Source organism: Macaca thibetana, chromosome 2 (genome assembly GCF_024542745.1).
Source record: "Macaca thibetana thibetana isolate TM-01 chromosome 2, ASM2454274v1, whole genome shotgun sequence".
Classification (NCBI taxonomy): Eukaryota; Metazoa; Chordata; class Mammalia; order Primates; family Cercopithecidae; genus Macaca; species Macaca thibetana.
Window position 1 is genome coordinate 45297013 of NC_065579.1, and position 116144 is coordinate 45413156.

Consider the following 116144-nt stretch of genomic DNA (forward strand, 5'->3'; position numbering starts at 1 on the left):
GCAGTCTCTGTAAGTCTCTGTTTTTTCATCTAATGCTGGAGCAAAGCTGGAAGTCCACAGGGTAGGCAGGTGGGAAGAAAAGATGGATGTCAAGTGGGAGAGATCAGGGACAAGCTGGAACCCATGAAGACAGACCAAGTCCCATGTGACTCCTCACATCTCCAACTTTATGATGTGGTACCCTGTTGGAGGAGTGTTGCCCTTTGCCACTTGCTTTTGCAGGTATGTTGCTAAACATTCACTTGACCCAGGAATCAGAGAAGCCGAAGGAGGATCCAAGGAAAGGTGGGTCAGCTGTAGGCCTTGCTACTGCCCCATATTAGCAAAGTGAACCAGCAGATAAGTTACAGCACGTGTGAGCTGCAGAAGTGCCCGCATCAAGAACAAAACAGCTGCTGCTTCACTTCTGCTCTCCAGTCTCGCGCTAAAATGTCTCTTGTAACTGGAAGCATACAAGGAAGGGAATTTTGGGAAATATAATTAGGCCTAGCCAAGTTGATACATTATAAAGCCACCGCAGGAACAAACTGCTGATATAAGCAATAGCATGGATGAATTTTTAAAGTAAGTGAAAGAAGCCAGTCACAAAAGGCTACAATACTGCATGGTTCCATTTAGATGACATTCTAGAAAAGACAAAACTATAGGAACTGAAATCAGATCATTGAGTACCAGGGTCTAGTGGTCTAGGAGACAACTGACTGCACACTCATCAAACTGTATGCTTAAAAAGAGTAAATTTTAATGTATAGAAATTATGCCTTAACAAACAAGACAAAAAAATCTAAAATATAATGCTACAACATACTAAAATAAATAAGAAAATAGCAGTGGAATCTTCCAATTCATTACCACTGCCAAAGAAAGTGGTGCTTGCATATGCAAGTTGGTAGCCCATCACTCACACAGCACAATGGGGTACAGTAATAAATGCCAAGGTGAATAACTTCGTATTACTTTTTCAAATTCATTTTTGCTATTTGGGTTCTATGATTTTTCATTTAAATTTTGGAAACTATCAATTTCTAAAAAAAAAACAAAAAACAAAAAAAAAAACACTTGGGATTTTTATTGGAATTGCTTTCAAACTAGAGACCACTTTGGGAAGAACTGACATCTTAACAGTATTGTCTAAACTATCAACATGATGTAGCTTCTCATTTAATTAAGTCTTCCTTAATTTCCCTTAGCAATGTTTTATAGTTTTTAGCATTGAAATCTAATAGCATTGTATATTAATAACTAAAAAAATAGAATGAGATTCTACTCACATGAAATCCCAATGAAGACGAGGTTGCTTATCATTTAGTTATGTGTTCAGATTTCAAAGCTTAACATCTTAAAGTAACTAGAGGTTGTTGTTATTAATTGAGGGATGCAAACCAACTGCTAATCATTGACAGTCTTTCTTAAAATGATAAAAACGGAAGTGCTCTTAATCTTATTAATACTTATTATCTCTTTTCTACCTGATAAAGAAAACTTTGTTTGATTCCTTAGACTTCAAAATTTTTGTTTTCCTCAGAAAATACATGTATAAAATACCAAATAAATTGAGGGTATAGGTCCTGGGAGTAAACCAACTGGGTCTATTTATTCAGATTACACTAAGAAACTAGTAATAGTATCAGGGATAATCACTGCTCTGAATTTCTCATTTGTAAGTTAATTTATTAGTTTTCTGGCATCACAGCCCCATTCGTAAACAAGCTGTGTTTCTGAAAGATACACTTAGAAGAATTTCCCATTACAGTGCTTCTCTTCATTTGACAATTTCATATTGTGTTTTCCTATTCTGCTCTCCCTACCCACTGACTGAAATAAATACTTCAGATATGCAACACATAAATTAGGAAAAATTTTATATGCTAGTTGATGCTTTAAAAATAACCATCTTCTGTAATCCCAGCACTTTGGGAGGCTGAGGCGGGTGGATCAAAAGGTCAGGAGATCAAGACCATTCTGGCTCACATGGTGAAACCCCGTCTCTACTAAAGATACAAAAATTAGCCGAGTGTGGTGGCGGGCACCTGTAGTCCCAGCTACTCGGGAGGCTGAGGTAGGAGAATGGCGTGAACCCGGGAGGCGGAGCTTGCAGTGAGCGGAGATCGTGCCACTGCACTCCAGCCTGGGCGACAGAGCAAGACTCCGTCTCAAAAAAACAAAAACAAAAATCTTTAAGAGACATGATTTCTGATATAAATTAAATTATAGTAATAAAAGAGGCAAAACAGCAGGTTTGTGTAGGAGGTAAATGTATTTAAAAAAAAAAAAAAATGACTATCCCAGCCAGTCCAATATGTGATAAGTAAGTTCCTTTTTTTTTATCCTGCTACCAGCAATCTGGAAAATTATCTCTCCCTCTCTCTCTCCCCATTAGAAAGGTTATTTACCTGTAATCCCAGCACTTTGGGAGGCCGAGACGGGCGGATCACGAGGTCAGGAGTCGAGACCATCCTGGCTAACACGGTGAAACCCCGTCTCTACTAAAAAATACAAAAAACTAGCCGGGCGAGGTGGCGGGCGCCTGTAGTCCCAGCTACTCGGGAGGCTGAGGCAGGAGAATGGCGTAAACCCGGGAGGCGGAGCTTGCAGTGAGCTGAGATCCGGCCACTGCACTCCAGCCTGGGCCACAGAGCGAGACTCCGTCTCAAAACAAAAAACAAAAAAACGAAAGGTTATTTAATCCATCCTTCAATTTTAGGTAAATTTATTCTTACTGAAAGATAAAATGGGCCAGGCACAGTGGCTCACGCCTATAATCCCAGCACTTTGGGAGGCCAAAGCAGGTGGATCACCTAAGGTTGGAAGTTTGAGACCAGCGTGACCAGCATGGAGAAACCCTGTCTCTACTAAAAATACAAAATTAGCCGGGCGTGGTGGCGCATGCCTGTAATCCCTGCTACTCAGGAGGCTGAGGCAGGAGAATCATTTGAACCCGGGAGGCAGAGGTTGCAGTGAGCCAAGATTGCACCATTGCACTCCGGCCTGGGCAGCAAGAGTGAAACTCCGTCTCAAAAAAAAAAAAAAAAAAGAAAGATAAAATGATTGAGTGCTGTTTTAAGAATTTTAAGGAGGAAAATACACAAGCTGCCTCAGTAACTCATTCACTCATTCAGAAATTGAATTAATTCTGTGAGGTAATTCAGCTTCTCATTTTAAAATTCATTTCCTCCATTTTTATTTCAACAGAAAAAGCAATCACAATATTTTCTGTGTTTGCTTGAATGCAGATGTCTTCTTCTCCCACCCACCCCCGCTGACCCCAGTGACAGAGTCTCACAATATTTGCCAGGCTGGAAGTACAGTGGCTATTCACAGGGGCCATCAGAGCACACTACAGCCTCCAACTTTTGGGCTAAAGAGAACCTCCTACCTCGGCCTCCCAAGTAGCTGGGACCACAGCAGTGTGCTACTACACCCAGCCTCTTTCTTTTGAAAAGCTGTAAAACAAGACTAGGCACAGGAAGGAACAGTTCTCTCATTCTCTTCTGTATCCTCACTCTAAGTATGGTATTAATGTTGAATGACACAAAGTTATTAAATGAAAATTTAGCCATTATCCATTAGTGTAAATATTACAGGAATGACATCTAGTTTATTAAATACTCGTTACAATTGTGTGTTCCAGATCCTATTTTCTCAAACTGGATTAAAGAAAACCCAGATTCTCTACTTCAACCTTCTAATTTAATACACAGGAAAACTAACATTTTGAGTAATTTGTCCAAGTTTATATACTGACTGACTTGAGATGCTGAATTCAATTTATTTTTCCTATCAGTCAATACATATCCAAAAGCTTTCCATTTTTGAATTAGCTTCTCATTGTAGGTTCATCTTGGTCAGCAAACAGAGCTTAAAGTCCCTACTTTTCTAAATGACTAATTTTTTTAAAACTTTTATGACAAGTGTCAAGCAGAGACAGCAAGATGAACAAGAGTTGGAGGAAGAGGATGGACAGGTAGGTAGTGAACATCGTAGGAAAGGGGGAGTTAGCCTCAGAAAGTAACAACCAGACCAGAAGGGACCAGAGTGTTTAGAGCAGACTGGTGAATTTCATTTCTGTGCCACTTTCTTTCCTTATCAATTTGAATATTCAGCCAGGCGTGGTGGCTCACACCTGTAATCTCAGCACTTTAGGAGGATGAGGGGGGTGGATCACCTCAGGTCAGGAGTTCGAGATCAGCCTGGCCAACATAGTGAAACATTAGCTGGGCGTGGTGGTGTGCGGCTGTAATCCCAGCTACTCAGGAGGCTGAGGAGGAGAATAATTTCAACCTGGGAGGCAGAGGATGCAGTGAGCCGAGATCACGCCATTGCACTCCAGCCTGTTCAGCAGAGTGAAACTGCATCTCCAAAAAAAAAAAAAAAAAAAAAAAAAAAGGAATATTCAAGGATCCAGAAACCATTTAAGACCATAAGGGATCTCAGAAAGGATCCAATTCAACTTCATGTTACAGAAAAGGAAACTAAAGTTATTCCATTGCCACACTGTGAATGAGAATCCAAGTCTTTTCCCTTTTCACTCAGGAGGCTCTTACCTGCATTATGTTACTACTAATATCAGTTTTTTTATGAGATGAATTAATCAGATGTATGAAGTCTTGCTTTCAGCTTGTACATTTTAATAGGTTTCTATACTTAAAAGCTTCATCTCATTGTTGAAATCTAACCCAATCTTAGTATTAGAATGCTACAAGAACATCCTTTAGGCAAAGATGTTTCATTTATATCTAATCAAATTTTAGCCTTCTAAACTCAATTGTTGACTTGGTTTTTAAAAGGGAGAAGCAAATGACAAAAAAATCAAAACCAGGATTTTTAATAATAACTTTAGAATACCTCAGAACAAATTTTTATGTATATTCCAGAGCTACTATAATCCCAGCACTTTGGGAGGCCAAAGTGGAGGATCACCTGAGGTCAGGTGTTCAAGACCAGCCTGGCCAACATGGCGAAACCTCATCTCTACTAAAAAAAATACAAAAATTAGCTGGGCGTGGTGGCGGGCACCTGTAATCCCAGCTACTCAGGAGGCTGAGGCAGAAGAATTGCTTGAACCCGGGGGCGGAGGTTGCAGTGAGCCAAGATTGTGCCACTTCACTCCACCCTGGGCAAAAAAGGGAAATTTCATCTCCAAGGTGGGAGGGAGAAAAAGAGGCTTTTTGTGCAAAGGGTCCTGAATTCAAGGCTCTTAATTATAAAAGGTAAAAAAAAAATCAATATTCTGTCCTTAAGCTAGGGGTTATTTATACACCTAAGAGATAAGAAGCATGGGAAATTTTCTATTTGAATCACTTGCAGGTTACCTTGGGTTTTTCTATCTGGATAAGCATAACATCTCTCTACTATAATAGTCTTGTTTCTCCCTTTCCAATCCTTATATCACATATTTCACTGTCTTGCCTTACCACACTGTCTAGATCCCTCAGTGCAATTTCTAATAGATATGACAATTTCAGGCATTCATGTCTTACCACTGATCTTAACAGAAATGCTTTCAATATTTCACCATTAAGTATGAGCTTTGCTGCAGATTTTCTTGTCAACTTGAGGACATTTCTTTCTATTCACAGTTTCCTCAGGGTTAATTTTTTGTCAGGAATAAATGTTGAATTAGATTAAATGCTTTCTCTGCATTATTAAAATCAAATGAATGTTCTCCTGTTCTCCATCTATTGTGAATAGGGCTTAACAGTACCTTTCCCCATTCCGTTAAGAATTTGACCTTTGTTTACTATAGTTTAGGTTACCTAGTAATCTGATATACAGTAGGTCAGTTATGTTGCTAGGCATACTTGCTTGTGGTAAAAATGAGCCGACAGGTAAACTGCATCTGGATTGGGAGGAACAATCCTTGAACTACGAATACCTGATGGAGGGACATCGGCTGCGCTTTCCTGAGTGCGTAACTCTTACAACTAGGCACATCATCTATGAGAAGTCAGGAAGCTGTGCTATGGAGTTGTAAGAAATATTGGCTTCTGTGGAGATGTGACCTTTCAGCTGGTGTGTCTACACCCACTTGTGTTCACTTTTTTTTCTCCTTGATTCTGAGACATCATCTAGGGAGGCAAAAGAAAACAGCTAATGCTTAGCTGTGTAAACTTCTGCCAGAATGCTACAAGGATTCTCACAGAAAAAGAAATTCTGACACTGTCCTTCTGTTAAACTCTCATCCCTGTGCTATATCCTTCTGAGGACATTGGTACCAAGAAAGATCCGTGGTGCTTTTAAGAGCCTGAAGGTTTCGTTGCACCTCAGTCTCCCTAGTTAGTATTGCAGATCTATTTATTCTGTAAAGTATGTTCATTTTTTATTATTATTATTATACTTTAAGTTCTAGGGTACATGTGCACAACGTGCAGATTTATTACATATGTATACATGTGCCATGTGGCTGTGCTGCACCCATTACGTTCATTGATTTTCTAATGTTAAATCAACCATGCATCCCTGGGATAAACCCAACTTGATCATGATCTGTTTTGTTTGCTGAATTTTGTTTGACAATGTTTTGTTTAGAGTATTCGCACCTATGTTCATAGATGGAAGCAAGTGGACTGGAGATTTTCCTGGTTCCTACTGTCTCTAAATTTTGGTATTAAGATTGTATTAATCTCATAAAAAGAATTGCTGAGTGTTCCTTCTTTACATATACTCTGGAATAGTTTATGTTAGATCGATAGTATTTATCACTTAAATGTTTGGTAGGCCTTCCAGGTAAAACTAGGCCCCAAGTTTTATTTGAGGAAATATTTTAAACTACAGGTTAAATTTCTTTAATGATTATAGGACTATTTAGGTATTCTATTTCTACTTGAGTCTGTGTTAAGTTCTCAATACCCAGCTTCACCTTCCCCCTCGGAATTTGTCCACTTTACCTAAGTTTTCAAATCTATGAGCATAAAGTGATTCATAGTATCTTATTACCTTTTAAGATTCTGAAAAATCTGCAGTAAAGTCCTCTTTCAATACAAAATCGGTTTATTTCTGTTTTTACTTCTTTTCTTGCTTAATCTGGTCAGAGTTTTGTCAATTACATTAGTCATTTTAAAGAACATTTGGCTTTCCTTTTTTCTATCATTTAAGATGACAATTTTATTCAATTTCTGCTCTATGCTATTTTCTCCTACCTTTTAAAAGTTTATGCTGTTTTCCTTTTACTAAGTTCCCAATTTGTATCATTTACAAATTTCCACCCTTTCTTTTATAATGTAAACACGTAAGATTATAAATTTTAAAGTGTTGGTTAAGCTGCATTTCATACATTTTAAAATGCAGTTTTTCTATTGTTCAGTTTTTAATATTTTGTTTTCCATTATGGTTTCCTTTTTATCGTGAGTTGAAAGTACATTTCTTAATTTCCAATTTTTTTTTTATGTTTTTTGTTGTTTACTTTTTCTTTTCTTTTCTTTTTTGAGACGGAGTCTGGCTCTGTCGCCCAGGCTGGAGTGCAGTGGCGCGATCTCAGCTCACTGCAAGCTCCGCCTCCCGGGTTCACGCCATTCTCCTGCCTCAGCCTCCCGAGTAGCTGGAACTACAGGCGCCCGCCACCTCGCCCGGCTAGTTTTTTGTATTTTTTAGTAGAGACGGGGTTTCACCGTGTTAGCCAGGATGGTCTCGACTCCTGACCTCGTGATCCGCCCGTCTCGGCCTCCCAAAGTGCTGGGATTACAGGCGTGAGCCACCGCGCCCGGCCTGTTGTTTACTTTTTCTTATTAATTTCTAGTTGTTTAGTGTTGTTAGAGAAGGCTATCTGATACTACCTGTTTGAAATTTGTTGGACTTTGCGCCATGGTACATGGCAAGTTCTGAAATTGTTCCATATGAGCTCAAAAATAATGCGCCCTTGGTTCTGTTCTATATATGTGTGTTAGGTAAATCTAGCTAATTGTGTGGTTCAACACTTCTATATTTTTAATGTTTTCTCTTTTAAATCTGTCAATTACTGAGAGAAACACGTTAAAACCTCCCGTTATGATGGTGAACTTGTCCATTTCTATTTATACTATATCAGATTTAGTTATGTATTTTGAAGGATGTTATTAGCTGTGTGCAAATTTAGAATTGTTATATCTCCTTGTAACTCTCTTCATCTTGAGTAATGCCTTGAAGTATTTTTTTTCTAGTATTAATAAAACCATACCATTTTGTTTTGGTTAATGTTTGACTGGTATACCATATTTATCTTTTTCTATCCCTTTCAACTTTTCTGGGTCCTATGTTTTAGATGTCTCTTTCAAATAGCACATAGTTGTATTTCTTTTCCTAAGCCAGTCTGACCATTTTGACGTATAACTTTCAGTATTTAGTTTAGGTATTTACTGAAATTATTGATATGTTTGTATTTTTACCTTATTTTGTTGTATTTTTCCTGGTTTCACTTTCTTTAACTTTTTTTTCCTCTGCTGGTTTTAAACGTTGATGCTCTATTTATATTATTTATGCTCTATTTATATTATTTTATTACATTACCCTAGATAAATTGATGGAAATACTTAAGTTATCAAAGTCCTAAGTTAATGTTTTTATCTTTCTCTCTCCCAATATGAGGTCTTTAAAATACTTAGGTCAAACCTTTTTTAAAAATGTTTGCTTGCTAATTGAATTGCAGATTTTTTGTTTCCATTTATATAAAAATATATAAATTTGTTTGCTTAAATCCATGAACTCAAGCAAAAGGTGCTTCTGATTAATATTACCTAACTCACGTTAGAACTTTCTGATTAGTGGCTGTTTAATTATAGGGCTTTTCTTTAAGGGAGATTTTTTTTTTGTCATTAGTTGATACCATTTAAATAGTTCAGAAGTAAATGGGAGCCTGGTAGCAGTGGTCTATTAACACATGAAAGAAAAGAAGGTAAATGTCTTCCAATTAAGGTTAACTTGCAAGTAAATAAATAATGGAATTTAAGACTTTGGAACTTGGCAAAATTCTTAAATGTTCATTTACAGGAATTCAAAGGATGAAAATCAAGCTAGCAAGATGCTCTGAAACAGTAAGATTTACTTAGAATTTTGAAATGTTTTGTGATATGTTAGTATGGTCACCTATTCATTTTTCATGTGTATTTGATTCCCCAAGTATAAATACTTATTAAAAACAAAAACCTCATCAACTATTCTTGAAAAATAAGCAATTTCTAAAAGAGAAAACAGTATGGGATCCCAAAAGTTATGTAGTCTAACTCCCTCAAATTAAGGAAACTAAACCTCAGTCAAAATAAAGGTGTCTTAGTCCGTTCTGTGCTGCTATAACAGAATATCTGAGACTGGGTAATTTATAAAGAACAGATACTTATTTCTTACAGTTCTGGAGGCTGGGAAGTCCAGAGTCAAGGGCCCACATCTGCTGACAGCCTTCTCGCAGCATCGTCCCATGGCAGAAGGCGGAAAGGCAAGAGAGCACATGAACACATCAACACATGTGCATGCCCAAAAGATAAAGAGACGGATGGAATGGGGAATGCAGGGAGCCAAATTCATCCTTTTACCAACGACCCATTCTCACGATAACTAACCCACTCTCGTGATAATGTCATTAATCCATTCGTGAGGGCTCTGCCTCATAAAAGAGCGCATCTCTCAACACTGTTGCATTGAGGATTTACTTTCCAACACGTAAACTTTGGAGGATACATTCAAACTAGAGAAAAATGATTTTATAAAAAGGAAAGAAGTTACAAAGTGGATGTTATTCCAGAAAGAGCAGCTTCAGGATTCATCTTGATTATCTCTGTTTTGCATAATTGAAGTAAAAGACAAACCAGTGCCACACACTGTTAACCGTGAATCCCCTAAACAGTTGTAAAATATTATGTCAGAGATGTCAATAGTATGAGTAGTTTAGATTACTCTTCTCAGTTTTTACCCCACTATGACGCAAGCCCCCACTCACCTAAATAAGTCTTTCCGCTGGTCATGCAGAAGAAGGTTGATACCCGCCAGCATGCTGCTTATAATTCACCAATAGGAGATTCTATTCGGAAGGAAGAAATACTGAAATCTTTAGGATTCCCTCCTAAGTCCCAGAACATGTATTCTTGAAGGGAAGCAACTTGCTTTGAGAAGGCTGGAATCAATAAGGAGTCCATAGTCACATCCTGGCTGGGCGCAGCTTGTCTGCGAAGTTCAGCTGGCTAAGAGAACTTTCTAAAAGCTGCCAATGGCCAGGAAAGCCAGTCACCCAGTCATCAGGGTCTTCTAGTTCATCTACTTCCTCAGCTGCAGAATTCCCTGGTGCTGATGGCTCCTCAATGGGAAAGTATAGGAGCAGTTTCTCACCTGCCTGCCCGCCCAATTTTGTAGCTTCCTTAGGCTCACCCAGCTGCCGTAACAGAGGGAATATTCCTTTTGAACTTCTATTTTGCCGCCCTTTAAATGTCTGGTCATCCTAGGACTGGGAATTATTGTTTTCATCTAAAAGAGTATTTTCCCTTATTTCCAAAACTTTGCTTCTACCGTGGAAGAGTTTGTGACCCACATCTTTGTTCATCTCTAATGTTCTTTCAGCCTTCTTTGGATAGGGATGGTTGTCCGCTCTCCCACAGCCCCTGGCTGGTAACGTTCTACAGGGCTGGTTGCTGCTCATACAGTTGTGCCTTAAGCAGCTCTGTGTGGATGATGGTCCTTTTGCTGTTCTTCCACTAATGAGTGAAAATAGATTTCTCAAAGGCTCTTAGCTGATACAGCCTGATCCAGTTAACTGGGGATGAACAGGGCAGGAGTGTCAAGCTCACTTCTAATTTCAAGTTCTGTAAAATGACCAATTATATAGGCTAGTATTTACTAGCCTAAGTATTAGTATTTAGTACTTCACTCTTCAAATCAGAATAAGAGGGCTTTCCTCTGGGGGTAGGGAAGGCTATTCTAGTGACAGGGCAAAGGGTTTGGAATTAGGACTCTTTAGTTTGATCGTTTTGTCTCTTAGGAGACATGTGCTCTGGCAAGTCACTAAACATACCTGAGCTTCTGTTTCAATTACAAAATGAAAGAGTGTGGACTAGATCCCTGAGAGATGTTATTCTAGCACTAACATTCTCTGTTTCTGCAGATAGAAGAATGATAGTCTACTGACATTACTGAATCCATTTAGTCCCTGAAATTCTTGGAATGCTCTTTTAGCAAAGCGTAAATTGATACAAAGGGAATCTTATGCATAAATAACACTATTCTTATTGCTAAAAGGGAATATTCCTTCTACAATGTCCCACTATCTATAAAAAGAAGTTTAGTGGCTGTTCTGTAATCCTTTAAAAATATTTTATTAAGCATTGATTTAGAAAATGCAAGACAAGATTGTAACACCTCAGGGCAAAGGCTTGAAGGTGAAACAAATATCACTATAAATATTGCACTTCTAAAATCTCTTTTTGACATCTTCACACAACTCAATTCTAAAATATCCTTTTACAGAGATGTATAAATAAACTGCTTCCAAGCTGTCAACGCTTGACACTTTCAGCTTCCTATCACCACACTAAGTCAGCAGGTTTCCAATCAGATAGCTGCTCCTCTGACAGCAGGCAAAGAACTTCCCTCAGCTATCTCCGAGGCCTCATACCTCCATCATGTGAAGAGTCAATCAGTCCCATCTTTCGGAATGCTCTTTCAGAATATGTAATTTTATAAGTATTTTTTTTTCTACTGAGAGAAAATAGATCTTTCAAAGGCAATGGCAGAATACAGCTTAAACGGACACAGTTCACTGTTAACACTGCTTGTTTTTTAAGGCATTCAGAAGCTTCTGATTCTTGGTCTTGAACATCATGATAAAGCTGTTTGGCATGATTTTGCCTCGCCCATCTTCACCTACTTGGCCCATAATAATGTAATTTAGACCTAAAGAAAGAGAATACAGAAATTAATCTTCTTCTCTATGTATGATGTATGAAACAACTTAGACTGTAAGTTACCTCTAGATAAATGTTCTCTTCTGCAGATGATAAGATTATACATGTATTCCATCCAGGATAAAATCTGAGTTTTCTTGTTGTTGCTTTTTAGAGATGGGGGTCTTGCCATATTCCCTAGGCTGGTCTTGAACTACTGAGCTTAAGCAATTCTCCTGCCTCAGACTCCAAAGTAGTTGGGACTACAGGCACACGCCACTGTGCCTGGATGATAAAATCTGGTTTAAGACTCTCATCAGCAAAAAGCCAAATTCAACTAGTAAGGTATTTCGGCTACGCTCACGCCAGGAAACTGGACTGAGTGGCTAGATCCAGCCATGTCCCGCCCTGCAGTGCTGTTGGTCTGTTGTGGTTCCAAATGCCTGATATGAAGATGGTACCGCATTAACGTGAAAGATTCTCCTTCCTTGAGGGGCCTCCAGGGCTCCATGACGGGCCATCCTCAGATGGCTTCTCAATCCCATCATGTGTCTGGATTTTCCGGGCGTTTGGCAACCAATGATCCACTCTCTTATGTTGCTGTTGTCTTGAACTTTAATCAACATCTCAAACATGTATGCTATGTAAGCTTCTTGAGGGCACAGATGGATCATATACTACTTGCATTTGTACAGTTTCTTGCAAAACATCAATGTCAAGAGTACTTATATTGGTTATACTATGTTTTTATACATGGGTGTGACTGGCTAAGTTAGGCCTAGACTGGGGCCTGAGGTGTTAGGTAACTCTGAATATTTACATTACCTCAGAAATAAATCAGAAAAAAAGGTATGTGTTAATTCCTCCTTTAATCTCCCTTTCCCCTGGTATGTCATAGAGAAAATGTGTCCTTTTTCTCTTGCATTTTCCTGTGTGGGTTGACTTTGTCATCACAGCGGTCTGTGAGAGTCTGGGCAAGCAATGCTGCCTCAAGGCTGAAGTGCTAGCAGCATTATGAGACCTTATAGAACCTTGAGGTGCAACATCTGCTGTTCTGGCAGTTCTGGAAAGAAATTTCTCTTTTACAGAGCCTTTGTGATTCTCTCTGGAGAGTCAACATGAGGCTACTAGCCTCCTGACTTTTCTGAACAATCTGAATTCACAGTAAAGGTTGCTTTATTTTTATATATTTTTTTTAGACAGTCTTGCTCTGTCACCCAGGCTGGAGTGCAGTGGTGTGATCATGATTCACTGCAGCCTCGACCTACTAGGTTCAAGGCATCCTCCTGCCTCAGCCTCACGAGTAGCTGGGACCACAGGTGCACACCACCACATCCGGACACATTTTTGATTTTTAGTAGAGAGGAGGTGTCACTATGTTGCCCAGGCTGGTCTCTAACTCTTGGGCTGAACTAATCCTCCCATCTCAGCCTCCTAAATTGCTGGGACGGTAAAGCTTTCTTGAAGTGGATATTCTGTCTCTCTCTCTCTCTCTCTCTCTCTCTCTCTGTGTGTGTGTGTGTGTGTGTGTGTGTGGTTTAGTTTGGTTTCTTGTTCATAACAAGACGAGGAAAGGAATGAGCTGAGGTTGAACTGAGAAATCACGGTATATCACGTGGTGGAATACCAGGCATGATACCATTACAAAGAAAGAGATCTGTCTCTATGTGCTGTTGTGGAAAGATGTCTAGAGCTTATGTAGGGGAAAAATTGCAGAACTTGTGTGTAGTATGATTCCATAAGTGTATATGCCCATGCTTTATATGGATAGAAACTTTCTGGAAGGAACTTTAGAAATAGGGTCTCACTACTTCACCCAGTCTGGTCTCGAACTTCTGGGCTCAAGCAATCCTCCCACCTTGGCCTCCCAAAATGCTGGGATTACAGGCATGAGCTACCATGTCTGGCTGGAAGGAACTTTTCAGAGTACTTCTAGGGAAAGGAAAAGGGTTTCACTTTTAATACTCTTACCTACTTATTTCAACTTTTTAAAAACCATGAAACATATGTTACTTTTATAAGTTGTTAAATATATATTCCTAAAAAGTCATGCGCCTCTAGCTCTAGAGTAACTGTCTGTTTTTCGTAATTTCTTTCAATAAACTCATTCCCATCCATGGACTTAATAGTCCTATCTCTGCAAATGATTCCCAGATCCTTGAGTCTAGCCCAGAGATACCTCGCTCTTCTGAACATCGGGTCTGCATTTCCTGTTGGCTGCTGGATATTTTCTTTAAACCTAGACAGTACTGGCACCTTCAGTGCAATAATCTAAAATCTCTCCACCCTGCACTGCTCTGTGTGTCTGTTGCTTATTGACTCAACTTCAAACACTTCTTTCACTTGTTCATCATGTCCACTACCCCTTCTTCTGCCACAAGTTACAAGCACTTGGATGAGAGCCCAATTCTTCCTGACTCCAAAGGCCTTCCTGCTCTGAAAGAAGTGGGCAACATATTAGCCCTGATTTGACTTCCCTAGACCAACCATGGCATGGAAAATCCATGGCTTGCTCAGAGAGACCCAGTTTTCTCCCTACTCACCTCTTCTGAGGAGAGGGCACTGCTTGCAGACCACAGTGAGCCTGGCACTCATGTTCTTGCCCGCCTGCTGAATCGCCAAATTTCCCTCTTTGTAGATGTTGATGATCGAGACTGTGGCGTGCAAACTCCCACCACGAGTGACGGTTGTGATGACAGTGCCGGCTAATACTGCAGAAGAAAACATTTTGAAATGATGTGACGGTGAAGACAAATGCAAGCAGAAGTTACATTCTTCTAAGTTTCAGACACGAAACATTTTAATGTTAAAGAAAAGGCCCTCATAGAGGTTTCACATTTGCTTCTGTACATTTGTCACCAAAATGCAGGTTGGAGCTGTCATGTTACCCTGGTTGTTGGGGACTGATAACTAGAAGAGAAGCCTAAATACTTGCCACACTGCGGTCCATTGCCAAGGCTGAAACTCTTTAAAATGTTTTATCCAACATGTGGTTGATTGTCAGATAGGGCATAGTCTGGCTTATGAGGCTCTACCTGTGAATGCTTGTATCTGTAGAGGCAGCGCCATGCTAAGAGATTGCGCAATGGGGGTTTGGGCCACTAAGATGTGAGTCTTTGAGTCGGTGTGGGTGTGTAGCCAGCTTTCTGTGTTCTCCTCACCCTTCTCTGTAGCTGTCCTTTCTTCCTGAACTCTTGTTCATTCCCTGAGTCCTCACCTCTGTCTAATTATCAGTAAAGCTCTGTCTTCTGTGGTCTATTCTCTTTCTTATCCACTCTGTTTATTTCATTTAACAAGCTGAAGTATAGAACTGAGGTATTAAACTTTTTGTTAAAAAAAACTCTAGTAGGCCGGGCGCGGTGGCTCACGCCTGTAATCCCTGCACTTTGGGAGGCCGAGATGGGCGGATCACGAGGTCAGGAGATCGAGACCATCCTGGCTAACACGGTGAAACCCCGTCTCTACTAAAATACAAAAAAAAAAATTAGCCAGGCGCGGTGGCGGGCGCCTGTAGTCCCAGCTACTCGGGAGACTGAGGCAGGAGAATGGCGCGAACCCGGGAGGCGGAGCTTGCAGTGAGCCGAGATGGTGCCACTGCACTCCAGCCTGGGCGACAGAGTGAAGACTCCGCCTCAAAAAAAAAAAAAAAAAAACTCTAGTAAAATTCAGTTGATTTTCATTACGTAATCCCCTGTTTTTCCATCAGACACTCTGAGAAAAGTCTCTCTTTAGAGCCACAGATGGAAAGATGCTGTCTTTCTCACGGAGGTGCTTCCGGCATTCTGGGGGCTTGAGTGAGGACAGTTCCTCGTGGTGCAGGACTTGCAGTGAATATGGTTTTGTTTGTTTGTTTGTTTGTTTGTTCTGAGACGGAGTTTCACTCTTGTTGCCCAGGCTGGAGTGCAATGGTGTGATCTTGGCTCACCACAACCTCCGCCTCCCGGGTTCAAGCAATTCTCCTGCCTCAGCCTCCCAAGTAGCTGGGATCACAGGCATGAGCCACCACACCCAGCTAATTTTGCATTTTCAGTAGAGACAGGGTTTCTCCATGTTGGTCAGGCTGGTCTCAAACTCCCAACCTCAGGTGATCCGCCTGCCTCGGCCTCCCAAAGTGCTGGGATTACAGGTGTGAGCCACCTCACCTGGCCTGAATACATTTTTTTTACCAGCCTTGTCCTTCCTAGAAAAATCAGCAGCAGTTCCTAGTTATTGTGACAACCAAAAAAATGCAGTAATCTAACATGTCTACCACTCCCCAGGGAACCATTACCAGCCCTGGTTGAGAACCAGTGGCTGGTGATAGATTTGGTCATTTTGCCATGTAAGTGGTCACATTAATGGAATAAATCAAGTTTTGGACTGGGTTAATCTGACTCCTTCAGAATAAAGTGAACACTCACTGCTTAGGCAGTGTGCAATGTTCATAAAGTCAGAATTCCTATGATGCTTTACGTTGATCCTGTGTGATGAGTGTTCACTGCAAAATTCAGTGTATAGTCAGGTGGAATCAGTGGCTCCCAAGACACAGGGAGGGAGACTTCCTGAAGCACCTCCTACAGAAGAGTAAACCGGACGTGGTAGCAATTACACGTGGCGTTGCTTTCAGTTTTATGCCAGTTATTTGAATTGCAGCATGTGAACTCTAGTAAGGCTTAGGGCCCCAGAGTCTTCAGTGTCTTCACACTTCACTATGATACAGCTCGTCTGGACTACAGAAGTCACTTCAAGGCACAGAAAAAGCAAGCAAAGCCTCTCTGGGGAAGTTTGGTTTGGGGAAACCTATTTAGACCATAGCAACTTGCTCTTCCTGATCAGATTTGTCTTAAATGTTCCTTTTAAGCCACTTAAAAAATAACCGAGATAATTAAGTTTTGTATCTTTTGCTCTTAAGTAGCTTTCATAGATGGTGCAATTTTTCCATTGGAAAAACTCTTAAAAATTCTAAATCTTTAAAGAATACCTCCTCAGGTTCCAGTTTGTAAGAGTTTCCAAATGGACTCCAGATTTCCAACTTTTGCTTCAGTACTTTGGAAAGGCAGTACAGGGGAAATACTTGAATTTCTTCTGAGAGAGGCCAGCTTCTGAATATAAGCTTGGGTATGTTTCTAATTTACTTAAGTTGAAGTACAGATGTGTGAAAAAATACTCTGCATATGAAAAATATGTAAGGAAAAAAGTATATAGGTTTTTATGCAGGAATAGTCAGCCAGAATACGCAGTGTGGCAGTACCATGTAACAAGACCCAAATTATTAAACTTATATGAAAAAAAGTATATTTTCTAAATCCATATTTTTCTCAGCTGTGAAATCTAACAATTTGACCATTCTCGTGTACAGGCAGGTATTTTCTTGGATAAACGAGTGGTGTTACTGACCCTTCGCCATAAATTCATAGGAATTCCTTTGAGATGAAGCATGCAGCCTCAAGTTTCTGGTTAAAGAGAAAAAGACTGGCTTTTTTTTTCTTACCAAAGTCACTTGAACAATAGTTGCCCTCCAGAGTCCCGGTCCGTCTACACTTTTGTTGACACAGGACCACAGTAGGCTTTAAATCTTAATTCAAAGAAGACATAAGTTTTAGGAAAAATGAATTCAAGCATAACTGGTCTTTAGTTCTGAATCCACCCATTTAAACTTATCATTTATTTCCCTGAGCCACCAATCTATCACTGCGAAGAAAAAATTTAAAACCATGCAAAATACGTTCTCCATGCTACCAACTACTGCTGTAATTTCGCCAGGGCAACTCAATACTCTCTAATGAATTTTAAACCTGAGATCAAAGATAGCACAAATGTAGCCCTGTTCTCTTCTTCCTTTGTATAAAACTAACACTATAAGAAAATATAGACATACTCTGAGTGTGTGCCCTGTTTAGAAAATCCCAGAACAACAAATTGGAACTCACAGAATGTAGCTTAATCCCTCACTTTACAAAAGGAATCCTGGGGTGTTCCCCTGAGGACGTCCTTAAAATATGCAATTGCCTCAACATGAGTGGTATAGGTTTAAAGTGTGTTACATGTGTAATTAGATGCAACCAATCACTAAATACTTATTTTGAGCCTGGCACTGGCTATAAGGGTCTTAAGAACTAAGAAGCAGACAAATTTAAAAGTAAACCAAATAGACAAAACACAGCAGTTCTTAAGTACGAGTAAGTACGGGTGATGCTGCCCCCAGTAGGCATCTGGCAATATCTAGAAACATTTCTGGTTATCACAACTAGAGGGTGCTGCTAGCATCTAGTGGGTAAATGCCAGAGACGCTGCTCATATCCCACAGAGAAAAGGACAGTCCCCGCAATACAGAAGGATCTGGCCCAAAATATAAATAGTGCCAAGGCTGAGAAACTCTGGGTTAACAACGTGAAAATAGTTCATCCTCATAATCATCTTAAAAGTGTTTCAAAAATAGTTGCTAATTATTTCTTTCTGTGTGACAATATGCTAGGAAAAACTAAACAGAACCACGATAACAGAATTGCCCTTGTTGGGTGAATATCCGCAATGGTAATATTGCTCTTCCAACAGGCCCCACCAACTCCTCTGTTAATTTATTATTTATCCGTTTGTTTTGAGATGGAGTCTCGCTCTGGGAGTGGTGTGATCTTAGCTCACTGCAAGCTCTGCCTCCCGGGTTCAAGCGATTCTCTTGCCTCAGCCTCCAGAGTAGCTGGGTATACAGGTGTGCACCACCACACATGGTCAATTTTTGTATTTTTAGTAGAGACTCGGGTTCGCCATGTTGGCCAGGCTGGTCTTGAACTGCTGACCTCAGGTGATTTGCCTGCCTTGGCCTCCTAAAGTGCTGGGATTATAGGCGTAAGCCACAGCGCCCAGCCTGTACCCCCTACTTAACTCCAAAAAGAATCTGAAGCAGATAGCAATATTAAAACATATGTAATTTAATGTTAAAATACATACAATAGCTTACATATGCATTTTTAAAAAGAGAGACACACAGAAAGAGCTCAGAAGATGCTTGGAAGGGAAGAGTCACACCACTGTTCCAGAAGTTGGGAAACTCACTTCAGCTGTAAATTTACAGAATTAAATTTACTCCATTAACCGAGTCAAAAAGTTGTGGTGTCGCTGATGGCGAGCCCTTTCCCGGGCCCACTGGGAACCAGCTGCTTCTCAGCCTCAGAAGGTCAGTCTGGAAGTGGGGTGAGTGTCCCACATGCCCTTCTCCCGCTTTGGTGGGGCCTGCTGTCTGGCCTGCAAGTTACTGGCTCTCTCCTTCCCCTCCTCATTTTAACTGTCACCTGTCTCCTTGCCCTTCACTCACAAAGCTGGTCCCCGGTTCTCGGCCCTCCCTGGCTGTGTTCCCGAGATGGTTTCTGTGGGTTCACCCTCCCATGCCTGATCCCACAGTCCCGCGGCCTCATCTACGCCAGGGACTTTCCTAGACACTCAGTTCCGGCCTCGGATGTCTTCATGCTATGGCTGTTCATTGTCAGTCTGTCAAATTTAGACATGCTGGCATCCAGCGTTCTCCCCTTCAAGCTTATTTATTTAATTACTCTATGACTACGTTTTCTTCCATCTTTGATGGTTCAGCACATTGGCTGCTCTCATTTTTCCCAACCCATCAACCCTGGCCTGTCTTTACCTCCTCAGCAATTTGATTTCATTTCCATGGTCCATTATTTCAATCATTTTCTACACAATGCCTTAAGGTCCCTTCCCCTGTCCTTCAGCCCTGTATGAATCTGCAGAGACACCTGTTTTTCCTGTGCCTGCCCTCAGACAACTGATTACACAAATGGGCCTTCGGCAGAGTGACAGGCTGGAGATCAGCCTGCTCTCCGAGTTCCACAGCGGTTGTTCAAATTCTTTCTCATTCTCCTAACCTCCCGTGCTGCCACTCCCTTCTCCCTCTCAGAGGTGACCCTGCCTATTTTCCAGGAAGAAGAGAAGCATAGCAGAAAATGTCCTCCAGATCCCCACCAAACCTCCAAGTCATCTTTATACCATCTCTCTTCCTCCTCCGAGAGAGGGGCCACCTCCTCCGACCTGGAGTTGTGTCTTCTGTGAGTCCTCTGGAGCCAGCCCCTCGCACCTTTATTGAAACTTTCCTTCTCAGTTTATTGCTTCCGTCTGCCATTGCCTTCTTCTTCTTTGCTAGTTACTCCCATCAACATAAGCAGCTTTAAGACTCTCAAAGCCTCTCCTTCTTCTTTAAGGCCGAACTTGGGGAATGAGCTACTGAATTTCCTATTTCAATCTGCCGTGTTCCACACTCCCCTCAGCACACACTGTCCGGGTTCTGCCAGCACAACGCCACTTACATAGATTGTGCTGCCATCTCCAGTAGCCTCCATGTCATGAAACCAAATGGAAACATTGTAGTCCTCCCTTATTGGAAGTCTCACCAACGCTTGACTCACTGATCACTCCCTTTTGAAACATTCCCTTCCACCACTTTCAGCTTTCAGGACACATCTTCCCAGTTCTCCTCCCTCCTCCCTCGCCACTCCTTTTCAGTCTCCTTGGCCAGTGTAACCTTCTCTTTTAAAAGCTGTAAGTTACTAGAGGGTTAATCTCAGCTCCTCTCCTCCTCCTGCCCTCAATCTCTCTCTAGGTCATCTCGTTCTTGATCATTGTTTCAACTATCTATGTATTGATGACTCCTAAATTTTTTTTTGTTTATTTTGGCATAAAGACAAACTTTATTGGGCCCCTCAGCACTAGTTCTCTTTCTCCTGCACGGTCTTGGTTCCCCAGAGACGTCCAGTCTGGCGGGCAGCAGTGAGATCCACTTTGCAGCCAGCAGGGTCATCTCTGCAGACGGTGGAGGGCTTGCCGATGTGCTGGTGGTTGCCGCCTCCAAAAGGATGCTCCATAGGGTTCATGGCCACATCCCATACTCGTGGCCAGCAGTTCCCCTTTGCCTTATATTTGTGGTAGGCTCAGCCAGCCTTCAAGATGGGTTTGTCAATTCGGCAACCTCCAGCCACCACACCAACCACAGCTCTGTTGGCTGAGAAGATAACCTTCTTGGAGCCAGAGGGCAGCTTCACACGGGTCTTCTTGGTCTCAGAGTTGTGGGAGATAATGGTGGCATAGTTCCCAGATGCCCAGGACAGCTTGCTACGGCCTCCAGGCTTCTCCTCCAGGCAGCACACGATCATACCCTCAGGCATGGTGCCCACAGGGAGCATACTGCCAATGTTGAGTTGGGCCTTCTTGCCGCAATACAAACTAGTCCGTGTGAATGCCCTCAGCAGCAGTGAACAGCTCCACCCACTTCTTTAACCGGTAAGGATCCCAGAAGACCACCTTGGCTAGGGGCACGTTGTGGCCCGGGTTGTGGGTGATGGGTCACTCTTAAATTTAAATCTGGCTTAAATCTTTCTTTTGGATGGCCGGGCGTGGTGGCTCAGGCCTGTAATCCCAGCACTTTGGGAGGCCGAGGAGGGTGGATCAGCTGAGGTCAGGAGTTCGAGACCAGCCTGACCAACATGGAGAAACCCCGTCTCTACTAAAAATACAAAATTAGCCGGGCTTGGTGGCACATGCCTGTAATCCCAGCTACTCGGGAGGCTGAGGCAGGAGAATCACTTGAACCTGGGAGGTGGAGGTTGCGGTGAGCTGAGATCGTGCCACTGCACTCCAGCCTGGGCAACAAGAGTGAAACTCCGTCTCAAAACAAAAAAAAAAAAAAATCTTTCTTTTGGTCTGGAGACCCATGTATCCCTATGCTAGTATATCCACTGGAAAATCTCACAGACACCTCAAACCCAACAAAGCCACTGCCTAATTTATAAATCCACCTCCAAATCCAGTTCTCTACCTCAGTGAACAGTGGCAGTATCACCCCAGCTGGGCAAGCCTGGGACCTGGGAGGTATTCCTGACACCTCCCTGACCTCCCTAGTCCAATGAATCACCAAGGCCTGTCACTGTCTCCCTCTCATCTCTTGACTCTCTTTGAATTTGTGCCGTAGCACAGTTCACCTGGACCAGCACGAGATTCTGATGACCCACTGGACTTCTACGATTCATTCACCTGGCAGTGGCCACAGTGATCTTTGTAAAATGTGAAACTAATCCTGAACTTTGCTTAAACCCATCAACAGCGTCCCCCACACATAGGATAAAAGCAAAAATACTTAGAGCATAGGAGAGAGTTGGCAAGGCCTGAAGATGAAACTAGAAAGAGAGGCTGGGGACAAAGTGTGAAGGGTCTGACATACCACGGGAAGGGGTTTGGGCTCCCATGTGGTCCAATCTGGTAGTCACTAGTCACATGAGGCTTTTCAATTTTAAATTCATTAAAATTAAATTAGAAATTCAGCTCCCCAATATCATAGCCACATTTTAAGTGCTCACGGTGGCTGCCATATTGGATAGCATAGCTGTAGACTATACATTTAATGGAAGAACAACATGGTCTACACGGTGTGATGGGAGCGGGGCGGGGCATGAGGTCGGGAGAAAAGACAGAGGGTATCAAAGATGACCCTGAGTGAGGCTACTGATGCTGCGGACGTGCTTGGGAAAATAAGTGGAGAAGTAGGTTTGAGGCAGAAAATAGTGTGATAAAAACAAGTTTGTATATGCTTTCATTTAAACAGCTACAGTCACATTGTGTCCAGGAGAGAATTACAAATCCATGCTTGCGATTTCAGAGAAAGTTCAGGATGGAGATAAAAGCAGGGGAACCACTAGCTCAATGAGTGTGACCAGATAATTCACTAGAAAGAACATGGACACCAAGGCTTATTGAGCTGAGCTGGAGAAATACAGCAGTTACAATGAGGCAGTACACGTCCATACCACACGGTGGCGCACTTGCGGAATGAGAGGAAACGTTAGACCCAGAGGCGCCTGCCTGTACTCAGCCCCAGCCTGAGTGTACATGGAAAATGGGGGCAATAAAGCTGGGCTTATTTCAGCCTATTTTATATCTTAACCTTCAGTCTTTCCTTCCTGCTTTTCCCCTTCCTCCCTAGATTTGGATTTTTAGATCTGAGGCCTGAAATCCCAGGGGGTGGAGCTGATAGGCCAGGTACTAGCTACAGAGACCCTGCCTCCCTACATCAAGTCTCAGCACCCAGGCCAGTTTCCCAACCAGCCTCTGTACTTCGTTGAATATTGTTGTTTAATTTACTCCGATTTGAAAATAAATAAATAAATAAATAACATTTTACATGACATTTCACTGAGAAGCAAAAAAAACAAAAAACAAACAAAAAAATCAAAACCAAACATTGGCAGACTATGAAAAACAGACAGCAAGGCCCTAAAACTTCAACCTAAAATATCACAATTCTATGTAATAAAAAGCAAACAACAATTTTGTCAGTTCCGGAAATGGAAACCTAGGCTTAGAATGATCTCTGCTTATAACAGGCTTCCTAGTCATTGTTCAATGGTCATAATTTTCTTACCTGATATTTAAAAACTATTAGCTTATAAGCATTCTTACCTCCTATACCTTTCTTTCATTAATGCAGTCATATTATTCTCTTACCAAAGCTTTCATCCTATTTAACTTTAATTTCAAGTATCTTTCTCTTATTTTTTTTCTACTTTAAAAGAATTCTTCTTATACTCCTAAAGTTTTTGCACAAACTTCCAAACAGAAAAACTTACCTGTGGTTACAGGGAATGTGGTGGTGACAGGCTGTGCTGTAGTTGCAGGCAGTTTTTTTGGCCTGAATTTGTAGTGACCAATAAACCCATCTGCAGTTAAACTTAAGTCTGATAAAAACTGAATAAGAAGTTCATTTCTCTCAGATACAATTGGCCTAAAAAAAGAAAAATGTGTTTTTAAACATATACATAAATACTTAAAAGTGGTGCCTCTCTGAAAATGTAAAATTTTCTAGTTTTCCATACTTCTGACAATAGAATTACCAGTTGTTTAAACTTAAAAGTTAAAACGCTTAAAAATACCAATTCTAATACCTAACATTTACTGAGTGTTTGCACAGCTAGGCACTGTGCTTTATGTGAATTGTCACATTCCACCTTCACAACAACCCTATTTTTATCTCTTTTTTATGGAATAGGCAACTGAAGTTCAGAGAGTTCAAGTGATTTATTCAAGGCCCTACAGCTAGTATGTTGGGAGAGTCAGAAGTTGAACCCAGGACCAGATAACTCCTGCCACAGAGACTGTGGCAGACACTGGGACATGGCTGGTTTTCAAAAAGCACCTTATGATTTGCCTGATTGGGAAAAGGCAGATTCTTTGAACTAAGACTCTTGCATTCAAGCTGGCCTGGGTTTGCCATATGTTGGCTACAGAGCATAAAATGAACAAATCTGGTGAACAAATTCCCACACCCTGTAAAGACGAAGCCAGAGGGATTAACTCAGTGGGCTGATTATCTTTTCTATCCACTCTGGGCTAAGAAAGCCATGCAAAGGACTTCCATTTCATTTTCAATGGCAGTTCTTAGGTATGCCTGAAATGGAAGCATTTCTATTATAATCTCCATTAGCAAAATGCTGCAAAGGAAAAAAAAGAAAGTGATGAATGTGTTTTGGTGTTCATGAACGGCATCATGGATTAAGAGCTCTAATTTTAGGAGCTTCCTGGTTGGCTGGCACTAAAGATTAAGTGGAAATGATAACTGAGGCTCGAAAGCTCTCTTAAATCTTAGGGGATTACTACATTACACAAGATCGTTTCATTTAAGGTTTGCTATTGTTATTTACACAATGGTAAAAAAAAAATGCTGTCTGATGAATTCTGTTTAAAAACTAGAAGTAGAAAAAAGTTAACAAGTTATTTAAATGAATTACCCAGTGGTTTGACTGAACACCTTTTTGAGACATCTTCTCAGCCAATCACTTCTTACGCATCGTGGACAGCAAATAATAAGGCACCTCTTTTGTTTTTTTTTCCTACTGTCAGCTATGCTGAGTGGGGTTGGGTGGCAGAGAGGGTAGATCTACCTGACCCAACCAGTTAGAAAAATTGCATGATCTTTTCCATCCTGAATATAACCTTCTGAGCCAGGGGATGGGATGAATCAAAAAGTGAACTTTGTGATCTACAGTTATAGCTTACTATGGATTGACTACTTATCTCCTCCAAAACTCATGTTGAAATTTAATGCCCAGTGGAGCAGTATTGAGAAATGGAACCTTTAAGAGGTGACTGGGTCATGAGGGCTCTGCCCTCAAGAATGGATTCATCCATTCATAGATTAATGGATAAGTGGGCTAATGGATTAATGGGTAATCACAGGAGTGGGACTGATGGCTTTATAAGACGAGAGACCTGAATGAGCACGCTCTGCCCCCCTTGCCATGGGATGCCCTGTGCCACATGGGGACTTTGCGAAGGGTCCCCACCAGCAAGAAGGCTCTCCCCAAATGTGGTCCCTTGACCTTCGACTTCTCAGCCTCCATAACTATAATAAAGAAATTACTTTTCTTTATAAATTACTCAGTTTCAGGTATTCTGTTACAGGCAACACAAAACGGACTAAGACAGTTCCAGCCACAAAAGTGATCAGGTTATTTAAATAATGCTTCTGAGATTCAAGCCTTTTATGAAAATATTCTATCATGCTTTTGAAAAACACTTCCATTAAATAAAAACAATGCACTAAACACAATTCTCACCTACAATTACAAATAAAACATGTTAATTTTGTTTAAATAAAATTACAAAAAAAGTACTTATAAGCAGCAAAGGAAAGACTCAATCAGGTCAGCCTTCTAGACACGATGTTATAATTATATGATCATTCACTGCCTTTTCTATTGGAAACTGAATTTTCTCAAGGAATAGTATTTTAGGAACAAAGACATATTTTTGTTCTGCTGCAACTGAGCTTTAGGATAAATGTGACAGAACCACAGTGCCACAAATGTACTGGGGGCCATGTTACATCTGCAAATTGTTATAAATCACTAGGCAGATAAGAGGAAATTTCACTTAGATCCACTCTACACTGGCAATTCCAAGAACGGACTGAGATGCTGTTTCATGTCGTATAGAGCCAGTTACTGTTAGCTGGCTCAGTTATCATTCCATAGCCATCCTGTCCTTCAGTCACTACAGCCAACCAAACACGATGTCCTGCCAATTTTGCCTCCTAAATATTTCTTGATCCACATCCTCCTCTTCATCTCTACCACCCTTCTCTACCTCCTCAACTTTACCTGAACCATTGCAACAGCCTCCAAACTAGCCTCCCTGCTCACCTTGTCTAGGACGGGGGTTCTAGAGCCTCTGGTCCTGTCATGCCTGGCTTAAATTCAGTTGAGCGTTACCATCTCTGCAGCACACGGAAGCCAACTCAACCCTCCTGCCTCATCTCTATAGAGGCCCCAACTCAAGGTTTTGTCTGGATAATAACATACATCTCTCCTGTGTATCTTTATTAATGGAGTTACCTCTGCTTGAGATGAGCCTGTCCTCCCTGCTCTAACTCCAACTCTTCCTTCAAGACTCATCTTCGAGAGGCACACTCTCCTTTCAAAAGCTCTCCCTAATCACTTGTCCAGACTGGGCCAAAGAACTCAGAAACCCACCCAGGACATTCATTAGCCAATTTACTTATCTGCCTGGTTTTGTTCCCTCCCAGTACTTATCTTTGCAGTTTGAATTTATCTTTGTATTCCAGGTGCCCAGCACCTAGCTGGGGAGTAATCAATATTTCTGAACAGAATTCAATGGCATTGATCTACATTGAATCAAACCAAGTATGATGGGGTGCCGTCTACCTATCCCCAGTGCTCCTCCTGTTCATATTGTAACAGGGAAAAGCTCCCCAAACAGGTTTTCTCATTTTCTGCACTGCTCTAACCCAGAAGTATTCTAACTGTGAAAAATATCCCTCTGGATAGAAGTGTTAGTCGGTGAGCCAGCAGCCAAGCTCTTCCAGTCAAACCCCTGGTAAATGAGTGACACTCAACAGCGGCCGCCGGTGCCGCCCCTCCTCCACCCTCGTGGAGGCAGCCACTACCCTGAATTTTGTGCTTCTCATTTTCTTGTTTTTAGCTATAGGTTTATCACACACATATGCATCACTATGCGATATGTTGTATAGGTCTGCATGTTTTTAAACGTCATAAATGAAAGGGTATGGTGTGCATTTTTCTTTTCTTTTTGGTTTTATGTTTTTGAGACAAGGTCTCACTCTGTCGCCCAGGCTGGAGTGTAGTGGCGTGGTCTTGGCTCACTGCAACTTCTGTCTTCCAGGTTCAATGGATCCTCCCACCTCAGCCTCCCAAGTAGCAGGGATTACAGGCAGACATGCACTACCAGGTGACATTAATTGTTTTGTATTTTTAGAGACAGGGTTTTACCATGTTACCCAGGCTGGTCTCGAACTCCTGAGCTCAATGATCCACCCGCCTCGGCCTCCCAAAGTGCTGGGATTGCAGGCATGAGCCACAACGCTCAGCCTTTTTTCTTTTTTAATTAAAAAAAAAAAAGCTCATTCAACATTATAACTGTTTTTTATAACATATTAAAAAAATTCAACATTATGAGATTCATTCAGTGTTTTCATTGCTATATAGCGTGCACTATAACACAATTTAAAAATTCTCTTGCTGATAAACATTGGGCTATTTACTGTCTCCCACCCTCATTACAAACCATATTGCTGAGAACATTCGTGTATATGTCTTGCGGTGCAAAAGTGGTCATACCAATTTACACACCTTTCAAAGGTTTATTTACTATGCAGTTTTCTTCTTTTGGGAATGCCTTTTCATGTCTTTTACCCCCCCCTTTTTTTTTTCCTACTGGGTGGTCATCTTTTCCTTATTAATTTTTAGGATTTCTTAATACATTCTGGAACCTAGGCCTTTGTCAAATGTATGTTATAAATGTTTCCATCTGTGCCTTTTCTTCTCCCTCTCTTTCAGGTAGATTCTGATGAACAGAAATTCTCATCTAAGTTTCTCATTTCAGTTTCTAATCCATCTGTCACTGATTTTTTTGTGTGATATTAGCTATGAATGTAACTTCATTTTTCCATATGAATAAAAATAGTCTAGGCCCCATTTTTCAATGAGGCCATCCTTTTCCTGCTGACTGATGGTTCTCTGTGACAGGCCCAATCCGCAGATACACGTGGATATGTTTCTGGCATCTCCTTGTTGTTTAATTAGCCAGTCTGCCCATCACTCTTTTAAAACCACACTGTCTTAATTACAACATCTTTCTGATAAGGTTCCATACATCGTAAAGCAAGTCTTCCTGCCAGGTTCTTCTCCTTCAGAACTGTCTTACTTTTGCCCCCTTCTTCCTATCCCCTTGCAATCCCATGCACATTTTAGAATTAGACTGCTAGGCTTAATGGAAAACCATTTTTAATATTTTTAAATGATATTGACTCTTCCTATTCATGAGCATTGTATATAGCTCCATTTATTTAGGTCTTTTAAAATATATTTTAGCAAGGTTTTATAATTTTCCCTATTAAGGCACATTTTTATACTTATTCCTGAGCAACATTTTTAGTGCTTTTAAAATAGTATATGTTTAAAATATATAAACTTTTAAGTTCAAGCTATTTAAGAAAAAATATTTGTGAATAAAATGATGTTTCCATTATAAGTCCACAAGTCACACTTTAATCTGGTAAGGTACAAAGTTAAATTAATAAAGTTTCTAAATTCAAACCAACCTTGAATTCCTAGTCACAGAGTATTTTTTCATACATTGCTAAATTTGGCCTGCCAAGTTTTTGTTTCAAGATTTCTTTTATATCATACTGATAAATGAGACTGGTCTCTAATATTCTTTTCTTATACTGTCCTTACCTTGTTTTTGGTGTCAGGTTCATACTAGCTTTATAAAATTAGAGGTGGAACAATCACTATTTTTCTCTGGAAGATTCTGTGCAGTATTAGAAATGTCTGTATCTCAAATATCTGTCAGAACTTTTCCTTCCTTGACAGGAAAACCTCTAACTACTGATTAAATGTCTTTAGTGATCATTTGGCAAATATGGCTTTTTCTTTCTCCTGTGTCCATTTTTGCTTGAGAAAACTAGTTTCTCCAGTTGCTGGATGTAGTGTTCTCTATTTGTCTATTAGACCAAGCCTGTTCATTGTTTTTCAAATCTTCTACCTCCTAATTTCCCATCTTTCTCTCATTAACAGTTAATCTGTTAATTATTAAAAGAGATGTGTTAAAAATCTCAGCTATAATAATGAACTTTGTAGGTCTGTCTTTCTTAATTTTTTAAATTTTTTTGCTTCATATAATCTTATGTACAAGTTTACAAGTTTACAATTTTACAATTATTACACCTGCCTGATAAACTGGATCTTTTATCATTTATATAGCAACTATTTCTGGTAATGCTTTCTGCCTAAAATTGATTTTTTCCTGATATCAATGAAGCTATGCCAATTTTCCTTCAATTAGTGTTTGCTTCTAATCGTTTTTATATCCTTTTATTTTCAAACTCTGTTTTTATTTTGGGGGATGTGCCTTGTAAACAACATATAACTGGACTTTGTTTTGTTATTTAGTATAACACTGTTTTCTATTAATTATTTGGTCCATTTGTATTTATATTGATTACAGGCATATTTATAGATATACCTGTATGTCTATCTAGATGGCAGATACATTTCTACCATCTTATTTTATGCTTTTTGTCTTTTGAGACAGGGTCTTGCTCTGTCACCCAGGCTGGAGTGCAGTGGCACGATTATAGCTCAGTGCAGCCTCGATCTCTAGGGCTCAAGTGATCCTCCATCTCAGCCTCCTGAGTAGCTGGGACTACAGGTACATGCCACCATTCCCAGTTAATTAAAAAAAAAAAAAATTTGTACAGATGGTATCTTACCATGTTGCCCAGGCTGATGTCATATTCCTGGGCTCAACTGATCCTCCAACCGCAGGCTCTCAAAGTGCTGGGATTATAGGCTTGAGCCACCACGCCTGCTCTGTCATGCTTTTGAAAATATTTCTCATTTTTTCTTTTCTTACTTTCTTTTGCACTGAATTTTTTGTCACTTCATGTTTCCCTCCACTGTTTTGCAAGTTGAAGACCGTATTTCTACTTTTCTCAGAGGTCATTCCAAATTTAACATCCACATTTTCTTTAGCATATTATAAAGTTAATATCTTCACCCTATGCTCAAATTTTCTTTGGAATGCTTCCTTTTGCATGTCAGTCCTTTATTCTGTGATCATTATCTTTCTGCGTCCAGTACATGAGGATGCAGTGAGGGTCTGCTGGTATGTTGTATTATCAAATTTCCTTCAGAATCTCTAGACTGAATTCATTCAAGACATATTTCTCAATTCCCTAATTCTTTCTGTAACTGTCTTATCAGCTATTTGACACAAGTACTAAGTTTCTTGTTTTAAATTATTACATCTCTGTTCTGGGAATTCTATTTGGTTCCTTGTTAAATCTGTTCGATCATTTCTTAAAGATTCTTGTTTCTTAGTCATACTTTCAATGGCCTGTACTTTGTAGGCTATTGATTGACTTTCTTTAAGCACAATGATTTTATATTCTGTATCTAATAATTTTAAGATATATAATCTCTGTGGGTCTGATTATACTGTTTGTTTCTACTGACTCTGTTTATCTTGGCTTTCCTTTCAGTTCTGTGATTTTTTGATTGGGAGTTTACATTCCTTGAAACTTTAAAAGGATTCTGAAGCTTAAGTTCAGATGCATTCTTCCAGAGATTTGTGTTTTCATCTGTCAGCTCCTGTGGGCATTATCAACTTGGAAGCTTTAAACTAAATTCTTGACCTGTTTTTTTGGGGACAGTCAGGTAGTGTAAATTCTAACCCCAAATGTTGGCTGGTGTTTGGTTAGAAATTCTCATCGGAGACTAACTATCCTTTCCTTCACCAAAAGCCAAGGCAAAAACAGCCAGTTTTCCTTATCTCCCTTAAGGAAGAGAGAAAGTTAGCTTACTTACATTGGTGTCACCTTCTCTGGGTCCCTTTTCTATACATGCTGTGGTCTTTGCTCCGACCTCCCCTTGCCTAGACCCCGAGCTTTGTCTCTTGTCCACAAGCACGGTCTGTTAGAATGAAGTGCTGGGCCTCCAGGAACTGGCACATGCCCTGCGGGAGCTGCCACCTTCAGCATGTGCTTCTCTCTCTGGCTTTGGGCTTCTTACTACTTTTGACCTCTGACGAATTCTCTTATTTGTTGCCAACTCAGCAATGCTTTCAAAATTTTTTCTTAAACTTTAAGGAACATTGCTTAGTGTTTATGAAAAGTTTTTAAGGATATCTTATCTTGCATATTGCTAGAAAATGCAACTTGAAATTACTTTTTAAAGGTATTTGGATATGAAGAGGAGAGACATGGAAGAAAAGCTAGAGCAGGACAGAGTCAACAGAATTGATAACTTTTTTTTTTTTTAATTTGGGAGAACTTAGGTTTATAGGCTATGGGGAAGTATAAAAAGGGAGGTAGAGGATAAACATGAAGAAAAAGAGGACGGTTAATTAATGGAGGAAAGTTTCAAGGGAGAAAAGCGGGAGGTCCAAAGGAAGACATAGATGAATGTGTTGGCTTTCAATAGGGTGTGGTGGTCCCCAAAAGTGTCCACATCCTAATCCCTGGACCCTGTAAATATGTTTCTTTATATGGCAAAGGGGCTTTGCAGATGTGGGTAAGACTCTCCAGAAGGGGAGAGTGTCCGTTATTACCTAGGTAGGCCCTAAATGTAACCAGTGTCCTTATAAGAGGGCGATTTGACTAAGAAGAGGAGACAGAAGCAGTGACTGAAGTGACATGCTTTGCCAATGAAGGAAGAGGGCTACAAGCCAAGGCATGCAGGCAGACTCTAGAAGCGGAAAAAGCCAAGGAAACAGATTCTCTCTCAGAGCTTTCAGAAGGAAACAGCCCTGCTGACACCTTGACTTTAGTACAGTGAAACTGACTTCAGACTTCTGGCTTCCAGAACTGTGAGAGAATACATTTGTGCTGTTTTAAGTCGGTGCATGTGTGGCAATTTGTTACAGCAGCAATGGGAAAATAATTAGGAGCTTAGAAATAGGCCCTTCTCCAATATATTCATCTGTAAACCAAATTTGGGTATGATTATGCTTAAATTATAACTACTATCTTGTACGTATTAAAACATTCTTAATATTATCAATGTAAATGTAAATGAATTGAAATAGAAAAATACCCTCCTTTAACTCAAATATGTCAATGAAAAATCATAGTAATGCATATAAAATCAAGTGATGCATATAATCTAATTATGTTTAAGCAACAGAGTAGAAAAGGGTATTTAAATTGGCATAATGGTAACTTGAAGGCAAGCTGCAGTAATTTCAGCTGTTGTTTTTACTAATATTGTCAGTGAAGTTGTGAAATATCTTGCACCAAAATACAGTTATATATCGGACCAGAATACAGCAGAGTTAAGTAACGTGCTCAGTGTCACACAGTTATTAAGTGGCAGAACTCTTGGTTCCATAAATGTTTGTTGAATAAATACATGGTGCCTTCAAGGTCCACTTAGCAAAAATTTGGATAGCAATGTGAGGGGGAGGCATAAGGCCTCAAACAGTCCAGGACAGAGCTCTGATAAGGTAAAATCATTTGGGTTTGTCGTAAACTTCTGGGTTTCCTTGTCTGGATCCCCAGTACTCAGCCCCCTGGTTGTTTTTATTTTATCTTGTTTTCAGAATTTTCCCATTCCACTCTGATGCTTGATCTCATTCTTACAGGGCAGTGATGTATCCAGGTACCTAGCTCTGCATCTTACCCTGGGGTATCACCAGCTCTACTTGTTTCTGTTTGGCTGTTGACACTCCTGTTAATGTTGTCTCAGGGTATGGGTTGGCTATTCTTTGTTGGTGGTGCTGACTCCATGGTTATGAGACTTATAGTGGTTTGGATCTGTGTCCCCGCCCAAATGTAATGTAATCCCCAACGCTGAGGAGGGGCATGTGTGCTGGGAGATGACTGGATCATGAGGGCAGTTTCTCATGGCTTAACACCATCCCCCTTGATGCTGCCATTGCGATAGTGAGCTCTCTGCTCTCTGGTCATTTAAAAGCATGTGGCACCTCCCCCCTACCTTGCTCCTACTCAGGCCATGTGATGTGTGTGCTCCCTCTTTCCCTTCCACCATGATTGTACGCTTCCTGAGGCCTCCCTAGAAGCAGAAGCCTCATGCTTCCTGTACAGCGTGCAGAACCCTGAGCCAATTAAACCTCTTTTTTTATATATAAATTACCCAGTCTCAGGTATTTCTTTATAGCAGTGCAAGAACTGATTAATAGAAGACCCAATAATTTAACAAAACAACAACATAAAATTTTCCAGAAAATAAATGTGATTGGGAAACTGAACAAGAAACAAGTTTAGAGCCATAAAACTATTAATGACATAAACAGGTGCTACTTACGCAGGTGGACTATCACCACAATACTTTCCAATTCTTTCAGCATCATTGACTTCCCCGCCATTAAACACAGCCACATAATCATATCGGCAGTAGTTATCTCGCTCCACATCAAACTTCTCAAACTTTAATTCTATAAGCTTTAGAGAAAGCACAATAGAAGTGTCAAATATTAATAGCATTGTTGTATAACCTCAAATGGAATTCTTCCTCTCCCCAGATTTGGAGGATACTACAAATTTCCTTTGTAAAAAAAGTATGCATTATGTTTAAGTGCTTTTTGTTGCATATTTCTTTAGTTAAAAAAAAACAACTCTGGTATTCTTTTGCTTTTAATTGTAATCTTTCCAAAAGATCATCTCAAACTCAGATCAACTCTAGTTAGGATATTAAAGTTAAGAATTCTGTTCACTTACAGCTACAAAAGTATGGGAACATTATGTAATGCTAGCAACCTACTTTAAGACTATAATTGGTTTTGGAGATCTATTGTACAGCATGGTAACTATAGTCAACAATAATGTATAATAAACTTCAAAATTGCTGAGAGTAAATTTTTTTTTTTTTTTTTTTTGGAGACAGAGTTTCACTCTTATTGCCCAGGCTGGAGTGCAGTGGTACGATCTCAGCTCACTGCAACCTCTGCCTCCTGGGTTCAAGCAATTATCCTGCCTCAGCCTCCTGAGTAGCTGGGATTACAGGCGCCCGCCACCATACTCGGCTAATTTTTTTATATTTTTAGTAAAGACAGAATTTCACCATGCTGGCCAGTCTGGTCTCGAACTCCTGACCTCAAGTAATCTGCCTGCCTCGGCCTCCCAAAGTGCTGGGATTACAGGCATGAGCCACCATGCCCAACCAAGAGTAAATCTTAAATGTTACCACCACCCTCCACACACAAACAAAAGAATAACTATTTGAGGTGGATATGTTAATTACTTTGATGGTGGTAATCATTTCACAACGTATACATATATCAAAATACAATGTTGCACACAGTAAATATATAATTTTCACTTGTCACCTATACTCAATACAGTTGCAGAAAAAAAGAAAAAGAGAAAAACAAGACTGTAATTGGATAATTGGATGTGTGTTGTAGTGGGAAAAGAGTCTACATACCCTAATAGAAGCTAATAGAAATAAAAAGTATTATCTAAGGTGCTCCTTATATGTGTATGTCAGGGAGTAGTAGTGTGTGTGCGTATATGTGCAGGAGGGTGAGCTGAGTGGATAGAGTTGTTCCTCTTTTGAGGGAAGGAGACTGACATTTCTATCCGATGTAAAGGAGTCAAACTTTCAGGACCAATTATTCAGGGAAGTGGAATTGACGGCAGTGTCTTCTTGAAGTATGTTTGAAATGTGTGATACCGTGCACAGCCTAATCAGGGTGTGGTTATTTTTGAAGAAGTGGCATAGGAGCACTGATCTACAAAGTCAGTGTTAGGTTTTTAGTATTTCTCAATTTTTTGCACTAGTACCAATAATAGTGTCCTAAATTATTCAAGTGAATAGGAAATTTTGATTAAATAGGCAATCAATCATTCCCCATACAAGCAGATGTTTAAAAGAACATTTCCAACATGTGAATGAAAAGAAATCTCACTGGATTTATTATTACCTACGACAGCTGGTACCCAATCTTGCTGGGCAGCAAGTGAGCAAGAACCCTCCTTGCTACTTCAGGGAAGATAAAGGGCATCAATTTCTATTAGCTAAAGAAGGTGCACACACAGTACTCCAGGTGAAGATGATAACAGCAACAGCATCACAGATGGACACAAAGGTAATTTTGGCTTTGAACATAATTGCCGCGTATCTTCATACTGAACTACCTTTTAAAAAGTCAGTGCCAGTGACAGGTGAATAATGCTTATTCATACTTAACGCGGCTTTAAATTGTATTAAAATATTTCCTCTTTGGGTCCAGTGATTTCTCACCACTTACTAATAAAATGCTTTCCAGGTTATTAAAAAAATTGGTGAACTTTTTCTACTTAGAAATTAGTCACAAAGGCTGGGCGTGGTGGCTCACGCCTATAATCTCAGCACTTTGGGAGGCTGAGGTGGGCGGATCACGAGGTCAGAAGATCAAGACCATCCTGGCCAACACGGTGAAACCCCGTCTCCAGTAAAAATACAAAAAATTAGCCGGGTGTTGTGGTGGGTGCCTGTAGTCCCAGCTACTCGGGAGGCTGAGGCAGGAGAATGGCGTGAACCCGGGAAGCAGAGCTTGCAGTGAGCCGAGATTGCGCCACTGCACTCCAGCCTGGGTGACAGAGCGAGACTCCGTCTCAAAATAAATAAATAAATAAATAAGTCACAAAAGTCTTTGCAGAGAAGATTTTAGAAAGTAAAGAAGAAGATAAAGAAAAGAACTGTGGTAACAAATGAAAGTAAGGTAATTCTTTAATAGAAGAAAATTCCAATAAAATTCCTTCAGTAGAATAATTCCCTTGCATAGAAACTATTTAGGACTTAATTTTCCCATTATATTTCTCTCCTTTGAGAAACTGCCAGTGATTTCAAACACAGTGATTAAGAACTCAATTGACTGAAGCCAAAAATCACATTAATAAAATAAAAATCAAACTTAAAATTTAAATGATCAAAGAGAAGAACAATGGAAAAGAGATGCTTAACCATAATCTGCAAGTATAATTAAGTTGGAATTATTTGGTCAAATATATTTACAAATGTTACAGAGAAAATGATCAATACAATTTCAAGAAATACATAAAGGTTTAAATGTTTCAGAAACACAATTTTTAAAGTTACTTTAAAACTATAAAACATTCAACAGACTTATAAAATCTTCCATTATTAAATAAATGGCCATATATTTCTTCTTAAAAATAAAACCAAGTTTTGGGATTATGATCAGTGTTTATGTCTGTGTGTATGTTCAAATCACTAACTTGCATGGTATATTAGCTTAAATAATTTTCTATGAAAAAAAGAAATATATGACAAATGGTATCTGTGCAAGCCATATGAAAGGTCAATTTAGAAAAGTTTTTTAAAAACAATATCATAATGTTTAACTCATAGTGTTTGGATTAAAGTCTATAGTGTTTCTAATAGTAATAATTTTTATAAAGTTATCTTTAATGGTCCAGAAAGTAGATTTCATCTGTTTCTATGCTAAGTTCTTTCCTGCAATTAAGATGTGAAAGTGGTTCCCAGAAAGGGTAAAAAGTTGTATATGTAACCACAAATTAATAAATACTAGAAAAGTCGACCTTCTCTGTGGATTATTTTAGAACAATGAATAAAGCTTTTTGTGGGGAATCTGCACATATTTTATTTTAAAAGACAACCAAAAACACACTAAAGCAGACCAGCTTGTTCTTTGAAGAGATAATGTGGCTTGCTTTTGCTGGCTTTGTTAAGGAAAAGCATCCACACTTTTTGATTTAGTGACTACGATAACTATTACCAGGACATGATGGGTTTGTGATGTGAGCAAATGGTAACCTGAAATGTCCACGGACCCGGGGATTTTTATCCTCCCACAGTTAGTTGCTGCTGCTTATAATATCCACTACAGGGTTAAACAATCCTATGTGGCATTTGCTTACCATTTGTATTTTTAAAACTGTTTTGAAAATTGTCATTATATAGCAGGAAATTAAATCCATGACTTTGCAAGTCAACAAATGCAAAGGCTAGGCCGTGAGTGGTGGCTCACATCTGTAATCCCAGCACTTTGGGAGGCCAAGGCAGGCAGATCACATGAGGTCGGGAGTTCAAGACCTGCCTGACCAACATGGAGAAACCCCGTCTCTACTAAAAAAATACAAAATTAGCCGGGCGTGGTGGCGCATGCCTGTAATCCCAGCTACTCATGAGGCTGAGGCGGGAGAATCGCTTGAACCCAGGAGACGGACGTTGCGGTGAGCTGAGATCGCACCATTGCACTCCAGCCTGGGCAACAAGAGCGAAACTCTGTCTCAATAAATAAATAAATAAATAAATCTGGGGTTTTCGCATGAAGAAATACGTGTGTCCAGGAGCCTGCCTCTTCTTGTATCCCTTAGCTCTCGAATAGACCCCACAACCGGAGGCTCTTGAGAGCTCGTGGGCCCCTCCCACTGTCTGGGCAATTCACACATGCATGCTTTCTTTACACTTCCAGGGAATCTCACCTGATTCTTTGGGGCTACAATGTGCCACACACAAGTGACTCCTGCAGGGTAATCCCGGTCTGGCCAGTTGGGGGTTTTAAAAGAGCCGGAAGGTCTGTCAAGGCGTCCTCCACAATACTGATCCCCTTCAAGTATTAAACAAGGAAAAAAGCACAGAAGTTTATGTAGGTTACAGCAATACAACCATGTGAAGATTAGGAATGTGGGATCTTTGGTGAGAGTACAGTAAATAAAGGCAACGGCAGAAGCGCTTACATTTTCTCTTAAAAATATGGTTTACATATATAACCCCCCCAACACACACAATGAATGATCTCCGTTACCTGACATAGCGTATCAACACAAGAGAGGGCAGAAGTGGACTCAGGGCCTCTTTTCTTTTCTTTTTTTTTTCTTAGACAAGGAAGACAAAACATTTGAATTTGCACTCATTCAGAAAGCTTGTAGGCTCAAATAATCATAGAGATGTGAGGATTCCTCAAGGCATTGGTATTTAGTAAATACCCAGGGACAAAATTTGAATTAGTTGATATAGACAGCTCTCATTACTAGAAAACTTTACATGTTATATATATAGATATATATATCTTTAATAAGTTTTAAGAATAAATTTGGTTTGTAAAAATAATACATTTATAAATTTTCAGCAGTACAGGAAGGCATAAGGAAGAAAGTAAAAATCTATCCCCAAATCCCTAGTTTCAGCCACCAAAAACTAATCACATTTAATAGGTGACAAATAACATTTCAGGCAGCTGTACTCATAGGTTGCACATGTACCTGTAGGTTGGCAGAAATAATGTAAGAATTATTTTAATACAAAGTTCTAAATTTAATTTTACTTGAATGTAAATAACAAAAACTGAACTGAAACTAAAATAATTATACTTTAATGGAATATTTCTTTGACACAGAATATAATCATTCTTAAACTTCTAAATTTAAGAAAATGTATTATAAAAATGGAGGTTGGAATAAATTCTAAATCTCCATTTAATGAAAAATTTCAAGTATATACAAAGTTAAGTAGAATAATATAACGTCCTCCTACATATCCATTACCCAGTTACAATAATTGTCATCATTCTATTATTCTATCTATATTGTTACCCACTCCCCACCACCGGCTTCATTGTTTTTATTATTATTATTTCACAGGTTTTTGGGAGATAAATTCACATACTCTGAAATGCACAAATCTTAGCTGTACAAATTTGAAAAATGGCTATACCTGTGTAAACCACACTGCTATGATGATATGGAATCCATTTCCCACTAAATTTGTGCATCCCTGCCCATCCTGCCAGTTCTCTACACTACTTTTCTGAAAAACTTCCCCGTAGATGAGGTTTCTTTTTTTTTTTTTTTTTATACTTTAAGTTCTAGGGTACATGTGCACAACGTGCAGGTTTCTTACATATGTATACATGTGCCATGTTGGTGTGCTGCACCCATCAACTCGTCATTTACATTAGGTATATCTCCTAATGCTATCCTTCCCCCCTCCCCCCTCCCCACAATAGGACCCGGGGTGTGATGTTCCCCTTCCTGTATCCAAGTGATCTCATTGTTCAATTCCCACCTATGAGTGAGAACATGCGGTATCTGGTTTTCTGTTCTTGCAATAGTTTGCTGAGAATGATGGTTTCCAGCTGCATCAGATGAGTTTAATTTTACAGCTCCATGTAAATTTGTTCACCCATTCTCCCGCTGATGGGTTGTTTCTAGTCTGGACTATTGTGAATGAAGCTGCTATGAACAGTTTTGTACACATTTTTTGTACATGTACCTTCATTTCTCTTATATAAATACCCAGGACTGCAACTGCTGGGCCAAGCGTAGATGTAAATATTTAATTTCATGAAAAACTACTGCAACTTTTCTCCAAGTGGCTGCATCATTTTGCACCTCTCTGAGTAGAACACTTTGGTTGCTTTACATCCTTGCTACCACTTGATGGTGTCAGTTTTTTTAGCCAACACGGTGGGTAAGTAATGGCATCTCACTGTAATTTTAATTTGCATTTCCCTGATGACTAATGAGAGATACTGAGTAGTTTTGCATGCACTTATTGGCCATTCATATCTTCCTTTGTGAAGTGTCCAAGTGTTTTGCCAATTTTTATACTTACTGGAATCTTTATCTTTTTATCATTGAGTTGTATGAGTTCTTTGTATATTCTGAATACAAGTTCTTCACCAGATATTTCTGTGAATATTTTCTCCCATTCCGTAGGTTGCCTATTCGTATTTGTAACCGTGTCTTTTTATAAGCATTAGTTTTAATTTTAACGAAGTTTCATATTTTTCCTTTTACTTTCAAACAACTTGGTTTTTGTATTTCAAGTGCTTTCTTGTAGACAACATAGAGCTGGGTCCGACTTTTCAATCCATTCTAACAATAACTGTCTTCTAATCAGAGTATTTAATAATTTACATTTAATATATGTATTGATCTTCTTGGATTTAATGTGCGATTTACTATTTTTTTCTATTTGTTTTACCTTTCTTTTATTCCATCTATTTTTCCTTCCAGCCTTCTTTGGGTTAGTTGGATAATTTTAGTATTCTATTTTAATCTTTTGGCTTTTAGTGATAACTCCTGCATTTTTAATGGGTTCTCTAGGGATTATAATACGAATGTTTAACTTATCAAAATTCACTCAGAGTTAATATTGTACTTCTCTAGGTGTTGTATATGTATGTGCAACAGTATAATTACATTTATGTGTCCATCCTTTGGTTGTCAAACATATTACATCACACACTATATATTCCACATCACAGTGCTAAGGTTTTTTTGTCTTGAACAGATACATGTAAAGAAATTAAGAGAAGAGAAGAAAAAACATATGCCCTATTATATTTACTATTTCCAATGACCTTCATTCCTTCTGTTACTTTCATTTTACCCTACAAGGTCATTTCCCTCAACCTGAGGAATTCTCTTCAACATTTCTACCAGTGCAAGGATAAAAATGTCTTTCAGAGATTTGTAGTGTTAATCTGAAAATGTCTTTATTTTACTTACATTCTTGAAGGCTGGCTATAGAATAGTGGTTGACAGTTTTATTCCAGCGCTTTAAAAATACTATGACAGGCCAGGGGCAGTGGCTCACACCTGTAATCCTAACACTTTGGGAGGCTGAGGTGAGCAGATCACCTGAGGTCAGGAGTTCGAAACCAGACTGGCCAATATGGTGAAACCCTGTCTCTACCAAAAATAGAAAAATTAGCCAGCCGTGGTGGCGCACGCCTATAATCCCAGCTGCTTGAGAGACTGAAGCACGAGAATCACCTGAACCTGGGAAGTGGAGGTTGCAGTGAGCTGAGATCACGCCACTGCACTCTAGCCTAGGCAACAAGAGTGAAACTCAGTCTCACAAAAAAAACCCAAAAAAACCACTATGACACTGCCTTCTGGCTTCCAATGTTTCTGATGAAATGGAAGCCATCATTCTTATCACTGTTCTTCTGTATGTAATTTAGTTTCATCTGATTGATTTCAAGATTTTTTCTTTGTCTTTAAATTTCTGTAATTTAATTATAATGTGCATAGGTGGTGTTTCATTTTTATTTGTCCTGTAGAGTGTATTGACGCTCTTGACTCTATTTTTTTTTTTAGTTACACTTTATTTATTTATTTATTTTTTAAAAATTATTATTATACTTTAAGTTCTAGGGTACATGTGCATAACGTGCAGGTTTGTTACATATGTATACTTGTGCCATGTTGCTGTGCTGCACCCATCAACTCGTCAGCACCCATCAACTTGTCATTTACATCAGGTATAACTCCCAATGCAATCTCTCCCCCCTCCCCCCTCCCCATGATAGGCCCCGGTGTGTGATGTTCCCCTTCCCGAGTCCAAGTGATCTCATTGTTCAGTTCCCACCTATGAGTGAGAACATGCAAGCCGGGCGCGGTGGCTCACGCCTGTAATCCCAGCACTTTGGGAGGCCGAGGCGGGCGGATCACAAGGTCAGGAGATGGAGACCACGGTGAAACCCCGTCTCTACTAAAAATACAAAAAAAATTAGCCGGGCGCGGTGGCGGGCGCCTGTAGTCCCAGCTACTCAGGAGGCTGAGGCAGGAGAATGGCGTAAACCCAGGAGGCGGAGCTTGCAGTGAGCCGAGATCGCGCCACTGCACTCCAGCCTGGGCGACAGAGCGAGACTCCGTCTCAAAAAAAAAAAAAAAAGAGAACATGCAGTGTTTGGTTTTCTGTTCTTGTGATAGTTTGCTAAGAATGATGGTTTCCAGCTGCATCCATGTCCCTACAAAGGACATGAACTCATCCTTTTTGATGGCTGCATAGTATTCCATGGTGTATATGTGCCACATTTTCTTAATCCAGTCTGTCACTGATGGACATTTGGGTTGATTCCAAGTCTTTGCTATTGTGAATAGTGCCGCAATAAACATACGTGTGCATGTGTCTTTATAGCAGCCTGATTTATAATCCTTTGGGTATATACCCAGTAATGGGATGGCTGGGTCATATGGTACATCTAGTTCTAGATCTTTGAGGAATCACCATACTGTTTTCCATAATGGTTGAACTAGTTTACAGTCCCACCAACAGTGTAAAAGTATTCCTATTTCTCCACATCCTCTCCAGCACCCGTTGTTTCCTGACTTTTTAATGATCGCCATTCTAACTGGTGTGAGATGGTATCTCATTGTGGTTTTGATTTGCATTTCTCTGATGGCCGGTGATGATGAGCATTTTTTCATGTGTCTATTGGCTGTATGAATGTCTTCTTTTGAGAAATGTCTGTTCATATCTTTTGCCCACTTTTTGATGGGGTTGTTTGTTTTTTTCTTGTAAATTTGTTTGAGTTCTTTGTAGGTTCTGGATATTAGCCCTTTGTCAGATGAGTAGATTGCAAAAATTTTCTCCCATTCTGTAGGTTGCCTGTTCACTCTGATGGTAGTTTCTTTTGCTGTGCAGAAGCTTTTTAGTTTAATTAGATCCCATTTGTCAATTTTGGCTTTTGCTGCCGTTGCTTTTGGTGTTTTAGACATGAAGTCTTTGCCCATGCCTATGTCCTGAATGGTACTACCTAGGTTTTCCTCTAGGGTTTTTATGGTATTAGGTCTAACATTTAAGTCTCTAATCCATCTTGAATTAATTTTCGTATAAGGAGTAAGGAAAGGATCCAGTTTCAGCTTTCTACTTATGGCTAGCCAATTTTCCCAGCACCATTTATTAAATAGGGAGTCCTTTCCCCATTTCTTGTTTCTCTCAGGTTTGTCAAAGATCAGATGGCTGTAGATGTGTGGTATTATTTCTGAGGACTCTGTTCTGTTGCATTGGTCTATATCTCTGTTTTGGTACCAGTACCATGCTGTTTTGGTTACTGTAGCCTTGTAGTATAGTTTGAAGTCAGGTAGTGTGATGCCTCCAGCTTTGTTCTTTTGACTTAGGATTGTCTTGGAGATGTGGGCTCTTTTTTGGTTCCATATGAACTTTAAAGCAGTTTTTTCCAATTCTGTGAAGAAACTCATTGGTAGCTTGATGGGGATGGCATTGAATCTATAAATTACCTTGGGCAGTATGGCCATTTTCATGATATTGATTCTTCCTATCCATGAGCATGGTATTTCCATTTGTTTGTGTCCTCTTTTATTTCCCTGAGCAGTGGTTTGTAGTTCTCCTTGAAGAGGTCCTTTACATCCCTTGTAAGTTGGATTCCTAGGTATTTTATTCTCTTTGAAGCAATTGTGAATGGAAGTTCATTCATGATTTGGCTCTGTGTTTGTCTGTTACTGGTGTATAAGAATGCTTGTGATTTTTGCACATTAATTTTGTATCCTGAGACTTTGCTGAAGTTGTTTATCAGCTTAAGGAGATTTTGGGCTGAGACAATGGGGTTTTCTAAATATACAATCATGTCATCTGCAAACAGGGACAATTTGACTTCTTCTTTTCCTAACTGAATACCCTTGATTTCTTTCTCTTGCCTGATTGCCCTCGCCAGAACTTCCAACACTATGTTGAATAGGAGTGGTGAGAGAGGGCATCCCTGTCTTGTGCCAGTTTTCAAAGGGAATTTTTCCAGTTTTTGCCCATTCAGTATGATATTGGCTGTGGGTTTGTCATAAATAGCTCTTATTATTTTGAGGTACGTTCCATCAATACCAAATTTATTAAGCGTTTTTAGCACGAAGGGCTGTTGAATTTTGTCAAAAGCCTTTTCTGCATCTATTGAGATAATCATGTGGTTCTTGTCTTTGGTTCTGTTTATATGCTGGATTATGTTTATTGATTTGCGAATGTTGAACCAGCCTTGCATCCCAGGGATGAAGCCCACTTGATCATGGTGGATAAGCTTTTTGATGTGCTGCTGAATCCGGTTTGCCAGTATTTTATTGAGGATTTTTGCATCGATGTTCATCAGGGATATTGGTCTAAAATTCTTTTATTGTTGTGTCTCTGCCAGGCTTTGGTATCAGGATGATGTTGGCCTCATAAAATGAGTTAGGGAGGATTCCCTCTTTTTCTATTGATTGGAATAGTTTCAGAAGGAATGGTACCAGCTCCTCCTTGTACCTCTGGTAGAATTCAGCTGTGAATCCATCTGGTCCTGGACTTTTTTTGGTTGGTAGGCTATTAATTATTGCCTCAATTTCAGAGCCTGCTATTGGTCTATTCAGGGATTCAACTTCTTCCTGGTTTAGTCTTGGAAGAGTGTAAGTGTCCAGGAAATTATCCATTTCTTCTAGATTTTCTAGTTTATTTGCGTAGAGGTGTTTATAGTATTCTCTGATGGTAGTTTGTATTTCTGTGGGGTCGGTGGTGATATCCCCTTTATCATTTTTTATTGCGTCTATTTGATTCTTCTCTCTTTTCTTCTTTATTAGTCTTGCTAGCGGTCTGTCAATTTTGTTGATCTTTTCAAAAAACCAACTCCTGGATTCATTGATTTTTTGGAGGGTTTTTTGTGTCTCTATCTCCTTCAGTTCTGCTCTGATTTGAGTTATTTCTTGCCTTCTGCTAGCTTTTGAATGTGTTTGCTCTTGCTTCTCTAGTTCTTTTAATTGTGATTTAGAGTGTCAATTTTAGATCTTTCCTGCTTTCTCTTGTGGGCATTTAGTGCTATAAATTTCCCTCTACACACTGCTTTAAATGTGTCCCAGAGATTCTGGTATGTTGTATCTTTGTTCTCATTGGTTTCAAAGAACATCTTTATTTCTGCCTTCATTTCGTTATGTACCCAGTAGTCATTCAGGAGCAGGTTGTTCAGTTTCCATGTAGTTGAGCGGTTTTGATTGAGTTTCTTAGTCCTGAGTTCTAGTTTGATTGCACTGTGGTCTGAGAGACAGTTTGTTATAATTTCTGTTCTTGTACATTTGCTGAGGAGTGCTTTACTTCCAATTATGTGGTCAATTTTGGAATAAGTGCGATGTGGTGCTGAGAAGAATGTATATTCTGTTGATTTGGGGTGGAGAGTTCTATAGATGTCTATTAGGTCTGCTTGCTGCAGAGATGAGTTCAATTCCTGGATATCCTTGTTAACTTTCTGTCTCGTTGATCTGTCTAATGTTGACAGTGGAGTGTTGAAGTCTCCCATTATTATTGTATGGGAGTCTAAGTCTCTTTGTAAGTCTCTAAAGACTTGCTTTATGAATATGGGTGCTCCTGTATTGGGTGCATATATATTTAGGATAGTTAGCTCTTCCTGTTGAATTGATCCCTTCACCATGATGTAATGGCCTTCTTTGTCTCTTTTGATCTTTGATGGTTTAAAGTCTGTTTTATCAGAGACTAGTATTGCAACCCCTGCTTTTTTTTGTTCTCCATTTGCTTGGTAAATCTTCCTCCATCCCTTTATTTTGAGCCTATGTATGTCTCTGCGTGTGAGATGGGTCTCCTGAATACAGCAGACTGATGGGTCTTGATTCTTTATCCAGTTTGCCAGTCTGTGTCTTTTAATTGGAGCATTTAGTCCATTTACATTTAAGGTTAATATTGTTATGTGTGAACTTGATCCTGCCATTATGATATTAACTGGTTATTTTGCTCGTTAGTTGATGCAGTTTCTTCCTAGCCTCGATGGTCTTTACATTTTGGCATGTTTTTGCAATGGCTGGTACCAGTTGTTCCTTTCCATGTTTAGTGCTTCCTTCAGGGTCTCTTGTAAGGCAGGCCTAGTGGTGACAAAATCTCTAAGCATTTGCTTATCTGTAAAGGATTTTATTTCTCCTTCACTTATGAAACTTAGTTTGGCTGGATATGAAATTCTGGGTTGAAAATTCTTTTCTTTAAGAATATTGAATATTGGCCCACACTCTCTTCTGGCTTGGAGAGTTTCTGCCGAGAGATCTGCTGTTAGTCTGATGGGCTTCCCTTTGTGGGTAACCCGACCTTTCTCTCTGGCTGCCCTTAAGATTTTTTCCTTCATTTCAACTTTGGTGAATCTGGCAATTATGTGTCTTGGAGTTGCTCTTCTCGAGGAGTATCTTTGTGGCGTTCTCTGTATTTCCTGGATTTGAATGTTGGCCTGCCCTCCTAGGTTGGGGAAGTTCTCCTGGATGATATCCTGAAGAGTGTTTTCCAACTTGGTTCCATTTTCCCCCTCACTTTCAGGCACCCCAATCAGACGTAGATTTGGTCTTTTTACATAATCCCATACTTCTTGCAGGCTTTGTTCATTTCTTTTTCTTCTTTTTTCTTTTGGTTTCTCTTCTCGCTTCATTTCGTTCATTTGATCCTCAATCGCTGATACTCTTTCTTCCAGTTGATCGAGTCGGTTACTGAAGCTTGTGCATTTGTCACGTATTTCTCGTGTCATGGTTTTCATCTCTTTCATTTCGTTTAGGACCTTCTCTGCATTAATTACTCTAGCCATCAATTCTTCCACTTTTTTTTCAAGATTTTTAGTTTCTTTGCGCTGGGTACGTAATTCCTCCTTTAGCTCTGAGAAGTTTGATGGACTGAAGCCTTCTTCTCTCATCTCGTCAAAGTCATTCTCCATCAAGCTTTGATCCGTTGCTGGCGATGAGCTGCGCTCCTTTGCCGGGGGAGATGCGCTCTTATTTTTGGAATTTCCAGCTTTTCTGCCCTGCTTTTTCCCCATCTTTGTGGTTTTATCTGCTTCTGGTCTTTGATGATGATGGTGACGTACTGATGGGGTTTTGGTGTAGGTGTCCTTCCTGTTTGATAGTTTTCCTTCTAACAGTCAGGACCCTCAGCTGTAGGTCTGTTGGAGATTGCTTGAGGTCCACTCCAGACCCTGTTTGCCTGGGTGTCAGCAGCAGAGGCTGCAGAAGATAGAATATTGCTGAACAGCGAGTGTACCTGATTCTTGCTTTGGAGGCTTCCTCTCAGGGGTGTACTCACCCTGTGAGGTGTGGGGTATCAGACTGCCCCTAGTGGGGGATGTCTCCCAGTTAGGCTACTCAGGGGTCAGGGACCCACTTGAGCAGGCAGTCTGTCCTTTCTCAGATCTCAACCTCCGTGTTGGGAGATCCACTGCTCTCTTCAAAACTGTCAGAGTCGTTTGCGTCTGCAGAGGTTTCTGCTGCTTTTGTTGTTGTTTATCTGTGCCCTGTCCCCAGAGGTGGAGTCTACAGAGACAGGCAGGTTTCCTTGAGCTGCTGTGAGCTCCACCCAGTTTGAGCTTCCCAGCAGCTTTGTTTACCTACTTAAGCCTCAGCAAGGGCGGGCACCCCCTCCCCCAGCCTCGCTGCTGCCTAGTGGTTAGATTGCAGACTGCTGTGCTAGCAATGAGGGAGGCTCCGTGGGCGTGGGACCCTCCCGGCCAGGTGTGGGATATAATCTCCTGGTGTGCCTGTTTGCTTAAAGCGCAGTATTGGGGTGGGAGTTACCCAATTTTCCAGGTGTTGTGTGTCTCAGTTCCCCTGGCTAGGAAAAGGGATTCCCTTTCCCCTTGCGCTTCCCAGGTGAGGCGATGCCTCGCCCTGCTTCAGCTCTTGCTGGTCGGGCTGCAGCAGCTGACCAGCACCGATTGTCTGGCACTCCCTAGTGAGATGAACCCAGTACCTCAGTTGAAAATGCAGAAATCACCAGTCTTCTGTGTCGCTCGCACTGGGAATTGGAGACTGGAGACTATTCGGCCCTCTATTTTTTTATTTTTATTTATTTTTTAGACGGATTCTTGCTCTGTTGCCCGGGCTGGAGTGCAGTGGCGCAATCTTGGCTCCCTGCAACCTCTGCCTCCTGAGTTCAAGCGATTCTCCTGCCTCAGCCTCCCAAGTAGCTGGGATTAGAGGAGCACGCGACCATGCCTGGCTATTTTTTTTGTATTTTTTAGCAGAGACGGGGTTTCACCATGTTGGCCAGGCTGGTCTTGAACTCCTGATCTCAGGTGTTCTGCCTGCCTTGGCTTCCCAAGGTGCTGGGATTACAGGCATGAGCCACCGTGTCCAGCCCCTCGTGACTCTGTAAGTTGATGTTCTCCACCATATTTGAGCAGAGTCAAGTCATTATATCTTTAAAATTTTTTTTACTTTATTATCACTTTCTTCTTCTGGGACAAAAATTACAGATGTCAGACCACTTGATATTGTCTCACTGGTTTCTCGAGCTCTTTTTCTTCAATCTTCTTCCTTTTTCTTTAGATTGAGTGATTTGTATTTAAGTTCACTGACTCTTTTTTTCTGCCATCTCCAATCTACTTGTGAGCACACCAGGTACATTTTAAAATTTCAGATCCTGTTTCCTTTATCTCTAGAATTACTCTATTTTTTAATAGTCCCTGTTTCTCTTCTGAGATTCTCAATTTGTTTATTTATTATGCACATATTTCCCTTTATAAATCCTGTAACAAACTTGTAATAGCAGCTTTAAAGTACTTGTTTGCTAATTGCAACATCTGAGTTACCTTGGGATCAGTTCTTATTGACTGCGTTTGTCCTTGAATAGGGACACACTTTTCCTGTTTCATTACATAACTATAGACTGGACATTATGCATGATACATTATACTCTAGATTCTGTTGTGTTCTGATAAAAATGATTTTGTTTTAGCAGGCATTTAACTTGGCTAGACTCAAACTTAAAGTCTGTTTCCCTGGCAGCAGGCAGCAGCTGTAATCTCTCTTCAGTTCTTTCATTTTTCAGCTGATGCTTTTGTGCCAGGCCAACTGGGCTCTCCTCCACACATGTAGAGTTTAGCTGTCAAAGATTTCAGTAGATTTTATATGAATATTTTGCACCTCAATTCTGTAGTTCCCTGCCTGGATTTCTTCCCCAACATTCTGGCTACTCTTGCAGCCCCAGATGCTGTCCTCTGACCTTTCAAGAAAAATGTGGCACTACAGTCCAACCCAAAAGCAGATTATGGACTGCTCTTTGGCTGAAAACATACAAATATTGCCCACTGCAGTGATCTTTCAAAAGTAGAGATTTCTACCCTTAGGAGACATGTACTAACATGAAAATATCCTAAGACCTAGCGTTAAGTAAAAAGAAAAGGCTGTAAAATAATATGAATGTATGTCTCCATATAAATAAGCGTGTGTGTGTGTGTGTGTGTGTGTATATATATACACACACACACATATTTATTGCTGAGACAGGGTCTCACTCTGCCACCCAGGCTGCAGTACAGTGGTGCGATCATGGCTCACTGCAGCCGTGACGTCCCTGGGCTCAGGTGATTCTCCTACCTCAGCCTCCCGAGTAGCTGGGACAACAGGTGTGTGCTACCATACCCAGATAATTTTTGTATTTTTTGTAGAGATGGGTTTCACCATTTTGCCCAGGCTGGTCTTGAACTCCTGAGCTCAAGACATCCACCTGCCCTTGGTCCTCCAGTGTTGGGATTACAGACATGAGTCACCACGCCTGGCCTCCACTTTTATTTTTTAAAAGCTATTGTATAAGCACTCAAATAAAAGTAAGCACACATAGAAAGGTATGGGAACCACTGGCCATGGCTATTTCTGGAGAAGGGACTATGGAGTGGTGAAGGAGTGTGTTTGTATATTTGCATGTGTGCTTATGTATGCAAGCTCCACATTTTTACTCTATGAATTTCTATATTTGATTTTTTACAAGAATGCATGTGGACTTAAAAGGCTGATTTCTTTCTTTATTGGTCTTGTCATGGTTTGATGGCATTCACTAGCTCTTTGAGAACTACTCTTAAGCTTTAAAGGAGTAAATAACTATCAGGTGCCAAGAACAGTGAACCAACATTACTGTTGTTATTGCCATTATGTGGAAACAGTACCTCTTTCGTTTGGTTCAGCAGCGGAGAACATGGCCATGAAGCCATTGCCAGCAGTGTTGGCGTCAGAAATCATCTGCACCATCATCTTGTTGCTACTGGACACAAGGGCTCCAGGCCGGAAAGTGCCACAGAAGCGGCCAATGCGCTGGCCATTGGCGTGGCCATTGTACACATCCACAAAGTCATAGCGGCACAGGTTGTCACTCTCAAGGTCTATGAACCGGAAATTAAGAACGACTACTTTTCCTTCGGGAACCTGCCAAGAAAAGGGCCAATTAGAAAACTGTCATGAAAACAATATCTGAGGCTTTGACATTTAGTCACTTACTTCAGTGTGTAGATTAAAGTATAATATCCAAGATAATGCTTTTTCCTCTCTCACATCTGAACCAACCCAAGGGAAGTTTTCTAGCAGATTGCACTCCTAAAAAATTTAAGTACTTATTTTCTTTGGACAAATTCCACAATTCTCCAGGATTCACAATCTTATTCCTTAAGAACTTACCTCAACAAAGCTGCAAAATATTAGATCAGTCTTATTAATGGATGAGTCATTGCGTAGAAAGAATACCAGTCCTGATTGGACCTTAGCATATATCTGCATATTCTAAAACACCATGGCACCTAGAGATACTGCTTAGCAAAGAAACATTTTAAAATATCATTTCTTACAAATAATACAGTAGAACACACTCAATGCCTGTGTATAGAATGTTTCTATGAAGTTCAAAATAAAGAATTTATTTGGCAATTGTGTAGTTAATTTACAGGTAATTCACTTTGGGTCCTGAAACATCCAGATGAACTAACTATACTGAATAAACAAACTGAGTAATTGCTGAATCATCTCTTCTGAATGTCACTGAGTTTTGTGTTCACTTGTTTTCCAGGTGAAGACTTTATATGTCAGGAAGCCTTGAAACACAAGGCACTAATGAAGAAAAAGATAAGCTTTCATTTTCTCATATTTTATTTGTCATAATTTCCCCATAAAATTCTTAATGATGGTTCCTTCCTTATTCCCTGAGTAGGCAGAAAAAAAATGGCTATAAAAGCATTTGGTAGGATTCTTAGGTTACAAAAGCCCCATTTCTTTCCCAGTTCACACCACCTTTTAATTTTTTCACTCAAGTTGTTCAGTCATAAAGTCTTGATCATAATTGTTTTACTCCTTTAATCAGATGAGGTCTCCACTTAATAGTGGAGAATTCCATTCTGTAAAAACTTACATATAACAAAACTCAGTGATTTAAAAAACCAAACTGAAAAATCCAAACACACACAATCAAAAGTGGTTGGTTTATATTCATGTTAATTAACTATTTCAGACTCAAGGGTCAATAGATGCTTTGACATCAATGTGGCTTCCCCATGTTGGTAAGTGCAGTGCCATACATTTTATTTTCCTACGGTAAGATGAAGAGTTTTCAGTGCTAATTTTTGTGTCAAACACATCTACACACCTCATGGTAGAAACTGTAATGGCATAGTCCCCAAAAGGGACATGTTTGGCTTTGCCATGGTTGCATTCTAATTCCTAGAAGCTTATCTCAGTGGTGTGAATATCAGAGTTCCAAAGAACTTACAACAGCTTAAGAAGCTAATAGCATAAAGAACAAATTAAATTTTAAACATTATCACCAAGATGTCTCTTGTAGAACTTCCTGTCTTTTGCTTTGTTTATTGTTTTGCGCACAACCTCTATCTGTACAATGATCAGAAAGTTATCAAAATACGATGCCACATCTGTAATCTTAAATATAAGCAGGCTCTCTATGAATCACTGAAAAAGTCCTAGCCATGAAAAGAATCTCAAACTAATTTGTTTTTTTCTTGCATGAACAGTGACTATTTGTGTAAATGTATAGGGGGTTAAGTAACTCAAAGCTATGAAACTTGGTGAAGTCACTCCCAGAGTGAATGTGGATAGAAAAAAAGGAAGAGGTCTAAGTATAGAGGCCTGGAACACTCCAATGTCATCAAGTCTGTGAAGAGGTCAAACCACAATAGAGACAGAGTCAGCAAGTAGGAGGCAACCAAAGCGTGTGGCGTCCGGAAGCCAGGCGAAGAGAGTACGTCAAGGAGGAATGAATGGGCAACTGAGTTAAGCACTGCTGCTGAGAAAGACCAGCGGATTCAGCAACACAGAAGTTGATCAACCAGAAGTCACTGGTAATGCTGACAAAGCTGTTTTGGTGGCACCATGGGGAGAACACTGGATAAGAGAAGGATCATGAGAAAATGGGGTGAGAGGAAATGGTGACAATAAATATAGACAAGCTTTTGAAGGAGTTTTGCTGTAAAGATGAACAGAGTAATATGAGGATAGCCGGAAGGGGATATGGGGTCTAGGCAGGGTTTTTGCAATGGGTGCTTCCTAAGGCATGTTTGCATGCTGATGGGAAGGATTCTGTAGAGAGAGCAAAACTGATGAAGCAAAAGAGAGGGAGGATTGCTTAAGAGATGTCCTTGAGCAGGCAAAGAGGGATCTGATCTACAGAAGGAACAGCTGTGGAGTTGGCCTTAATAGGAGCATGGACAGTTTTGCCCAGTGAGAGGAGGGAAGGCAGATGTAGGTAGGTCAGTAAATGAGGTGGTGAAAGCATATAGAATTTTTTTTCTGGATTGCTTTTCTTAGTGAAATAGAAAACAAGGTCATCGGCAGCAAATGTGGAAGAGAGAGGAGTTACTGGGAATCTCATAACAGAAGAGAAAGTGAGGAAATGGATTAAGGAAATGCAGCAGGAGTACCAGGACTGCTGGGGGCCCACTTGAAGTAAATGAATTAAAATTAAGACTTCTCTGCATGGTGGAGGTATTAGTTTTTGTTTGTTCGTGGTCTTCTTCCCCAGCCACATTCAGCTCCGTGGGCGGAGGTAAGGGCAGGTGGAGAGTTGGATGTAAGCAGTAGGGGAGAGTGATGAGCTTTGCCAAGTGAGGATATGGCGGGACAGAGGGACAAGGGAGTTGAAGACACAGGCAAGAGAATGACCCTAATGACGTGCCATGCAATCCAAACTGGGTTAGGATGGAAATTAGGACCCAGTGGGGTGAGGACAGTAACAACCAAGACTGTGGTGGAGTAAGGACAAAATAACAGTGGAGGCGGGAGGCTGAGGAATTAGGGAGCATACGTTCTTTGGCGGAGAGGAGGTTAAAGACCTGAGAAGATCACCCATATAGATACTGAAATTATAGTGGATTAGGACAAGGAAGAGTGTTGAAGACAGTGACAGTGAACCAGGAGTTAAAATTTGCAAGAAGTGAGGAAGACTGTCCTGGAGGCTTTAGACGATTTCAATGAGCAGAGGAACAGGGAGATATAATCATGTTTCATTGGCAGGTTCTTAGTCCTCTGACACTATTTAGACAATTCTGTCGACTCTCTCCTGTAGACAGGTGTTGAAATTAACTACAGGACTTGGATGCTCATTCTCAATAAAATAAATCATTTGTTCCAAAAAGTTTTGTACCTGTTCCCATGGCAATGAAAATTTGAGAATGAGACACAGATATGATCATCAATAGAAACTGGGTTACATCATTGCAATTTTGAACACATGCTGACCCGAACAACCCCAGCAAAGTTTCTTTTGAAAGAAGGATGCAGAGGTAATCTGTACCCGTGTGAGTCTCCTATAATCAGAGACAAATGTCATCTTGCACTGAAAGCCAGAGAGAAATTCTATTGCAAATGAGATGCATACTGCTGTGAACCTTTTCAGTATAACACAACATCTGTTCTTCATTTTTATACGAGTGATCAAGATTGTCTGATGCCCTCTCAAGCAAGCTTTGATAAGAGCTCCTGATTGTCATTCTAAAGGACTTTAGAAAGAATATTCTCTGAAGATGGCCTTTCCACTTGGAGAATCCACAGTTCGTATCTTTGAATTTTCTTTGTTAAGACTAGCAAAAAAAAAAAAAACAGAAAGATACACAGAATAATTTAACACCTGGATACCAAACACGAAATTGACTTTTGTTAACATTTTGTTAATATATTTTTAAAGTCTCCTTTAATGAAGTAAATAAAACATTTCAGATAAAAATAAGATTTCCTTTGTCTTCATCCCAGGCCCCATTTCCTCCTCCTTCCTCAGAAGCAACCACTGTTACAAATTTAGTGGGTTTCCTTCCATGCTGATCAAAATATTTGTGTGTGTGTGTGTGTGTGTGTGTGTGTATATTTATATATATATATGTATGTGAGTATATATATACACACATAAATATGTATATCTATACACATAAATATTTGTGTATACATTATGTATACATGCTTGTAATCTTAATGCTTTGGGAGGCCAAGGCAGGAGGATTGCTTGAGTCCAGGAGTTCAAGACCAGCCTGGGCAACATAGGGACATCGTGTCTCTACAAAAAATTTAAAAATTTAGCTGGATGTGGTGGTGCATGCCTGTAGTCCCAGCTACTTAGGAGGCTGAAGTGTGAGGATTACTTGAGCCTGGGACATCAAAGCTGCAGTGAGCCATGATCACACCACTGCACTCTAGCCTGGAGGACAGAGAGACCCTGTTTAAAAAAAAAAAAAAAAAAAAGGAAAATGGGATAATGTTGTACATCTAACTCCACAACCTGGGCATCCTTGAATTTTCTGGCTGAGGAAGAAGAGAAGGAGGAAAAATAAAAATACATAGGACCTTCACAAGCTATTCCTTCCACCTGGAACATGTTCCCACTTCTGCCTTTCTCTCACTCATGCTTAGGGTCTCAGTCTCAAGGTCACTTCCTCCTGGAGACATGCCTAGACACCCCCAAACCCCAAGGTGGGCTCTGTCCAATTAGCAGTGCACCCCTCAGGTCTGTGAGCACGGGCAGGCTCAGCCCACTCACTCACTCACTGTATGTTATAAAGCTCAACCTCGAGAAGGCAAGGATCCTTCCTGCCTTGTTCACTGTTGCATCACCAGGATCTGACATGGCCCCAAGTTGAAGCTTAACATTAAAAATATTTGTTAAATGAATAACCCATTAGGTACTCAATGAATCACCGGCTTCCTTGCACAAATCACAGACAATATACCTACTGCTGGCTCTACCTCTTTCATTCTAATATATTCTGCCTTGCCTGGCAGCGGAGCTCCAAAAGGCCACCCTCTTTTCTAAGCCATTCTTTGCAAAAAGAAGATGAATATCTTTTTGGAAACTTTATATTTCAAATCTCCTGTAAATGCTAACACTTAACGCAGAAACTCAAGGTGCTTTTTTGGTGGCAATCAGATGAAGCTACTGTTTTGTGAGATTATATTGACTTGGGTATTCATTATCTGCCTGCAGAAAAACAATTCGATGTTTGTGTTTTTTCCTATCAACAGCAAAGTCCTGTGTGGGCCAAAACCTAGAGCTTCCACAGTGACCTCAACTCACCCCACAGCTCCTGGGATGTCCTCACTGTCACAGGCAAACATGCCAAGGCTCTCGATGCCGGGGCTCCTGCCAGAGGACAGAGGAACTGCATTTTAAGCTGATGGTTTGCATTTTTAGGACACTATGAGCGAAATGAAAATAGGAGGCCAGCTTCTGTGTGAAGGAGTGAGTTTCTGCAGGAATGGGAATGCTCCTTTGTGTCTGCAGCTTTTCCTCCCCAAACACATCATTTACTACTTGGATCAAAAAGAACTGTGTTTGCAGCACATGTGATTTTTTTTTAAGCCATCATTCTAATCTTCTACAATTTCCCTCTTCCACAAACAAACCTTTGGGAACGTGCATTCTAAAATGAAGACCACAGTTTATCTACGTAAAGCTCGAGGCACAGCCACTCAGTGTCACCTCTCTCATGTACCTCCAAAGGTATTCCAGAAAGATCCATAGACAAGTTATGTACAAATATTTGGCAGTCTTTCTAGAGGGGGATAAATCAGAAGCTTACAAGATCTTATTCATCTATATTCTAGATATATTTCAATACTACTTTTTTAAATGTAAATCTTATACATGTTTAAAAAATAAAACATATATTGATTAGCAGAAATAACGTGATGTTTTGAACATTTTCTTTTGTTTTTGGGGATTTCACCAAAAAAACTTTACCCCTGGATGTCCAGAAGGAGCATGGAAACTCCCATCCACCTTGAGCCCAGCATGAAGACATCAGTGGAGATAACCACTGAAAACCACCCAAAACTTTCCCGCTGCACTTTAGAATACACTCTTCACCTTAATTATAGTTCACTCTTACTGAACATCAGGTGCCAGGTATTTTTCTATGCACTATATACGTATCACTTCATTTAATCCCTTACAGCAACCCTATGAAGTTGATATTATTATTAGCCCAACTTTACAGTTTACAGGTGAGGAAACTGAGGCACAGAGAGGTTAAAACACTGCATGATATATCCCCTTATCTCTCATCTTTCTCCTTCAAGCAACAACTTGGCTGTCATGCCACTTTTCTGTTCAAGGCGCCCTCCGAGCTGGTTTCTACCTAAGGCCCTTTGCACAGCCTGGTCCTCTGCCTGGCACAGCCTTCTCCCTGATATTCACGGGTCTGACTCCACCTCATCATCTAGGTCAGCTCAAGAGTCACCGTTTCAGAGAAGCCTACCCTGAGCACCCCTCGTCACTTAGATCACACAGCCCTCTTATTTCTTCACAGATTATTTATCATCTGTCTCACCATCAGAATGTAAGCTACAGAGAACAGCTTGTCTGTGGGTCTACAGTTTGTCCAATGCTTGGCTACTATAGGTGCTCAGAAAATATTCACTGAATAAATGACTGGGATCCTTATAATCTTATAAAAAAAAATAGTGCAGGCCATGACTCCTCTTACTAGCACATACCTTTATATAACAATGTAAACTCACAAGCACAGGGCAAGCATCATTAAGATCCTTACGGGGAGGAAGAAATGGCTGAGAGCGGTTATGATGACTTGCCTAAGGCCACCCAGAAAGTCAATGGCAGAACTCAGGTCACCTGACTTCCACCTTGCTGTGTTTTTCCATGACCTGACTGTGGCAGAGGCTGAGGAGACGCTCCCAAACCTTGTTTCTTCTCAGGTCACACATGGAGTCGACATTTCCCAGCCTCCCTTGCAGTTAAGCTGGGGCCATGAGTCTGGGTCCTGGCCAATGGAATGTGGATGGAAGTGATGCACCCATTCCCTCCAGCCCTAGCCTAATACACCCCGTGCAATCCTTTTGGAGTTCTCTTTTTGCTCTAAGGAGGGGATTCAGTAGAAGAAACGTGGAGGTGCTAGAAGACAACAGAGCCACACAAGGAGGAGTCAGTGCTTAAAGGAGAGCTGCCCACAACAGCTCTCCCACTGCACTGGACTGTGTTGCGTTAGGCCACTGAGACTGGGGGGTTGTTTGTTAGAGCCATTTTGCACTTTGTGTTAATTACCCTGATTAACAAATGGATAGTGACATTCACCAGGTGTCCTTACCCAGCACCTCTGTGGCAGGTAACTGTATAGACACCCTTGTTGTTTGGGGTGCCTACAGGCTCTCTAGGAATCAACAGTGTGACGTGGCCACCAAAGAAGCCGACACAGGCTGTGTGAATAGTAAGGGAGGTACCAGCTTTGCCTAACTGTAGACTGCTTGGAGTACCATGGGCTGAATTCAGGTCAAAGCACCTCACTTTTGAGTAGACGTGGATGATCTGGAGCCACCACAAAGGTGAGAAAATTCAGAATCATCGAGGCACATGCTGTAATTTCCATGGCCGCTGCAAAAGTGTAACTAGGCCCTCGAGCCCCTGTTACCATCTCTGAGTTATCACCCCTGAGTCCTTTATCTGTGGCTGGTCAGCTGGGGTGACAGGCAATCAGCAGCCACTAGTACTTCTTGAGCTGAATGAATGAAGACTTGGTTACAAAACAAACAAGAGACAGGACTTCAGGTTACGCTTCTTGTGCAAATGCTGCCTAAGCATGAAGAAGTCAGAAAGATCCTGGCTGGGCCAGGCCCTGCCCTTCGGCACTGGGAAGGTGTTCAGACTGAAATCTGCCAAGTGGAAAGGCAAATGGGAAAAACGTGAAGGAACAACAAAGCAGAACCCAGAGAAGCAGGAAGGCTACGGTAGATGCAGCAGGATGAGGAGACAGGCAATCGTGCCAAGAGCTGCCGCCTTAGGTTTTGGTTGGGAAAGAGACAACGTTGAAAACGAAGAGTATTCCTTTTCACATACATTTGTCTTGCAGTTTTCCTTTGGCCAATGATACCCTGAGATCCTACTGTGGACATTAGTGGTGGCAAATCTTCTAGCAAGTTATACATTCCTCATCCACGTTCTTGAGAAAACTGGAAATTCACTACTCAGTTTTTCTCTAAACAGGAGCTTTTTTTTTTTTTTTAAGCCATTTGCTCCTGAAAGGGTTTACAGCAAAACACTTTTTAAAAGCATTACCAAATGATAAGATAAAGAGCTGTGGATACACACCGAGCAATGAATTTCAAAAATACTCTAGGCGAGAGCATCCAGGATATTCTATATACTCTATAGTAAGAGTCCCCATTTCCCAATCCATCGTACGTGTGCAGTGAAGCTGTACTTTCCCATGCTTCCCACTGAACCAGCTGGTGTGAGCCTGGTGCTTCAGGCACCTTACCAGGCCTGGCATCAATCACAGCACTGGCACCTCCTGTGGCTGTAAGGAGCAGCAGCAGCAAATGCTCAGCCCTCCACAACCTGAGACTGGAAGGAGTAGCAGTATCTAGTGGCTGAAGCCCAAGCTGTTTCATGTGATCAGTGTGCACCCCGCCTGCTGTCCTTGAAAGGTGTTAGTTGTGCTGGGAAAGGAGAGACAGGTTATCACTGGTTGTCTTTCGCATTTGTCATGTGTTGAAGGAGAACTCTGGGCACTGCATATGTGTGTGAAATACTTCTAGACAAGACCATGGTAAAAGGTGGAAGTACTAAGTGAAGCTCTACCAAACCCATCCTAGATTATTTTAAAGCAACTATTAAGAGTAATATTTCTAAAGTCCTTAAAATGACTATAAAAAAGGGAAAGAAGGTAATACTTATTTTAAAACAATGAAAAATCCGTGACAAACGGTAAATCATATGAGAGGCCCTGGATGACAAGTACACTTCAGAAGTGACCAGGACAAATGTGGACACAGGGCCACCCTGGCCTTAGAACCTCTAGGCCTCTCCTCTAATGTTTGAAGCTGCCCCATTGAATTCCCAACAACCACAGGTTGAATGAATAAATAGCTGTTGAATGAATAAAAGAATGAAAGAATAACAGAAGGGCTTCGTATTACCTGCAGAATGAAGTCCAAACTCCTTAGAATCATAGGGTACGAGGCCCACCCCAGGCTGACATTCTGGCCTCATCTACCCCCCAGCCCTTTGTCTTGGGATCATTCTGTTCATCCTCAAACATACCTGGCCCCTTTCCTTTCCCACCTCTGTGAGGTCGTATGTAAATTCCCTGCCTGGAATATTCTTTCTTCCCTTCTCAGACTATTAACTTCCGCTCCAATTTCAAAGTTGGGGCCAAATACACCTTCTCTAGGAACTCATCCTCTCCCACCCAATTCCTAGACCTGGGGGGATGTTATCTTCCCTCTTTCACCTCCCAGAGACAGAGTCCACTGTTCCCTCTCCCCCTTCAGTACCTCCTCAGCATCCACAGGTCTCGCAGGTGTCTGTGGTGTGCATCTGGTCCTGCAGCGGACTGTGAACCTTGCACAGACAGGAATGTTCTAGTCATCTGTGTCTGAGTAATTGAACCCACATGCTCCTGGCAGCCAGGCATCCCAAAAGCACAATGAAGGTGAAGATAGAGATGGAGAAGTTTCCTATCTTCATATATTTTGGTCTCAGATCTGTGAATAGTTTTGGGATTTTCTTTGCTATTTATTTGTTTTGCAAATCCAACAAGTATTCATCAAATACCAGCTGCTGGCACAGCAACATACACACACACATGCACACACATATATGTGTGTGTGCATGTGTGTGTATGTGTATCAAACTAGGATAAAACATAAACTCCAAGGGTTCATGTGACCCAGAACCTGGCAGTGCCTCCCTGGGGGAAGTTGGAGGTTCCACTAAGACATGTGAGAGATGGCACCAACAGTTTGTTCATATGCCCATTCTAAGCAGTCTTCTTTGTTATATTCCCTCAACCCATGTATAAAGGATTGTGTGTGTGTGTGTGTATGTGTGTGAGAGAGAGACAGGGTCTCACTCCGTCACCCAGTCAATTTCTTTATACCTTTGAAAACTGAAACAAAGTACTTAAGCCATTTTAGGGCATTCTTTCAATTCTCCAGAAGTTGTCAACATAAATTAATCCAGAAGACAGACATGACAGGTGGAGATTCCTGGAGAAAAAGCATCCATAGGCTAAACCACTAGTACATATTGTCTGGCAGATATTCTTAAAGTTAACAGACATAAAAGCTGGGGGAGACTTTTGCCCTTATAGCTAGGAGCCTTTTTGTCATACAACACCCATGGTTTTTTTTTGTTTTTTTTTTTTTTGGAGACAGTCTGGCTCTGTTGCCCAGGCTGGAGTGCAGTGGCACGATCTCAGCTCACTGCAACCTCCTCCTCCCAGGTTCAAGTGATTCTCCTGCCTCAGCCTCCCAAGTAGCTGGGACTACCTACAGGCACCCACTATCACGACCAGCTAATTTTTGTATTTTTATTGGAAACGGGGTTTCACCATATTGGTCAGGCTGGTCTCGAACTCCTGACCTCAGATCCCCCCACCCCTCAGCCTCACAAAGTGCTGGGATTACAGGCATGAGCCACCATACCTGGCCCATGTTTTCTTCTCAATGACACATGAATATATATATTTTTTCAAAAATGTTTATAGGACAGAACTGACTTCTATGCAATAATCTAAGAAACAAATCTGAAATATTTTCAAGAAAATATCTCCATAAACTGGAATTTCATCTGATAAATCTTTTATGGGTCAGGAACACAAAATTATACTAATTTTTTCTTTTCTTTCTTGTTTTTTTTTTTTTTTTTTTTTTTTTTTTGAGACGGAGTCTTTCTGTGTTGTTCAGGTTGGAGTGGAGTGCAGTGGCGTGATATAGGCTCACTGCAACCTCTGCCTCCCGGATTCAAGCAAGAAAATATCTCCATAAACTGGAATTTCATCTGATAAATCTTTTATGGGTCAGGAACACAAAATTATACTAATTTTTTCTTTTCTTTCTTGTTTTTTTTTTTTTTTTTTTTTTTTTTGAGACGGAGTCTTTCTGTGTTGTTCAGGTTGGAGTGGAGTGCAGTGGCGTGATATAGGCTCACTGCAACCTCTGCCTCCCGGATTCAAGCAATTCCCCTGCCTCAGCCTCCTAAGTAGCTGGGACTACACGCACGCGCCACCACACCCGGCTAATTTTTTGTGTTTTTAGTGGAAACAGGGTTTCACCATGTTGGCCAGAGTGCTCTGATCCACCCGTCTTGGCCTCCCAAAGTGCTGGGATTACAGGCATGAGCCACTGTGCCCAGCTATGCTAATATTTTATTAGGAATGAAACAAAAAGCTCTTCCCTTCTGGAATAAGAGAAATCAGAGTAAAGAAGCAAGCACATTTAAAACAGAACAGATGTGTACATGAGTATCGAATGTTCTCTTAAATGAGTAAAAGACAGGCTTTACATGGTAGCATTAAATTGCTACAAAAGAGAACTAAAATTGTTTTCAAATCCAATTCTTACATTAAAAGTATGTCCACAGTTTACAATATAAAAGTATGTCCATCGTTTATAACAGCAATGGGAAATAAGTCCTTGCCCTCTTCCTGCCCCTGACAGCCACTCCTCAGAAGCAACCAGTGTAATTCTTTCAGACATTTTGCCTGAAATTTATTTCCTTGTTGCTTCATATATTATATGCTTATGCTGCTACTTCTTGACTTAGCCCTTTTCAACTTTACCTCTTTGCTTTCTGTTATTCCCCCTATTCCTCTGTCAAAAATTCTGGTTAAATCCATATTCAAGATTTTCATGACTATACCCACATGAATATTAAATTTTTCACTGCTGAGCTAATTTTTTTTTCATTTTTCCTAAAGCTAATAATTGCCTTTTTGTTGTTGTTGTTGTTGTTGTTGTTTTGTTTTGTTTGAGATGGAGTTTCGTCCTTGTTGCCCAGGCTGGAGTGCAATGGCGCAATCTCGGCTCACTGCAACCTCTGCCTCCCAGGCTCAATCTATTCTCCTGCCTCAGCCCCCCAAGTAGCTGGGATTACAGGTGCCCACCACCACGCCCAGCTAATTCTGTCTTTTTAGTAGAGACGAGGTTTCACCATGTTGGTCAGGCTGATCTCAAACTCTTGACCTCAACTGATCTGCCTGTCTCGGCCTCCCAAAGTGCTGGGATTATAGGCGTGAGCCACCACGCCCGGCCCTGCCTTGTTCTTTGGGTTAGCTTAGTTTTCTATGTGCCTATCACTAAAACCTGTCTCAATACTGGCCAGGCACCAGCATTCTATCAATTCCATTCTCTCCTTGGAAACACCCATTCTGGAGCTCTCCTTCCTCCTGCCCACCCTCTATCCAGTCTGGACTGGCCACTCTCAAGGCCTGCAGCACAGCTGTGGGCTGAGACTTCGCTTCTTCACCAATTCAGGAACCCCTGTTCCCAGGGATTCTATGTCATTTTCCTTGCTTGTTTTATTCCTTCAGTTTTCTGGAGATCCTCCTCCTTTAGGTTTCTTACAAAGGGTGTACAGAGATTAAAAGTTTAAGATAGTACACCTCTGAAAATGTCTTTATTCTGTACTCAGCACTTGTCTGCCAGTTTGGCAAGGTACAGAATTGTAGCTTTAAAATGCTTTTCTCAGAACTCTAAAGGCTTTGCTCCACTGCCTTCTAGCTTCCAGCAACAGGCTGAAGCTGTTCTTCCCCCTTCTATGTGATTGTCCTCCCCTGCAGAGACTTGTAGGATTTTTGTGAGTAAATTTAACAAAGATGCACCTTGGTGTTTATCTTCCTTCACTCATTTGTGCTGAGTGTTATTTCTTTGATAATTCCCTCCTCTCCAAATTCCCTGTTCTTTCTTTCTAGAACTCTCACTAGTCAGACTTGGACTTCCCTGATAGGATTCTCTAATATTCTTATCTTTTCTCTTCAATATTCTACCTCTTATTTTGTTCTACCTGCTGAGTATCTTCAAGTTTATCTCCCAGCCCTAACAATAATTTTTTTCATTTCTATTATCAAGCTTTTAATTGCCAACAGTGTTTTCCTTGTTTCCTTTGTTTTTAGTATCCTGCTTTGATTTTATGTGCACAGTGTCTTTTCGCATCTCCCTGAGGATGATAATGATCATTATTTTGACATTTTTTTCTGCTCTGCCTTGTCTCTGTTTCCTTGGAGTTTTTGTTTCCCTCGGTTTGGGTTCTGCCTTTTCATGTAAGAGGCTTTCCTCAATGTCTAGTAATCCTCAACTGCCTCTTCATATTCAGAACTGAGGTGAGGCTGACTGGAAGCTCTGTGGCAGGGCTTATCACCAGTGTGATGGGGACAAGCTGGCTTTTTCCTTGGGCCTCCCAATGTCAGTATTTGGACAGAGGTTCTTTCTCAAGGGCTGTTCATTTTCTCTAAGATTGTTCAATGCCTCGCCTGAGGGGTAAAGACCTTGCTGCAGCTTTCGTGGGAACAGAGGGAGAGGTGGGGCCTGGGGTCTCACCATTCTAGTACGCACGCAGACTGTAATTACCCTGTTTTCAGTGCCACACCTGGGCCTGACCTCTTCTGCTAGCCTTGCAGTTCTGAAGCCCAGAACCCCTGTGGTTCCCAGAGCATACTCCCTGCCAGGCTGGAGGGAGAAGGTGGGGAGGTGGAAGACAGACAGCACTCTTGCTGCTTAAGGTGGAGGAGGGAACCTGTAGGGTTGACTGCTCTTACAGAGGCCTTCAAACAGAACTAAAATTTCTAACCTCATCTGCCCGCCTGCCTTCCAAGAAACCAGGTGCCTCCAGCTCCAGAGCCTTTCTAGAATTCTGTGGCACAAATCAGCTTGTTTCCTACTGACACCTTCCTTCCCCTCTGGCAGGGGAGTGTTTGTTCTCTCTCTTCTGTTAATTCAGTCACCACTGACCATCTGCTTTCTTATCTTCCAAAACCTTGTTGGTATCTCTCATGTACTCTTAATTCTGTTCCAATTCCATTTGTCCTATGAGTTTAAACTTTTCAATTCCCTTCCTGCAATTTTGGTGGGAAGAGAAATACTTAAATAAACGCTTAAATATGTAAATAAATGCTTAATTCATCATGTTTGACCAGAAGTCACTGAGGTGATTTTTATTAGGATGTAGTAAGAATGATAGATGCTGTATTTGTAGGTTATCTAGAAGAAAATGTCATGTTATAACATTATAAAATAATACGAGTATATTTTTAAAATGGAAGCCAGATCTGTTAAGCACCTATCAAATATCCAGATAACTCCAAAAGACTGAAAGACAGCTATACTACCATCTGTAATGGCTTTATACTATTCTAATGTACACTTGTACCATAATTTATACAAGAAATCTCAAGTTTTTCTAAATTTAGCATGTTTCCAAATTTTCATTAATATAAATAATGCTATTATAAACATAATTATAAAAATATTCTTGTGCTTAAGGGAATATTTTTATAGGATAAATTCCTAGAAATGGACTTGCTAAATCAAGGAGTTGGGCATTTTAGATGATTACAGAATATCCCCCAAGAAGAGTTGTATTAATTCCCATTTTTCACACCCTCTCCTACACTGGATGCCTATCAATACTTATCAATCCAGCAGGCAAAAAAAAAAAAAAAAAAAAAAAAGAAGATACCATTGTTGTTTTAATTTCACAGTGGGCATTTGCATGGGAAAGCTTGGTTCACTTAATGTGGCAGAGGCCAGATGTCTGACGGCAGGTTAAAAAAAAAAAAACATTGAAGATAGCTTCAGGGTTTCAAGCCCTGCAGGTACCATCCACAATACAAAGGCAGTAAGGAGAGAAAGGTTTTATGTTGTTTTGCTTTAGAGAGAAGTAGGGCAGAGGGACAGAGGGGGTCATAAAGTTTGCTTTTGAACATGTCAGGTTAAGATATTTGAGCTGAATGTTGCAATATCATAAGGCAGTTAGAATGACGGGGAAAAACATTTCAAAAGGTCCAGTTCTCTCAGGAAAGAGGACATCTGATCAGATAGATGGGACATGGAAAAACTTTTACAAGAGAAAACAACGTCTGAGGCCACAGACGACTCTCTTACACTAGCCAGATGGCTCACAAATGTGTAGCTTCAAATAGCGAGGAAGAGAGGAAGAGGGTGTGGGAAGGGCTAGGAGGTGCCAGAAGCAACAACCCGAGGGCACATCCTTGGGATGGTGGTTAGGAGCATCAACAGAGGAGGCACCTTCATTATTTCCACACCCGTCTGCCCAAGCCTCCCGACAACCTAGCTAACTTTGCTTATAAATTCTTTTCAAGCTAGCTAAATAAATAATTTTCCACTCAGACTCCTCCAAACACAAAGCTTTTTAAAAAATGTAAATGAAATTAAAAACAAAAGTGGATAAACTAGCATGCTATTTAAGAAAAACCTCATGATTCCCGGAGGAGAGTTTAGTCAGCAGAAGAAAAGACAGTGAATCATTTTGCTCAGATGGTGTGGCATTTAAATTAAATGTTCTGTGACAACAACACATTTAAGGAAAAAAAATCATAAAAGAAGACACTAGTAGACAGGAAAATAAGACTGGGGAGCATCTCAGAAAGAACTTCCTAGTCCAGACTGCGTGAAACTGGCACAGATGGCTTGAAAGTTATGGCAGGCTGGGGGTAATTACGTTCAAACATGCCTGGTACTTCCTGCATGGTGACCTGGTACAACTGCAAAGCTTAGGGTTATTCATAAAATGCGAATACCCAAGTTTCACCAAGCACCTTTTCCTCAAAGCCCTCAACTGTCTGAAGAGATGGCCGATGTTGATGAGAAGCACTTACGCTGTGGTTTTTCAATTCAAGGAGAAGCTGATTCTTAAACCTGAGAGTCCTAGAATGCCATATAGAGCAGTTCTGCTTTTATCATTCCCCACTTGGCCACAAGTTTCAGGCAGGGTCCTGGTGTTTTTCCTTGATATTTCAGACCCAATTCAGGTCCAAGTTTTTCAATCATAAAACACTTTTTTCCTTAAAACACACACACACACACACACAACTTTATAGAGGTATGATTTACAAACCATACTAACCCACTCATTTTAAAGTGTACATTTCAATGATTCTTAGAAAATGTATGGAGTTGTGCAACCACCACTACAATTCAATTTCAGAACATTTCCATCACTCCAGAAAGATTTCTCATGCCCATCTGCAGTCACTGCTCATTCCCACCCACAGCCTCAAGCAAGCACTAATCTACTTCCTGTCTCTACAGACTTGCCTTTTCTGGACATTCATATGAATGGAATCAAACAGTATGTGGTCTATTGCATCTGGCTTCTTTCGCTTAGCATAGTGTCTCTGAGGTCCATGTTTTAGCATGAATTAGTACTGCATACGTTTTATGGCTGAATAATATTCCATTGTATGAATATGCCATATATTTATCCATTTACCCTGTTGATGGGTATTTGAAATGTATCTCCTTTTGGCTATTATTAATAATGCTTCCATAAACATCTTTGTACAAGTCTTTATGTGGATATATTTTCATTTCTCCTGCACCTAAAAGTACAACTGCTGTGTCATATGGTAAATGTTTAACTTTAAAAGAAACTGTTTTCCAAAATGGCTGTACCATTTTACATTCCTACCAGCAGTGTATGAGAGTTCCAACTTCTTAACATCCTCACCAACACTTGTTTATTCTCTGTGTTTTTTTTTGTTAAAGTCATCCTAATGGGTATGAAGTAATAGTTTATTGTGGTTTTAATTGCATTTCTCTAATGACTAATGATGCTGAGCATCTCTTCATGTGCTTATTGGCCATTTATATATCTTCTCTGGTAAAATTTCTATTCAACTCTTTTGCCTGTTTTTTTAAAATTGTCAACCCTAAAGCACTTTTAAAATACAAATAGAAAAGCATCAACATTTAACTTGTGATAAAGATGAACATCTGAGTCACACTGCAAAATCTGGTTTCATACATCCATTTTATGCCAAGAGTGAGAGGCAAGGAACCCCTTACAAGCTTGTTTAATGAAGTTACCCTATACAAAATAAGTGAGTTGACAACAACATCTCTTAAAGAATGCATTGGCTAGGAACACTGGTTTCTCACTTTAATTTCTGGATCAGCCATAATTTCTACAGAATATAAAAATAAACAACATCCTGTGAAGGATGGAGGGCCTCTCGCTGCTTTTTAGAGGATAATATGAAAGAGCAAAAATTAAAACACATGGTGAAGTTTTAGAAATAACTACAAATACAGGTATTACGTAGTCAACATGCTCTTTATATAAATATGTCAACAAAATCAATGTATGGAGAACTTGGAATAATTTGTGTGACTGGATAGGAAGAAAGGAAATGTGGATATAGTCTTTCAATCTAAGGCTTATTTTTCTCTTTTTAAAAAAGTAGTTCACTTAATATGTTGTTAATTATCAACATAATAACGATGTCTAAAAAGACTCCCTGTTAGCAAGAGAAAAATAGTCAGGATAGGCAAACAGATCAATGGAATAGAAAAGAGTCCAGAAATAGACCCACACATATAATGGTCAATCAATTTTTGCCAAAGGTGTCAATGTTCTTCAGTAAGTGTGATGGTTGATTTGTAGGTGTCAACTTACTGGGCTAAGGAATGTCCAGGTAGCTGATAAAACATCATTTCTGGGAGTGTATATGAGGGTTTGCCTGGAAGAGACTACCTTTTGAATCAGCAGACTGAGTAAAGCAGATCCATTGTCAACAGTGTGGGTGCTCGTCCTCCAATCTGCTGAGGACCCAAGTAGAACAAAAAGGTAGAGGAAGGGCAAATTCTCTCTCACTTCTTCCTTGAGCTGGGACATCCCTTTTCTCCTGCCCTCGGATTATCAGAGCTCCTGGCTCTCAAGCCTTGGGACTCCAGGACTTACACCAGAGGCCCTCCTGGTTCTCAGGTCTCTGAACTTGGACTGAATTACACCACCAGTTTTCCTGGTTCACCAGCTTGCAAAAAGCAGATGGTCGGACTTCTCAGCCTCTATAATTACATGAGCCAATTCCCATAATCAATCAATCAATAATAAATAAAATCTTTTGACTCTTTCTCTGGAGAATCTTGACTAATATAATGAGTAAAAGAACAGTCTTTTCAACAAAAAATGTTGAAAAATATGAATCATAACCCCATCTCACACCATACATAAATTAATTTGAGATGAATCACAGACATAAATGTAAAAGCTAAAATTATAAGCTTCTAGAAAAAACATAGACATATTATAGGAGTTATTAAGAAATTATTTTAGGCAGCTAGAAAGGGTAAAACAGTCTTCGGTAAGGCTTTTACTTTTTAAAAAAAGCAGCCCCCAAAACTTTTCTTTTTTTTCACAATTTATTTATTTTTTTATTATACTTTATGTTCTAGAAAACATTTCTTTTCTAACAGAAAATGGCCTGAAAAACCAGACCTGCAAGCATTGATATGCAAGCCACAGGCCTGCATATGTAAATACAGGTGGCTAAGAACCAGGTCCACCCAACAGGGCAGTTCCCACTCCCTTTTCCTTGTGCAGGAATCATGGTGGTGAGCCAGGTAGAAGCCACACGTACAGGCATCATGGCAACCTGCCGGGTAGAAGCCATATTTGCATAATAAAAGGTTAGGGTGGGAGGGCCACTTTTTTCGAGGGCTATGTGAATGATGCACCTGATCAAAACAATCCACTGGGCCCTATGCAAATCAGACACCGCCTCCTCAAGCCTCCCAGTATAACTGACTGTTTTCTGCCACACACAGGGGTTAGTCCTCCCTCCGTCGTCGGGGGAGCTGTTCTCTTCTTTCTTGCCCATTAAACTTTCTGCTCCTTAATCCACTTCACAAATGTCTCCATGTCGCTAATTTTCTCGGTGCGAGATAAAGGACCCTGAGTGTTTCCCCAGACAACAGAGCCATATCAGAAGAATATCTTTGCAATCTTGGGTAGCAAGAAAGTAGTAACTGCAAGAGTTAAAAACTACTAAATTGGATTTCAAAAGTGTTTTAATTTCTGCTCATCAAAAGTAACTGTTAATGAGTAGATAAACTACAGATGGGGAAAAAAATTGCAATACATACACCTGACAAACTTGTATTTGGAATAAAGAATTACAACTTCCTGATAAAAGACAATCCAATAAAAAACATGGACATAAGACTTAGCGTACACTTCACAAACAAAGACCAATATGCACGTGAAAAAAGAGTTCAACCTTATTAGCCATCAGGGAAATGCCAACTAAAATCACAATGTGATATGACTAGAATTTTGTCCCGTAGAATAGCTAAAACTAGAAAGACTGATGATACCAAATATCAGAATGTGGGGCAAACAGAACTTCTAACCATTGCCAATAGGAGCGCAAAATGATCAACCCCTTTGGAAACTGGTCTGGTAGTTTCTCATGAAGTAAAGCATATAGCTACATATATAAATAAATTAGGAATATCAGTGGTTAGTTTGGTAGCTTCCAGGTTGTGGAGGATGGTGACTTCATTTTGGTTTCAGCTCAGAAAAGTACCTGAGATGTCTGGGAAAACTGAAGCAGAATGTAAAACTCAGAAATGAAATGGTTATAAACTCTTCCCAAATTAATATTAAGTTACTTGAGGAGAAGGCAAGGAACAGGAGGAAACAATGATAATTCTTTTGTTTCTCCCATAAAGGCCATACAATGTTTAAAATAAATTAATCAAATATTTATTAAATACCTACTATGTGTCAGGTCAGGTGCAGGGCTCTAAGGAAAGGACAAAGGTAACTGTGGCTTCTGCTCTCAAGGACAGCACTGTCTAGGATAGTGTTTCTCAAACTTTTGGCCGCCAAGGACCACTTGATAGATACTGGTAATATACACAGTTCATTGCAAACCAAATATAAAATTCTAAGCCCCTCAACCAACTGAATGGATCCCTCCTCTTGGCCAAGGGCATTCCAAAGCTAATCTGAAAAACTAGTTCAGCCATGATGGGAAAGGGTGTTAGATATAAGTTCTAAATTTCTCTTCAAAGAATCAATATGTTAGTATGTTCACTTCCTTGCCTTCTACTTTTAAACTCACCTTCCGGGTAAAGCAACCTTTTTCAATCACCTGCTCCACCCTGACTCATTCTGATCACCTGCTCCACTCTAACTTATTCAGATTACCTGCTACGTGCTCCACCCTGACTCATTCTCCACCTTGCACAACCATTTTTTCCCTGCCAAGGCACTCACATCATCACTCTCTTTAAATCAGCCTATCAGAATTAGTTTAGCCTGTGCAGTCTAACCCTAGGCAATAGGGGAATGACACAGCAGCAGAGGCCACATGCGTCAGGCATAAGAACCCTTCCCCTCCCTTGTCCAAGTATGTGCTCACCATTGCTCCATCTGTAAGGGCACACCCTTCTACAGAAGTAACTTGCCTTGCTGAGAATTAAAAGAAAATTTTATATTCAAGTGCTATTTCTTTTGCAGCACCGAAACTTTATATATAACAGGGGGGTCGGACATGACTCATCATACCCTCCTCCCTTTGGAATCCAGGCACAGGTGACCAGCATTAATATTAAAACAGAGACCTTAGACTGACAAAACAGACTCTTTGTAGCAATAAGATATCAACATGACAGATAGCAGGCCCTGAAAGAATTCCAAGTATTTTACCCTAAAATATATATCTTTCACATATTTTGAAATGGCCTTGCAAAGCTGTCTGTTGGGGGAAAATCTACATTCTGTAGAGAATTTCCTTCCCTTTCCAGATCTTCTCCCTGATCCAGGAGAGAATTAACTAAGAGTCTGGCACCTTTTGAAATCTGGTAAGAAACACTTACAGTCTATTCTCTCTGAAGCCTCTTATCTGGAGGCTTCATCTGCATGATAAAAACCTTGGTCTCCACAACCCTTTATCTTAATCAGACACTTACTTCTATTGATTCCAGGTCTTTAGATAATTAACTCTTTCAACCAACTGCCAATCAGAAAAATATTTGAATCCAGATGACCTAGAAGCCCCCCCACTTCAAGTTGTCCCGCCTTTCCAGACCAAACCAATGTACACCTTACATGTAATGATTGATGCCTTCTGTCTCCCTAAATGCATAAAACCAAGCTGTGGCCCAAGCACCTGGGGCACATGTTCTCAGGGCCTCCTGGGGCTGTGGCATGGGTCATGGTCCTATTTGGTTCAGAATAAATCTCTTCAAATATTTTACAGAGATTTACTCCTTTTGTCAACACCATCAATAGTAGGCCTGTTTTTTAAAAATAAAAATTAACCATCCTATCTTAAAATTAATACTACTTTCACATGAATGAGAGGGATAATTTTAACATATGTCAATCTGTTAGGTAATTATCGCAAAAGCAGTCACTTTTTTGTTCTCTGTCTCTATAAGTGAGAAGATCCTAACTCAAAATAACAGGCTGTCAACGGTGGCAAAGTGCTTGCTAGCTTCATCAGATGGTTCTGGATAGTCAAATCAAATTAGGACCCAGAAGTAACGGAATGATTCCTCATTACAAACTCCAGTATTATGGAAAATGTGTTAGGTTGATGGATAGATCACACTCAAGATCTAAAAAGTAGACTGTTTAAATTTGGACAATAGCAGTAAACGTGTCCCTGATTCTATCTCTCATAGCATTTAGCTCTAGAAAGTATTTTTCATGTTTTGCTGCAGCATCTGGGTAGGATTTTGTGCAATAATAAATTACTGATTTCTCTGAAGAGTGAAGAAAAACATCGAACATTAGGAAGACTCCAAACTCTCAACAACCAAGCCCTTTGACCACAATTCAACCTCAAAAAATCCTGATGTCTTACTTTCGATGTAAAATGGTGACATTTTGGTTCAGAACAGACTCAGGTTAGGCAAGAAATAGGATTTATTCCTGTGATACACTAGAGCAAGCCATCTGAAACAGAAGTGTCTTTATTGCCATTATCAGTGAATGAGGCTTTTGTTTGTTTTTTACTATATACTGTTCTTCTCAAAACCTAAGTCAAGAGCAGCTTTATCTTCAGCAGCCAACACACCTACACATAGTTGGATACAGCCACCCAGTTCCTTGAACTGCATGCTTTAAAGACAGGGACTCACCAGCTGCCATTTATCATGTTTCCAATTTTTGTTACATCCTAAAGTACTGGTCCAAGAACAGGAAGGAAACTGTTACCTGCTCCCTGTTCTCCCTGATGATAAAATCATATTTGGAACAGCTATCTGCTGTGACGTCATCACTTGGGGTCTAATGTACAGCTGAGCTTAACATGTCGAAGACAGACCCTCGGCCTCCCCTGCCAAAGCTGCTCCACCTGTCTTCCCTGTACAGCTGACTGCATCTTCATCCTTCCAGTTTGCTCTGAGGTCATTCTTGACTCCTCTTTTTTCTCTTACACTCCTTATCTTATCCATTAATAATTTTTATTGGCTCTATTTTAAAATATATCCAGAAAACTGACCATCCCCTCACCACCTCCATGGTTCCCATGCTGGCCCAAGCCCTCATTCTCTCTCATATGAATTACAGCAAAAGGCTCCCACCTGCTCTCCCTTCTTCCATTCTTGCACCCCATGATCTGTTCTCAGCACAGTATTCAGGGTGATCCTTTGAAATCACAAGCCACATTATGGCACTCCTCTGCTTAAAACCCTGCAGTGGGTTTGAGTGGCTGTGGCTCTGAGATGGTTTAGTTTTCTGGGTCAACTTGGCTAGACTATAGTAAGTGGTTATTCAATCAACAATAATCTAGGTATTGCCATGAAGGTGTTTTGTAGATGCAGTTAACATCTACAATCAGTTCACCTTAAGAGATTATCCTCAATCATGTGGGTGGCCCTCATCCAATCAATCAGTTGGAAGGCCTTAAGAACAAAACTGAGGTTTCCCTGAGGAAGAAGAAATTGTCTCAAGACTGCAGCAGTATCTTCTCACTGGGAGTTTTCAGTCTGCTGACTTGCACTGCAAATTTCAGACTATTTCCTAATCCCACAATCACATAAACGAATTCCTTGAAATAAAGCTCTTTATATGTGTGTATATACATGTGTGTGTATATTCAATATACATATGTACTTGCATTAACATAGACATACATATTTTTATATACATATACATTTATATATCTACATCTCCTATTGGTTCTACTTCTGGAGAACCCCAATACAGACTCCCTGTGCCAAACATTGTCCACTTGCCCCTCCAGATCCACTCTCCTCCCATCTTCACCCTACTCTTCTTGGGTGGTTGACCTAAATGAATGCATCAACAACTGTCTTTCAGTTGCTTTTGGCCATGGGAAGCCCCAACAAGATACTGAAAACAGAGAGGAGAGTCAGGTCAGGGCATTTACTTTCCTGTCTTTCTCTGTGAGGTCACTTTGTGCTGACTCCTGGCTTCTAGTACCAACACCCTCCACACCTCCTTTGGGGACTAGAAGCGGTGACAGCCTGTCTGCCACTTTCTCTGTGTTACTGTACTATCCTTTGTAGCCTACCTACTCTTTCTGGAGAGTCCCTATGTAAACAACCCCCCTTGAATCACTGTATTTTGACTGTGCTATTTTCTACGAGAGCCCTTATTGATAAGCTTTCCATTTCACTCACAATGGCCCACTGGGCTCTTTAGGATCTACCCCACTTCCTTCTCAACGACCTCAGCTTCTACAACCTTCTGCTTGTTCACCCCATAGGCCTCTTTGCTGCTCCTAGAACATCCTAGGCATGTAAAGCTTCTCAAGGGCAAGAGTCTCTGTTTGGCTCACTGATATATCCCATGTGCCTAGAACAGTCCAAGCTAAGTAAATGTTTGTTGTATGAATCGAATAAAATAATCTCATTGATCCCCATTCCAACATCCTTCCTTGTTGCATCCATAGCAGGTGTTCAACCTTCTGTCTTCATATAGCTCACCAAATAACCACTAAGGGAAAAAAATCTTCTCTCCTGTTACAAGGCTCTACATCACAAAGCCACAATGCCCGTTTCCCTCATATATTTACTCCAGGATCACTGAATACCTATCTTGGGCAAGTGTGAAAATCACAGGTTAGCCAGAGCCAAGTATCATCAAAAGGATAAGATTTACTATTAATTCATCCTGAGAAGATATAAAGAATTCCCCCCCAAAAAGTGCTTTTATTTTTCCCCAAAAGACTTATGGTCCAAATGGAAAGAAATACTGAAAACTTAAATACATACTGAAGGTGATTTTATTTAATGTTATAAATGTTAGTTCAATATTCAATTTTTAAAATGTTAGAATTATGATAAAACTCATCTATATCACTCAACCTTATATTACTTACATTTTCATAAGCACTTGTTGACTCTAAAAGAAAACGTTGGCCAGGCATAGTGGCTCACACCTGTTATCCCAGCACTTTGGGAGGCTGAGGCAGGGGGATCACCCTGAGGTCAGGAGTTCAAGACCAGCCTGGCCAACATGGTGAAACCCCATCTCTACTAAAAATACAAAAATTAGCCCAGTGTGGTGGCAGGCGCCTGTAATCCCAGCTTATTCAGGAGGCTGAGGCAGGAGAATCACCTGAACCCGGGAGGCGGAGGTTGCAGTGAGCCAAGATCGCACCATCACACTCCAGCCTGGGCAACTAGAGCGAAACTCCATCTCAAAAAAAAAAAAAGAAAAAAATTTTTTAAAGTTACCTACCTATATAATATACTCTCTTAATTCATATTAACTGTTAACCTATTTCCTTATTTGATGATTTGAAAGTTTAACACAAAATGATTTTACACATATAATTAACAAAGTTAACATTAAAATTGTAGCATTATACTCTTGCATCTACAAGAAGCATAATACATATTTATATTTCAACTGACTGGTGGAATGTAAATAGAGAAAGCACATAGGAGCTTCAGTTAATGATGTATCTGGAATGTTCACCTACACTGGAAAGTGAGTATTCAGAAACCAACAATAAGTCCAAACGGCCTGCTGCTCTGTTCATGTCACCAATGTTGGTACACTGACAGTCATTCAATACAATCATATGGTGACAGAAAATGACACACTTGGGGGTGTAGAACGCAACTAGACACACAGCAGGGGAGGACACAGGAAGAGAACATCTTTCTCGATGTAGAATTCTACAGAGTACAAAAACTTAGAAGTCTCCTGATATGGTCTGGCTCTGGGTCCCCACCCAAATCTCATCTCAAATTGTAATCCTCACATGTTGCAGGAGGAGCCTGGTGGGAGGTGACTAGATCATGGGGGCGGTTCCCCCATGCCATTCTCGTGACAGTGAATGAGTTCTCATGAGAGCTAATGGTTTTATTTTATTTTATTTTATTTTAGACAGAGTCTTGCTCTGTTGCCAGGCTGGAGTGTAGTGGTGCAATCTCGGCTTACTGAAACCTCCGCCTCACGGGTTCAAGAAATTCTCCTGCCTCAGCCTCCCGAGTAGCTGGGACTACAGGCGCGCACCACCACACCCAGCTAGTTTTTGTATTTTTAGTAGAGATGGGGTTTCACCATGTTGGCCAGGATGGTCTCGATCTTCTGACCTCGTGATCCGCCGGCCTTGGCCTCCCAAAGTGTTGGGATTAAAGGCATGAGCCACTGTGCCCTGCTGAGCTGATGGTTTGAAATGTGGCACTCCCCCTTTACTCTCTGCCATGATGTAAGACGTGCCTTGCTTCCCCTTCACTTTCCATGGTGATTAAGTTTCCTGAGGCCTTCGCAGCCATGCAGAACTGTGAGTCAATTAAACCTCTTTTCTTTATAAATTACCCAGTCTCAGGTAGTTTTTTATAGCAGTGTGAAAATGGACTAATATGTCTCCTTTCTCCAGACATCTTTGGAAACAAATTGATACTTTTCTTCAGAGATTTATCATTTCTGTGCTGTTCTGCCCAGAAGCAGGTGGATGGAGCTATGAATTGATTGATTAATCAATTCATTCTTTCACTCACCTACTACTGTATGTGTCAACCACTACGTTAGCTACCAGGAAAATAGACAACTAAAACAAGGGCCTTGTCTGCAAGAGCTTTATAGTTTAGTAGGGAAGGCAGATTAATAAACATGATTATAATACAGGCTGATCAGTGCTGTAATAAAGATGTCCCCGAATGCTATGGGAACACAGAGGAAGTGGACATCCGGTGTGTACTAGGGTACAGACAGGTAGTTAGGAAGACTGTCTGATAATTCCCTTCTGACTTCATAATTCTGTTATTTCTATTCTAAGAAATATAGTTTTGTTATTTGCAGATGTATACAGATTGATAAGGAATAATAAAATAGTATACGCATAGCTAAGATTTATAGGAACAAATTTTCATATATCTAAGATTTATGGGGAAATAATAAAATAAGTTCATTAAAATTATAGTTATCATAATGAAAACAAGCATATTGGGCATCTCCTGGAGTAGCTGCCTGGCTCCTGATGATCCCCTTGTTTAAAAAAATTTTGTCAACCACAAATATATGTATCTTTAAACAACGCACAAGTTGTAACCACTAAAGCACAATGGCTCAAGTTCATAGCAGCTGATGACTGTGCCAGCATTCTCTTCAAAATGCCAGTTGTTTGGGAGCAACTCCAGGGGACATCCACACTGGCCTGCAAAGCAGTCTGGCTTCCTGGTAACAGTGTTCACCAGGTTTTTTCTCTTTCACTTCTAGAAAACAGTTTGGCGATTCCTCAAAACCTAAATTATCACATGATCCAGCAGTTCCACTCCTGACTACATATGCAAAGGAAGTGAAAGCACTGCATGGTTCAAAATACTCAAAATAGCCAAAAGGGAGAAGCACACCCAAGTGTCAATCAACAGATGAATGTGTAAATGAAATGTCCCTGCTGATGGAAGTACCCTGGACAGACCCATGAAGAGGAAATCTCTATCTGTTCCAAGGGCGCTCTTTCTTGATGTTCTTAAGATTCCCCCCAACAAAGGTTGCAGAGAGCTGTGAATGGAGATGACGAAAACAGCTTCCTCCCAACTCCGCACCACAGTGCAAAGTTCTGGTACCCAGAACCCAAGGCAACATTCCTCATAAAAACAGACCCTTCAGCTCCCTCCTCCCCGTGTCACATCCCCAAAGCATCTCTCAAAAGTCAAAAACCAAAGACACCAAACATAAAGAAGCAATCCAAACCTACCACCCTCACCACAGGAGCTAACCTTAATCCATGAGCAAGGCCTTTCCATTTATAAACATCCAGGAGACATTTTGTGCTTCACTTATGACGGGCAAGAAGCCTCAGAGATGCTGTCTGCTGCCACATAATAAATCACTGCACCCGAAGGAGTGGTGACCTCACAGTTTCTCCAAGAACCATCAGTGGGTAGACTCTTTGCATCATCTAGGTTTGCATCATCTAGGTTTCATCTAGGTTTGCATCATCTAGGTTTCAAATGTCACCTCATCAGGGTCACTCTTAACATCACCATCCTATCTATTTTACGGTTTCTCTCCTGCTTCTAGAATGCAAGCACCATTAGTGCAGGGACCTTCTCACTGTGTGCCCAGGAGATGAAACAGGCCATGGCACAGTGTTCAATAAGTTTAATATTTCATGAAGAAATAACATTTTTTGAGTATTTACCATGTGCTAGGCACTGTTCTTAATGCCGTACACATAATAACTAATTTCAGTCCCAAAGCAATCCTATGAGTTAGGCAGTATTATCATCCACATTTTATAGATGAGGAAACTGAGGCACAGGGAGGTTAAGTAGCAAGCCCAAAGTCATACAGCTCGTAACTATTACAGTAATCTCCTGCCGCACAACAAACCACCACCAAATTTAGTGGCTTAAAACAATAATGCATTCTTATTTGTTACGGTTCTGTGGGTCACTGGTCTCAGCTGGATGGTTCTGGCTTGAATTCTCTCACGCATTTACTATCAGTTAGGAGCTTGGGCTTGAGTCATCTGAAGGCTCACTGGGCTAGGCCTTCCAAATGACTTCATTCACATGTCTGGCACCTCAGCTGAGAAGACTGCAACTACTAGGGACCTTCTGGGCCTCTCTCTCTCTCCACAAAGCCTCTCTACATGGCTATGTTGGGCATCCTCACAGCATGGTGGTCCTTATATGGCAGCTTCTCATGTTCTTGCCCCAGAAGTCATGCAATGTGTGTCACCTCTGCTCCATCCGATTTGTTCCAAGGGCAAGCCCAGATTCAATGCTGGGGGATACCAGAAAAAGGCATGAATAGCAGGAGGTGTGGTGATTGGGGAGGTCATCTTTGGAGACTCACCAGCACAATAGTGGAGCTGGTATTTGAACCAGGTTGTCTGGCTCCAGAAACTACACTGTTAGAAAATACACTTGTAACCACCATATTATGTTGTGTCTCTATTAGGAATAAGTGAATACAGTCTTTACTTAATTTGTATAATTAGTGAGGCCTATCCTAATGATTTGAGACTCCAAGGGTAAAATAAAATCTCCGTCTGTAAACAGAGAAAATTATTTGCAGTTTTTAACCGACAATCTTTTCTCTACTTTGAAAAGTTAACGGTTAAGGAATGCCCTTGGTCGGTGATGGGGTAGCGGTGGCTGGTTGAAGTAGGGAGGGTTTGGAAGCGCTTCTGTGGACAAAGTCCAGATCTTATGAAAGATCATATTTTAAATGAAGAAAGGGCATAGTGAGTAGGAACGGGTATTTCCAATGGGAACTCGCCATGCCCCAAAGGGATTACCATCCAGCTTGAAACAAGTTGGCTTGTAGACAAGTTCTACACAAACACCACACTTCTATTCCTTATTACAGACCTGGAAGAGAGGTTAAAAAATAAATAAATAAAGCAACACTACCATTTATTGAGTGCCTGCTTGTGCCAAGCACTGTGCCAAGAGGCTTTCATCTACTGCCTCCTTCAGTCTTCAGATCAACCTTACAAGGCAGGTTTGACCATTACATCCAGGATACTAACTTCAAAAAGTTCCAGAAACTTAATCACATACCTAGTAAATTAAATGGCTGAACAGGGATTTGAACCCATGTCAGTATAACTCTCCAATGCCCATTCTTCTAGTAACTGAGCAATATCACACATATAACCCTGTACCATGATCCCTGCCACTGTTCATTGTTTCTGGGACATCCCCCCAACTAGTAAGAGCCTCCTTACCTCACCCAGCCCCATTCAGGAATGTGATTTTTCAATTATTGCAGTTTCTGTGCCCAATCCAGCACCTGATCTCTGATGGGTACTTTAGAATTTTAATGAATTAACAAATTACAATTTATTTGGAGGCGCTCAAGTGTAGCCCAGGGATTTTAGAAGGTCTGTGTCTAGCAATCAAACCCTTATTCATTTCTAGGAGCATTTAGCAGGAGTAAGATTGCCCCTGGGTTCCCTGTGCTTTTCTTCTTGTCAGTCCGGTCCATGTAACAGCCTATCTTTGATTAAATGGTCTCTCCCTCCCTTCATATTTTTGAAAACACTATTTTATTATACGCAGTACTGAGGAGCGGCTTGGGGGTGAGGTGGTAAAAGAGGTGATATTTAGTGGCAGGGCTTGTGCTTTGGGCAGTTATAATTCCAACTCCCCACTTCTCTGTGGGTGTTCCATTTATTTTGGGATGTTTATATTTGTTTCCTAAAGACTTGCCATACTGACTCTCATGATCAACCAAATAATGTATCTGAGGAAAACACTTATTTTCTCCCAAGTTCCTAGAGTAAGAAATTCAAAAGTCTCCCAAAGTGCTATTGCCACCCTTGATAAAGCTGTGAACTCATAAGTTGCAATTGTCTAAGTTGACAGTGGTTATTACAGTTTTCATAGGATTGAGGAGCAATCCATACATGTAACATTTCTCTGTATGAGAAACATGGGAAAGTGACAGCACACAAAAGCACTCTCCTGACTCTAAGTAGAGCAATGTGGGAAAAGAAATCCCACTTTGGGAGACCAAGGTGGGCGGACTAACTTGAGGTCAGGAGTTTGAGACCAGTCAACATGGCAAAACCCTGTCTCTACTAAAAAATACAAAAATTAGCCAAGCGTGGTGGTGGGTGCCTCTAGTCCCAGCTACTGGGAGGCTAAGGCAGGAGAATCTCTTGAACCCAGAAAGCGGAGGCTGCAGTGAGCCAAGATCATACCACTGCACTCCAAACTGGGTGACAAAGTGAGACTTTGTCTCAAAAAAAACCCGAAAGAACTCCTTAGAATTAGGAGCTCTCTAAATGTTTCTCTGGTCTTCAGCATTAAGCAACCAATAAATGAGACCCTTCCCTTTTTTACTGCCAAATCAGAGATTTTAAGGCATTTTCAAATTTATGGTACAATTCTTATTTGCCCATAATTTCACATCATAAATTTAACTCTGGAGGTGGTCAAGGGATATAGAAGTAATTTAATCTGTCTTTTAAATAATATATTCTTAAAAATCCTTTCTGAGTGTTTTAATTATACTAAATGCCTTCTTGATTTATACTACTTTAAAAAAAATGTGTTATCTTTATGTTCTATTTTTATAGTGATGTTTCAGGAAAGAATGATTTTTGTTTGGTATGAATATGTTATTAAAGAGAATCTCTTTCAGAAAAAAAAATATACATGAAGACTTCATTTTCATGTTTTCTCATTTTCTTTTCTACTCATTAAACCTCTTCTAAGGCATCTGCTTGAACACAGCACTAAAAATGCAAGTAGTACAAACAAGTTATTTATAAAACATCAAGTTTTCAATCAATAAAAACAGACTTGATTTCCATGTGAAAGAGCAAAGAAAAAGAAAACAAAAACAAGCAACAGAAGCTTTCAAAAGCAGGCAGAAAGCTAAACAAATTTAGAAAAATTGGACTGAGGCCCTGGTGGGAAAATGTCACCTACAGTGCTTGCTTATTTATTTAGGATTTAGGATTTATATTTGCCCTGCTTCCCAGAAAAAGTTAAGGCAATAATGAAAACTTTTAAATTTTTCTGCTATCTTTTCAACTGAATCTAATTGAACAGCTTATGTGCCATAAGAATTGTAACGTTTTGTCCCTGCGTGGTAGCTCACGCCTGTAATCCCAGCACTTTGGGAGGCCAAGGCGGGAGGATCACGAGGTCAGAAGATTGAGACCATCCTGGCTAACATGGTGAAACCCCGTCTCTACTAAAAAATACAAAAAATTAGCCAGGTGTGGTGGCGGGCGCCTGTAGTCCCAGCTACTGGGGAGCCTGAGGCAGGAGAATGGCGTGAATGCAGGAGGCGGAGCTTGCAGTGAGCCAAGATCACGCCACTGTGCTCCAGCCTGGGCGATAAAGCGAGACTCCATCTCAAAAAAAAAAAAAAAAAAAAAAAAAAAAGATTTGTAAAGTTTCCAAATTACACTTTCTGGATTAAAAAATAACCCCATCCCACCCCCCCCCCAAAAAAAAAACAAGCTATAGTGCTTTTATCCCATTCATGTAGTCTGGATATGCAAACATTTTCTGTTAGTTATACTCATTTTTACTATTCTTAAATATAAAGAATACTAGCTCAAGCATTGGATTAAGTTACTATTCAGGCAACTGAAATAATGAGCCTAGTGCAACCAATGTATACATATATATTTTCTTTAAAAAGCCCATAGTTAAGATTGGAATTTAAGTCTCTATATAATTCTAAATCCTATGTGCAGTTTAAAGTCAGGAAATGTGTTTTTAAAGTCAAAATTCCATTCCCCTATCTGTCCTGCTGTGGTTATACCAGGCAAATAATAGTTACAGCAATTTTAGAACCCCTTGCTATACCCTTAGGTATAATTAAGTGACTTAAAAGTTGAGTTCCTGCCTAAATTCACTATTTGTTTTCTCAAATTATACACCTAGCACTGATCTTACTAGACTATCACTATGTCTCAATTTTCGCAAACCCTTTGCTCACCACTGCTGACTCTTTCTTCTCATGAAGCCATACAAAAGTTATTGGGAAGGCATAAATCCCAATCACTTTTTTTTTTTTTTTTTTTTTTTTTTTTTTGAGATGGAGTCTTGCTCTATCGCCCAGACTGGAGCGCAGTGGCGCGATCTCGGGTCACTGCAAGCTCCGCCTTCCGGGTTCACGCCATTCTCCTGCCTCAGCCTCCCGAGTAGCTCGGACTACAGGCGCCCGCCACCACGCCCGGCTAATTTTTTTTTGTATTTTTAGTAGAGACGGGGTTTCACCATGTTAGCCAGGATGGTCTCCATCTCCTGACCTGGTGATCCGCCCGTCTCGGCCTCCCAAAGTGCTGGGATTACAGGCGTGAGCCACCGCGCCCGGCCCCCAATCACATTTTTAATCTACTAGTTCCTTCAACTAAATAGGAATGCCATTTAAAATTAATCAGGCATCTGGAAGATGGATTAAGTATGATGACTTTAACATATGTAAGTTATAAAATTGCCCTCAAGGCAATGTTATAGGAATGCCTTCACATAATTGTTTATTAGGCATCTTCAGAAATATCAAGGCACATGTAAAATAATCCTGGGAAGTCAAACAGATCCTTACAAAGGATACAGTAACAACTTATCCAGTCTTAGAGTAGCACACACGTAAAACAGGTCATACTCTTTGCACGAAGCAATAATTATTTTCACCTTAACTAATCTTAAGATCTTCAATAATTTTTAAAAGTGAAAATAAGCTTTATTCCAAATTACTAACACTTAAAACTGCTTACAGTGGGCATTATAAGAATTCACACACATAACCGTTACCGATTCTCTTGTCTAACTGCTCTCCACGAGATTATAAACTCCCTGAGGACAGAAATTATGCCTTGTCTTTCTACCCCCACAGTCCAATGCAATGCCCACTAAATAGGAGGTGCTCAAAAAATCTTGGTGAATATTTGATAAATAAGTGCGTGAGAGTATAATGGTATCCTGAGTCAGAACGTTATGTGCTGACGTTTTCATACCATTTACAAGTATGACATTAGTTAAGATACAAGTTCTTTAGACTTCAATTTCCCACTTATAAAATGGTCATACTAAGGTCTGTCACCCCAATCCCAGAGAATCAGATGCAAATAAAATAAAATGATTCAAGATATGCTAAAAACTATAAATACTATTATTATTTTTAGTTCCATGATTTCTATCACAAGTATACAGTCAAGTGTTGTTTAATGATGGAGATACATTCTGAGAAATACATCATTAGGTGACTCTGTTGTCCAAATATCACAGAGTGCATTTACACAAACCTAGATGGTATAACCCACCACACACCTAGGCTATATAGTATAGCCTATTGCTCTCAGGCTACGACACTGTACAGCATGTTCCTGTACTGAACACTGCAGGCAAGTGTAAAACAATGGTAAATACTTGCGTATCTAAACACAGAAAAGGTACAATAAAAACACGGCAATATAATCTTACGGCACCACTGTCATATATGTGGTGGTCATTGACTGAAACATTGTTATGGGCTGTGTGACTGCATTTCACTCTAACTGAACAGAAAAACATATGTAATTATAAAGATGATAATACTTGAATTACCTGGAGAATCTGAAGATTTTTCTATGTAAGACAACTTACACTTTTTTCTTCATGAAGTAGCTAAATAAGGAAAATTATGCCACATACTTTTTGCTTTAATGGGACTGCCTCTACCCATTGCTACATTCTCCTCCCATTTCTGTCATAGGTCTGTGACCCTCCCACATCATCATCATCATCATCAGGATCTTGCTCTGTCACCCAGGCTGGAGTGCAGTGGCACAATCATAGCTCACTATACCCTCTGACTCCTGGGCTCAAGAAAGTCTCTAATCTTAGCCACCCAAGTAGTGAGGACTACAGGTGCGCACCACCACTCCTGGCTAAAAAAAAAAAAAAAAAATTAAAAAAAATTTGCAGAGACAGGATCTCTTTACGTTGTCCAGGCTGATCTTGAACTCTGATCTTCAACACCTTGCCGCAAGCAATCCTCCTCCTCCTCGGCCTCCTAAAGTGTTGGGATTACAGGTGGAGTACAGCCACCATGCCTGGCCTCTCCCATATTTTCTTCATAAAGGGATAAAAAGTTATATTCTAGGTGGACCCCAAGACTAAATCTTTGCTCAATGTTTGCTGATTTTTCTCAGGTTAGATTTATGCTGAGAATGAAATGACTGAATCCTTAAATAATTGGCCAATGTCAGTACTTTTAAATTATAAATAATAAAAACCTAATGATTTTTAACAACAGGACCACATACATGGATTGCCTTATTTTATGTTTGCTTGTTTATCATTATTATTATACTTTAGAGAAGGGGTCTCACTCTGTCGCCCAGCCTGGAGTGCAGTGGTGTGATCACAGCTCACTCCAGGAGCCTTGAACTCCTGGGCTCAAGCGATCCTTCAGCCTCTGCCTTCCAAAGTGCTGGGATTACAGGCGTAAGCCACTGCACCTGGCCAGATCATCACCTTCTAAAAACAGATTTGTAAATTATGCCCAGTTTTAAATCTAAGAACAGAATCAATTCCAGCGATCTCTGCATAACAATTGCTGTTTCAATTAGATAATGTAACAGCAATTGCATTAGACATTCAGATGTGATGTTTAGTTTTAAGTTTGGGAACCAATTTTAAACAAAAATTCCTATATACCTGTTCAAGGAGAATTCCCAGAAGGTTCTAGGCTTTAAGTTTCCTCTGGTTTGCAGTTACTATAAACAAAGTTTCAGCTGGTTCCACTCAGCCACCCATACCATATGCAGCCAAAGTCGAACTCTAAATAGAGTTGCTTTTACAAGGTCTTATTTTTGCTATTAATGTCTATCTTTCTTTTTCTGTTTTTTTATTTTTTTTTTGAGATGGAGTCTCACTCTTATTGCCTAGGCTGGAGTGCAATGGCGGGATCTCAGCTCACTGCAACCTCTGCCCCCCAGGCTCAAGTGATTCTCCTGCCTCAGCCTCCTGAGTAGCTGGGATTACAGACACCTGCCATCGCACCCAGCTCATTTTTGTATTTTTAGGAGAGACGGGGTTTCACCACATTGGCTAGGCTGGTGTTGAACTCCTTACCTCAGATGATCCACCCGCCTCAGCCTCTCAACGTATGTCTATTTTTCTTTAAAAAAAAAAAAACAAACCAAAATGCATATTTGGTCAAATCATCAATATGTATCTCTCATTCTATTACGGGAATTATAAAATGAACAAGTTATGAATGAAAATATCAAGGAACAGAAGTATTGATGATTTGCTGAGTTTGCAATGAATTTATAATGAAGCGATTAATGGAATGGTGGTCTCTATGCCAGGGGTGCCTGCGGAGCACAGAATATAAGACGCCTGGTGGGCTTTCTCTCACTTCCCACTTAGGGTCTCAGGAACACATCCTAGCAGGTAGCTCCCCATGTGCTCATCACCTCCAAATTCACCTATGTGTCTCCAGCACCCAGCACCATGCCTTGTGGGCTCTTCTAAATGCGTCCTGCCTATGTTGCAGTAAAATACATCACACCAGCTGTGTTTTTTTCCCACAATGGTCCACTCTCCCCTACTTCCTTTATGGATCTCGGAGATGTTTCTTACTGTTGTCTCCTGCACACAATCTCGAACTGCAGAAAAACCACTGTAATAGAGGGGTCCAGGTGGTGGGATGTCAACTTTTGGAGTTTCATTTCTTGCTGCAGGGCTTAATAAAGGTGGAGTTACTGATTCTTATTCTTAATTAGGGTGACTTATGCCTCACCCCAATCCTATTGTTCTTCCAAGCCTGCTTAGAAGACCAGTCACTGCTTTCCAAAGGATTATATATACCTTAGCTGTCAAATCACATTTCACTCATGCCCACATCCCCGTATATGAGAATTAGGGGATTTTATGCAGATGCCTTTTAGCTTATAGTCCCCAGAATCAACTCCTAAAGGAAACTAAGAAACTCTCAGCCCCATCATGGATTACAAAATATTCAACTATTTCTTAACACTCAAATTCTCTAATTTAGTCTCTAAGCATACGTTTTTTGAGAACAGATACAGTAAAAGTAAAAAACCTAAGACTAGTTAAGGCCATCAACTCTTGGTGGTAAAGCTGAGTCAAGAGTCTTGAGTTCCAGTTACAGCTGCAACAACTACAAAGAACCAGTGCAGCTTCCCTATTTGCAAAGCTTCCCTAGTTGCAAAGCAGAAGTACAACTAAGCAGCACAGAGCACCTCTGTCTTCAACATATCCTTACGTGAGTAAAATTAAGCATAAAATTTTTCTATTAATAGCACAGCACTGTCCACAAGAAAAATTGTGATGACAGAAATACCCATATTATGTATTGTCCAGTAAGGCAGCCACTATCCACATATGGTTACTGAGCACTTGAATGTGGCTAGTATGACTAAGAAACTAAATATTTAACTTAATTAATTTACATTTAAATAGCCAATATAGTGTGTTGGAACAGTACAGCTGTCTAAGAAATTGCCATAAAAATTTTAAAGTACTATAATGTAAGGACAAATTAAATTTCCAATCTGCGGGCTGTACTTCCATATCAGAAAGTCCAATACAAAGGACTGGAAGTTTGGTGGTAACAACTAGGATTCACCTTTCTTAAAGCAAAAGTTAAAATCAGACATTTCCCATTCTTCCATTGATAAACAGTTTAATGAAAACTATTTAGTGGTGAAAGCTACCATGCTGGGACACATCTCCGGTTTGGACGAACAGAATGGGAGGCCAGTGAGTGAAAGCAAGATATTTCCCCCCAGCTACAGGAACTACAGTTTAAAGACCACTCTGAGGCTTTCCCATCTCCATTGGTCTCTGTGATAGTTTAATAAAAGTGATACTGAATCACCCAATGGGAACACTATTCTTGGTTTACGACTGCAGGAACAGAAAAGTGGGGTGGACCAACCAGCTTTGGAAACACCTTTAATAGATGGCCTTGGACAAGGCCATAGCAGAGCACAGTCCTCTCTGGAATGGCTAAGCAGGGAGACAGAGCCTGGTGCGTATCCTCCTAGCTGGTACCACTATACCCTAACTGCAGGCAGAGCTTTTGAGAAAACACTGTAGGCAGAAGACTCCGCATTTCTTCATCTTTTCTGTTACCACCTTGTCTACTCCACCATCTTCCCTCTCCTGGATACCACAACAGCTTCCTAATTGGTCTCTCTGCTTCTACTCTTAACTCCCTACAGTTCATCTTCCACACAGACGCCAGATAAGCTCATCCCTCTGCTTAAGATCTTCCAGGGACTCCTACTCAAAACAAAATGCAAACTCCCCACCATGGCCTACAGAGTCCCGTTCACCTTCGCTTCTCTTCCCACTGTCCCCTTGCTCATTCCATTCCAGCCACTCCGACCTCCTTGATTTGTTCTTCCGACAAATCAAGCTTCTTCCCCACTCAGGCACTGAGTTGAAGCGTTTTGCACTATCTCATTTTGTCTTCACAGTTATCCTGAGGTTTAAAGGAGGTAAATCCCGGACACAGAGTTTATGACGGTGAAACTGGAATTTGAATCCAGGGAAGTGACTGCTGAGCTCACAGGCTCTCCCTTCACAAGACATCCATGATGGAGCGTCCATTTAACTTCCCCACTCCCACACAGTAAACCACGCCTCTCCTGAGGCAAACGCTCCTTTATCAAGGAAAGCTTTCACTGGACGTGTCCCCCCAGCCTCAGTCAAAGTTTAATGTCACATCAACACTGTCCACAATATTCAGAACACATGGCCAACCATGAATTTCTTCTTGGGCACATGACGCCTCTGAGCCATTGATTTTCTAGGGTCGTTTAAAACTTACAGCCATTTAATTACATTTAAAACACAATTACGATACGAAAATCAAGCTGCTTTTATTTTTGTTTCAGAGCCTTATTTCACATTTATGTTAATGGTATTTCAAAATTATTTTCTATGACTTCTCTCCTGGCCATATGTGCTATAACATAATGAAATCTGTACCAGTTTGTGACATGGTTGGTATTTTACAAGAGGCCGTCAAGGCATGTAAGAGTTGAGTTTTATATTATGAAAGGGGACCTCTCATATCTGCCTGCAAAATGACCTCAGTGGGAGTAGGTTTTACTTTACATAAAGTTGGGCTTACCAACTGTCTGATTAAGTCAATTTCTGTAATTGTTTCAGGCCTCAGCTTCCCCATCTATAAAATGGGGATGATAACAGATACTTTCTCACAGAGTTGTTTTGAGGATTCTGGGTGATTATACTTGTTAACTACTTGGCACAGTAAATGCCTGCACACAGTAACTGCTAGTTTACACAGTCAGCCGGGGCTACTTTTTAAAAAATCATAAGTCCTCCAGTGGCACAACCTGACTAAAGGAAGTTCTCAGTGAACCAATGTATTCAATTACTAAACAACTTCCCAACAACAAAAACGTGAAGAAGATAACAGTCCATGCTACACTGACTGGAAAGATGACTCACTCTAGTTGACTCTAAATCAGTTTAAAAAAAAAAAAAGCTGTCTCTAAATCCAGCTTATCTTGACTCAGCATCATCTATGTGATTACTAATCAGCATGGACTTTCTATTGGCCCTTGGCTGCTATTTAGATTCCCACCTGCCCCCCCCATTAATTCTGTTTTTTTTTTTTTTTTGAGACGGAGTCTCGCTCTGTCGCCCAGGATGGAGTGCAGTGGCGCGATCTCAGCTCACTGCAAGCTCTGCCTCCTGGGTTTACGCCATTCTCCTGCCTCAGCCTCCCGAGTAGCTGGGACTACAGGTGCCCGCCACCTCGCCCGGCTAGGTTTTTTTTGTATTTTTTAGTAGAGACGGGGTTTCACCGTGTTAGCCAGGATGGTCTCGATCTTCTGACCTCATGATCCGCCCGTCTCGGCCTCCCAAAGTGCTGGGATTACAGGCTTGAGCCACGGTGCCCGGCCTAATTCTCTATTCTTACACTGCCTTTAGAGGTGGTTTCAACCCAGGAACATTAAGTGGGCTTTTTAAATTTTTTTTCTTTTTCCTTTCCTAATGGGCATAGAGTAGTCAAAGCACTATCTTTGATCTTCTATTTCCCACTGGGAATTTATGAAGGCACGAGCAACAAAAAACCTCTAAAGGTCATTACCACAGGCCTTTGACTGAAAACAGCTTTAATTATGAATCTATAAAACTCAACTGAGTCACACTGGGCTTTCAGAAACACATTTGCTTTGAGAATTTATTCCTTCAAGCATTACCTTGTGCCCTTTGTAATCACTAATGCAGGACACGACTAGATCTATTATATTAATAAAAATCTTCCCAATAGTTGGGGTAAATCCAACATTTCCCTATTTCAGGCATTTGCCTCTTACTCAAATCCTACCACCAGAGGAAAAAGGCAGCAGCCTCCCACTGTTTCCAACACCCACTTCCAGGAGAATACCTTTTTAAAAAATGCTTACTGTGATTTTCCAAGTACATTTGCTATTTGGAGGGTACACTCCAGGAAAACCTTCACTGCCAATAAATCCAGACTCTCCAGTAAGAATGCCACCACATGTGAAAACAGGTCTGGGAACATAAAAGAAGAAAAGATAATGTAATTTGAAACATGGTCTAACAATCTGATGTTACCTTCAGAAAGGTGTAGCCTATTAATATAAATAAAAGTTAATGTTGATTAATCAATTCTCGCACCATAATGGGATCCGAAAGCTTGCTAGCTCTTAGAATATTTAAATTGCAGCCTGATAAAGCATTCTGTCCAGCTGCCATCTGTCTCCATCATAGTAACACAAGATTTTATATACATAATCAAGTCCTCGGCATTGTGGCAAAGTCTTGTAGGAAAATGGTAAATACATCAATTTACCTGGGGGGAGTGGGAGAGAAGGTAAGAGCCAGGCTGAATGAAGAACATGGTTTTAAAGAAAGATAGGCAAGCAATTGGTTAATATAAAAAAGTTTGCCGTTCCCATATTTGGAGATGCCCAGTTCTCCTCCCCCTTTCTGAAAATTACTGGCCATTGGCAGCGCTTCCCATCGAAAGGGAGGCTGATATTAACGAAGGCTGAAGAGGCGATGCCAACGTTGGCCACCGGGCAGGTCCCACAGCCCAGCTCCTGGGGCCGTCTCGAGGTTGGCGAAGAGTTAACTTTCCAGAGCGGCTCCCTAGGCGCCGCGCCGCTACGGTTGTTCCCTAGTTTAGGTCTCTGGGCAAAGCCTCTCCGCTAAGAAAAAAAAAAAAAAAAAAAAAAAAACAGCGGTAAACCAAAATCCACATATTTGGGCCCCAGTGCTTCCCTCCGCCTCCATAGACACGGGGAGAGGGGAGACACAAGTCAGATTAAGCCCCGCCACGTGGTGGCCAAGCCAGCTGCAGGGCCATCAGGCAGGCCGGGCCGAAGACCCAGGAGGGAGCCCCGCGAGCAGGGATGGGTCCCCAGGTCCGGGGCTCAGCCCACGCACGGGGGTGGCGGACGCCTGCACCGCTCGGGGAGCGCAGGGTCGAGCGCTGGGTCACCCAGGCGCGCCGAAGCGGGTTGAGTAAAGCAGCCGGCGAAGTTGCAGAGGTGGAGGAAGGGAGGGGAGAGAGAGGGAGCCCAGGCGGGGGTCGCGTTACCTCTCTGGGGACTGCTGCCGCGAGAGCTGGGTGGCGGCGGCCAGCAGCAGGCAGAGTGGCGCCCAGGCGTTCGCGCCCCTCATGGCAGCGTAGACGCTCGGGGTTTGCACCCCACGGAGCGCGCGCCGGCACACACGCCCCTCCGCACCCACCGCGCTCACACCGCCGCTCACACCGGCAGCAGTGCAGGCTCACACCGGCGCTCGGCGGCCCGCGCGCTCCCTCTCACTCGCGCACCGCCGTGGGGCGGCCCAGGTAGCCGAGGGTTGCGCGGCCGGCGGGGCGGAGGCGCTTTTAAAGGCGATTACGGTGCCGTCTGACTCGACGCTTAATTTCCCCTGAGGAGCTGCTCTGGCAGCCACAGGCCACTGCTGAATATCCCGTTTGTTCTCTGGCGGCAGGAGGGGCGGCTCCGAGGCCAGAGCCGCCCCCTCTCGTGGGGAGGGCGGGCGTCTCCTCGCGGCACCCCGGGATCAACGGGTCCTCTCGCGTCCAGCCCTCAGGGATCCCAGGGAGAAGAGGAACCCCTTGCGGAGTGGCACCCCAGCGGCCCTGGCCCAGACGCCCACAGACGATTCTCAGGGAGAACTTCGGGTTTTGCTTTGGGGAATGTTTCTCCCAGTTGCTTTTAAATAAAAAGTAATAGCACTTGCTGGCTGCTGGAAAGCCTGGGGGTCCTTCTTTGTCTCCTTCAAAACCCAGATCCAAGGAAAGAAAGGGAGAAAAAGAGGGATTTTATCGTATTTTAACTTCTGTGCTTATTCTCTCTCTCTGTAGGTTCTTTTCCTTTTACTGGTGTGACAATGACAAGGAAGATAGTCTCTGTGCGGGCATTTAAACGGGTTCTCAGACGAGCGATTTCTGTGTGAACTGTCATTAAATGTCAGATAATGAGGACGGAACCAAATGAGCAAATCTCACCATCTCATGTCATGTTCTGAAAATGGTGTTTCTCTGCTGGCATATCTCTGTTCTTAGACCTTTCCAACATCTTTCTGTGGTATTAACGGGTTAAAATTTATGGAGAATTTGTTTTTCTTAGACGAACAATTCTAGCCTTGTGGAATCAATACTCTCTTTTACTTAATTACAGAAATATAATTTTAAACATTTATTAAGAGCTTCCCAATAACCAGGGATTAATGAAAGAATAACAGAACAGACTAGATTCATTGAGATTTTAAATTATCACCAGCCGTGGTAGATACAACTTAACTTTGGTGCCTCGTGTTGTTCCTTCTAAATTGTTTTCACCTTTCTAAACAAGAAAAGTAAGTATTAAAGTAGTTCTTATCAAGACTTTATTTCTAATGAGCTGTTAAGAATCTAAACACGGGTGGGCGCGATGGCTCACGCCTGTAATCCCAGCACTTTTGGAGGCCCAGGCAGGCAGATTACGAGGTCAGGAGTTCGAAACCAGTCTGGCCAACATGGTGAAACCCCCGCCTCAACTAAAAATACAAAAAATTAGCCGGGTGTTGTGGTGTGCGTCTGTAATCTCCGATACTCGGGAGGCTGAGGCAGGAGAATCGCGTGAACCCGGGAGATGGAGGTTGCAGTGAGCCGAGATCATGCCATTGCACTCCAACCCTGGGTGACAGTGTGAGACTCCGTCTCACAAAAAAAAAAAAAAAAAAAAAAAAAAAAAAAAAAAGAAAAAGAAAACACTCCTGGCAAGGAAGTAAGTAAAACTGACTACAGGAAATATTCTGACTTTTCATAGTGAGGGAACCCTGAAGCTTATACTAGGAACCAGAATATACCCACAGGACTTAGATTGTCTTACCATTTTTTAAAAAAGTGAAGGCAAAAACATCATAAAGTACAACTTTCAAAAATTCTCTACAGGCACCACACCCTTTATGACATTAAAAAAAAAAAAAAAATGACAGAATTTGGCAAACTGCTTTATATCCTGAAACACCCTCAACCCAATAAAAATGTCTTTAAAACAGCGAAGAGGAGAATAAATGGTTTATTTTGCATGCATTTCAAGAATATGCTATCTAATAGCATAAGTGTTTTTACATGATTGTTTATTTGAAAGTCATAGTTTTAAATTATAAAGTGAAAATATTGCTCAATTCACTTTCTGGTAATGATTTGCAGTCCTCGTAAGCCAGAAAATACTTGATTCAGGACTAAGCTAAGTTTTCAAAATTTAAAATAAACAAAGTATTAAATGTGCCTAAATAGATAGGAAACTATTTGAACTAAAATACACAACCATTTCTTAATTTATAGATTGATGACTGTGTTCATATGCTTACTAAAGAGTTAGGATTTTAACACCAATCATTCTGTTGTTGTTGACACTCATAAGAAGGACATTGATTTTACCTTGTGATTTTAGAGTTTACTAAGACCCATATTATTTGCTCTTAAAAACACATATTTGACTTGGAACTACAGTTCTGACCAAAATTATAAACCTTAAATGTCCTGAGAAGTTGATGTGTTAAAATTGAGGGAGACTTGTATTAGTTTGTTCTCACACCGCTATGAAGAAATATCTGAGACTGGGTAATTTATAAAGAAAAGAAGTTTAATTGACTCACAGTTCCACATGGCTGGGGAGTCCTCAGGAAACTTATAATCATGGCAGAAGGCACCTCCTCATGGGGTGATAGGAGAAGACAGAAAGCCCCTTATAAAACCATCAGCTCTCCTGAGCACTCACTCACAATCAGGAGAACAGCATGGGGGAAACCGCTCCCATGATTCAGTTATCTCCACCTGGTCCCACCCTTGACACCTGGGGATTATTACAATTCAAGGTGAGATTTGGATGGGGACACAGAGCCAAACCATATCAAGACTCAAGTGCACTTTGAAGGTATATGTGGGGTCCAGCTCTGTGAGACCAGTTTCGGGACATTTGTGATAACAGAATTAGTATAATGGACAGGGAGCTACCCACACAGGCAGTAGAAAAGTGAAGAGAGAGAAAGAACAAAAGCCCTGTGGGTAGATTCTTTAAAACAAAAAGTGGAGTGCTGGGTGGACTGATCCTTATTATCCAGCCTCTGCAGTTACCAGGTTGCACAGAGCATCAACATCATGGGAATATGAAAATATTCACCGATGAACTGACCACTTATAAAATTAGGCCCCACTCAAACATTCCTTGCTACATAATACTAGCATCTAGCTGGGCCCAGTATGTCAACATCATTGTCAGTTAATCTCTGATTCACTCATCAACCTTGTAAACATCTGAAAATGTCACGTAAATCCAGCGCACATTCATTCCATAATGTGGTACTCATCTTGTAAAAATTCCAGAATTTTCATAAGTTAGTTCACACTGGGTATGGTGGCTCAGGCCTGTAATTGCAGCACTTTGGGAGGCAGAGGTAGGTGGGTCACTTGAGCCCAGGAGTTCAAGACTAACCTGGTGAAACACTGTCTCTACCAAAAATACAAACATAAATTGGGCGTGGTGATGGGCACCTGTAATCCCAGCTACTCAGGAGGCTGAGGCACAAGAATCACTTGAACCCGAGAGGCAGAGGTTGCAGTGAGCCGGGATCGCAGCACTGCACTCCAGCCTGGGCGACAGAGCGGGATTCCGTCTTAAAAAAAAAGTTCAGTGTTTTTTGATGTCTGTAAACATACGTTAGGAACAAATGTAGACCTTCCTCTTTCCCCTGTCCCACCCCAACACATCTCTCTGCCAAGGATAAGATATTAGGGAGGAATTGTACTGGTCAGGTTTCTTAGCTACAAACAACTGAGTCCACTCAGAATGAGTCCCCTCTTCTGGTTCAAGCAGTAAAAGCAGAAAGTTCACATTACCATCAAGAGAGTCATAGAAACAGTCTCAAAGCTCATTTTCCTGGAATAATAGCCAAAACCTCACCTCAGAAATGGCCAGTGAGAACTCTATTGTCATTATTGCCACCAAGACTAAGCACTAAATGCAGGTACTTGAACTGAATGCAGTCGCCACTGTTGTGAGCACTTCAGATACATTTCTGCCTTGGGAAATTCAACCTTGCCACAGTCCTGCCCCAAAGACCAGACAGCCTGTTGCCTCCTACAGAATAAGAGAATCACAGAACCTCTTTGCTCACGGTGATCTCTTGATCAAACTCTCATGCAAGCCTATATGATTGGTACTGTCCATGTGACATGACTTGCAGTGTCTCAGCCACAGGGGAGGCTGGAAATTCAACACTATTAGGAGGTGAGGTTACATAATGTAGAAATACCTCCAAATATTAAAAGGCTACTAAAACAAAATGGGCAGGCACAAGTATGTTTAATGTCCATGATAGGGATCTACAAAGTTCAATTAGCCTGTCTCCCTGCATCCCTCTGCTGAGGAAAGCAACCCCAAGGAGGTCTTGATATATGAAGTTGCAGAGTTAATAGGATGTGTTGAATGAAACTAGTTCCACTCACCTGTCCACCTTGGACTGGGTCAGGCATTGTTTGAGTCAAAGGCAACCATGTGAAAGCCGGCCAAGCTGAACACAAGGGAATCAGCTGCTTCTTGTTGGTGTGGAATGAAACTTTGTTTAGTGGAGTCCTTCCATAATGAACTGTCATTATCATCATCTCAGACTTTTACTGAGCATTTATTATACACCTGAAACTGTGCTAAGTGCTTTGCAAACAATATTTTGTATAATTCTCTTAACAAACTTATGGGGTAAGAACGAGCATCATTTACAGGTGAAGATTCTGAGATTTATAATCCAAAATTTTTTTTTTCTTTTGAGACAGGATCTTGCTCTATCGCCCAGGCTGGAGTGCACTAGTGTGATCCTGGTTCACTGCAGCTGGGATCTCCTGGGCTCAAGCAATCCTCCCACCTCAGCCTCCTGAGTAGCTGGGACTACAGGCATGTGCCACCACACCAGGCTAATTTTTTTTTTTTCTTGAGAGGGAGTCTCTGTCGCCCAGGCTGGAGTGCAATGGCGCAATCTCAGCTCACTGCATCCTCTGCCTCCCAGGTTCAAATGATTCTCCTGCCTCAGCCTCCTGAGTAGCTGGGATTACAGGCACCTGCCACCATGCCCAGCTAATTTTTGTATTTTCAGTAGAGATGGGGTTTCACCAAGTTGGCCAGGCTGGCCTCAAACTCCTAACCTCAAGTAATCCACCTGCCTCGGCCTCCCAAAGTGCTGGGATGACGGGCATGAGCCACAGTGTCCAGCCTGGGCTAATTTTTTTTATTATCATGATTTTTGTAGAGACAGGGTCTCACTATGTTGCCCAGGCTGGTCCTGAACTCCTGGGCTCAATTGATCCTCCTGACTCGGCTTCTGAAAGTGCTGGGATTACAAGTGTGAGCCAACATGCCTGGTCTTAAGGCCTACAATATATAAATAAAAAGCTGGGGGAGAAAAAAGCTGGGGTTTGGGCACAGTGGCTTACGCCTGCAATCCCATCACTTTGGGAGGCAGAGGTGGAAGGATCACTTGAGCCTAGGAGTTCAATGCCAGCCTGGGCAACACAGTGACACCCTGTCTCTACTGAAAAAAAAAATTTGTAATTAGCAGGGCATGGTGGTGTGCACCTGTAGTCCCAGATACTTGGGAGGTTGAGATGGGAAGATGACCTGAGCCCAGGAGGTCAAGGCTGCAGTGAATTACAGTCCTGCCACTGCAACTCAGCCTGAGTGACAGAGCGAGATCCTGTCGCAAAAAAAGAAAAAGAAAAGCTGAGATCTGAACCCAGGCTAACTGGAAAACTCAAGGTTTTCATCAATATTGCATGCAAATCCATCAGAGCCTTTCTGGGAATTCAGGAATACTCAGTACACATGGAGACAGCGTGAACAGACCTATGCTGTTTATCTACTCAGGATCCCTTCCTTGGGGAGCCACCCTTCCCTATGCCATGAGCTTCTGTGAGCACTGATTCCATTCACTGCTGCTCCAGCCCCAGTGGGACATGCGACCAAGGGTTGTCCAATCAGAGAGCTCTTCCTACTACTCTGGAGATGCTGCCTAAGAGGTTCTTTCCTTTTCTTTCTTCTGGAAGCAGCATGTAAGCAAATATTTTCCTGGTAAAGCAGGACCAAGACTGAGGTGACTGCTTCAGAACAACAGGTCACCCCACTTCCACATGGCAATAAGCCTTCAAGAATTTGGAAAAGACTGTTGAGAGAACCCAGGGTTCTACCATGTCATACGGAGACAACTTGAGTGTGAGAAGAACTGTAAGGACAAGTGCTAAAAAAAAAAAAAAATTACCTTGGCTGGGCGTGGTGGCTCAGGCCTGTAATCCCAGCACTTTGGGAGGCCGAGGACAGCAGATCTCCTGAGGTCAGGGGTTCGAGACCAGCCTGACCCAACATGGAGAAACTCCATCTCTACTAAAAATACAAAATTAGCCGGGCATGGCAGTGCATGCCTGTAATCCCAGCTACTCAGGAGGTTGAGGCAGAAGAATCACTTCAACCCAGGAGGCAGAGGTTGCCATGAGCTGAGATCGTGCCATTGCACTCCAGCCTGGGCAACAAGAGTGAAACTCCGTCTCAAAAAAAAAAAAAAAAAAAAAGAAAAGAAAAAGAAAAGAAAAGAAAAAATATGTATCTATAACTTTGACACTAAAAAAAAAAAAAAAATCTCAACGTGTGGCCATTGATGGTAATGAGGACCATGGAGTAAGAATTACTACTAACAACAGGTGGGGCACGGTGGCTCACGCCTGTAATCCCAACACTTTGGGAGGCCAAGGCAGGTGGATCACGAGGTCAGGAGATTAAGACCATCCTGGCTAACCCAGTGAAACCCCGTCTCTACTAAAAAATTCAAAAAATTAGCCGGGCGAGGTGGCGGGCGCCTGTAGTCCCAGCTACTCGGGAGGCTGAGACAGGAGAATGGCGTGAACCCGGGAGGCAGAGCTTGTAGTGAGCCGAGATAGCGCCACTGCACTCCAGCCTGGGCCACAGGCGAGACTCCATCTCAAAAAAAAAAAAGAAAAAAAAACTACTAACAACAATACCAAATCAAACCAAAACTTCTTGGAATTGTTTTATTATGTTGACTTTTGGGGATGAATCTTTGCCTATAAAAGTGATTTGTATCAACTGTAGGTAATAGATATCTTTTTGTTAGGTGTACTCATCATATTTAAAGAACCTCATCCAACAGATTGACCCCTTTAGCCAGCTGGATGCTTTTGTAGCTAATTCATCTGACTTTCTCACCAGGACTCAATGTTACTGATAATCATAAGTTAAGCTAAGATGGTAGTTGTCTGCAACGCAGGCAATGCTATAGGGCCATTAGGGAAGTGCTGGGACATTACAAATGAGGAGAATGTCACCAAGACTGGCTGCTAACAAGGGGCCAGGACTCTGGAGCAAGAAATACCGAAAACACCACAGGATATCAGCCCAGATCCCCTTTTTCCCAGACTATCTTGGGGTCCCTGTGCTCTCCTCACTCACTGATTCTCAAAGCTTGGGGCAAGAACTTGGCATCAGTGCCTGAACCCTAACCCACGCCAAGAAATGAAACTGAAGCTCTCTCCAGTTTTGCTCTATGGTCTTCCATTGTCATTAAACATCTCTTCTTCTTTTTGTTTTCAAGTAAAAATGTCCTCAAGTATAAAGGAAATACCTGCTCCTTATATAAAATCTGGAAACTATTTAAAAAAGAGAAATTAGAAAATGACCCTTAACTTTGCCACCCAAAGACAATACTAGTGCCACTGCACTCCCCTTTCTTTCCAATGTCCTTTCTACGATAAAAGTATTATCCAGGGATTTGAAGAGTTTGTTTTAGTTCCAAGTTCTTCTGGGTCTTTGCTTTTGGAAAAGCCACCAATTAAAAAAATCAATGATAATGATTTTAGTGTCAACATTACCCTAATAAGAGACTGGCTTAGAATGAGAGGAATGATAGTGGATCTTTTTCTGTCTTAGCTCCCTTCACAAGTAACTTCCTGTTTACTCACTGTCTTCTAAACTGCCATTTGGAGAACACCATTCTAATCACAGGCAGAGATAACAATCTACCTCAATTCAAATTGCTGTTTATTTGTTCCTCAAGGAAAAGGTTTACATTCATTACTCGCTAAACAACTGGAATTAAAGATTCTGTATTTCCCACGTTTGTTACGGGTTACAAGATTGCTTAAGGGTTGTACTTCTGAAAAAGGAAGCTAACTACCTAAAAGGCATTATCCAAATAAATGTTACATGCAAACAAAGTCTTTAGAACTATGAGATTGTGTAATTTACAGATTCTTTAAAGTTGTGAGCGTAACAGAGAACTAACTGCAAAATTAACATATGTACACATACATACACGTGTGTATTTTTACATGTTTGTATATATACACACATGTATACACATAATCATGGCTATGAACACAGTCCTAAAACCATTATATTAATAAAACCATTACATAATATAATAAATTATATTATATTAATAAAACCATTATATTAATAATGTATGTGCCTTGAGTCTTATCCTCAGAATTCTGAAAACATTTTAAGTCCTGTAAATGCTTTAAAAATAATCCCAACATAAGCTTTATTTTCCTAAGAAATAAGTAGAACCCTGAATATGTATATTTTTCCTGCTAAGATAATTGCAAAAGATCTATATGGGAAAGGATCATTCTAAGTAAATTCTAAGTGAAGTCAAAATGCTTGAATATCAAATTATATTTATTGTGGGTATTAAATGGTTATTAATTTTTAAAAACAGCAAGAGACTTACCCATTTGATTGAATTTGATAGGATTATAGCTCTTCATTGAGACTAGAGCTTTTTCTCAGGGACACTGGAATTGATGCTTCTTAGCAGGGATATATTTGCCAGATGCTAATGACAGGAGTATCCTGGCCCACTGTGTAGGACTAATTGTACAAATGGGAAGTTGGAGCAACAGAAGCACTGTCTCTGCCTGGAGCTGGCAGTTGTCTCTGTTTTCTCAATTGGTAATGTTTCCATTGGCAGTATCTAGAGAATTTTTTGTTTGTTTCATTTTCCTTTTACCTTGGAGGTATATTTAGGTATTATTTATATGTACTGGGTATTCTGGGTATATATACTGAGCAGAATAACAGGCATATAAATATATGTATAATATACACATACACATTACTTCCCATGTATTAGAATTTACGCATATTAGATATGGATACATATATAAATGTGTGTATGCATCTGTGTGTGCATCTGTGAGACAATGCTGGAGACACACGCAAATTTTCACTCTTTGAAGCTCCTTTCTCTAAATTCCAGACTGACCACCCTTTTCTCCCTACATATGTTCCTTCTAATGCTATGGCTTTTTTTTTTTTTTTTTTAAACATTCACTAAGGCTTCATTAGATTTTTAAGTCCCAGCTAATCCAAAAATCATTCCTTTTCCCTCCCTCCATTACTCCCTCACTCCCTTCCTTTTGCAAGTTATCAAGAGCCTACGCTATGCCAAGTGCTGCACTAGGCACTGTAGATAACAGTGTTGGATAGAAGAGACCTGGTTCTTGCCCTTACTGTTGAGAATGCTCTTTAAGGTTATTTCTTCAATGAGTCTCATTCATTTTATATTGTGTTTGTTTGGGTCTTCTGAGAAGGAGACACCATTAGAGAATTCTATTCTGCAAGAGATCAATGTGCAAGAGAGGTATCAGGGGAAAGGTCTATGGAGGACAAAGGGAAGAAGGACTATGAGTAGGTGGGGAGCCTCGAACTGCAATGCAGGTCTGACACCTGTGAGAGGAGTTAGGGAGAGAAGGGGGTTTGGGCTGGAAGTGCTTCAGATCATAGTGCAGACCTGAGTAAAATACTGGCCAGGGCAATGAGGAGCTCTAGCAAAGATGGCCTGCTAGAGGAGACCTGTGTTGGGGAGGAGCCACCTGGCTCTGGTACCCCTGCCTTGTTCAGTCGTTGGCTGGGCAGCCTGGCTAGAGTATGGCTTGGCATGTGTGATGCAGCAGATCCCAAGAGTGTGACAGATGGAAGCTGCCAGCTAATGACAGTCCTTTGGCAGATTCTGTCTTGGAGGAGATATATGTGGTACACTCCCATGGCAGTCACATGGGTGGATTTTAGGGTTTTATTCTCAGAGGCAACTTTATTTTCAAGTTCTCGGTATAGATGGAAGTAGAGTCCTGCCCCCATGTAAAGACTACAGCTATCAAGAATTGAACTTTGTGACTTATAAATTGAAGTTTATACTTGAGTGCGTCTCGGTTTTACGAGGGAGGTCACTATGTTTGGTTATTTCAATACTATATTGAAAGCATATGTTGGATGTCATGGTCCTTCCTGGTATCACGAATCTAGGGATATCTTCGGACTGCATTTCTCCTTTTCTTAAAGCAAAACAAAACCCCTTACAATATGATTAACAACAAAAGACTTGTAGCAGAGGAAAATAAAGATCAAGTTGTCTTAGTCTGTTTGGGCTGCTATAACAAAAATACCATATACTGAGTGTCTTAGAAACAATACACATCTTTTCTCATAGTTCTAGAGGCTGGGAAGTTCCAGATCAAGGTACTGGCAGATTCTGTGTCTGGTGAGGGCCTGTTTCTCATAGACAGCCCCTTCTCACCGAGTCCGCACATAGTGGAGGTAAGGCAGCTCTCTGGGGCCCCTATTTATTATTATGTTTTTGAGACAGGGTCTCACTTTGTCACCCAGCCTGGAGTATAGTGTTGTGAACACTGCTCACTGCAGCCTCAACCTCCCAGGCCCAAGCAATCCTCCCACCACAGCCCCACAAGTAGTTAGCTAGAACTACAGGCACACACCACTACTCCTGGCAAGGTTTTGTTTTTTGTTTTTGTTTTTGTTTTTTTTTGTATTTTTTGTAGAGACAGGGTTTTGTCATGTTGCCCACGCTGGTCTCGAACTCCTGAGCTAAAGCGATACCCCTGCCTTGGCTTCCCAAAGTTCTGGAATTACAGGCATAGAGCCATTGCGCCTGGTCTGGGGCTTCTTTTATAAGGACACTAATTCTATTCATGAGGGCTCCACCGTCATTCCCTAATCACCTACAGGACCCACCTCCTCTTATCCTGAGGATTAGGATTCTCACATGTGAATTTTGGGTGGACATAAACATTCAGACCTCAGCACCAAGCAGGCAAAACGAATTTAAAAAGAGAAACTACAAAACCATGTGATTATCTCCAGAGTAATTACCCAACTGCACTTGACTGAACCCTTCTCCAAGTTGTCATCTCATCAAAGATAGCTCTTGCAGATCTGAAAACTTAAGTAGTTCAAAGTATCTTAACCAGAAACATACCGGGTAAATAACTCTCTACCTTCCAAATTATTAGCAGCAAACACATTTTGTAATAGCAAAACCAACAATTAACTGAACTCTTCAGGGCATAAGGAAAATGAAGGAATCAGTAAATGTTCAGGTGGGCAGTATTTCGGATAAAGATCTGGTAGTTGGACATTTTATTTTTTTAATCTCTGCAAAAAAGCACTACAGTAACAAAATAAACTTTTTTCTTGGCTTCCAAAAAAGGAACTATGAGAACATTAGACACAATAAGTAGCCAAGAAGATGATCAGATCTTCCTAAATTGTTTTTTTTCTTGAAGTCAAATCTCCACTTATCCAAAATACTAGCTCCATTACGTTCATTTTGAAACATAATGATGATTACTTTAATATTGTTCTAAGAAACAGTAAATTCCAACACTTAAGTATAACACAGCTAATTATCTAGATGCTGTCCAATACAGTAGCTACAGCGTCTAGATAATTAGCTGTGTTATACTAAGTGTTGGAATTTACTGTTTCTTAGCTGCAAGTGGCTATTCGATTTAAACTTACATTAATTAAAATAAGGTTTTTAAAAAATTAGTTCCTCAGTTGTATTAGTCACATTTCAAATGTCCCAAGAGCTACAGGTCCTAGACAATGCTGGTCTAGATGAAGGATTGGACTTTTAAGCTAAATTAGCTGGTATACTGGAGAGTCAAACAGCTTCTCACTTATAAATGGTTAAACAATGAGTTTGACCTTAGCAAATGGTTTTAACTTCTCTCTTTGCTATGAGAACTCCTTTCCCCCTTTCCTTTTTCCCTTGGTCCTTCCTTCCCTTTCTTGGTTTATTCTTTTGTTGTCTGGTGCGAAAACAAAAAAACTCCTAAACATTCAGAACAGGATTAGCCTTCCCCTCCCACATTTGGGGTTTAAAGCCCAAAGGAAAAGACAGATCAGTTAAAATTTCAAGATGGTGGCCGGGCATGGTGGCTCATATCTGTAGTCCCAGCACTTTGGGAGGCTGAGGCAGGTGGATTGTTTGAGGCCAGGAGTTTGAGACCAGCCTGGCCAACATGGCGAAACCTTGTCTCTAATAAAAATACGCAAATTAGCTGGGCATGGTGGCAGGCGCCTGTAATCCCAGCTACTTGGGAAGCTGAGACACAAGAATCACTTGAGGCCAGGAGGCGGAGCTTGCAGTGAGCTGAGAATGTGCCACTGCACTCCAGCCTGGGCGACAGAGCCAGACTTGGTCTCAAAAAAAAAAAAAAAAAAAAAAAGCCAAAAGAAAAAGAAATAGTAATCAGCAGGGGATCCATACTGTTCCTCTTGGAAATGAGCTTTCACCTAGGTTAAATCTAATGCTTTAGAATTAAACAAGATCATATTATCTTAATTCTATATTTTATTTATCCAAGTAAAAATAAAAGACCTTAGAGTTATAAAACATGAAAAATATATTTGAAAGTTAAGAAAAATAGCTTTAATTATATTTTCAGAGGAGTCCCAGCTACTCAGGAGGCTGAGGCAGGGGAATCACTTGAACCCAGGAGGCAGAGATCGTAGTGAGCCGAGATCATGCCACTGCACTGCAGCCTGGCAACAGAGCGAGACTCCGTCTCGAAAACAAAACAAAACAAAAAAAATCAATTACTTTTTCCTAAAGACATACTCCGAAAATTTTACAATATGTAAAAAAATGATCATTTTAAAGATGTCAGAAATATTTTTATATTTAGTATGATCAGATGTCATATATACTAGTGACACTGATGCATAGTAATATAATTTTACCCATCACACCAAATACTAATTTTAATCAAATAATCTTCACATGAGTAAAAACATTCATTCACGGCCGGTTGTGGTGGCTCATGCCTGTAATCCCAGCACTTTGGGAGGCTGAGGCGGGCAGATCACGAGGTCAGGAGATCGAGACCATCCTGGCTAACACGGTGAAACCCCGTCTCTACTAAAAATACAAAAAATTAGCCGGACGTGGTGGCGGGAGCCTGTAGTCCCAGCTACTAGGGAGGCTGAGGCAGGAGAATGGCGTGAACCCGGGAGATGGAGGTTGCAGTGAGCAGAGATCAATCACCCCATTGCACTCCAGCCTGGGCGACAGAGCAAGACTCTGTCTTAAAAAAAAAAAAAAAAAAAAAAAAAATTTCAGTTTATCGATTGTGCAGCATGTGTGAATCTTAACAATTATAGATCAAGATGTCTCAGAAATGGAACTTTCTTTATTCCTCTATAACTGAAACTAAACCATCTCTCAAGCCCCAGATAGCAGAAAACCTATTCTTGCCAATTGACTCTAAACTGAATCATTTCCAGATTCTTCGCAGTTTATTTTGGATAATAACTCAGGCAATTCAGTCATATCCTGGGTTGGTACACTTCCCTTCTCTTCCCCTTCTCCAAGGGGCAATCTCATTTATTCATTCATCAAATATTTATTGAGCTCCTCTTATGCACCAGGAACTATAGTCGTGGGGGGTATAGAAGTAAAGAAGAAAAATTCTTACTCTTGAGGAGCATATGTTCCAATGGGAAGATGGACAATAAGGAAGAAAACAAATACATGAAAAATGTCTTCAGTGATGAAAACTCTGTAGACAATTAAAACAATGTGGTGTGATAAAGAGGCCTGGATGAGCAGGGAGTCCTTACTGTGGTAGTATTTAGACTGAGAGCTGAACAATAAAAGAATTAGAAAGGGAAAAGAGCCCTTCAGGTGAAGGGAACAGCAAGCAAAAAGACTCAAGTCCACCGTGAGAAAGAGCTTGGTTTGTAAAAGGTTTCTGAAGACTTCTGAAGGCTTGCAAGGTCTCCAACCACCAACAAAAGGGACGCTGCCTCTCCTCCCTGACCCTGAGCAAAGCATGAGGCTGCGTCAATAAAACAGGGACCTGGGAAACTAGAAAATTCTAGGAAAAAAAAAATTCAACATTATCTTAGAGTTATATTATACAAAAATAAAAACTCTTTGATAAACTGGTGCATTTCTTACCTTTTATTTTCCATTCCTCACCTTGCTTATTTTTGGTTTTTAGTAGAAAATAAAAAGGGTAGTAGGAAAGTCTAAACAGAGCTTGATGATAGCATAATTTGAAGGAAGACACAAGAGGACCCTTTTTCTTTGACGGGAGCATTATCTTTCTTGCCTCAATTGAGCACCTAAAAAGACAACACATATCACAGAGTTGTTTGGGACCTCCTTTATGTTAATGTGATTTTTAAAAACGTGTCACAAATGAATGAACTAATATATTCTTTATATTCTTTTCTTTTTTTTTTTTTTTTTTTTTTTTTTTTGAGACGGAGTCTCGCTCTGTCGCCCAGGCTGGAGTGCAGTGGCGCTGCCTCGGCTCACTGCAAGCTCCACCTCCCGGGTTCACGCCATTCTCCTGCCTCAGCCTCCCTAGTAGCTGGGACTACAGGCACCCACCATCACGCCCGGCTAATTTTTTGTATTTTTTAGTAGAGACGGGGTTTCACCGTGTTAGCCAGGATGGTCTCGATCTCCTGACCTTGTGATCTGCCCGCCTCGGCTTCCCAAAGTGCTGGGATTACAGGCTTGAGCCACCGCGCCCGGCCGTATTCTTTATATTCTTAAAAAATTTTTTATTCCTTGAGGATGTGTCATCTATCCATTCCATTCGTCCATCTGTCCATTCATCCACCTGTTGGGCAGATTTAATTGAGCATCCAAAGTTGGGCTCCTTTTCCAGTCAGTCTTCTGTGGTCTCTTCAGCCCTCATTTATCTCTCTTCCCTCAGAATCTCTATAGCTCTCTCTTCACACTGCACAATTTAGCACCTTATGATGTGTTGATGTACATTATCCATTCTGATCATCACAAAGGTGGCAAGAATTAGACAGGGTAAATATTGCTGTATTCCTATTTTACTAATGAGGAAGCCATGGCCCAGAGTATTGACATACATGAATATTCTGTTATTCTAGTAAATATGCATCTGCCTACTTTCTTACAAAGTTAAACATATACTTTTGACTTGGAGATCCCACTCCTAGATATTTGCCCAAGAGAAATAAAAACATATGTCCACACAAAGACTTGTACGCAAATACTGATTGTAGCTTTATTCATAACAGCTAAAAGCTGAAATAGCCCAGGTGTTTATCAATAGAATAGATAAACAAGCTGTGGTATATGTATACAATGGAAAACATTACGCTGGCTGGGCTAGGTGGCTCACGCCTGTGATCCCAGCACTTTGGGAGGCCGAGGCTGGTGGATCACTTGAGGCTGGGAGTTTGAGACCAACCTCGCCAACATGGTGAAACCCCATCTCTAGTGAAAATACAAAAATTAGCCAGACGTGGTGGCTGCACCTGTAATCCCAGCTACTTGGGAAGCTGAGGCAGGAGAATTGCTTGAACCCTGGAGGCGGATGTTGCAGTGAGCTGAGATCGTGGCACTGCACTCAAGCCTGTGCGACAGAGCAGGATCCCCAACTTAAAAACAACAACAACAATAAGCAAACATATATATATATATATACACACACACACACACACACATATATAACTGAGGTGGCCTTACCTGTGGCCTGGCCTTGGTAAACACTGGGACAGAGCGGTGAGTTGGTGGTAGAGCAGGAGAGGAGAGAAGGAGGCAGGGACTATGTCTGGGTCTGTGGGTAAGCCAGGGCTCCCTGAAAGTCAGGGAGCCTCTCAAGACTGCAGCACTTGCTGGCTTCCTTCAGAGGCTGAGGCTTTTCAGTGGGAAGGAAGTGAAAATGTTCCCACAGTGTGGACTCCAGAGAAGATGGCTGCTTACAAGTGAGATGATAGAAATCGATCCTTCTGGAGAATCTGACTTGGTGCTGGTCACATGGAGCCCTGTGGTGTTGAGTTGCTCCAGATTCCTGGTGACAGCAAGACTGGTGCTGAGACGAAGGTTTGTGGTCAACGCTCCCTTCTTGGAAGAACAGTGCCCAGATTGTCCTTTTGGAATCTTAGAGCAAGTTGTCCTGATGAGGATAGCTCCACCCGTCTCTACGTGGGAGTGATGACACAGGCCACAGTTAATCAGAGCTTCACCTTGCCTAGCCACAGGGATTTCTTCAGGGGCATATGACTGCCACCTCCCCAGAGCCACTGGGATTCTGTGAGACATTTTCAGAAACAGTGGCACATGGTAGTATTCTTTCCTCTAAAGTCAAGACCTGAGACAATATAGGGTCAAATCTGCTGTCACCATCTTGAGAGCACTGGAGCCACCTCAGAGGAGATGAATGAGAGACAGAGAGAAATCAAGTATTGAAGACAGTGCATGGGCCCTGGATCCAGCCAGCCTGACAGGTCTACTCTTGGGTGTTTTTTTTTTTTTCCCCCTCACTCAATTCCCCAACAACTTTATTTGTTGCTTAAACCCATTGAGTGGGGTCCGGTTTTCTGTTACATGAGGCTGGAGTTGGCAAGTTCCTGTTACTGCCTCTATCTGGAATTCCCCTATGTGGTCACATCCCCATCTACTGGCAAAGACCTTCATCTCTTTCAAGACTCATGTTAAGCACTGACCACCTGTATGCCTTTCCTTTCCGCTGCCTCTCATGGAACTGATTCCTCCTTTATAATCCCCCATTGTACTCTGTACACACTTTTATCATAGCACCTAAATTATTTGAAACCCCTTGTTTCTAAGGGTATGGGTCCCTCTCTATAAGGTTGTAAATCTGTTGAAGGTAGGGGCTATTTGTGGGCTTTGTGTCTTCAGAGTCTAGCCCAGTGTCTGACACATGATAGGTTTATGACTAGCATTTGTTGCATGAATGATGAATGAATGAGGCAAGAGTCTGCCTCGAAGTTTTTTCTAATAAAAGATATTCACATCTCAGCAGTAGACACAGTGAGGCCTTGAATAACTTGGAATGGATAATGGAAGGAACTAATCTACTTGTCAGTTGGTATGTCTCAATGTCCTTGGGCATCACTTAACAACGGGATTTCCAGGCCAAGAGAATGACTCATGCTTAGGAGCAGAAAGTTCAGAGCTGTTTAAATGCTACCTATACCCAGCACTGATTTTTGTAGCAACTATTGCCAAACTGCTTCCAGGTGGGGAGTTCAGTAGGCAGCTCTGGAGAACCGGAGGCATAGAACTGAGGAAATGAAATGGGGGCTGATGAAGCAGTTTCTAAGCATTTAATACATTCTTTTTGATCATTTGAATTTGTTTCTTATAGGCATTTTTTTCTCTCCATTAATATGAGAAAGTTTGTGGGGTTGTAAATATGACCAATAGTGTTACAGCAGACCGCTGGTCAGGCGTGAGCAGGGCGGGAGAGGGTTCCCCACACACACACCAGGAATGTCAGGTGACCACCAGGTGATAGGCAGGCAGTTCTGTTAACTGTCTCTCTAAAATAATCATTGGTCACAGCCAGTGCCAGGAGAAGGCAGTCTCCTGATAGAAAACACCTGAAACTGGTGATCAGCAGCTTCCCAATGAGATCTCAGGAGTGGAGCGAGGGGGCTCAGGCATGCGCATTAGGAGGCAAAATGGCAAAGTTTAGCTGGCATATGACCTTTCTCTAGGAATGCTAGACTGTTAAGGGGAGAGCTCCTCAAGTAAGCATGCATATAACTCCAGTAAACACACTGCGTGTGGCCCCTCCCAAGCGTGCCCCTCCCAAGCGTGCGGGCTGCCCACCCCAAGGGAAGACTCAGGGGAGAGGTAAGGCAAGACCCCGGAAGTATGCCAACACATAAAACCCCAAATCGAAAAGTCAAACTGTGCACTTGATCTCTCAAGTCGCCCGCTTGGCCTCTTCCAGGTGGACTTTTCTTCCTTCCATTCCTGCTCTAAAGTGTTTTAATAAACTTTCACTCCTGCTCTAAAACTTGCCTCTGTCTCTCCTTCCACCTTATGCCCCTCAGTCGAATTCTTTCTTCTGAGGAGGCAAGAATTGAGGTTGCTGCAGACCTGTACAGATAGGGATTTGCTGCCTGAATAAAATTAGATTAATAGATGTAGACAGAAAATGTTTGAAGCATCACATAATTTTCTTTTTTTTTTTCTTTTTCTTTTTTTTTTTTGAGACGGAGTCTCGCTCTGTCGCCCAGGCTGGAGTGCAGTGGCCGGACCTCAGCTCACTGCAAGCTCCGCCTCCCGGGTTCCCGCCATTCTCCTGCCTCAGCCTCCCGAGTAGCTGGGACCACAGGCGCCCGCCACCTCGCCCGGCTAGTTTTTTGTATTTTTAGTAGAGACGGGGTTTCACCGTATTAGCCAGGATGGTCTCGATCTCCTGACCTCGTGATCCGCCCGTCTCGGCCTCCCAAAGTGCTGGGATTACAGGCTTGAGCCACCGCGCCCGGCCGGAAGCATCACATAATTTTCTAAAATTATCTTTAAGACAATCCTTGTAAACAGGCCTTCTTAACTGTCATGTTTTGGTGTACTGATGTTACTGGTCTTGACTGCAAGTTGTCCAGGTTCTTGGTGTTTTGAAGAAAGAATTGGACAAAATGCACGGCAAAGCAAGGAAACAATGAGGCAACGAAAGCAGAGAGTTATTGCAAATGAAAGTATACTCCACACTGTGGGAGTGGGCCTGAGAAGCAGCTCAAGGGCCCCAGATACAGAATCTTCTGGGGTCCAAATACCCCCTAGAGGTTTTCCGTTGGCCGCTTGGTGTTCACCTCATGTAAATGAATTTGTAGCCCGCAATCATTCTGGAAAGCAACCAATCAGAGGCTAAAGTGAAGCTACAAAGTTGCACTTCTGTGCAAACCAAGACTTGACCTGCAATCAATCTGATTGGACAATAACCAATCAGAGGCTGAAATGAAGTTACAAAGTTACACTCCTGGCCAGGCATGGTGGCTCACGCCTGTAATCCCAGCACTTTGGGAGGCCAACGCGGGCGGATCACCTGAAGTTGGGAGTTCGAGACTAGCCTGACCAACATGGAGAAACCCCATCTCTACTAAAAATACGAAGAAATTGGCCAGGCGTGGTGGTGCATGCCTGTAATCCCAGCTACTGGGGAGGCTGAGGCAGGAGAATTTCTTGAACCCAGGAGGCGGAGGTTGTGATGAGCCGAGATCACACCATTGCACTCCAGCCTGAGCGACAGAGCGAGACTCCGTCTCTAAAAAAAAAAAAAAAAAAAAAAAAAAAAAAAAAAAAAAAAGTTACACTCCTATGCAAACGTTTTCAGTTTTCCATCTGCTGCCAGGAAAGGTGGGGTTTTGCAAAGGGAGTAGCCGCTGGTCCTTTTGGTACTTAGATGTGGAAAGTTGGGGTTTTCCTTTCGATTTAGTTCTAGGAAGTCAGGGTGAATCAGCCTTAGGTTCCCTGCCTCCAGACCCTATTCTCCTGCCTCACTGATCTTGTTGGCTTTCCCTTTTTCCCAAATTTGAAGGTGGCCAACTCCAAGCTCTATCATCTGTTAGCTAGAAGACTGGGCAAGTCATTCAACATAACGAGGTTACAATTTTAGCACCTCTTCAGTGAGACAATAAAACCACCGCCCCTACTTACATCTTATAGTTATAATGGGAGTAAATGAAAGGAGAAAAGGGAAATGAAAATTAGCTTGCATGCCTTCACGTTCCCAGAATTTTTCTGCTTGTTTCGTAGATTGCATCTGTCAGGATATTCTTGGTTGAGAGTGACAGAGAAAAATAATACAAGATGCATTGGCTGTCATAACTGAAAAATCTAAAGGCAGATCTAGACTCAAATGGTATCACTGGAATCCAGCCACTCTCTGTCTCACCTCTGTTCTCCATGCTGGCTCAATTTGCAAACATTACTGCCCCACGAGATTACAAGATGCCTGCAGCAGCAGCAGACCTCATTTGAATCTATTATCAAGGAAGTAATTATCCTTTTCCTAGAATTCCCAGCAAAACCACATTGAGTTTTATTGGCTTTGTTTGGATGGTGTACCCATCCCTGACCAAACGAAAAGATACTCTTTCTAATTGGCTAGGCTTGTATCACATGTCATACATCAAGTCAAGGGTGGAGTCAACCGCACCATGATTGTATGAACTGAGACAGGTAGAGCTTCTGATCCTCCTGAGGAGAATCATGCTACAGCTACCACGTGGACGAATGGAGGCTGAGTGACAACAGATGCCCATTACCCAGATGCAGCTCCTAATACCTCAGGCCCCAAGGCGGGGTGGTGGTAGTGGCAGGAGGCAGATGGGAGAGACAAACAGGTTTACAAGAGCATACAAACTAGAATTCTTCTGGCTTTATCCCCACCTGCCGTGTGGAAACCCCAGCCTCTTAGCTTCCTCCCAAATTGTCCTGGGTGTTCCCAGAGGCTCTCCTAAAGAGCAGTTTCATGTGCACTTATAAAATAGTTCTTTGGGATAACACTCAGCACCTGTAACCTCTCTCTTCCTTTGCTGTGGTTTCCTGTGATGTTTCTGTGGCTGCCAAGACCAAGATGCTCACAGTACCGGTGCTGCTGCTGCTGTCTAAATGTTCCAGAAGCAGCAGAGACACTGTGTATACTGTTGAAAGGAACAAACCCTTCGAAAAATGGTGTCTCTTCCCTCTTCTCCAAGTGCCTTGAGGACAGTACCCTCACTCTCATTTCTGCCACCCACTCCCTCTTACTTGATAGATGGGGGCCAGGAGTTGTGTGCCCAGCCAATGGGTAAGCCAAGAGATGGGGCTAGGAGACCATTATTTGTGATTGTAAAATCAAGGATATGGAGCCGTAGAGCCAAGGGCAATTCCTGGATGTAGTGCCCTACTCAAACCCCAGCTCAGAGCCCAAGTACAGGAAGTGAATGAGGGGAGCAGATGTTTGAGGAGCACCAAGCTGGAGAGATGGACTTGAGCTTGAGTTGATTGCCTGATTAGTATCACACAGCTTCTCTCCCACAGCTCCTGGTATAGGCTGGTATTCCAAGAGGGGCTATGCTTATTTACTTGGCCACAGAGATTTTAGTTAAAAACAGGCCTGTGAGTTGTTATCTACTTTTTCTTGCTGCCCTCTTGCACAATGAGTTCCGGAGGCTGGGCTGGCCATGAGTCAACGTGATAGACTACTGAGAACGTGATAGACCTTCAGTGCTAGATTTTATTGTCCTTGGCCCAGGCCCAGTGTCCCAACTCTTTCTCCCCTAGGTGGGCATTTCCCAGGGGCTCCTTTCTTCTTCATGGAAATACATGCCTGGGAAGGGTGGTAGCAGTGAAGCTGACCACCCTGCTGATCCTCCAGGCAGTCTTCAAACACTGAAGAATGGACATTATAAATGCTAATATCAACTGAGAGCTTGCTATGTGGCAGGCAGAATTTTAAGGACTATACATGTATTGTCTCATTCTCTCTTTACTGTGAGTTAGGGGCTATTATTAGCCATAGTTTAGAGATGAGGTCACTGAGGCAAAGAAAGGTTTAGTGAATGTCACTATACCTTGTCAGGTATTTGTCTGTCTCAATCACTGATATATTTCCAGTGCTCAACACTGATGTATTTTTAGTGCCTGACTTTTTATATGTTATTTTATTTTATTTTACAGAGACAGAATCTCACCCTGTTACCCAGGGTGGTCTTGAACTCCTGGCCTTAACCCATCCTTTCATCTCAGCCTCCTAGAGTGCTGGGATTATAGGCATGAACGACCGCACCTGACCTCAGTGCCTAACTTATAGCAGTTATTCAGTAAATGTTTATTGAATTGATGGAAAGTTGAGTGGGTCCTGCGGTGGGCCTCCCTGATCTTGCATTCAGGACCAAGGCACTTATTCCCTCAGCTGCCAAAGGCTCTTACCTGGCATCTGTCCAGGAATTTCCCACAGAACAAGTTTACAACCCTTTCCCAAGGACAACACCCAATGACTGATCTATGCTGGAGATAAAGGATACATCCCAATTTTGGAGGACTGAAAAGGCCACCCCAGTTCCAGCTGAGGATGGAATCATCAGTAGAGGCATCTGTTGCATCTGCATTGGCAGTTCAGCCTCTCCCTCTGCCTGGCCCTGCTTCCCTCGCTTCTTTATGGGTGTCATTACTGACTACACCCGTCCGTGAACTACTTGCCCGTGAGTCTCCATCTCAGAGTCGTTTCCAGGGAAACTGACCCAAGGCAGTTGGAATGTGTTATTCACACGGCCTTGTGGCTCCCACCTCGACAATGCTCTCTATAGACTGGCTCTTTCTCTGAAGCCATTTAAGGCAACATGGCAGCCTCTTGCTCCCAAATACACTGTTGTGAAAACCTATGCTGTCCTCTCTGACCAGGAAGTTCAAGAAGATGCCACCTCTTACCCCTGCTGTTTTCACTACAGCTGGACTCCTTGTTCAGCCCTGCAGCTGGGAATGGCTCTCGCCATCATGCCCCAGTGCAGATCCCTGCCTAGGCCACAGCGATAGGTCAAGACACATAGAATGATGCTTCTCTCCCATGGAACTCTCTCAGGAGCTCCACCCCTGCTTTGTGGCATTTCTATATGCCCTCCTCCAGCAACACTCTCAGGCCTTGCCAGTGGCCAAGGCTTCAGTGACCAGTACCAGTGTTCCCCCAGTGAAGTAATGGCACCCTGGCCGTTGGTTCAGTCTTTGCCTACCTGTGAGGTGAATTTCCTCAGAGCTCTCTTGTTCTCTCTTCCCATCTGCCTGTTGTCGGGCCACATTCTGTACACTTGTGAACCACAGAATGGGTCTACTTCCTCCCCTCTGCTCCTTTATAGATTTTCCTGACTCTCCACTCCCCTTATCTCTCTCTAAGCACCACCAAGCTCTGCAAATAGTATTGAATTTGTTGAAGCCAGGGAGGAGGAGAGGTGTAGGAGGAGACCACATCTGTTTACAGAGACAAGTCTCAGACAACATCGTCTCATCAACTTGATGAACCTGGTTTCTTTACTTCGTCATCTATGAAGCGGGGCTGCTTCGTTAATTGGTTAGGATAATTCAGTAAGGGAATGCACACAAAGCCCTTGGCATTGTGCCCAGCATGGGGTGAATGTGCCATAAGTGGCATTTGTGCCATTTATCAGACTTTGGTTTCTTAGTTCCAAACCCACCCTTCTAAGCTTTGTGAACTGGGACTCTGCAGATCCCATTCTATTTTACCAGCTGTTCCCTGTTGGGCTTTGTTAATAGGGAAACCAGAGGGAGGCTGTGAGGCTGGAGGAAGGGAAGGTGACTTGCTCTTCCCCGTGGACGTGTAGCTACTTCCTATTCCCATGAGCATCACATCAGCAGCTTCTGGATCCAGTTTGCAGTTTTTCCCTCACTTGCAGGACCAGTCTCATTGCACACCACCCCAGCCCCCACCACAACCCCCAGAAATGTCAACTCTAACCTGTTGTGCCCCAAATGTCCTATGTCGCTCTTCCAGCTTGTTCTCCCTCTCCCCATCTTTAGGAATGGTAGCTGTTTCTCTTATTATCTTTTCAGTTACCTAGTGAACAACTGGTGTGGCTTCTGTCTCCTGATGGGACTCTGATGAATAAAGCATAGTTTTTCTATTTTATGAATGAGGAAACAAAGGCTCATGTTGGTTAATGAATTCCCCAAGGTCACAGAGTTGGGAGGGAGCTCTTTAGGATTTGAATGGAGGTCTACCTGATGCCAGAACTGGGGCCTTTTATACTGTAGAACACAGCTGAGATAAGCCATGTTGCTCTCGCTCCAGGACACTGTCACTTTTTCATTCCTTCTTTGGCCTCACCCAGTGGAATAGGTGGGGATGTTCTCCACCCTCTACCCTGGGCCTGGAACTACGGATGAAGCACAGCTGCTGCATGGTTGAAAATGTGGCATTGAATGCCCCTGCCTCTGAAGATAGCTTCCTCTCTAAGATCCTCTATTTAAGAAAATGATTCTAACCAACTTTTGAAATGTTCATTAAGTAAAAAGGAATTAATCATAAATCAGTTATGAAACTCTCAGATGCTAGTGAATAGAAGAGGATTCACTAAGGGTTATAAAATTATCTTGACAGAAACAGATTCCCTAGTCCTGACCTAGAATTCTGTGAAGAGAAGAAAAACCCTCAAAACACTGCTATTTTGACTTCACTTTTATTTTAAAAGAAGTTTCATGGAGTACTTTCTGATGGAAGACAGGTGGTCAGAGAGAAGAAAGGGAGTCAGGCCAGAAGAGAAATCTTTCATATCAAGCAAGGATGGACTACTCATCTTTTAAAGACGAGAAGCCGGCATTCTAATAGACTAGTTGGGGAAAGGCACAATGACATTACTGGGAATCTGGCCAAAGCAGGGACTATTACTGGATGTTTCTGACTTTGTTCAGAATATTCCTGGAACTGAATGTCTTTATAAAGCCATAGAGATATAATTTTTTTCTAATATGAAGAGCACCACAGTCCATTAACAGAAATTGATTTATATTTTAATTTAACTTAATTAGAAATAGTATCCCAAAGAAAAACAAGTGAGTTGTCAAATAATCATTGTCTAGAAATAATGAGTAATGTTATTAGACAAATGGAAAAAGGCCGTTCTGTTTATGAAAACAGAAAATACAGTCCAAGTCCTGGATCATTACCTAGGAATGAGGGCAGAGTTCTCATTCCAGGCTGTGATAAGTTGCAATGCTTGATATTTTTCTGCTGGGAAAAACAAAATAAAGTTAAAAAAAAGTCATTTTTATAAATTTGAAGAACTAATTTTGTGTTATCAAGAAAGAACGTTCCTAGGAAAATCACTCATAAATATAATTTTTGTAAGAAATCGATTCTCAGAATAATGCCAGAGACTTGAACATTCAGAATTTATTAAATATTAAGTGTTGCCAAGTAAAAGCCAAGAAAGGTAAATGTTTCCCCTATCTAGCTGCTTCTGTCTAGTATTCCAACATTTCATGTTTTCATCGACTATATTCTACCTGGCTATTTCTAGGAGGTTCCTGTTGTTTATGCTGTTTACTCATTACTGAATGTAAAGAAAGAAAAATGGCAGAATCCACTGATTTTTCTGCCCATCTGACAGCTTCCTAAAGTAGCATATTTTACAAGCTTTTGTATGACTATTACTAAGAGCACTGTTAGAGTATTTCCTAAAATTATTATTGTTTTTTTCATTCTTCAAGTCAGCAATGGAAGCCATGGCAGTGTGGGGTCCTGGATAAGATCACAGTCTTCAATGACCCACATATGTGTGTTTGGAAACTTGGTTCAACCACTCACTAGCTGCATGACCTTGGGGAGATTACTTAACTTCTCTGAGCCTTAATTTCCTCATCTATAAAATGGGGTAATGAAAGTAGCCACCTCATTGGACTGAAGAGTGAATCAAATTATCTACTTGGTACACAAATTATCTACTTGGTACACAATGTGTGTGTCATTCCATGGGGGAGTTACTATTTAATAAGAATGCAGGGGCCCAGAACAGGATTGGAGTGAGGGTTACCTCTTGCTAAGGCATCAACTGTGTATGATAAAGAAACACACCCATGATCCATGATAATTGATACTTTAAAAATTTTATTGTATTTATTTAAGGTGTACTACGTGATTTTTGCTATGCATATACATCGTGAAATTATTACTATAGTCAAGAATATAAACACATCCATCATCTCACGTAATTACCCATTTTTATGTGTGTGGCAAGATCAACTACATTTGCTCTTTTAGCAAAAAATTTAAATACAATACAATATTATTAACTATAGTCCTCACTTGCATATTACATCCCTAGACTTGTTCAGCCTACATATCTTCTACTTTCTATCCTTTGACCTAGATCAAAGGATAGAAATCCCCAATTGCCTCCTCCCTCAGCCCTTAGCCCTCCCTTGTATCTCTGTGTATTTGAATTTTTTAAAAAATA

The 116144-nt window shown here is 41.2% G+C and overlaps 1 protein-coding gene across 1 annotated transcript; it reads right to left on the bottom strand.

Annotated features, from left to right (window-relative positions):
* Positions 1-11254: 11254 nt before the first annotated feature.
* PCOLCE2 (procollagen C-endopeptidase enhancer 2) lies at positions 11255-90611 on the bottom strand. Its single transcript, XM_050778148.1, has 9 exons — positions 90128-90611; positions 88968-89076; positions 49524-49779; positions 37321-37445; positions 33176-33312; positions 23441-23595; positions 17308-17391; positions 14381-14548; positions 11255-11847 (listed from the first exon to the last, which is right to left on the bottom strand). Exons 1-9 carry the CDS (start codon positions 90208-90210, stop codon positions 11717-11719), a joined length of 1248 nt encoding a protein of 415 aa, XP_050634105.1. The 5' UTR covers positions 90211-90611; the 3' UTR covers positions 11255-11716.
* Positions 90612-116144: the final 25533 nt, after the last annotated feature.

What these genes read in the sequence shown, in the direction of transcription:
- PCOLCE2 (XM_050778148.1), bottom strand. Translation starts at nt 90,210, where the DNA reads ATGAGGGGCGCGAACGCCTGGGCGCCACTCTGCCTGCTGCTGGCCGCC. An exon ending in TGTGGTGATAGTCCACCTGC is followed by an intron (nt 23,596 to 33,175) that starts GTAAGTAGCACC and finishes TTCTTTTTTTAG; the next exon opens with GCCAATTGTATCTGAGAGAA. An exon ending in CACATTCCCTGTAACCACAG is followed by an intron (nt 17,392 to 23,440) that starts GTAAGTTTTTCT and finishes CTTTGAATTAAG; the next exon opens with ATTTAAAGCCTACTGTGGTC.